At 33.5% G+C, this 110,496-nt stretch overlaps 11 protein-coding genes across 15 annotated transcripts; 10 read left to right on the forward strand and 1 right to left on the reverse strand.

Moving 5' to 3' along the window:
• Nucleotides 1-6,810: 6,810 nt before the first annotated feature.
• Nucleotides 6,811-8,051, reverse strand: LOC131646861 (protein MAIN-LIKE 2-like). The gene is made up of 4 exons (XM_058916811.1): nucleotides 7,989-8,051; nucleotides 7,185-7,894; nucleotides 7,017-7,107; nucleotides 6,811-6,939 (listed from the first exon to the last, which is right to left on the reverse strand). Exons 1-4 carry the CDS (start codon nucleotides 8,049-8,051, stop codon nucleotides 6,811-6,813), a joined length of 993 nt encoding a protein of 330 aa, XP_058772794.1.
• A 553-nt stretch (nucleotides 8,052-8,604) lies between these two features.
• Nucleotides 8,605-11,140, forward strand: LOC131646872 (uncharacterized). The gene is made up of 2 exons (XM_058916820.1): nucleotides 8,605-10,225; nucleotides 10,308-11,140. Exons 1-2 carry the CDS (start codon nucleotides 8,605-8,607, stop codon nucleotides 11,138-11,140), a joined length of 2,454 nt encoding a protein of 817 aa, XP_058772803.1.
• Nucleotides 11,141-31,322: 20,182 nt separating this feature from the next.
• On the forward strand, nucleotides 31,323-34,809 carry LOC131610239 (lipid phosphate phosphatase 2-like). Of its 2 annotated transcripts, XM_058882137.1 has the most exons (10): nucleotides 31,323-31,370; nucleotides 31,524-31,609; nucleotides 31,705-31,783; nucleotides 32,175-32,393; nucleotides 32,791-32,878; nucleotides 32,981-33,090; nucleotides 33,252-33,342; nucleotides 33,579-33,767; nucleotides 33,847-33,906; nucleotides 34,168-34,809. In XM_058882137.1, the coding sequence occupies exons 3-10, from the start codon at nucleotides 31,733-31,735 to the stop codon at nucleotides 34,374-34,376; spliced, it is 1,017 nt and encodes a 338-aa protein (XP_058738120.1). In that variant the 5' UTR covers nucleotides 31,323-31,370; nucleotides 31,524-31,609; nucleotides 31,705-31,732; the 3' UTR covers nucleotides 34,377-34,809. The 2 variants fall into 2 exon arrangements, with proteins under 2 accessions (XP_058738120.1, XP_058738118.1); XM_058882135.1 differs by lacking the exons at nucleotides 31,323-31,370; nucleotides 31,524-31,609 and having other exon boundaries at nucleotides 31,626-31,783.
• A 6,361-nt stretch (nucleotides 34,810-41,170) lies between these two features.
• Nucleotides 41,171-46,352, forward strand: LOC131643095 (lipid phosphate phosphatase 2-like). 2 transcript variants are annotated; one of them, XM_058913251.1, is made up of 8 exons: nucleotides 41,171-41,376; nucleotides 43,482-43,713; nucleotides 43,829-43,916; nucleotides 44,006-44,115; nucleotides 44,242-44,335; nucleotides 44,626-44,814; nucleotides 44,895-44,954; nucleotides 45,848-46,352. In XM_058913251.1, exons 2-8 carry the CDS (start codon nucleotides 43,498-43,500, stop codon nucleotides 46,057-46,059), a joined length of 969 nt encoding a protein of 322 aa, XP_058769234.1. In that variant the 5' UTR covers nucleotides 41,171-41,376; nucleotides 43,482-43,497; the 3' UTR covers nucleotides 46,060-46,352. The 2 variants fall into 2 exon arrangements, with proteins under 2 accessions (XP_058769234.1, XP_058769228.1); XM_058913245.1 differs by having other exon boundaries at nucleotides 41,215-41,376; nucleotides 43,492-43,713.
• Nucleotides 46,353-46,816: 464 nt separating this feature from the next.
• Nucleotides 46,817-49,892, forward strand: LOC131643086 (amino-acid permease BAT1 homolog). Its single transcript, XM_058913234.1, has 8 exons — nucleotides 46,817-47,137; nucleotides 47,222-47,482; nucleotides 47,708-47,726; nucleotides 47,845-48,064; nucleotides 48,145-48,326; nucleotides 48,466-48,755; nucleotides 48,850-48,979; nucleotides 49,125-49,892. Exons 1-8 carry the CDS (start codon nucleotides 47,031-47,033, stop codon nucleotides 49,470-49,472), a joined length of 1,557 nt encoding a protein of 518 aa, XP_058769217.1. The 5' UTR covers nucleotides 46,817-47,030; the 3' UTR covers nucleotides 49,473-49,892.
• A 3,631-nt stretch (nucleotides 49,893-53,523) lies between these two features.
• LOC131646882 (uncharacterized) lies at nucleotides 53,524-54,015 on the forward strand. Its single transcript, XM_058916826.1, has 2 exons — nucleotides 53,524-53,775; nucleotides 53,881-54,015. Exons 1-2 carry the CDS (start codon nucleotides 53,524-53,526, stop codon nucleotides 54,013-54,015), a joined length of 387 nt encoding a protein of 128 aa, XP_058772809.1.
• Nucleotides 54,016-62,780: 8,765 nt separating this feature from the next.
• LOC131643110 (amino-acid permease BAT1 homolog) lies at nucleotides 62,781-67,360 on the forward strand. Its single transcript, XM_058913262.1, has 8 exons — nucleotides 62,781-63,038; nucleotides 63,127-63,387; nucleotides 65,456-65,474; nucleotides 65,608-65,827; nucleotides 65,934-66,115; nucleotides 66,230-66,519; nucleotides 66,607-66,736; nucleotides 66,939-67,360. Exons 1-8 carry the CDS (start codon nucleotides 62,944-62,946, stop codon nucleotides 67,284-67,286), a joined length of 1,545 nt encoding a protein of 514 aa, XP_058769245.1. The 5' UTR covers nucleotides 62,781-62,943; the 3' UTR covers nucleotides 67,287-67,360.
• A 14,031-nt stretch (nucleotides 67,361-81,391) lies between these two features.
• Nucleotides 81,392-84,766, forward strand: LOC131646893 (F-box/kelch-repeat protein At3g06240-like). The gene is made up of 2 exons (XM_058916831.1): nucleotides 81,392-82,847; nucleotides 84,636-84,766. Exons 1-2 carry the CDS (start codon nucleotides 81,392-81,394, stop codon nucleotides 84,764-84,766), a joined length of 1,587 nt encoding a protein of 528 aa, XP_058772814.1.
• Nucleotides 84,767-90,331: 5,565 nt separating this feature from the next.
• Nucleotides 90,332-93,052, forward strand: LOC131643132 (protein ESC2). The gene is made up of 7 exons (XM_058913288.1): nucleotides 90,332-90,489; nucleotides 90,584-90,656; nucleotides 90,779-90,840; nucleotides 90,927-91,072; nucleotides 91,651-91,858; nucleotides 92,111-92,283; nucleotides 92,798-93,052. The coding sequence occupies exons 1-6, from the start codon at nucleotides 90,484-90,486 to the stop codon at nucleotides 92,276-92,278; spliced, it is 663 nt and encodes a 220-aa protein (XP_058769271.1). The 5' UTR covers nucleotides 90,332-90,483; the 3' UTR covers nucleotides 92,279-92,283; nucleotides 92,798-93,052.
• A 151-nt stretch (nucleotides 93,053-93,203) lies between these two features.
• Nucleotides 93,204-97,429, forward strand: LOC131643117 (putative zinc finger protein At1g68190). 3 transcript variants are annotated; one of them, XM_058913281.1, is made up of 4 exons: nucleotides 93,204-94,758; nucleotides 95,969-96,393; nucleotides 96,496-96,690; nucleotides 96,910-97,429. In XM_058913281.1, exons 1-4 carry the CDS (start codon nucleotides 94,713-94,715, stop codon nucleotides 97,108-97,110), a joined length of 867 nt encoding a protein of 288 aa, XP_058769264.1. In that variant the 5' UTR covers nucleotides 93,204-94,712; the 3' UTR covers nucleotides 97,111-97,429. The 3 variants fall into 3 exon arrangements, with proteins under 3 accessions (XP_058769264.1, XP_058769263.1, XP_058769257.1); XM_058913280.1 differs by having other exon boundaries at nucleotides 96,062-96,393; nucleotides 96,496-96,816; nucleotides 96,910-97,426; XM_058913274.1 differs by having other exon boundaries at nucleotides 96,496-96,816; nucleotides 96,910-97,425.
• A 5,133-nt stretch (nucleotides 97,430-102,562) lies between these two features.
• On the forward strand, nucleotides 102,563-105,061 carry LOC131610250 (zinc finger CCCH domain-containing protein 15). Its single transcript, XM_058882145.1, has 3 exons — nucleotides 102,563-102,841; nucleotides 103,080-103,836; nucleotides 104,425-105,061. Exons 2-3 carry the CDS (start codon nucleotides 103,099-103,101, stop codon nucleotides 104,749-104,751), a joined length of 1,065 nt encoding a protein of 354 aa, XP_058738128.1. The 5' UTR covers nucleotides 102,563-102,841; nucleotides 103,080-103,098; the 3' UTR covers nucleotides 104,752-105,061.
• Nucleotides 105,062-110,496: the final 5,435 nt, after the last annotated feature.

Below are 110,496 nucleotides of genomic sequence, written 5' to 3' on the forward strand. Positions count from 1 at the left end.
ATTTGGTCATGTCATTCATAAACTGAGTTTCATCATCTTTTAAACGACCTAATACGTCATGATCATCTAAGTCTGTAACTAGTATATGATTGTGAAACTCACACCTAACCATAACCTTCCAACTGTTACCACTTGGTAGAGATCTCAACATAAATGGACATTTAACATTCATACTAGAACTGCCATCAGAAGAATTCTTCTTTTTGTAGTTTTCTTTTCTCTCTTCAGTCCATAATTAATTTATCTTTCCTCCATCTAATCTCATTTGTGATATCAGAATGAATAGTAACAATAATACAATGTTGTTTACTAATGGACTGTGCCTATGCTAAGATGTCAACTCAGAAGGGAAATATTTGTCATTTACAAAATATACAGAATAAATTATCATTGTCAAAGATGTCAAAAACCTATTAAATTTTGAACAAATTAAAAAGAAAACATGTAAGTAAGACATACATCGTCAATGGTGAAAAATTGTGTAAAATTTGTAGGGGAATCTTCGGGATATGAACCGCACAAATGAAGCATTTTGAACTACCAAATTTTTAAGACGAAATATCTAGTATACCGAAATTTTCAAAATATTCAAAATTTTTGGGGTTTTCTCGAATATTTCGAAATACTCGGTAGGAAATTAAGGGTTCTCAGGAATATTAGTTTTATCAACCAAAAAAAATCTGGTATACAAGTATCGGATTTTTTTAAAAATGCAGAAAAAATGCAAACAATTTTCATAAAATATGCTAAAAAAATGCAACAAAATATCAAATTTTAAATAAATGTGATAAAAACTCATAATGGTTTTTAAAATATCCGGTACAATTCCATCAAATTCATTTTTTCAAAAACTTTTCGTGCCTAATTTTGATGTATAACTATTGGATTTTCTTTTTTGTTGTTTTTTATCAGTTTTTTAAAATTATTTTTTTTGACCGAATGTAAAATTTTAAAATATAAATAATGTGGAAGATATTTTTGTCATTATAAAAATATATGGGGTGCCATGTGAAACTAAGACCGAATAAATTGTATCATCCATATTCACAACTTGATGGCCCAACAATACAACTAAACAGTGAGCAGTTTTTACTTTTTAGCACAGGCATTTTGCTAGAAACACCGGTTCCTCTAAAGTTGTTATTTTTATTTTACAAATTTGTTGTAGGATATAAATTTTCAAATATTTTTGCTGTGCAGAAATAAATATCAGAAAAATATAAGATTAGTGGCAAAAATGGACATCTTAAAAATAGCACACTCTTAGTAAATAAATAATTTGTTCTGAAACTTTTTGTTGGATAGAGCAATAAAAAAATTTCATTCTGAAACTTCTTTGTTTGAATTAATTAAATAAAATATAAGAACAAAACATTTTTTTTGAGTAAGGAAGAGAAACTTTTTAATAATTTAATGTTACTATAACTATTTTACAATGTCTTAAAAAATTTTGAACTCAGTATTTTGAAAGTTGCAAAAGTTATTATTATTTTTTTCATATGAATTGATTCAATGTTATCCTTGCTTCTATACCATAACTAAGGCAACCTAGTCCAATCTAATTTAGAGCTTTTTTTGAAATCAACCTTCACAGCAACCTGGTGCAAGATGACGTATGGATACTTGAAGTGAAAAGTATTACCATGCACCTTGAATAAGGTCACTCTGTTATGGTTCTCGCATATATAAAAGAGGATAGTCAAGTTATGAAAATATTTGATAAAGTTGTTTGTATATAGTTTCACTACAAGATGCATAAATCAAATGAGATCAACTTGCATAGTCGGTAACATGAAAAGATTAGATGAATCTCTTTAGTAATTTGTGGAGCAGTTTAATATTGTTGTATTGGAGTACGGTAAAAAAAAATCAAAACTATGAGAAAGATTGAATTTTTTCAACAAACATAAAAAATCCTATTAGATCGCACGAAAGAGAGAGAAGAAGGAAGAAGAAGAAATATTAGAATTGAATGTAATTATTTTTCTATTCACTTATTCAATAAGGGTTTATAGATTACAAGTAAACAGGGCCGGCCCTGGCCAGGGCAACCAGGCCCACAGCCCAAATAAGGGTTCATAGATTACAAGTAAACAGGGCCGGCCCTGGCCAGGGCAACCAGGCCCACAGCCCAGGGCCTCAAAATATTAGGGGCCTCTTATTTTTGGGCTTGGGGTTTGGAAATATTTAAATTAATTAGATATATATTGGACAAGTTGAGTTAGCATATTGTATGTTTGTTACAGCGTAGTGGTGCTGTGCTTCCGATTCCAATATGGAAACGAAAGCTCGACCCTTGCAACAGACATGTTTTTTCTCTATTTATATAATATAATTCTATTTTTATGATGAAAATATAACACACTATTTAATTTATTATTATTTTTTATATAAAAATATAATTCTATTTTGTGTTATTTTATTGTCATATAATTTTTTTTAATAATATTAGTATTATTTTTAATTAAATTGTCATGAATAAATATATATAAATTAAATTAATAGATTTAAAATATTTTTGAACAAAAGTTAATCGAGTCTACCGGAGTATATTTTTAAGGTCTTATAATTACTCAAAATACTTCAACTATTTTCATGCTATTATATCAACTCTAATAAAGTTTTGAAATATTTACCGCATTGTCTCAAAATATTCAAAGTCTCAGAATATATATATTTCTCTATCGTATGGGGGCTTCAATATTATTTGAGACGATCCTGCTACCGAATATCAATAAGAATAATATATTTTTATGTTAGTTACACAGAAAATGACTAATTTTGATGTTGTTTGATATTATTTATAATTTAAATAGATGATTTTTTTAATTATATTTTTTAGGGATTATTTTTATTATTTGCCCAGGGCCTCTAAAATGTCAGGACCGGCCCTGCAAGTAAATAACAACAATAAACATCTCTCAACAACTTGAGAGGACTAGTCTATTTATAGACTACTAAGCTAACTTATACTACAAGCTAACTCAAGCTAAAATAAATAAAAAATAAAAAAAAATAAAAAAAAATAAAAATCCAAATTAATGAGATCTCTCCACCATATAGATTCACTCTTCCTACCTTTACAACCATCATTGCTTAACAAATAAAGCCCCAGATTTCGATATCTATGGTTTAAGACATCTGCCCAAATTGCTTTTTTGTCCTTCGAAATCCTTCATTTCCACTTTATCAGGAGAGCAATATTGAAAAGTTCTAAATTCTTGACCCCTAAACCACCCTCCTCTTTGGGCAAAAAAAATTCTTCCAACTTACCCAATGAATAAATTTCCTATGAGCTACATCACTCCACAACAATTTCAATGGAGCTTTGTAAAAAGATAGCATAAAAGCTATGATAGAACTAAGCAGATCATTACAACTCTACCTCCCATACCATTAGAGTATATCCTAACTATCAAAGTTTGCTTTTCTAACTCTTGTGACTTTTTTTTCTTATTATTAGTATAGTTACTAGTAAAGAACAATCTTTTAGGGTAATTTATAATCTTACTTTTATTTAAAATTAATTATATTTTCAAACTTATATGTATTCTTGTTATATATTATCTATATAGTTATAATTGGCTCAATAAACTAGAATTTGTAAAGAACACAATAGACAATAACTCTTGGAAGTGGGTATGGTATATTCCTTCTCTTAAAAAGGTGAAATTCTTATTTTGGACGACTTTACATAAGTTCATTCCTATGAGATCGATGTGTCATCCTGATATGCTCCAGACGAATCTCTGTCTTAAATGCAATTAAGACACTGAGACGACTCTACACTTCCTGAGAGACTGTGAAATTCTTACTCACTTTTATAAATTTATTGGCTTCTTGGACCCCTTATTCTTTCAAATGGATAGTTTATATGATTGGATTAGACATGACATAAATGGTGGCTATATCATTTTGGCAGCTTGTTGGTGGTTGTGGCACGCTAGGAGCAAATTGTGTTTTGCAAATGAAGTGATATCTTCCTATACTTTGAAACTTATCACAGTGAATTGTGCTAATTTGTCAGCTAAATGTTTTCCCAAGCCTAATCTATTTCATCCAACAAGAACGATTACATGGAATCCATACAGAGATAGTAACATAATGTTGAAGTTGATGGCAATAACCTTAGCAATCTCGACAGCTCGGGTTTTGGTGGATTGATTAAAAATGTTGATGGTTCTTGGGTTCACGATTTTGTGGATAATATTGGTTTTTGCAATATCCTTCATGTTGAGCTGATGGAATTATATCATGGAGTGTGGATGGTCTAAGAACTTGGCATCAAAGACCTGATGCGTTATTCTGACTTCAACTCTGCTATCAAGCTTATCTCAGAGTCTGTTAATGTTTGACATCACTATATCAAGATTCTTCAAAACATTAAGAAGCTTCTCTCTTGGGAATGACGAGTTCAACTATTTCATATTTTTAGGGAGGAGAATGCTTCTGCTAACTATCTAGCAAAATAGAGGCTTCCGTTAGAATCATCACTCTCATGCTAGTGGAACTTTATTTTTTAAATAAGTTTTTTTTTTTTAATTTTTTCACTTGTACAAAAATATGCTATTTATATTTTAAATATAAATTGTTTTAACATTTTTACCCGTATTTAAAAATATAATTAATATATGAAAAGAAAATTCTAAAAAATTATTATTGATTAAAAATATGAAGAAAAAATTTTAAAAAAATAAAAATTAAAAAAATATTAACGAATACGCAATGGCATAAAATAAAAAATATAAAACAATTTATTACATAGAGAGTTCATGGGAGCATGGTTTGTACCACATATTATGACATTTCTATTTATGGGAGGTTTGAAATTTTAATCATACATTTTAAAGTGACTTATTAATTTGAGAAAAATAGTTTATATTATCTTTAACGTATTTATTATTGTTGATTGCGAAAAAATATATAAATGATTACAAATATATTGAATAAATAAAATATAGTTAACATTTTTTTTAGTGTTACATAAATTATAAAGAATAAACATTCTAATACTGTAATTTAGTTACAAATATTTTTATCATCCAATTATTTAATGTGATATATTTAAATATTTTAAAAATACTTTTTCTGCACAGTAGTGATATTCGTAAAATTTTAAAAAATATGTAAGAAAAAACTCCTTTTTACTTTATGCGTATGACATGTGATGTAACAAACAAAACTAACACCTGAGTCTGATAATCTACAAGCATACAACTAGAAGGCTACAAGCTGATTATTAGTAAGAAAATGCAGGTTCAAGAAAATGCAGGTTCTTTTAAAGTAGTAGCTAGCTGTCATAATTCATGGTAGGAAAAAAGGCACCAGACATAATAGACTGCTCCCAAAATTGATTTTTTTACTGTACTGCCACAAAAATGAAACAAATATACCATAATGCCACAAAGTGAAAATAAATGACCCATATGCCACACTTGTAGTTCAGGTCCGGCCACCCCTTGGACGGACGGATGAAGGATTTTTTTTCGTAGGTTGGGTCCGGCCAGGGGTGGGCCGGACGCTAACTGGATCCTTTTTTTTTTTTTTTTAATTGATTTAAATGATTATTAAAAGCTATAATTAATTTTTTATTTTAATTAAAGATTAAAAAACAATAAAATTAAATAAAAAACATTAAAATATAAATTAAAAAATTTATTTGCCAATATTTATAAAAAACATTAAAATATATAATAAATAACATTAAATATGAATAAAAAAATATTATTTCCAATATTTATTTTATTCAATACATAAACACGTACAAGGAAAAAAGGTCTATTTTTTTTTGGGCTTTGGTTGGACCATATGGCCCCCAGTGAGACATTTTTTGGGTATCTTTGCTCTCTTACCCTTACCTAACGGTTGCTCGATGTTTGGTGGAGGTTGCCTTTGTGGAGAATCGTCGCTTGAAAGATCATCGTTTTGATGCGACGGACCATCATTCATAAACCTCGCCAGTTCTTGTGGAGTTATTGTCGGTAAATTTTCGAGTACTTGATCATCAGTGATGTCAATGAATGGTTGAGTAGAAGCTACAAAGGTTTGTGGCACATTTGATGACATGTCTGGATAGTAGACATTTGTGGTGTCAAAGGTATGTTGTGGTTGGGAGAGTGAAAGCGGTTGAGATTGGGAGTATGATTGGTCGAAGTCGGGTTGAGGGATTGGGGTGTTATGTAGCGGTGGTCGAAGTGTTGATTGTTGATATTGTTCTTGGTGATAGTAGTAGTTTGTTTGGGAGGTTGAGGTGTAAGGGGTTGGAATTTGAGATGGGGTGGCAAAAAATGTGTGTTGTTGTGTGGTTTGAGTGTGTTGGTATGTTTGTGGAAAGGAAGAAGTTTGTTGTTGGAATTGTGTTTGTTGGAATTGTGTTGTTGGTTGGAATTGTGGTGTTGTTTGGAATTGTGGTGTTTGTTGGAATTGCGGTGTTTGTTGGAATTGTGGTGTTGTTTGGAATTGTGGTGTTGTTTGGAATTGTGTGGTTGGTTGGAATGATTGTGGGATTTGTTGATGAAAGGTTGTTTGTGGGGTTGATGTAGAGGAGGTGTAATAACGAGGGTCTGCCAAATACGTTTCTTTCGACAAATATAACAATGGAATATTTCTTAACCATTGCATATATTCATCGGTGTGGCGTAAAGTAGTACTCAACTCACCTGTCATTATTAAGTTTCTTCTACCTTTCCACTCATTGTTCTCGTGAATGTTCACATCTCGATAATTACAATCCTTTACATCATTCTTCGTTACCAGGTGATGATCTCCAAGACACCTCGGGGGTTGAGGGATGTTTTGCGTAAAACCAAATTAAAGCCTAACCCTGTCGGCGTGATGCATTTCCACAATATGAAAACAGATAATATATGTAGTTGCACTCCACGCTTTAGCTTCTCGTTGAGTGCGACGAGGATATTCTTCGTAAGGCCTCCACAAAAACTGTAAGACATAAATAAATATAAGAGTCGTATTCAAGTAAATGAAAGATTTAGTATATGGCTTGGAAAATAACTTACATCTCCTTGGACCATGTGATCCAAAATGAAACGATATCCATCAAGAAAAGCATTTGGAGATGAGTAATACTCCATACCTCGTTGTGCAAATCTTGCATATTTAAAAAGTTCAATTAGGACTATGCGTTAATTTAGTGGAAAAATAAATATATAGAGTAAAGAATTTACCTAGTGGCGTATGGATAGGATGGAGCAATTTCACTCCTTGGAGCAAGTTGTGGAATGCGATAGTAAGTCCACACAGCGAGAATGAGTGAGCAGCCTACAACACTCATGCATCCTACACGACATGCTTTGCACATCTCCCTGTAAAGGTAAGCCAAACACGCAGACCCCCAACTATATTTTCCACATTCATCAAGATCTTTGACAAATTTGAACCAAGAAGAATGCAATACACTATGAGATTTATCAGGAAATAAAACAGCAATCATACTTAAGATATATAATTTTGCATGCAGTATATTTTCCTCCTCGGTTTGTTGAGAATGGTTTTCTAATTCATTCAACTCATCGTGTATCCATGTCAATTTTACCGAACCCTTCACCCTATCACTAAAAGGTTGTATGCCTAAAGCATCGATACAAGCATAATCGGGACCTTCGGTATCACCTACTACAGCTCTCCCATCTACGCGGAGGCCAAACAACATATTTATATCCTCTAATGTGATTGTACATTCACTGGTCGGCAAATGAAACGTGTGTGTCTCAGGCCTCCACCTCTCAAGCATCGCAATTACAAGTTTAGAATCAACACTTCTAAAGTTGATTTTGGAGACGATCCCAAACCCGGCTCTTTGTAAGTAAGGCTTGATAGCCTCACTTGGCTCCCTATCAAACATATGATTATGTAGTCTAAACCTTTTAGACTCATCCTATACAAAAAATATATAATTTGGTTAGTATACAAAAACAATAAACTGTGAAAAATACGTATAAGAATACTAGTAACAAATTTAAAATACGTACGAATGCAGCCACGTTCTCTCTTGTTCCTCGATGATTATCTCCCAAAGTAAGCAAACCAGACATGTTGTGTGATTGTGGTAGTGATAATTGTGTGTTTCAGATGAATATGTAATGTATGAAATTTGGAAGATGTTATGAGTTTGGAGTGATAATGATAGGTTGAATTTATAGTCAAAGCAAATGCATTGTAGAATCCATTGGACAGACAAGTGTAATGCATGCAATATATGGAGCATGCTATTATCCAACATATATTAGACTTTATTGCATGCTTTACTATTTGATTTGATTACACAATGGCTGATGGGACAAATGCATGCATGCATGCAGCGAAAATTGAGCCTAGTTGTCGTCCGTCCCACCCTTGGACGCACTCCAACTATCCTTGTTTGGGTTCGGCCAACCCCTGGGCGGACTCCCTTGTGGTTCGGCCAACCCCTGGTTGGACTGAAACGTGATTCGTCCTTTGCCTGGACGGATTCCCTACGTGTCCATTTTTGGTTGGCACAGTATTAATACCACTTTGACTGATAAATGTAAAGCAACACACATTCAAACACACATTCAAACACATAGAAAATTTATTTGTTCAGAGAACAAATATAGATTCATTTCAATGGCTCAGAGAAACATTATTTGTTCAGTGCATTACAATGGTGTTATCAGTAACGATCTAACCAACGGTTTTTCGTTTAGTAATACCGAAACAAAACGTTTCAAAGTGCATTGTAGAGCCGATTTTATGCATTTGAAGGAACGGATCGAAACAAAATTGCAACTTCCTGTAAGTGAAATTATTTATCGACTTCCGTTGTTTAATGGAGACAGCGGTATCATTTTTTACGTCATGAAACCAATAGAGGACGATGATGGCGTTAAAGTGATGTTCGAATGTCACAATTCGTTTGCACCTCTTGACGATATGGAGCTATATGTTCATATTGTTAGTCCTCCCATTAACCAATCGCAAGAGTCGCATTCGCATCAATACGGTTTGAGCCAACCCACTGACGAAGAGCCAACCCAAAACAACGAACCATTTATACCCGACGAACAGGTGGACGAGTACAGTGAGGATGAAATACAAGAAGTGCAATATGAAGATCTTTTTGGTGATGACAATGACCCTGATATTGTTGAGCCGTCGCAGCCTACACTTGCACGACCGATTAGCATGTACGCCCCACCGGATCACATGCGAAATATCTGTTTAGAAGAGGCACCGTCTGAATCAATTTTTGGTTCCCACATAACAAACTATAGTGATGTTGATTTATATGAGGGAATGGAGTTTGAAGACAAGGAGGAGTGCGTTGCTGCTATGCAACATTGGCATATCACCAATAATCTTGATTATTGGGTATACAAATCTGATACGAACAGATATGTCATCAAATGCAAAAATCCAACTTGCAAATTCAAATGTAGAGCATCAGTTCGCAAGAAGAATTCTAAGTGGATGATAGGTAAGTTGAGTGGACCACATGTCTGCACAACCACTTCAATGTCGCAAGATCATAGACAACTTACATCAGATATTGTCTCTCACTGCATCAGAGATTTGGTTAACACCGACCCCTCAATTAAGGTAAAGCTCATAATTTCTCATATAACAGGAAAGTATGGTTATAATATATCTTACAGGAAAGCGTGGATTGCAAAGGTAAAGGCCATAGAATCCTTGTATGGAAACTGGGAGACATCTTACAATGACCTTCCACGATGGTTATTGGTAATGAAAACATATCTGCCTGGAATGATAATAGACTTGGAAACTTTACCTGCATTTTCAAACGAAGGAAGTCAGTTGGGTGATAAGATGATATTCCATCGTCTATTTTGGGCTTTTCAACCTTGCATCCATGGTTTTGCCTATTGCAAGCCAATTGTTCAAGTCGACGGAACATGGTTGTATGGAAGGTACAAAGGGACATTGTTGATGGCTGTGGCGCAGGATGGGAATGGTAACATTTTTCCAATTGCTTTCGCTATTGTCGAGGGTGAAACCAAGGATGCTTGGAGTTTTTTCCTTCGTAATCTAAGAATCCATGTGACACCCCAACCCAATCTATGCCTAATATCAGACAGACATCCATCGATTAAAAGTGCCTATGATGATCCTGCAAATGGATGGCAAAATCCTCCGTCATCACATGTCTATTGCATAAGGCATATCGCGCAAAATTTTATGCGTGCGATTAGAGACAAAGAACTACGTAAAAAACTCGTCAACATGGGTAATAGTCTGGTTGATCTTTATGAAGTAAATTTTTCAAATTCGCTTTGTCGGTTTCTTGACATGTTTATTATTTGTAACAGGATATGCATTGACGGAGTCAACGTACAATTACTATAGAACCGAAATTCGTCAGACAAATAGAGATGCTATGGAGTGGATTGAAAATATCCCCAGGGAGAAGTGGGCAAGGGCGTTTGATAGAGGGCAACGATGGGGACACATGACGACTAACCTTGCAGAAGCAATGAACTCTATGCTAAAGGCTACCAGAAATCTTCCAATAGCGTCTTTGTTTTCGGCCACATATTTTCGGATGGGAGCATTATTTGGTCAACGCGGACATGAATGGACAAAGAGGTTGACATCAGGCCAAACTTTTACAGACAAGTGTATCAAGGGGATGACTGAAGAAGTCAACAAAGCAAGCAGTCATAATGTTTACCAGTTTGACCGGGAGAGGTTCTATTTTATGGTGGCCGAAAGAATAAACCGCAACGATGGTCGTCCAACTGGTACTTACGGTGTTGATCTGCGAAAGCGAACATGTGATTGTGGAAAATTTCAAGCGTTCCATTTGCCTTGCTCACATGTGATTGCAGCATGTGAAAGTATACGCCAAGACTACACCATTCACATACCCGACATGTTCAAGATACAACATGTTTTTAAAGTCTACCAACAAAGCTTCCAGATCCTCCCACATCAAGACAATTGGCCTCAATATAGAGGGCCTACTCTTTGTCATGACGAAACTATGCGTAGGAAAAAAAGAGGCCGCCCTAACAGTACTCGGATTCGAACCGAAATGGACGACGTGGAAAAGGAAAAGAGAATGTGTGGGATATGCCGTGAAGTAGGCCATATCCGAAGTAAATGTCCAAATGTATCAGGCCCGTCCAATAGGCCTCCTTAATGTTTACTTCAACTAGCTTTATTTAATGTTTACTAAAACTAGCTTTATGAATGTAATATAATGTTTTTTTAATTGAGTTTGCAACCACAATAACTAAAACAACATTTCACATTGAACATAACTAAAACAACATTTCACATTACTAATACAACATTCAATGACATCGAAATAAAGACCGCCACAAATAAAACAACCACACATGAAACACTTAAAACGACATCACAGGAAACAAATAAAACATATTCTAAGAGATTACAACCATCAACACAATATCGTGTGGTCCTAGCATCATCATAAGGACACCAGCGTCATTTTTCACGACTCTCCAAGAACGAGTTACTACTCCATTTGGGTCTTTCTCTGTGACCTGCCTTTCAATTTTCCTTATCTTTTCACCCTCAAGAATGTTTCCGTCTAACCATCCGATCAAGTGCCTCTGTAGATGCTCGAAAGTTTGAGTGTTCCATAGTTTGATCTTCAACGGAGGCTTTGTTGCTGAAAAAATAATGTTGCATCTCTCTTCATAGGTGGAAACGTTGGAAGGGGTTCAGAAGACATCTCCAATAGTAACACTATACCTTCAATTGTAACTGATGTGATTGGAAATGTGGTTGTACAGTCTTATTTATAGGCAAAAAAATAATAATAAAATATATGCTCTCGTCCATCTATTGGCCGAACCCACACATGTTCGTCCATCTATTGGGCGAACCCACAAATGTTCGTCCATCTATTGGCCGAACCAACACATGTTCGTCCAACCCGTGACTTACTCATAATTTTATTATATTTTAATCATTATTTTTAATAAATAAACCATTTTCATGATTAATAAATTTTTAAATTCAATTAAAATAAATATTGGCAAATGTATTTTTTTTAAATATATTTTAATGTTTTTTTGAACCTTTTATTATAAATTAATTTTAATTATATTATAATATTTTTTTATTCATATTTAATGTTATTTATTATATATTTTAATGTTTTTTATAAATATTGGCAAATAAATTTTTTAATTTATATTTTAATTTTTTTATTTAATTTTATTGTTTTTTAATCTTTAATTAAAATAAAAAATCAATTATAGCTTTTAATAATCATTTAAATCAATTAAAACAAAAAAAATAAAAAAAAAGGATCCAGTTAGCGTCCGGCCCACCCCTGGCCGGACCCAAACTACGAAAAAAAATCCTTCATCCGTCCGTCCAAGGGGTGGCCGGACCTGAACTACAAGTGTGGCATATGGGTCATTTATTTTCACTTTGTGGCATTATGGTATTTTTATTTCATTTTTGTGGCAGTACAGTAAAAAAATCCCCAAAATTAACTTGCCTTGTGGCAGCGATTTCAAATTTCTTGACCTTATTTTTTCAGTACAAAACTTTCTACTATTTCTTTTCTTTCGGTTATTAATGAGTTTTTATTTTTTATAAGCAAACATTGTATTGATGTGAGTACAAAGGTACTCTACTCTAATACACCGAGCAAAATACAAGTTTGCGGATTAATTTTAAGCATCAAATAGATCAATAATTCATCTAATTTTAGGAATAGCAAACGGGCAAGTCTGTTCTGTTTAGGTCTGTTCTGCAAAAGTATGTATAAAAACGGGACAAAACAACTTTCTTAAAGGGTGCGGGTCTAATATTGTGTCATGTCTCGCAAAAAAAGGAGTGTGGGACGGGCCCGCGGGCATTGCACCTTTTAAGTATAAGAATTGCCAGTTTTCATGTTAATGCTCGTGTCCGCTAAAGCCCGCATAAAAATGAGCAGAATTAGGCGGGCATATTAGAGGATACGAGTCTAAAACATTGGTCCGTCTCGCAAAAAACTGTAGGCAAAACGAGCATGCCCGACGGGCCAGACCTGTTTTGCCACCACTATCTAATTTTATCACAAGAAATGATTCTTTTACGTCTAGCACCTAACCAATCTTAAGAGAGAGATTTGACTAAGAGAACAATGTGGCTAACCCCTTTATGCCCCCCAATTGAATATGATGTCGTTTCTAATGAGCCAAATTAACCATATTGTTGCGAGACAAAAGAGGAGACAAAAGTTATTCTTGATTTTGTCCTTCAGCTTCCAAACAAAAAGCTTTAAATGATCCAACATACTATCACAATGGGTAACCTTCCAAGGCCAATTCAATCCATAATGTGATTCCACACTTGTACCGACACAATGCAACGAGAGAAAAGATGAACAAGAGTTTCCTCCAAGCCAAGACATAATGGACAGGCCAAGTCGTGAGTACTTGGAATGATACCACATTTAGCGAGTTCGTCATTCGTTTGGAGACAATTGATGATAAACCTCAAAGCGAATAATTAAATTTTTGATGGAAGATTTGCCTTCCGAACATCTTTTAAAGCTGAATACAGTTTTGTGGAGAATGGGGGCCTTTAAATGAAAGTTCCTCCAAACGCCCACTTAATCGAAAACATGTAAGCGTGACGCCACCAAACAAAATAGTCGACCTCGGTAGGAGAGGGCTTGACAAACAACAATAAATTCTATAGCTCCTGCCATTCAAGTATAGCTGGGTTGGATACATCAGTCGAAATCGAATGTGCTGCTATGTTCTAATGCCAAGCTCCTTCGATGGTGTTATTGTTCCAAAGCCCTGAGTTACATATTTTTACTATATCCACCTGGATTCAGTTAAAAACAAAAGAAAATTGCATCTTTAACATGATTGCACCTTAGTCAATTGTTCCTCCAAAAGTCAATATATTGGACCCATTTCCAAGTTTGTAAGAGATTCTATTTCCAAACCAATTGGGTGTTAGAACAAGATTTGTTCTGATCAATATTCTTAGTTTTGATGATAACAAGCATATGAATTTTGTATGAGATAATGTGGTACTCTAATACTATGCAATTTCCATTTCAGGAATTATATAAAGAGTATGCATAAAATCAGCGCAAGAAGCACTGACTCAGAAGGTTCAGCATGCAACATCAGAACATGGTCTGGCAAGACATCAGAACATGGTCAAGCAGAATCAGAACATGGGTCTATGGAAGCATCAGAAGAACTTGAGATCAGAAGCAGAAGCACTGAAGTTCTCATGGTATCACGCTCAGAAGCACTTCAAGGTCAGAAGACAAGAAGATGCTCTGCACCAAGCTGTTTGACTCTGATGACATTCAAACGTTGTTTACACAAACATCAGATCAGAAGCAAGTACTAGACTGGCAGGCTACGCTGACTGATAAAAGGAACGTTAGAAGCTATTAAAGGCAACGTCAGTAGACACAGCGGAAACAAGGCTCGAGGTAGTTGACAAAAGAGTGAAACATTAAATGCAATACTGTACGGAATGCGCAAAGCATTAAATGCTCCCAACGGCCATCTTCTCAAGTGCCTATAAATATGAAGTTCTGATGAGAAGCTAAATACAACACTTGCGCACTATCCAGAATCGCTGTCAAATTCAAAAGCTCTCAAACTTCATCATCAAGCTCACTACATTGTTGTTGTAATATCTTAGTGAGATTTAAGCTTAAACTTAAGAGAAAATCACAGTTGTGATAATAGCTTTATAAGAAGAATTGTAACTCTTAAAAGAATTTATTTACATTAAGTTGTAAGAACTAGAGTGATCAGGTTGTTGATCAGTATACTCTAGCAAGTCTTAGAAGTTGTCTAAGCAGTTTGTTCCTAGAGTGATCAGGTTGTGATCAGGATACTCTAGAAGACTTAGTAGTTGTCTAAGTGGAAAACCATTGCAATCAAGTGGATTAGTGGATTAAATCCTCAGGTGAGGTAAATCACTCCAAGGGGGTGGACTGGAGTAGTTTAGTTAACAACGAACCAGGATAAAAATCATTGTTCAAATTGTTTTTATCTTACAAGTTTTAAAGCTACACTTATTCAAACCTCCCCTTTCTAAGTGTTTTTCTATCCTTCAATTGGCATCAGAGCGTCGATTCTAAGGTGCAAGCACTTAACCGTGTTTAGAAAAGATTCAGGAAGAGAAAAACGCTTGAGTAAAAGATGGCTGGTGAAATTCCAACAAACACACCTACATCTACATCTGGCTCTGCTGAGCAATATAATGGAAATGGTAACAATGGTTATACTAGACCACCAGTATTTGATGGTGAAAACTTTAAATACTGGAAAGATAAATTGGAAAGTTACTTCCTTGGTCTAGATTGTGACTTATGGGATCTTCTGGTGGATGGTTACAAACATCCAGTGAACGCTACTGGTGTAAGGCTTACAAGACAAGAAATGAATGATGATCAAAAGAAGCTTTTCAAAAATCATTATAAATGTAGGACTGTTTTGCTGAATGCTATCTCTCATGCTGAGTATGAGAAGATATCTAACAGGGAAACTGCCCATGATATATATGAGTCATTGAAAATGACCCATGAAGGAAATGCTCAAGTCAAGGAGACCAAAGCTCTTGCTCTAATCCAGAAATATGAAGCCTTCAAGATGGAGGACGATGAAGATATTGAGAAGACGTTCTCAAGATTTCAAACGCTAACTACTGGATTAAGAGTTCTGGACAAAGGTTACACCAAGGCTGATCATGTAAAGAAGATCATCAGAAGCTTACCCAGAAGATGGGGTCCAATGGTGACTGCATTCAAGATTGCAAAGAATCTGAATGAGGTTTCTTTGGAAGAGCTAATCAGTGCCTTGAGAAGCCATGAGATAGAGCTGGATGCAAATGAGCCACAGAAGAAAGGTAAGTCTATTGCATTAAAATCTAATATTAAAAAATGCACTAACGCTTTTCAGGCTGAAGAAGTAGATTCTGAAGAATCAGAATCAGAAGAAGAAGATGAACTGTCCATGATCTCCAGAAGAGTAAACCAACTCTAGGAGAGCAAACAAAGGAAGTTCAAAAGCTTTAGAAGTTCAAAGAAGTTTGAACGAGGAGAATCTTCTGGTGGCAGAAGATCTGACAAGAAGAAGGTCGTCTGCTATGAGTGCAATGAGCCTGGACACTTCAAGAATGAATGTCCAAAACTTCAGAAGGAGAATCCCAAGAATAATTTTCATAAGAAGAAAGGTCTTATGGCAACATGGGATGATTCTGAATCAGAATCAGAATCAGACTCTGAAGGAGAGCAAGCCAACTTTGCACTGATGGCTACAGTGGATGATGGATCAGAATCTACATCAGAATTAGATTCTGAAGAGGTATTTTCTGAACTATCTAGAGAAGAGTTAGTTTCCAGTTTAACTGAACTTCTGGAACTCAAGGCTCATCTTAGTATCAAATACAAAAAGCTGAAAAAGCAATTTGAATTTGAAACTAAGAAGCTGGAAGTGGAAAATTCTGAACTGAAGGAAAAAGTTTTAAAATTATCCAAAGATAGTGGATCTCCTTCTGAAGCAGAAAAATCCATTCCTAGTCTCAATCATATTCTGAAAGAATATGACTCGAGCTTCAGAAAGTTCCTATCTAGAAGTATTGGCAGAAGTCATCTTGCTTCTATGATATATGGTGTTTCTGGAAACAAAAGGTTTGGTTTTGGCTATGAGGGTGATACCTCACATAAATTTGAACATGTTGATGATTTGAAAATCACATACAAGCCATTGTATAATCAGTTCAAATATGGCCACTCACATGATATCAAGCTCACATCACATGCACAGAGTTTTAACACAACACACACCAAGAAGCATGTGACACAACCTAAAAGATATCATGCTGACAAACCCAAAGAATATCATGATGTTCCTCCTGTTACTTATCATGCTAAACCCAAGTTCAATCAGAACTTAAGGAAAACTAACAAGAAAGGACCCAAGAAATTGTGGGTACCTAAGGAGAAGATAATTTTTGTTGCAGATATCCTTAGCATCAAAGAAGGCAAAGCACAAAATGTCATGGTACCTGGACTCTAGGTGCTCGCGACACATGACGGGAAGAAGGTCTATGTTCCAAGACCTGGTGCTTAAGTCTGGTGGAGAAGTCAAGTTTGGAGGAGATCAGAAGGGCAAGATTATTGGCTCTAGAACTATAAGTATTGGTAACTCTCCTTCCATAACTAATGTACTTCTTGTAGAAGGATTAACACATAACTTATTGTCCATAAGTCAATTAAGTGACAATGGTTATGACATAATCTTCAATCAAAAGTCTTGCAAGGCTGTAAGTCAGAAGGATAGCTCAATCCTATTTACAGGAAAGAGAAAAAACAACATTTGTAAGATTGATCTTTCTGATCTTGAGAAGCAGAAGGTGACTTGCCTTATGTCTGTTTCTGAAAAGCAATGGGTCTGGCACAGAAAATTAGGACATGCTAGTTTGAGAAAGATTTCTCAGATTAACAAACTAAATCTGGTCAGAGGTCTCCCAAATCTGAAATATAAATCAGATGCTCTTTGTGAAGCATGTCAGAAGGGCAAGTTCTCCAAACCTGCATTCAAATCTAAGAATGTTGTCTCTTCCTCAAGGCCGTTAGAACTTCTACACATTGATCTGTTTGGACCAGTCAAAACAGCATCTGTCAGAGGGAAGAAATATGGATTAGTCATCGTAGATGATTATAGCCGCTGGACATGGGTAAAGTTCTTAAAACACAAGGATGAGTCTCATTTAGTGTTCTTTGAATTCTGCACTCAGATCCAATCTGAGAAGGAGTGCAAAATCATAAAGGTCAGAAGTGATCATAGTGGCGAATTTGAGAACAGATTCTTTGAGGAGTTCTTCAAAGAAAATGGTATTGCCCATGATTTCTCTTGCCCTAGAACTCCACAGTAAAATGGAGTTGTAGAGCGAAAGAATAGGACTCTGCAAGAAATGGCCAGAACCATAATCAATGAGACCAATATGGCTAAGCACTTCTGGGCAGAAGCAATAAACATTGCATGTTATATTCAGAATAGAATCTCTATAAGACCTATTCTAAATAAGACTCCTTATGAATTGTGGAAGAACAGAAAGCCCAACATTTCATATTTTCATCCGTTTGGATGTGTGTGTTTTATTCTGAATACTAAAGATCATCTTGGTAAGTTTGATTCTAAGGCACAAAAATGTTTTCTTCTTGGATATTCTGAACGCTCTAAAGGCTACAGAGTATACAATACTGAGACATTGGTTGTAGAAGAATCAATCAATATCAGGTTTGATGATATGCTTGGTCTTGAAAAGCCAAAGCAGTTTGAGAATTTTGCAAATTTAGATATTGACATATCAGAAGTTGTAGAACCAAGAAGCAAAGCTCCAGAAGCTGAAAGTCTTAGAAGCAAAGAATCAGAAGATCAAGTTGCTACATCTTTAGAGAATCTCAGAATTTCTGAAGAGCCAACAGTCAGAAGATCTTCTAGACTCACCTCTGCTTACTCAGAAGATGTGATCCTTGGAAAGAAAGATGATCCCATCAGAACAAGAGCATTCCTTAAGAACAATGCAGAATGTCAATTAGGTCTTGTTTCTTTGATCGAGCCAACTTCTGTTGATCAAGCTCTAGAAGATCCATACTGGATAATTTCCATGCAAGAAGAACTAAATTAGTTTACAAGGAGTGATGTATGGGATTTGGTTCCTAGACCTAAAGGATTCAACATCATTGGTACAGAAACAAGCTCAGTGAGAAGGGAGATGTGGTAAGAAACAAAGCCAGACTGGTGGCTCAGGTATATAGTCAGCAAGAAGGGATTGACTATACAGAAACCTTTGCACCAGTGGCCAGGTTAGAATCTATTCGCTTATTGATTTCTTTTGCCACTCAACATAACATCACTCTGTATCAGATGGATGTTAAGAGTGCTTTCTTAAATGGCTATATAGATGAGGAAGTCTATGTCCACCAACCTCCTGGTTTTGAAGACTCTAAGTCTCCAGAACATGTTTTCAAACTTAAGAAATCATTGTATGGGTTGAAGCAAGCTCCCAAAGCTTGGTATGAAAGATTAAGTTCTTTCCTTCTGGACAATGGTTTCACTAGAGGACAAGTGGACACGACTCTTTTCTGTAAAACATCTAAGAAGGATATTTTAATTTGTCAAATTTATGTTGATGATATTATCTTTGGAACATCTAATGCTTCACGTGGAAAGGAGTTTGCTAAGTCTATGCAGGCTGAATTTGAAATGAGTATGATGGGTGAACTTAAGTATTTCCTTGGGATTCAAATCAACCAAACTTCTGATGGAACTTATGTTCATCAAACGAAGTATGTGAAAGAACTTCTGAAGAAGTTTAATCTCTCTGCAAGCAAAGAAGCCAAAACTCCTATGCATCCAACATGTGTTCTAGGTAAGGATGAGGTAAGTAAGAAGGTAGATCAGAAGTTGTACAGAGGTATGATTGGATCTCTTCTATACTTAACTGCTTCTAGACCTGACATTCTATTCAGTGTTTGTTTGTGTGCTAGATTCCAATCAGATCCTAGAGAATCTCACTTAACTGCTATTAAGAGAATTCTGAGGTATCTGAAAGGTACTACTAACGTTGGTTTAGTCTACAGAAGATCTAAAGAATATAACTTAGTAGGATTCTGTGACGCTGACTATGCTGGAGATAGAATTGAAAGGAAGAGTACTTCTGGAAGTTGTCAATTTCTTGGAAGTCATCTGATCTCCTGGTACAGCAAGAAGCAAGCTACCATAGCGCTCTCAACAACAGAAGCAGAATATGTTGTTGCTGCTGGGTGTAGCACACAAATGCTCTGGATGAAGAGTCAGCTAGAAGATTATCAGATATATGAGAGTCACATTCCTATTTTCTGTGATAATACTTCTGCTATATGTTTATCTAAGAATCCTATCTTACATTCCAAAGCTAAACATATTGAGATTAAACATCATTTTATGAGGGACTATGTTCAGAAGGGTGTTCTTTCTTTGAACTTTGTGGATACAGACCATCAATGGGCTGATATCTTTACAAAACCCCTTGCTAAAGATAGGTTTAAGTTCATTCTGAAGAATATCAGTATGGACTTATGCCCAGAATGAGAAGATGAGAAGATCTGTGTATGAATAACTTCTGAAATGTGTTAGGACTAGGCCGCTATAAGAAGTTCTGATAATGATCAATTAGAAGTTCTGATTCTGTTATTACTAACGTTTCATTATCTAAGTTGATTCAGAAGCTCTTTTATAGTAAAACAGCTGTCACCAGTCTTTCCAGAAAATGAACACGTGTTCACTATTTTTGGACAAGCATGCGTGCAGTTGAGGAGACGCCGCCCTAGGTAACTGTGCAAATCATTTCATTTTGTCACTTTATCTCTCCTAACGTCATTTCTCATTAAATGCATATTGATGTCATGTTTTTCTGTAATCATTTCATTTAAACAATTTTCTTTTTATTATTATTTTTTTTCAAACCGTTTAAATAACCCACTTCATCTTCATTTCATCTTTTTCACTCTCTCTCCATCTGTGCATCTCTCTCTCTGCATTCGTTCTTTAAAACCCTAGTTTGTGATCTGAAACCAAGCAACATCATCATGAATCCTTCATCAAGCACATCAAACCCGACAGAAGAAATGTCTTCCTCTCAACTGGTATACAACAAGCACAGATACGCTCCTCTGAAGACTTGCTCCATTCCTCAGTCAGAACTGGAAGTTCTCTGTGAGTCCTCATTGGACTTTGAAAATTTGAAAGCATACGGTTTCAAACCTGATGCTAAGATCATGGCACAGGGATGGTCAAACTATCTTGCTAGATTGGTTGGACCAAGTTATCCAGCCCTTGTGAAAGATTTCTGGGTTCATGCAACCGTCATTATCTCCTTCGTGCTAGGGCATGAAGTTGTGATAACTGAGAAGTTAATCAGGAAGCTGTACAACTTGGACGATGAAGAAGGAGTCGCTGGTCCTCTTCCCGGCAGAGTTGATTGGTTCCAGGTTGAGAAGCTGATTTCGTGTGTTACCGGTGTTGATTCAAGTTAAACTGGTACCTTGAAGCCGTTTTATCAAGTTTGGGCTGAGATTATTTCATGATATGCTGACCAAGATCATGTTTTTCTGATAGGGTCATCTTAGTCATTGAGTCTTAGATTGTTTTCTTTTGTTTTGCTGCATCTGTTTTTCTATGCATCTTCCCTTGCCCTCTTGTACTTCTGAACCTTTTCTCCGTGCTTAATGAAAATTATCCTTTTCTTCAAGTGTTTGTCTTTTTGTTTTTCATCTGAATCTTTTATGTTTTTGATGTTATGACAAAAAGGGGGAGAAAAATGTGATAAATGATCTGATTTATTTTATCAGTTGCTGGGAGAAAGGCTCCACATTTCTAACAGAACTTGCAAAGTTCTATGTCTTTGAGTGTTGTTTTGCAGGAATTGAAGATCCTCTTTAAAGCTCAAAATGAGAAGCAAAGACATGGGGAAAATCAATTCTATAAAGAATCAAGCTCATGGAAATTGAAGCAAGCTGAGTGCTATAAAGCTTCAAGAATCAGAAGCAAGAAGGAAGAATGTTCTGATATTCTGATGATAGAATATGTTTTCGTTCTTATTCCTTATATGTTCTGATGCATGTTTTTAGTTACAAAATATGCTCTGCAACATTATGTTTGTATGCTCTGATACATATTTTATGTTCTGATTCATTCATGCTGACTTTTGTCGTTTAGTTTGTTCTGTAACATTTCAGGATGTAAAGATGCTCTCACGATGCTCTGGTACATTCAACAATGTTCTGATACAATCTAGCATGCAATGACTCAAGAAGAAATTCAAGCTCTGAAGCTGTCCAATGGAAGCAAGAATCAGAAGCTATGAATATTCTGAAGATCTAGGAAATTCAAGTTCTGAAGCTGTCCTATGGAAGCAAGAATCAGAAGATGTGAATGTTCCGAAGATCTAAGCATATGTGAACATCTCAACTGAAATACTCAGGGAAGTCTTTTATTTATAAAATTCTTCTAGAATTTATGTTAGGGGGAGATTATTTATCTCAGGGGGAGATTGTTAATCTCAGGGGGAGACATATTCACACACTATGTTTATATGCTTATGCTATAGCTGTGTAATTGTCTTTAGCCGTCTGATATTCTGATTGCAAATTCATATCATTTATGTATGTTTTTGTCATCATCAAAAAGGGGGAGATTGTTAGAACAAGATTTGTTCTGATCAATATTCTTAGTTTTGATGATAACAAGCATATGAATTTTGTATGAGATAATGTGGTACTCTAATACTATGCAATTTCCATTTCAGGAATTATATAAAGAGTATGCACAAAATCAGCGCAAGAAGCACTGACTCAGAAGGTTCAGCATGCAACATCAGAACATGGTCTAGCAAGACATCAGAAGATGGTCAAGCAGAATCAGAACATGGGTCTATGGAAGCATCAGAAGAACTTGAGATCAGAAGCAGAAGCACTGAAGTTCTCATGGTATCACGCTCAGAAGCAATTCAAGGTCAGAAGACAAGAAGATGCTCTGCACCAAGCTGTTTGAATCTGATGACATTCAAACGTTGTTTACACAAACATCAGATCAGAAGCAAGTACTAGACTGGCAGGCTACGCTGACTGATAAAAGGAACGTTAGAAGCTATTAAAGGCAACGTCAGTAGACACAGCGGAAACAAGGCTCGAGGTAGTTGACAAAAGAGTGAAACATTAAATGCAATGCTGTACAGAATACGCAAAGCATTAAATGCTCCCAACGGTCATCTTCTCAAGTGCCTATAAATATGAAGTTCTGATGAGAAGCTAAATACAACACTTGCGCACTATTCAGAATCGCTGTCAAATTCAAAAGCTGTCAAACTTCATCATCAAGCTCACTACATTGTTGTTGTAATATCTTAGTGAGATTTAAGCTTAAACTTAAGAGAAAATCACAGTTATGATAATAGCTTTATAAGAAGCATTGTAACTCTTAAAAGAATTTATTTACATTAAGTTGTAAGAACTAGAGTGATCAGGTTGTTGATCAGTATACTCTAGCAAGTCTTAGAAGTTGTCTAAGCAGTTTGTTCCTAGAGTGATCAGGTTGTGATCAGGATACTCTAGAAGACTTAGCAGTTGTCTAAGTGGAAAACCATTGTAATCAAGTGGATTAGTGGATTAAATCCTCAGGTGAGGTAAATCACTCCAAGGGGGTGGACTGGAGTAGTTTAGTTAACAACGAACCAGGATAAAAATCATTGTTCAAATTGTTTTTATCTTACAAGTTTTAAAGCTACACTTATTCAAACCCCCCCTTTCTAAGTGTTTTTCTATCCTTCATTGGGATCATCACTCCAAACGCCAACGCATATCCTAAGGTCTCTCCACCATAAGGACCATTTTGACTTAGAAGCTGGCCAAAGACGGGTCTAGAATTAGAGCCTTAGTATCCCATGTTTAAATTCTAAGAGATCAATCCAAATTTGAACCTTTGGTTGATAACATTCTCCAAGCTCACTTCTTTAAAAGAGCTCTATTGAAGGCCTCGCAATTTTTTACTCTCATCCCTCTGTCTTGTTTAGGCTTGCAAATAGTCTTCCAAGATACCCAATTAATCCTCCTTTTGTTTTCTTCCATATTTCACAAGAATGCTCATTGGATCTTAATGATATCATTAAGGACAACTTTTGGTGCTTTGTAAAAGGAGAGGTAAAACAATGGTATGAAGTTAAGAACATAATTTAATGGTATGAAGTTATGAACCTTTGCTTTGCTTGTTAGTGTATGTAACACCCCGTATTTTCCATTTATTAATTTAATTAGAATTTAAATTAATTATCGGGATTAGTCGGTATTTTAATTGGATTAAATTGGAGAATCAGGAAATAAGGTTATTGGGTCAGTGTTGTGGTTAGTAAAGGGGAGGTGCTAAGTGTTAGGCCTTTACTAAAGTTATGTTCTATTTTTTATGGAATAAAGAAATCAGAAAATAGAAGAGCAAAAGAGCAAAAGAGGAGAAAGAGAAGAACGAGGAATACGTGAAAGTGCAGAAGTAAAGGAAGTAGAAGAATCCAAGAAATTGGCTAAGGTAAGGGGGGACTCTTCCGATTACCATCTTTTATCGGTTTATGAATAGTAGGATTGAATTTGTGTATTGTTTGATTCAATTGGGATGTATGTTAGGTTTTGGGATTTTGAAGTTTAGGGCTCAAATTCATAGATTGTATGCAATTGAATGTTTGTGAATGAGTGGTGATGTTAGATAGACTTGTTGCTTGATAATTTGGTATGAAATATCTGAAATTAGCTCTGAAATTGTGTGATAATCGAACTGGTACGATTTGGATTGAGTGGAGGGGCTGAAATGCTGTCAAAAGCGAAGTTGCTGTTGCAGAAGGGGAGTAATCGGTTACGGTAACCGGTTACACTGAGTTTTCAAAGAATTGAAATTTCGAGCTCGTAATCTGTTACGGTAACTGATTACAACATGTTTGAAATAATAGCGAATAAGTTACATCAAGCGTAACTGGTTACGCTATTGCCCGTAACCAGTTACATTAGGAACATTTTGAAAAATAAGTGATTTTCGTGGGTGTAATAGGTTACACCCTTTTTGTAACCGGTTACACTGTAGCTTTTGAAAAAAAATTAATATTTTCTAAAACCCGTAACTTTCAAACCGTGTACCCGTTTTAAGCGCTGTTTTGAGCGCTGTGGAGCTAATGAAATACTTTATATACTTAAATGGTGTGTCGGACAATAGTTCGAATTTATTTTTAAAACCTAGATTTAAAGTTCTTTGTGACGTGCTTTGTACATTGTGTGCATGAATTGGTTAATGTGACAATGTGGAGATGTTCTGACAACATGATTATAATGAGATGTTGTGTTCGGTGTGAATCATGTAATATGTAATTGTTTGGATTATATGGAGGTTTGAGTACATTATACTTGGTGTTTACTCTGTTGATATTGTGTTAGTGCGATGTATGCATGACATGATTGTTGCTCGATGTTGAAATATGAATGCATTATTCGGTGTTGATGATTAGCATGCTATAGGTGGTGCATGCATTCATATTCATTTGGAGCTGTATCTTGGTGGTGTTTTAATCAGCGGTAGCTAATTCCCATTGTGTGGAATTAGTGAGTTGGCAGTAGCCGTATCCTGGTGGTGTTTGGATTGCTGAGATGGGTTAATCTCACGAATTGATACCACATGCATGTAGTTTCATTGCATTAGTATGTATGCATTATTATAACATGAATGGAAGATGTCCAATGTTATGATGTGATGTGATTGATTTTATTGGTGTGATTGATGAATGTTGCTATAAATCTAAATATATTGCAATTGGGTGGATAATATGCTCATGATGTTTTATTGTTTATGAACTCATAATATTTGTTACTTGTTGATCAGTGTATTTTGATGCACGTTCTTCCATGTTTGTACTCAAGCATTTCTTCGGTTTGTTTTATTTATTTTTATGTTTTAATATGTTTTTATATTTTATTTTATTTTTGCACTTATTTGTTTTTCGTATTAATTTTTCAGCATTAGCAGTCTGCACGGAGTTCCAGGAGTCCGATTGAGGCGTTCTAATAATCGCCGGAAAGCTAAGAGAGAGAGCTACGACTTTCATGTTGGAGTCGAAGTCAGAATCGAACTGTAGCAGGGTCAGAAAATTTGTTGAAGTTGCAGCACTAGTTTTATTTAAGTTTCGAGTCATTAGTTTTGGGCCTGGGTCGTATGTTTGACCCAGTGGGATTGTAAAAGCGGGTCGTATTATTTTCCCATAGAGTAGCCGCCGAAACACTATTCACTTGGTACTATTCACGATTTTTATTTTTCTTACGCTTGAAAGAACCGTAATGGAGAACTAATTCCTCGGAGTTGATCTACTGTATTCAGGTTCCAGTCTTTGAGATTATTATAATGTTCAATTGAATTTTGATTTCCTTTCAAGTTCTTCCTATAAATCGTTTGCTTAATTCGTATACAATCGTTTGCTTAATTCGATTGTTATTATAGGATAGAGATTGTTAAATTCGATCTATTGTGTTCCTTAATTTATAATCGCTTTTTAACTTTGCTTAATTGTTAATTCGCGTAATCTCTAACCGAATGCTTAATTCGGCAAATAGGAATATAATCGAAACAATATCTTTCGCGCTTGTTTGATTGGTGTTGTAATCGAATGGGATTGAAAATCCGTTAGGGAATTGAACATATAGTAATCGATGATGAGTAGGAACCCGAATCAGTAGAGCAGCTTATTTTATAATCACTTTTGTTAATCACTTAATTGCAATTTATTTATTAAATCGATCCTGAACCAAAACCCCCATTAATCGTTTCAGTAATTAGTTAATAAGAATAAGAATCCTTGCGATACGACTCGAGCCATTGTCGCTATATTACGTTTTCAAAATACTCGTTTTTGATCTGCGCGCGACAGCGGATCACTTGTGAATGAGACTCACTCTTACTGTTGACATTTTTAGATTGAGGAGTAGCGGATTTTGTGCGTTGTGAGGATAGCTCGTAGAGTAATCCGTTTAATGTCAGTTGTGTCGGGTGTCATGCTCTGATCTTGTAACACTGGGGAACGTTTGCTTTAGAGTTATTTTCATAAACTTTTGTTTTAGTTGTTTGGATTATTCTGATTGGATTACGAGTCAGTGACTCTTTTGTGATGAATATTGATCATTTTGAGTTATTCAGATTTTGAAACTATTCTGCTATGTTAAACATGTTTACTAAATAACGTTGTTTTATGTTCCTCAAAAGACATGACATGATTGAATGTTTTAAATTTTTTGAGTTGTAATGCCCTTGTACATGTTTTACTCTGAATTTATTTAATATTCCGTGGGGGTTTAGAAGGGTGTTACAGTGTATGCATATTAAATTAAAACTATAATAAATAAATATTAAGGTGAAATAGGACATCTCTGCCCTTTATGTGATCTAATGCATTTTAATATCCAACAAGATGATGACAAAATTTATTTTTATAATTCATCATTTTACAACACCATTTAGCATAAAAATAAAACAAAATGTATTTAATTTATGTGTTAAAAATCAATATGTAGAAAACACAAGGCATTAAAAATTACAATTTTTCTTAATGCATACAGATGTATAAGTACTGCTTGATTGATAGGGACAATTAATATCATATGTGAAAATCCCCAAACTTGAAGCAATAATATTCATCCTCATAAAATTTATACTTTTATTTTAGCGGCTTTGCACATAGACATATATAGTGTATCCAAACAAGTCGAACCTTAACTATATCATATGTGAAAATCCCCAAACTGGAAGCAATAATATTCATCCTCATGAAATTTATACTCTTATTTCAGCGGCTTTGCACACAGACCTATATAGTGTAGCCAAACAAGTCGAACCTTAACTATATCGTCCTGACTTATCAAAATCTATAATGAATAGTACCCAACAAGCATGCATAAACTTATTTGAATTTTTCGGCATTATTAATTTACTGATGAGGAGTTGAATGTAAATTCTTGTGCGGAGCACAATATTCGCTTAGGTGGATGTCGAGGTGAGTGGATAATCTATTAAAACACTTTTAAGCCATTCTAGTGTCACAAACTTCACCATCACTTTATCCCCTTATGGGTTTATTTCTAAATGATTAATTGATACTCACTCTCCATTTCACTGTTACTATTTATAACTCTCTTATTTATGCATAGACCCAGAAGCATACTCTCATCGTTAGGAAGCGTAGACCTATATGGAAAGCAACCTAGTCGAGTCAATGAACTTGATGTTATATGGAAAAGTTTGCTTGTGTGTTGGTTACAAAGATCTGAACAAGGCCAGCCCAAAAGATTATTTTCCTTTACCACACATTGATATGTTGGTAGATAATACGAAAAAGTTCAATGTTTTCTCCTTCATGGATGCATTTTCGGGATATAATCAGATAAAAATAGAACCAAAGATAAAGAAACAGGTTAAAGGTTTCCTTGGACGTCTGAAATATATTTCCGGGTTCATTTATCATATGATTGCTACTTGTGAACCCATCTTTAAGTTGTTGAAGAAGGATCAGGGATGTGTGCGGACTGGTGATTGTGAGAAAGCTTTTGACAGTATAAAAAAATATCTTCTTGTACCCCATAATTTTCTCCTTCCTATTGAAGGAAGACCTTTGTTAATGTATTTAACTGTGCTGGATAATTCCATGAGTTGTATCTTGGGCCAACAAGATGAAACTGGAATAAAAGAATATGCCATTTATTATCCGAGCAAGAAGTTTACTGATTGTGAGTCGTAGTATTCACTACTTGAAAAGACTTGTTGTGCTTTAGCCTGGGCTTTTAAACGTTTGAGACAATACATGTTGAATCATACTACTTGGTTGATATCCAAAATGAATCCGATCAAGAACATATTTGAAAAACATGCTTTGACCGAGAGAATTGCCCGTTGGCAAATTTTTTTTCTGAATATGATATTGAATACCGAACTCAGAAAACTGTGAAAGGTAGTGCGTTGGCATAATATCTGAATATGCTACTTGGGATCCTTTGGTTGTCTTGTTGGAAAAAAGACTTAACTTTTGGAAGCATAGATATGTGAGTCTGGGGTAGGGGGTAGAGTGGTCCTGCTTAATTCGTTGCTTAATGTCGTCCATATTTTCTTCTTCTCCTTTTTAAAATTGCTTGCTATGATTAGGAAAAAGTTAGTGGAGTTATAAAGGCGGTTCTTTTAGGGGTGAAGAATGTGTCTTAGATCCCTTGTATGACTAAGGATGGTGTTTGTAAGCCCAAAAGTATAACATGGTTAGGAGTGATGGATATTAGGTTGGCTAATAATGCTCTTCTGGCTAAGTGGAAATGAAGGCTGCTTGTAAGGTATTCAGAGCTCTTGAGGGATATTATGATAGGTAGATATGGAGTAGATATGGAGATATCTCTATCTCTTCCCTTAGTGGTGGTAGGTATAAGGGTTTAAGTTTTTTCTCATCCTAGTGGAGAGAGATTTCTCGTCTCGGGACTAAGGAGGAAGGCAACTCGTTTTGGTTTTTTAATGACATTACAAGGAAAGTGGGGTCGGGTCTTCAGGCTCCCTTCTAGGAGGATTCTTTCCTTGGGAAATTTCTATTAAAGTCCAAGTTTCATGGTTTGTTCTCCAATTATCTTTAGCGAGAAGGGATATTGGGTGAGTTAAGGGAAATTATCAATAGGGTTCTGATCTAGGACTTTAAATGGAGAAGATCCTTCATTCTCAAAGAGTTGTACATTCTTGAGGAGTTTCATGCCTTGCTTAGAGATGCTATTTTTACATTAGATAAAGATAAGTGGATTCAAATGCATTCTAGTGATGAGAATTTTCCAGTGCCATCCAATTACCTCGTCCAGAGGAGGAGTTTGATATCTTCTATGGCTCCTCTTCCGTTTCAAAGTCACATCCTTTCATTTATTTGGAGTAGTTGAGCTTCATCTAAGATCTTGGTTTTTTCCTGGCAGTTATTGCAAGATAGATTCCCTTTGAGAGTTAGTAGTGGACTTTCTTTTCTCTTTTGTGGGTTATTTCCCGAGTCTGTTTCTAACCTATTTGTTACTTGTGAGTTAGTTTTGTTAGTATGGTATTCAGTTTTTAGGTTGTTGGCGTGACATGTAGTTATTCATCAGTAGGGATGGCAACGGGTAGGGTCAGGTGCGGGTTTCACACTACCCAAACCCGCACCTGAAATCACCACTCGAATCTGAACCCAAACCCAAGGCTATTCGAGTGACAAAATAGCACCCACGCCCACACCCGTTGAGTTCAGATTTTTTCACCCGAACCTGAACCCGCAGCAAAACACATAAAATACAACAACAACATTGAAATTTTCCATCAATTTTCCTACAACTTATATATATATATATATATATATATATATATATATATATATATATAAAAAGACACTTAAGTAATTTCAAGTCTAAGCGAGTGTGATTTCGGGTGCGGGTTTTGCACTATTCAAATCCGCACCCGAAATATCGGGTGACACCTGAACCTAAACTCAGTCAATTGGGGTTTTCACCCGTTGACTCGAGTTCGGATACGGGCGGGCCTCACGAATTTGGGTCTGCCTGCCATCCCTATTCATCAGGATCTTATGGTGCTTTTTCATTATTTTCATTCTTTATGAGGACAAGTAAAGTTTAGGGGTGGTTATCTGTTGGTTTGACATGTCGTAATCTGGTTTAGTTGGAAAGTCCAAAATGATGTCATCTTTAATTGAGTCATAAAATCAACGAAAGAAACGGAAGAGAAGAGTATTTTATATATTTGAAATTGAATTTTGGATAAGTCGAAGGAGAACTCTTGCACCTTTTCGAAGTGGCTTCAAAATTATATCCTCTAACCGCGCCTATAATAGATAGACTGTTTATCCTATTTTAGAGGGTGGTGGTGACTCTTCTATTCCTCTTATGTTAGAACCTAATCTATTGATGATGTATTTAGTTAGTTTTAGACAACTAATAAACTATGCAACGTGCGGTCACATTTATAATATGGATGGACCCCCTCATGCTAATAGACAATGTTGACATCTCATCTACTCAATACAATGAAGACTTTTCATAAATAATTTCTTCTGACCAAAAGAAATTTTGCTACTTCCCAATGTAATTTATCTATCCAAACTTGGTGGCTATATAAATATTCAATTATAAATCACCAAATAATCATAATCAGTATACCAATATCGAAATATTCAGTATTATTTTGAGTTGACTCACTCTAACATTGAATATTCTTCCAGATTATATAGTATACTGCTTTCCATTACAATTTGTAACCAAAATTAATTTATAGATTATGTTGAAAATAATTTTGTTTGTTTGTTTAATTCTAGCAAATATGTAGTGTGATTGAATTTGAACAATTAACAATAGTTTAATTTCGAAAGTTGCACGAATTTATACAATAATTCTTACAAACTTGAAAAGTGATACGTAATTATTCAGCATAAGTGTAAGTCCTAGTTACTTCAAAATGAGATTTGGAATCTATTTTTTTCTAGAAACTTTTACAAGTTATAACAATTCAACAACGATTTTTGGTACGCTTAAGTAAATAATATAAATGTTACAGATTTTTCAAATTTTATTCTTAATTTTACTTTTTAGATAAATTGATAATAATTATTATTAAAAATTTACTGTATTTATAAGTATCAACGTTCAATATAGTAATATCAATTTTTTGTTTAGGATAAAAAAATAAACCACCCACCCAGCGCCAAACCATTACATTTCAAAGCAGAACCTTCTTCATTTTCTTCTTCATAAATACACACTGAAACCGTTTTTCCGAATTAGTATATTTCAAATTTTGCAACAAAATTTCAGATTTTCACAAACTTGCCCCAAGTGTTCATTTCGTTCATATTGTTCATATTTATTGAGGATTAATCATGATTTAAATAATTAAAAATTAGATAGTTAGTTTCTTTTTAAGTAGAAATTCAATTTTGTGTTAAAATAATTTTACTCGGTCATTCAATATCTCTCTTTCCATTTATAAATTAAAATTTTTATTTTTTTCTCATTCTAGAAGATTACTGGTTTGGAGTCATTTCAAAGGTAACAGAGATTTTCCATTTCACAATTTCTCAATAATTTCACACTTTATTTTCATTTCACATTCACTTTATTTTCTGTTCACAAACAATTTTCAGATTTTGGCGACTCTGAAAATTCCTTCACATGGCGTTGGGGAGTTTCTTGTCTTTTCCTAGATTTTGGACATTCTTTCAGGTTTCTTCAACTTCTCTCTCTATTTCTCTTTCCTTTTAATTTCCCTTTATCAACAAATTCATGAAAACATGACTGCAAAACTTGCCCCAAGTGTTCATTTCGTTCATATTGTTCATATTTATTGAGGATTAATCATGATTTAAATAATTAAAAATTAGATAGTTAGTTTCTTTTTAAGTAGAAATTCAATTTTGTGTTAAAATAATTTTACTCGGTCATTCAATGAGTATCGTGTATTCCGCTAAATCACGCTGATATTTTGAAGTTAGTGCTATTATGATATGGGTGATAATGATTTTTTATTAGATGACATTATAAATTTTTTAAACTATTAGTGCAAGTCAATTAAACTCAGACGTTTTTGCTTTTATTGATTGTTTTGTTGAAGCAGGGAGGGAGACAGATTGATCCTACTGCACATACAATAAAGTCTCATGGAGCCACACTTGCTAGAAATCATATTCATGATTGGCTTATATTGGTCCTTCTTATACTAATTGAGGTTATTCTCAATATAATTCATCCGTTTCGGCGCTTTGTTGGAAGGGATATGATGGAAGATCTTATGTATCCAATGAAAGAAAACACTGTGCCTGTATGGGCTGTTCCGGTAAAATCCATTACTCTATATTGCTTGCATATCAAGGAACCTTTTTGTCTGTTTTTATAATTCATTTCATTCACCTACAAAAAATTCAAGTTTTTAATCGGTATTAGGATGTTTCAGTTTTCTGTTAGTTAGCTTTAGTTAGATAGATTTTTTTTTGTTATTTCTGTTGTTCACTAATCATTTATCTAAGATGTGTATATATATAATATAAGTAAAGTATATAACTGATGTATCAGTATTCATTGTTGAAATAAGTAAACTTTGCTTCATCAGAGAGATGTGGAACAAATGAAAGGGGTCTACTTTGTTTGATTCCATTATGTATTATGAATTAATCGCATATTTTTATTTGATGCAAGTCATTATAATTACTTTTTTTTCTTTTGTCGGTGATCAGCTTTACGCAGTTCTGTTGCCAATATCTGTGTTCGTGTTCGTCTATATGCGTAGGAGAGATGTTTATGATTTGCACCATAGTATTCTCGGTAAATTTTGCAATCGTGAATTGTTATATACATTAAGTGACAGATTATGTTGAAGAATTGGTGAATATATTGTTGTTGATGTACTTCATTGTTACATAACAGGCCTTCTGTTTGCTGTTCTGATAACTGGAGTGTTGACTGATTCAATTAAAGACGCTGTTGGCCGGCCACGGCCAGACTTCTTTTGGCGTTGTTTTCCTGATGGAATACAGGTAATATATATCATTTGTTGTCATTAATTAACTTGATTGGTTTGTGTTTTTTTCCTATTCTTTATTGTTGTCATTGTCTTGATGGTTTTGCTTATGATGAGGATGCGAGCTTATGTTTTGAGGAAAGTGGTCATTAACCCTTTGTTTGATTAAACGTATAGGTGTATGATGCATTGGGAGGCGTGGTTTGTCATGGCAAGGCTAGTGATATAAAAGAAGGACATAAGAGTTTCCCAAGCGGTCATACATCATGTGAGCAACTATTTTCCTACCTTTAGTCACTCTCTGCACGATTGGATTGATAGCGAGTTTAGCAAAAGCTACATTTTAAAGCTTCGACAAACTCACATTGCTACTATGATTTCGTCAAACTCAGCGTGATTCCAAACATACGCTCAATTGTCTCTATAAATGCTATAGTTAGTTAGTTTGAGCAATTGGAATCAGCATTGACAGATTGAATCTAATCAGATAAATTTTTTTGGCAGGGTCCTTTGCAGGTCTTGGTTTTCTCTCCTTGTATCTATCAGGGAAGGTTAAAGTTTTTGATCGCAAAGGGCACGTGGCAAAATTATGCATTGTGTTTTTTCCTCTACTTGCTGCCTGTCTGGTTGGAATCTCTAGAGTGGATGACTATTGGCACCATTGGCAAGATGTGTTTGCTGGAGGCCTTCTAGGTTTGTTTTTAAAAATCATAAATCCTTTTAAAAAAATTATAATTGAAACTCATATTAGTACTCTTGTGTTTTCTTTCAGGCCTTTTTGTTGCAACATTTTGCTATTCGCAGTTCTTTCCTCCTCCCTATAATGATGATGGTAACATCACTATCTCTATGTTTTCCAGCAGCATGTCAAATGTTGTTTATATTCAATAATTCTATTTTACAAATACTATGTCATTGTCTTGTCTCATTCTTTGGTTGTTGATTTGGTCTAAGGTTGTAGTCTAAAGAAATGTGCCCTGTCACATCTCATTGCAACACATATTAGATACTTGTCTTCACTCTAACCAAAGTAACCAAAGTAATTTATTCTCTGTTCTTTTGTTGTTGTAAGTTTGATTTTGGTTATTTTCAGGATGGGGTCCATATGCATATTTTGTGGCTTTGGAGGAATCAAGAGGCAATGCAGCTGGGAATCGAGAATCGCCTGCTGTACAAGCCATGGATGAAAGGACAGTCGCGACTCGAGTGCCAAGGAGAAATGGTGATGCAGTCACCCCTTTCAGTTATCTCAGCCCAACTTTGGAAGCCATGGAAATGGGAGGGACACAATTGAAATCATGATGATCTTATAACTATCTTTTACACAAGTTCTCCCCCTAGCTAGCATAATTTTTCAATTATGCTTTTGTGTATAATTGAAAGTGAAAATGAGGTTCTCTACACGATAACTCTAGATTTACCACTATATTAAGAAGAAAAATAGTGTCTTATTTTCTTGGTTGATTAAGATTATCAGATTAAGTTATCTGTTTGCTTTTTTATTTAAATAAATTTGTAGTTTACCTTAGTTTAGTTGATCAAGTCAGGATGTTGACTAAGTTAGATAGAGTAGTCCTTGTAACTGCTTTTGGATTGAAATTAGTTGCTTAATTTCTTAATTTCAATTATTCTCTTTTTCTTTTTTTTTTATGGTTATGTAAGATGGTCATTTCCTTTGTAATCATTCATATGAATTTATTCCAAAATCAATTAAAGATTAAGATGAATATTCAAATATTTCTCTCAATATGGTATTAGTAGAACTAAAATGTTATCAATTCCACATCTAAACATTTTTTTTCTTCTTTAAGTGTTTCATGTTGAAATTAAGTGGAAATGGTTAAGTTTTACATCACCTGTAAAGAGGTAGATACATAAGAGAAATGTTTATACACTCGTTGTCTTAAGATTTTTGATGAATATTTGATGTTAAAGTCGAATCGAACTTTTTGTATCGAAAGACTTCTGAACTAAGATGTTCAAATTGTTATCATATAGTTCATACACTCAATGTCTTAAGATTTTTGATGAATATCTGATGTTAAAGTCGAATCGAACTCTTTGTATATCGAAAGACTTCTGAACTAAGATGTTCAAATTGTTATCATAGAGTTCAGTAACACTTACTCTTTAAGGATAGAGATGTTGTTTCATTTGTTCTAGTGTCTATGAATCATCATCAATGTCATTGATTTCTTGAATGGTCTTTTTTCATTTTTTTCTTCAAATGAGGATAAAGTAATTTTGTATAAGTTGAAACTTCTTTATCTTTATTTTTCTATTCTTTGCTCACAATTTTTCTCCACTCTTTTTCCCCCTTCATTTTTTCCAACTACTCTTCAACTTCAACTGCCTTTTTATTCGCGCATTTAGGGCTCTTTCTCTTCGTTCTCCTAGAAGTAACCTATGATTTTATGTGCATACATGTTTTGATGATGCAACAAAAATAAAATATCACGAACATCATCAAAGAATGAACATGTATCAACAATATGAAATAACCTTTCTCATGATGACACAACAAAGATTAACCATCATGAACTTCACCATAAAATGAATCTGACTATTCAAAACACGTCTCGATTAGAAGCTCAAGTTTTAATATCATTTTAAGATCAATTTGTAAAATAAGTGTGTTGTTCTCTAAGTACTAAAAGTATACACACACTTACGAATAATTACTGAAGGTTTCCTCCGCTCTCTGTGCCCGACAAAGCCTTGAGGGCTACTGTTCTTGGCCGGCCAAAAGCCCAAATAACTAAAGTTCAATTCATCTCAAATCCACTATACTCAACTCAGTATATGAAAGTTATTTTACGCGAAAAATAAAGTACATTTTTTTATCTCCATTTTCATTACATTTATTTTGAATCTTAAATTGACTTAAAAATTTGAGTGATAACCTTGCAGACTGACTCCGCACCACCATATCGGAGATCAACACCACCGGTTTAAAATCATAAATTCACCGTCTGCATCCTATCATTGGTCATGATGTTTTTAAGCTTTAAAACGAAGATTTTTTTTTTTAAAAAAAATCTTTACTTTTATTGAGTTTTAATAAATAAAAATAACTAAAAACTTTTTAAAATAAAGTAAAAAAATTAAATTGACTTTCAAAATAAAAAAATCATTGACCAAACAAACAATAACACTTGTTTTGGTTTGCATTGCATGATAATGATCTGTTGGGAAAACTATGTTTCTATATTTAAATTGTGATCATGTATATTCAAACAAGTATACGAAATCGTAATCATACTGACTTGTTCAAGTTGGCATTAGTATTGCAAAGACACCTTATACACACTTAAGGATGGTTGGGTCTAGGGAAGGCATGATGTGCCGACTCAGCATCTCTTTTCGCCAAATTTGAAATTTCTCCTTTTTATAAATTTAGCACTTGGCAACAAATGCCAACAACTTGTTCTCCTAGACCGTATGCGAGGCGTGTTGCCAAATGGAAAAGAATGACTATTTAAAAGTCATATTTGTACACAAACCAAAAAAGAAAAGAGTCATGTTTGTACTAAATCAATTGGCTTCTTATTTATAATTTCATAAACATGTGTTTTTTATTGACTAAATAAATCATTGATTTAATTTATATAAGTTAATCTTTTTTAAAGAAAGAAAGAAAGAAATTTTATTTATTTGTTTGCTTGTTTGTTTTTATACTAGTATCAATTAAACGTTAAATGATTTGTGCTTAAATTAACAGACTCCAACAAAGTGTTAAATCATAATCTTATGGTTAGGCACGACAATATAATTTAAATTTGACTTACTCCTGACAATTTAATCTCAAATTTAATAGGGGTAGAGAAAACTTGAATTTAAAAATGATGGCGGAGGCAATATATTGATGCTCACCATGTCCTCATTCCCTTTTACCCAATGTGTCAAAAATTATTAAGGGGGTGTTTGTTTCGGAGATATAAATGTTATTTTTGGGAATATGACATTGGAATTTTTTTTTTTTTAAAGTTTTGATAAATTATTCCCAGAAATAAATTTTGTTCATGAGTTTCTTCATTTTCATTCTCATGTAAAAGGATGAAAATCTTACATTTCCATGAGAATATAAAATAACCAACCATAACTTCCCACTCTCTTATTATTTTAACACATTTACTTTTTAATTTTTAATTTTTAAAATTTAATTAAAACAAAATCTAAAAATATTCCTAGGAACTTTATTCATTTGTCAAACACATTGATAGGAATAAAGTTCAAAGCAATAATATTCCTAGGAATGATATTCCCAGGATTATAATTTTAATCCTTCAAACAAACACATCCTAAGTTATTATTATATTTATTAATTTGATTACACATTTATTTTTATTGAAATAATATGTTATTTTGATAATTAAATATTTAAAATTTTGATTTTTAAAAATTTAATTTGTATTAGATGTTGTCATTCGATTTAATCATTAATTTTTAAAGCTATGAAAAAATAGAATATAAATATTCGAAAACATGCAAATATGTTTTGTTTTGATAAAAAATTAAAACATCTAGATGTGAGGGTGATGTGGGGGGAATCTGTTTCAACATTAGAGGTAGGAACCTATGTTCAATAAAACTAATTTGTGATATAAGAAAGTACTAAGCTCTAAAAAAGACCAACTTAATCTTCTTTCTACATCGATCATTTGTCATTTTCAAGGTTTTCAATATTCAAAATCTGGTTTTGACAACCCGATCTCACATTGATTCTGCTATAACTATTATATTTCACTTGTTTTTGCCAATTAAACCACAATAAACTATTTCCTATACATTTATCAACTAAACACTCTACTCCATATTCCCCATACTACCCAACTCTGATTTTTTATAAAAAGTTGAAAACTAACCTTTTGTCAAATCAATCAACATGTTTTTCATCAAATTTTTGAAATTCCAATGTTTCTAATAGGATGGCTCTTCCTCTATCTCTCTATGTTCGTCATGTGACTCCCAATAAACTACAATAGAAATACCTCATCTTCCTCAACTCTAAACTTAGTAACCCCGATTCAAAATAACTTTTTCAAACCCTAAAATTATTGTTGACCTAAACCAGGTAATATGTCACAAATGTTAAAACCTCCTTCCATCATCAACATCAGTTATGCACATATTTCATTACTTTGTTTGATGGAGGGAGTAAGCATAGGTTACACAAAGTTGTTAACTACATGCTTTCAATTATTTGTAAATTTTCATTAATCTGATTTTTGTTTCACAAAATATATTTATCATGAAAGTGAATTTACATCTACCATTTTGAATACATTTATTCAGCTCCAAAAATTAGTTTCACAATTAGTTTATCACATTTGAATTGAACTGCAGATTATTTTTTATAGTCCAAACTGTGAGCAATAACGTACTTGGTTATAGTAGTAGTGCAGTTGATTGTTCTAAATGTGAGATATCAACTACTTTACACATTTGATAGAGCAATCGCAAAATACCACAAAAGCCCTGATACATAATTGTGAAAATACTAACCTGTACTAAAAAATGGTCTCTTTAGACGACGTCTTCACTTCCCTTCTTTACTATCGCCTTCAACAAAGCTTTGGATTTGGCAAATCATCTCGTCTCCCACTCGTCTTCGCGTAAAGAGTATATTAGGGTTTGTTGAACTGAATGAGTGATTTTTAAGTATAAATGATTTTTGCCTTTAAATTACTTTTTTATTGCAATATTTCAACATCAACGCCACACGTGTGCCAACTAAATCCTAGTTTAAGTGATTTTTTATTTTGACTAACGTTGCTAATAGAAAGGATTAACGTGACTCTATTTTAAGAGTTAAAGGACCATTTCTATCTTTTTAAAACTTAAGGGACCAAATTGGACCCTAAGGTAGCGTTAAGGGACTAAAAAAAGGTATTTTGTCTTTTTTTATTAAGTGAAGGGGATATATCCTTGGCATCCAAGAAACAACCAGTGGTGACTTTGTCAACTATGGAAGTTGATTTCATTGCAACAGTTACATGTACATGTCAATGTCTATGGATGCAAAGGATTTTGAAGCAGTTTGGTATGATTCAAGCTCGAAGTATTGTTATTATATGCGACAATAGTTCAACTATAAAATTATCAAATAATCTGGTACTCCATGAGAAAAGCAAGCATATAGATATAAGATTTTATTTTTTAAGAGATATTGTAAGGAAAGAAGTCATTGAATTGGTTCATTGTGGAACAAAAGAACAAGCCACAAACATTATGACAAAACCGCTTAAGCTGGATGTATTCATGAAGTTAAAAGAAAAGCCATAAGTATGTGATAATATAAATTGATTGCAATGATAATACGTTTAGGAGAGGCATTATTGGGTTAAAAGTGACATCATTTGTTGTTAAGTACATAAATAAACTCCTATCTTTTTGGGCTAAGGATCCACTGACTTTAGGGAGGTAACTGCACCATAACTTATTCTCTATATCTCTCTAACAATGTCTCACCTATCTTTTCTCTCTTTTATTCTTTGTTTTTCAATTCCCTCTCCGCCAGAAATGTCTAAAGTCAAGCAAAGTTAGAGAGTAGAAAGTTAGAGAATCTCAATCCATCTTTTAGGAGGTAGTTTTTATAGACTAATTTAAAGTTAACAAATTCCGCTATTACATTGTAGTTTATTTTTATAAGGCTATTTAATAGCCAAAACTTTCATAATAAAATTAGGAATTGATTCCTTCTTCTATGAGTGAGTATCAAAGATTAAGTGCAACAACATCGCCTAATATTATAAATAAACAACACGATGCAAATTTTAATTTCTAACAAAAGAAAAATCATTGAACTCTAGAGTTTATTATACCAACAAAAAATCTTTTTGTGTGCGTGTTTTTTTTAATAAAATCCTTTTGTTGGATAAGAAAAATGCGAGCTCAGTTATAAATTTTAAAGAACGAATAAAAGATAATAAAATGAAAATCATAAGGAGAGAGAATAAAGACAATATTATACTTGACTGAAATAAAATTGACAAGTAAACTTGAATTGTAAAATAGTGGGATGAAACTTAACAAGAAAACTCAAGAAACTCAAGAAAACCCATGAAACGTCTGAAATTGCATAATTCTCCAATCGTCTTCTACATTGTCTTCTTGTTTGCACAAAAAACCAAAGAAACCCCATAACTAAATTTTTATTACTGTATCAATCTTAAGTCTTGACGAAGTGGCAGTTTCAATGTGTCACTTTAATAAAGAGTTAACACAAGACAATATTCTATTTCTTGTGAACATAAATAAGTTTTTTTTGTTGTTGTCCTTTTGAGTATTTTGCAATAAGCTTAGTATAACATGTACCTTTCACAATGGTATTTAGCTAAATAATACAAAATTCAAGAAAAAAATGTCTTTATCTAAAATACTACTATATGTTGACATTTTTTCAATTAATAAATGTAATTAAAATATCGGTAACCGAATTTTCAGAAATTTTAAAGTAGCTGAACTAATATACTAGTAGTAACGTAACCACTCCCTTATGCAGAAAATTAAAACGTAACTAATCTAATATAAGGTAGTTGATTGAACTAATATACTAGTACAGTAATATTTATAATAATAAAGTTTAAACAAAATAATAACTATCAATAATTGAATTCTGCATGAGTAGTCAAAAAGGAGGAAAAGAGGAAAAGACAAAAGGAAAAAAGGGGGACAAGAAAAAGTAATGGTTTATAAAAAAAAAGCTAATTTTCATATTTTATTTTCCAAAATATGTTATGAAAATGTTTAACAATAAGCTAATAAATAAAAAATATTTGTACTAATAAAGGTGTTTAGTTCAGGATCTGTCTTCAAATCTGTCTCCATAATGGATACAGTACCTTGTTTCTGTTTTTTATTTATTTTTTATGAGTAACAAACAAAGGACACAAGTTAAAGCTAGATTAGAAAAAGTTGTTTGAAAATTATGTATTTTTTCATTAAAAATTTATAATTAATATTTTTTATGAGCTATAAACTTTTTATTTATGAATTAATGAGATTTAATTTAATAAAAAAGATTTTGTTAATGATTTCTTCAAGATAAAAACTCTAACGAAGCTCATTCATACCCTCAAAATTAAAAACCGCGTTCTTTCGTTTCAACTTCACCCAATAATTTGAGTCCAAAAAAGAAGAAGAATAATCTCACGCGCCTTCTATTTCATTTCTATTTTGAATTCCGTTTATTTCGCTATTCACACTCTCTATTACTCGCCGCTACCGATCATAAATTCATTCTCTTCTTCTTCCTCCTCCGTCTTCCGCCGCCACGAATCTCGCGCACGTGCAATTGCAGGTTCCTCACGTGCCTCTCTCTTTCTCTTTCTCATCGCATTGTGATTCATCTTTACTCTTTCCACGCGTTTCGCTTTCTCTGTTTTTGTCTACTCTACTGCACATGCTTTATTCTTTCTTTTTCTGCAAGTGTTTTCGTAATTCAAAACATTAACAGTTTAGCAACTTTTTGAATTAACTAATCTGTGTTTGATTTGTTCTGGATCGGAGATTTTTGAGTTTCTGGTTCATTCAGTTTTTGTTGTTTATTACTAATTTTTGTTTAATCTCCGCAATATGTGAAATGCTCCATTCGGAATTTGTGCTTTTGATTTTTGGAAGGAAACGAAAATAAGAAATAAGAAACCCTTGCTATGCATGCAAACTGTATGATTGTTGTTCAGAGAGATTGCGAAATGCGAAGTGGATTTAGATTTTTTCTTTCTTTCTGTATTTGAATTCTATGGCTTCAGTGATGAATTGTTATAATTAACACTTTTTTATAAGGATCTTTTGGTAAATTTTTTGTGATTCAGAAACTGTCATAAACAAGAAGGTAACTAAGATTAGGTATATATTATATTTAGGAGGTGTTTATATGACTTTGACAACTTTTAAGAAAAGTTTAAATCTGTGACCTCATTTTGGGATGTGTCAAGATAGAGATAAATTGATTATTAATCAAGAGTCTAGGATAATCCAGGATTTAGTCCTACATGGTAAACTTAGAAGTTAAAGCATTATATTAACATAAGCTTTGTGTCTATAGGAAAACAAAACATACACAAATCACCATTGATATCATACAACGGAAATCTGAAGTAAACATGAAATAACTTAAATAGTGTTTGTGTTTGTATAGTAATCCGATTATGTATTTCTGTATCTTGTACATGCTCTTGTACAGTTGTAGACTTGTAGTTTATCTATAGCACAAGTAGCTAGTGCAGATGGTAGCACATGTATGTAGTTGATAGTTCTTGTAAATGAATATGTTGAGTCAACATATTTTGTTAGTGTTCATTCTCTAGTGTAACTTGTAAGCCTTTTAGGTCCATCCCTAAGGTCTCATTATGCTTTCTGAAATATAACAGAGTCATTTTCTCTTCATAGAAAACATACTGTCTCTTTTGTTTTGTACTCTTTCAAAGTCTAATATGCTATATAGAGCCTCTAAGTGGGCCTAAAATTCGCATTTTTTCTGAACCATCGGAGTGCACGATCCACAGCTTGTATATATGCTCTTGTACATTTGTTAATTATGTATAGCATCAGGTAGGTAAGTATGTCTCTGGTAGTTAGTGTAGCTTCTAGTTGCAAGTAGCTGGATGTGCTGAGTTAACATATTCAGTTAGTGTCAGTAGTCTAGTGGTCATTTTGAGGCTCTTCTGTCCTCATCCCTAAAAGAAGTCTCACTGTATATTATGAAGAATGTCAGAATCAGTTTCTCAATCTTTTCATGACAGAGAACACCCCCAAAGTATCTTCACTTTGTCAAATTCTAATCAGGGATGGCCCAATATATATGTAGGCCTAAAACAAAAATTAGAGGGAGGCCTTTTTTAAGTTAAAGTGGGAGATCTGTATTTTCTTGGGACCACGGCTACTGATAGCGTTAACTGGTATAAGAATAAAAAGTAAACATAATTGATGATGAAATTTAGGGCAATAGGCCCCTGAATTGTTATTCTGTATCCCCTGGTCAAGTGCAATCAGGAAGAATACAATGTAAGGTGATTTTGAGAAGCACCTATCACCTACAGCCCTCACCGAGTTCTCAACCGTTTTTTTATCACAAAAAGGGGGAAAGCCCAAAAAAACACAAAGCAACAACTAAAAGCCTCCCCGAGTTCCCAATTAACTCCTAACTTATATATAGTCTGTTTATAATTTTATATGTAGTCTATTTATGAGTTGTAGTTAGCTTCCTCCTTTCCCCTATTATTCCCCCTCACATACACCCTCTTTACTATTAGGTTTCTATCAAATAGATACCTTGAAGATCAGATCAGCTGTAAATGAACATATTCTCCTTTCTGTTTCTGCTCTGGCTATATATATCCCTAAATTTGTGGATTGCAGTGCTTTGATTTCTATCATAATAATTCCTGCTAACCTACATTTTAGTCAATTGCAGCAAAAAATGCCAGAAATTCAGTTGGGTGTACACACTATCAGATCACATGGAGTTAGTGTCGCAAGGATACATATGCATGACTGGTTGATTCTCTTGCTTCTTGTGGTAATTGATGCTGTCTTGAATATTATAGAGCCATTTCACCGTTTTGTTGGAGAGGGGATGATGACGGACCTTAGATACCCACTAAAGGATAACACTATTCCTTTTTGGGCAGTTCCGGTATGTTTTGCTTCAAATAACCGTATCTTACTAGATGTTCGAGATTATGTTATCTTTGCTCTTGACTTGGTCAATACTCAAGATTATAAACTCTAGAATTTTAATTTCTGAACAGGTAATTGCAGTATTGCTGCCACTTGTCATCTTTCTTGTTTACTATTTCATTCGAAACGATGTGTATGACTTTCACCATGCCATATTGGGTGCATTTCTGAACCTTCTAAAGTTGTTTTCCCTATCCTTATTTCATCATCGTGATATACCATAACATTACTATTACCAAATACATCAGGCCTTTTATTTTCTGTACTCATTACTGCGGTGATAACTGATGCTATCAAAGACGGTGTTGGACGGCCACGGCCGGATTTCTTCTGGCGCTGTTTCCCTAATGGAACAGGGGTGGGTGTTCTTTTTTATCTACTACCAAGATAGTCCTATTAATATAATTTAATTACCATGTGATACATAATTATTATATTAAGTCATTTAATCAGTAAACATAGTGTTGCTTCATGAAATGTTCAGGTGTTTGACAAAGTAACAGGTGATGTTAAATGTAATGGAGATAGTAGTGTTATTAAGGAAGGGCACAAAAGTTTCCCGAGTGGGCATACATCTTGTAAGTACTTTTAACTTACTTAGGGTCTGCTTTGAAAAATATATTTCTCTTTTCAATTCTTATTTTCACTGATAATCACAAAAATATCATCTGTTTTAACTTAGCTTTTTATTTTTAAAAAACTGTACATGAAATAGTGAAAAAATTAACAATATTTCATGTATAAATCAACCAAATTGTAAGTAAGGTGACCTTTCTGCAACTATTGTTTGTTCTCAAATTTTAATTTATCAGTAGCTGTATGAACTGCCACAATATAAGCTCAGAAAGTCATTTTTTTTGGTATGCAGGGTCCTTTGCAGGTCTTGTATATCTGTCTTGGTATCTATCAGGAAAAGTTAGGGTGTTTGATCGAAACGGTCACATTGCAAAGCTCTGTCTTGTTCTCTTACCTATCCTCATGGCAGCATTGATTGCTGTCTCCCGTGTTGATGATTATTGGCATCATTGGACAGATGTATTTGCTGGAGGTCTTATAGGTTTGTTTATTGAAGCCAGATTGATTAAATATTTCTGTAAACCTTTTGGCAATGTTTCTTACTTGAACTTATTTTATCAGGGACGACAATTGCTTCTTTTTGTTACTTACAATTCTTTCCACCTCCATATGACACTGATGGTATGTCCATGAATCATTCCCTTCTTCCTATCATTCCTTTATATTGCTGTAATGACAATTCAATTTTATTCCTATCCATGCCATATCCGCCATATGCTATATAAATTGAAATTTCGGTCTGGATTGGTTTTGGCCTTTTGGCTAGGATCAACTTGGTGAATACTTTTTTACTGTAATCTAGAAAACATTTGCTCTAAATAACATCTCTATTTTGCCTGGATTTTAATGTTTTGTGTCTTAAAAATACTTTTTTATGCTAAAACAAAGTTTCAAATTTTAAGACTTTAATTTAATTTAAACTTGTGATATGGGCTTAGTGCTGAGCTTAGACCCAAATTCAAAGTAAGCTTGGATTATACCAAATCATGTAGATTGAATTTTCAACCAAAACCCCCAGCCTGTTATCAGCTCTTATGGGTTTTCCTAGTGGGGTAGGGGGGCATTGTGCTTTTCTTTCAAAATTGTAATAGCTTTTCTTTCAAAATTGTAACAAGGTTTCCAATACCTGTAACTGCCTCACTTTTCATATGTTAAGTTCATGGCATAGACCAAAATCTTTCCCTAGATATATAAATTTAGAGTCTATGGTAAGCATCTTTGTTTATATTGCTATGCTTCCTTATCATCCCTGAGCAATGTTAAATTAGCTTTTGGACTTTCAAATTTAAAGTTAGGAGTCATTTGGAAGAGCTTATTTAGAATTTATGAGTTTATCTTGTGTCATAAGCGCTTAAATTAATGTTAAGATATATTTATAAAAATAACTTAAAACATTCCAATCAGTTGTTTCAAGTTTATTTTCATAATCTAACAGAATTGCCTATGAAATAACACTTAATTAAACTTTTATTCAGCAACACTTTTAGTGTAATACGATATAATTGTATATGTAGGTTGGGGACCCCATGCATATTTCCAGATGTTAGCAGAAACTCGTAATGTTCAGCCTCCCGTCAACAATGACAGTCAACTTGCACAATCCGCGGAGCTTCAGGCAGTATCTGTGTACATCCCATCTCAGCATGATGGAGATGCACGAGGCAATAGCTGGGATTCGAGCCCCATGTTAGGTGGTGGATTAGCACAAAATGCAAGGATGCATTGACTGCCCAAAAGACATAGGAAAGACCACGAGATGTCCATAATCTGTAAAAATTAGAGTTTTGAGGTTTAGTTGCAGTTGCAGATAATTGACACTTTGGCGTCATTCTCTGTTATGTATTCAATGTCAATTGCCTTGTTCTTATTTGGCTGTTGGATTGGAATATTTTGCTAGCTGTCAATGTTTCGGCCACGTATCTGATTGTTGTTACCGTACTGTTTTTTGTCCATTTATTGTGTATACAGTGAGAATGTTTAGTGCCACGACGGGATTAAAGAATACATTTTTTTGCAACACGAGAGAAGATTGAGAAAGCATGAAAGTATGCATGATTTTCATAAAAACCATAGATTGTGTTTTGTGAAAAAAGTGGCTGTGAAATGTTTGATGTATTATATTTTTTCCAAAACATATTTCTCTTTTAGGTTGGTGTTCATCCGGAAAAGACTATAATTCTTTTATGAATAATTTTCTTCATTCTTGTTTACATGTAAACTACTAATATATATTGATAAATATACAAATACAATTACTTTTTAATAATTAAGAGATGAACCTAAAACTACTAATAACTACTTATATATCTAAATATATAATAATAATTATAATAATAATAATAATAATTTATATTATATATTACATATAAAATACATATTTAATAATTTGTGTATACATGTATCATCATCTTAATGTTAATTAATAATATAAAACATTGGTCAATAGTGAGGGGCGGCCGTGATTGTATTTGACTATATTGGTATAATAAATTTAACTCTATAGGACAAAAGAAACAAATAATTTGAATGATGGATGAATATATCAACAATCAACAAGTATTATTTTATGTGGAGTAAGGATCCACTCCATAACCAAGATAGATAGGCCAAATTTGACAATAACCAAGATATTTTGACTACATGCTTCCTATTTCTTGACTGCAAGCAAGCAAGATTTTAGGCTCTGTCACACAAAACATGACACTCCCATCTCATGTAGTTATCAATGGTGATGCTTCACTTGACTCTGGGCATAACCGTCTTCTTCAACTTGGTTACAAACAAGAATTGAAGCGCGATCTCTCGTAAAGATTATCTCCATTCTTTCACCTTTATTCTTTCATTTCTAGTTTTGGTTCGGATTCATTGGAGTTTGTTGTCAACTGCAGGGTGGTTTCAAACTTTGCTCTTTCTTTTTCTATTCTATCTGTGCTCACCGGTATCACAACCCTTTACAACACTGGGTTGAACTATGGTGGCCCGGTTTCTATGCAATATGGTTGGTTTTTGGCTTCTGCTTTCACCATGCTTGTTGCACTTTCAATGGCTGAAATTTGTTCAGCTTTTCCGACATCGGGCGGTCTTTACTATTGGAGTGCCAAGCTTGCTGGTCCCAAATGGGCACCTTTTGCCTCCTGGATTACTGGATGGTAAACAAACTCAAATGTTTCTTAGCCAACATCTTAACCAACATACACGGTTTCTTTATGTATTTAACTGGGTCACTAACAAATATTTATGTCCACGCTCCAGATGTCCAGTCCTGGGCATGAAAGAGCTTGTTATGAATAATATATGGTCTGAATATGTTCTGGAATTCAATATAGTACATTCATTTATCTGACCTACCATTCTTTGTTTCTCTTTACTTGCAGGTTCAATATTATTGGCCTGGTATTGTTGAGAAGTCACATGTTCTGGAATTCAATATAGTCCAAGTCCAAGTTTCACTGCATGGTCAAAACATTTCTAGTACTCATATTTTAAGCTAAAATTTTGTTTACATTTTCAGTGGGCAGGGACAACAAGTGTAGATTTTTCTCTTGCACAACTCATTCAGGTCATCATTCTCCTTAGTACTGGTGGAAAAAATGGTGGTGGATATGTAGCATCTAAATATGTAGTTCTTGCTTTCCATGGTGGAATTTTGCTCCTTCATGGTATGATAAACAGCCTTCCTATCTCTGTGTTATCATTCTTAGGACAAGTCGGTGCTATTTGGAATGTTTTAGGTATGAAGAATTTCCCTGTTCGATCATTAGTACAAACGCCTTAGTTTTTCAATTACTAACAGAAACAGAGAAATTTATAGGTGTTTTTGTGCTTATGATTCTCATTCCATCTGTTGTGACGGAAAGGGCTAGTACCAAGTTTGTTTTCACTCATTTCAATGCTGATAATGGAAATGGAATCAATAGCAGACCCTACACGTTTCTCTTAGGACTTCTAATGAGTCAGTATACACTTACCGGCTATGATGCATCAGCTCATATGGTAAACATTTTTTACACTTTTCCTTTCAGTATTGTCCATTGCGAATGAAGCAGAAAATAACCTTCTGTTCAAAACTTCAAATTCTGCTATGCAAATTTTGGCCTTAAAAGACTTTTTTATTGCAAACTTGAATTTTCAGACAGAAGAAACTAAGGGTGCTGATAGGAATGGACCAAAAGGAATTATAAGTGCTGTTGGGATATCTGTTATTGTTGGTTGGGGTTACATAATCGGTATCACCTACGCCGTTACTGATATTCCTTACCTTTTGAGTGAAAACAATGATGCTGGTGGGTATGCCATTGCTGAGATATTCTATCAAGCATTCAAAACAAGATATGGAAATGGAATTGGAGGTATTATTTGCTTAGGAATTGTTGCTGTCGCCATTTTTTTCTGTGGTATGGGTATAGTTACCAGCAATTCAAGGTAACAAACTCACTGCATGTGCTCTCAGTGTGATTTTCATTCAAGAGAGATTAAATTTGAGTATAGTTACTTATGATAGTTAAAATTTGTGCAGAATGGCTTATGCTTTCTCAAGAGACGGTGCCATGCCATTTTCGTCTTTGTGGCATAAAGTTAACAAGCAGGATGTTCCTATATATGCAGTTTGGCTTTCTGTTTTTATATCATTTTGCATGGCCCTAACGGTATGGTTTGATATTGTTGTATTTGATGTCTCTGCACAGCTATCAACTCAGTTAGCTTAACGAGATTTAATATTGTTGTATTGTATCCCTTAACAGCTAGTTTATTTCTTTCTAACTCAATTTGAACAATTCATATAAACTGCAGTCTCTTGGAAGTATAGTGGCATTTGAAGCCATGGTGTCCATATCAGTGATTGATCTCTACATTGCTTATGCACTTCCTATCTTCTTTAGGGTGACCTTAGCAAGAAAGAGCTTTGTTCCTGGACCTTTCAACTTGGGCCGTTATGGAATTGTTGTTGGTTGGATTGCAGTTATTTGGGTGGTGATCATATCCATACTATTCTCATTGCCAGTTTCATACCCAATAACAATTGAGACACTTAACTACACACCTGTTGCACTTGGATGTTTGATCTTCCTTATACTTTCTTACTGGTTAGTCAGTGGTAGGCATTGGTTTAAAGGACCTATAACCAATTTACAACATTGAAGTTGTATACATAATAGTTTATTCTATAACCAATTTAAAATATTATGCATGCAATTTATTTGTCTAATATATATTGGATACTGGATATCCATGTGACCACGTATCAAATTACTTGCTAATATAGTTATTGTTGTTTTATGATTTTAAAATATGACATTCAAGAAATTATCGGTCGATTGCGGACTAGATCGCTCTCTTTAAAACGTTTCGTGACATTGTTCAAATTGTGCAAGGAAGACGATCAACCATAATTTCTCCAAAATACAACAGTCTAGTTCAAAACTAATATGATAACTATTACGCAGAAGATAACCGGTCTAGAAATATGTACTTGTCAAAAGTATAGGTGTGCGTGGTATTCCTACGCAGGTAGGGGATACTCAAAGGCCTTAGTAAATTAGGGTGGTTAGGGCCTGGCTGCGGCGGCGAAATACCCTATATGGTGATGTTTAGAGTGGTAGGAGAGATCAACGTACCAACGCACGTCGAGACTTATATAGAAATCCTCAAATAAAATAAGGAGGAATTCTTTTGTAAAAATAACTACTATCTAATGATAAAATGGATCATAACAAACAAGAACCTCCCCACACATAACTTTTTCTCTAACAAAGTGAATATTCATTTTAATATGCTTTGTGCAGTGGTAGTGAATGAGGTTCTCAAAAAGATATATGACACTCATATTGTCACAAAAGACCTGTTCTAATATGTTTTTTTTTGGATAAATCAAGCCCATTACCTAAATTTCAAGGTTACCGTATATGTGCAGTTTCTCGAGTTGCCTCCTAGAACGGGCAAGAGAAAACTCAGACTCAATAGAGCACGTCCCAATTAAACGGTCTACTCAGAAGAGCATGTCGGGACTCAATAGAGCACGTCCCAATTAAACGGTCTACTCAGAAGAGCATGTCGGGACTCAATAGAGCACGTCCCAATTAAACGGTCTACTCAGAAGAGCATGTCGGGCGCCTATAATAATTAGTGATTTTAGTTATTCCCCTTTTGTTTCACAAGGTAAACCACAAAGCAGTTTATAAGTGATAAATCATTAAAAAAACATTAGCATACAAGGATGCATGGTTAATTGGTTATACCCAAGATCAAGAACTCATCCCTAACAATTTAAAGTTTAGATACTCATAGTGCAGTTAAACATGAAATAAGGGTTTGGAAAATAATTTATAAATCGTACAAAATTCTTCATCCTGAGGCTTTGGAACATATATTTTTTGTCCATCATGTGCCGTAGACATCCATTATCTAGTTATCAAGATCAGTATTTTAATTGGGTTGCTAAACAAATTTTGAATATAAACAATTTTTTATTTTAGTTACTCAGATTTTTTTGGGTCCTCTTTGGTTAGTTCTAGGAGGGATTTTAGATTTACATATTTTTAACATAGGACAAACTTTTTTTTTATTGGGACCATTTTTTCAACATTAAGAGCTTAAAAGTTTTTTTTTCCGGTAAGATAAGAGCTTAAAAGTTTAGAATATTCAGTTTAAATCATAGGATCATCAACATATCCTAATACTATCTTGTTATTAATTCTTGTTTACACCATAGATTAATGAGGTGATCTTGATTCTATCTATGTGATTAGCCAAGTTTTGAAAAATTGAGATGTTTGAGATTTTAAAGTATCAATTTCATTTTTAAAAACATCAATTTCTCCTTCAAAAGTTTTGTGGTGTTCTATGACCTATCATAGATATTTTTGAGACCTTGATATTAGAAAGTTGTTCTATGAATCTTATCAAGTAACTCACTTGAGATAATTTATCATGAGAAAAATTAAAAAATAAATTACGTTCTTCATCATCATCATCATCATCATCAATTATATCACCAAGTTAAACATTGTAGGATGTTAAAGCCATTAGAGAAACATTTGTGTGTTCCTTATCTTCAATGGAGGATTCATTAGATTGATCTCATGCTCTCTTGAATCCTTTTTTCTTTTCTCCAAATTCATTTTTCTTTCTCCAATTTGTTGGGACATTTATTTATGAAATTTCCAATTTCATTGGATTCATATTAAATAACCTTATTGTCAACTTCCTTATTTTCCGTTGGATCTTTAAAAAACTTGAATTCCTTTTTGAGAAATTGGCTTTCCCTTCTACTCCATAGATACAAGGAAAATTTCGACATCATTCCTTTAAAATCTTCATCATTATATTCTTCATCTTGCATAGCGTTGTCCTCCGCCTTCTTGCTTTTATACTTTAAAGAAAAAACTTTAGATTCCTCTTGGGTTCATATTTATTAGGATCTCTCTCATGACCCTAGAGGAATTTGATGAAATCTTTATGAGTCAATAAATTTAAGTATTTTGCTTCTTCAATAGTAATTTTATTTGATCTGCATTTATTTGTTTTATTTGTTAAGAGTTCCACATCGAATTATATATGGCCTGAACATGTGTTTATAAGTGGGGAAAATTTTCACCATACTAACAAAGTTTTGTAGGGTTGAGTTGGGTCAAACCACATTACTAGTCGGTTTTGTAGAACATTTCATTAATATCCAAACATTCTCTTTGAACTCTTTTGCTTGCTTGTTTCCTTCATAATTAAGGCATAAATAATAAAATATAGACTTTGTTGATTCATTATTATTAATAATATTAGAGAATTTTTTTTTAGACTTACATACTTTCTTAGACACCAGTTGTGAAAACCCCAAAATACCTTTAAATTTCGGATGTGCATCTTCGAAGACACATTTTTCTTTTAAAATGCATATCCGAAAATAACCTTATTTTTAAAAAAAAAATTGTCTTGAGATGCATCTCCGAAAACTGTTACGTTTTTTACAAAATCCAAACAGACACCCCTTCATTTTCATTCTCTTCAATACAAACTTTTTTCAAACAAACTCATCTGTGCCGACTTGCAATCAAAGGATTTTTGCTCTACAACTCATTCCAAGCATAGATAAGCATTCAAAGCCTCATTCAACATCAACTCAAAGCTTCAACAAAGTGTAAGTTTCCATAACTTTGAACTCTAAGTTGGAAATGTTATTAGGGCTGTTAAAAATTAGAAAAATATTGTAGGGTGTAGTTATTGTAGGTCAATGATAGTGTTTAGTTGGTAAAAATTGGATTTTTATTGAGTTAGAGAAAGAAATGGTGGTCTTCCAAAAATGATTGTTCGCATGTGTTTTCGGAAGTGTATTTCCGAAATCACCTCTGACTAGTTTCAGAGATGCGTTTTCGAAATATGGTCTGAATTGTTTTTTTTAATTGTCAAATTCGTTTCAAAGTCTTACCGGTTGCACTTTATTAGGAAAATGGCAGACAACCAGGCACCGATCGTTCGACTTAGATAGGGTAGGGAGACACAGACAGCCTCAGCTCGGCGCGAGAGAGCTGCACGGCAAGAAGTGACTCGGGGACGGGGTCGAGTTCGAGTAACAGTCCAAATGGATGACGCGCCTACAGGATCTTCATCTGCATCGAGGAGTCATCTGTCTCGGGCGTCTTCCTCTCGTGAGGAGGAGATACGTGAGGATGAGGAGGATGTGGGACTTGAGGAGGAGGAGATATCCGATGTTCACCCTGAGCACGACGAGGATGAAGCGGAGGAGGAGGGCTACCCGGGAGGGCCTGCAGACACATCTATGTTAATTTACTATCATGACCATATCGCTCGACGAGTTTGGGAGGGCGAGGTTGTTTTTTATTGTAGGTCAATGATAATGTTTAGTTGGTCCAAATTGAATTTTTATTGAGTTAGGGAAAGAAATGATGGTCTGCCAAAAATGATTGTTCGCATGTGTCTTCGGATATGCATTTCCGAAATCACCTCTAACCAGTTTCGGAGATGCACTTCCAAAATATGGTCTGAATTGTTTTTTTTAATTATCAAATTTGTTTCAAAGTCTTACCGGTTGCACTTTATTAGGAAAATGGCAGCCAACCAGGCAGCGGCCGTTCGACTTAGATAGGGTAGGGAGACACAGACAGCCTCAGCTCGGCGCGAGAGAGCTGCACAGCAAGCAGTGGCTCGGGGACGGGGTCGAGTTCGAGTACCAATTCAAATGGATGACGCGCCTGCAGGATATTCATCTGCATCGAGGAGTCGGCTGTCTCGGGCGCCTTCCTCTCGTGAGGAGGAGATACGTGAGGATGGGGAGGAGGTGGGACTTGAGGAGGAGGAGGAGATACCCGATGTTCACCCTGAGCACGACGAGGATGATGCGGAGGAGGAGGGCTACCCGGGAGGGCCTGCAGACACATCTGAGTTGATTTACTATCATGACCATATCGCTCGACGAGTTTGGGAGGGCGAGGTTGTTTTTTATTGCAATTTATAATTTAACCGTTTTTTATTTATGTTTTATCGCACTTTCTTCTAATGGTTTAACTAACATTGTTTTTTGTTTTTGTTGTGATAGGAACGGGCGACCATAAAATCCATGAACCATGCGCGAAAAATATTTGATCTGTTTAAACCACAGGCTCAATGGTTTAATGACGTTGTAGCTGGGAGCGGGCTTGGTGGGTTTTGCATGACTGGGTACACTCGATAGGGTAGGAGGCATTGGAGAGAGGGATCAATATCATTGAGCAAGGCGGTCTTGAGGCGGTTGCCATAATTCAGAGGATGGTCAGTGAGGCGTTTAGTGCGGTGGAGTAAAGGAGGCAGGGGCGGTCGCAGGGAGTTCACATTAGGCAGGGCCGGCCTTCCCCAGGTGCAGCATGTGCTGCAACACTGGGCCCCAGATTCTGGGGGGCCCCACTTTATATTTTTTCTCTCCCTGTTTCTCAATTCTCACTTTATCACTTGTTTACTTTTTGTTTTTAGTTTACGGTAATAGTAAATGCTTGTGTGGGCAATCAAAACAATGCTAAATGTTAGTATTAACATTAAATGTGTGTCTAATAAAGGACACTAAATATTTCTTTTGTGCCATTATAATGAATTAAATACATAAAGTTTATATTAAATATTGAATATTCAATCTTTCGGAAAAGTTAAAATAATTTGTTTCATAACAAAGTGTATATATAATTTAGCTTCATAAAAAATAAGTTAGTATTTTTTGAGTGAAATAAATATATATTAATTAATAGGTATTTTTTAAACTCTAAAGTTTTAGTGTGAGACATTATCTCTTCAACTAAAATAATTTATATAGAAAAGACAAATATTTATTGTATTTTTTTACCTTACACTTTTTTTAAATCTTAATCATTATATAGGACAAAGTTTTATTATATTTCAAAATGCAATAATAAAACAATTTTTTTGGTTTCAGTTTCACTCTAATTTAATAATACGTTAATTTTAAAAAATAAATAAATTTAGTTTGTCTATTAATCATCATTTTAAATAAAATATATCTAAAATAAATTTAGTGGAGTCTAATTATTATTTTTTTAATTATAAAAATAATAGATTTTGGTTTTTCTAAAATCAAGTATAAAATCATATTTGTTTTTAACAATCTATTATTTTATATCTGGATTTTTAAAATCAAGTGTAAAATTATAATTTTTAAAATTGTATTTTCTTTTAATTTATTTTTATTTTATAAATTAGAACAAGGCCTCTAAATTGATTGGGCCGACCCTGACATTAGGCATACTCAGTAGTAGATGTCTATTTATGTTTTATTTATGACTTTTTATCCGGTGTTGTAATATTTTTACATTGAGTACTTATCCGAACAACTACTTCCATATTATAGTATCAATTTTTTTAATTTATATTTGCGTATTTTTTATTTCCGTCATATTTTATCGAATAGTAGGAAGTTTTAATTTTATTGCTACTATGTTGTTGTTTTGGAAAAAATGAATCATTGAAAATATGAATATTTTGGATATGTATCTCCGAAACAACTTCTTGGTGAATTCAGATTTGCATATCCGAAATCATTGAAATCTGATTAAGGGTGATTTCGGAGATGCATATCCGAAATCTTTAAAATTAAGATATTTCGGAGATGCATATCAGAAATCTTTAAAATTAAGATATGGATGTCTTCGGAGATGCATTTCCGAAAGGTATTTTAGAGTTTTCAAGAGTGTTTTTCACTCTATATGAGTGTACAAAGAAATTTTCTTAATATTATCATACTGGTTAAAGGATATAATAACCATAAGGAAACTTTTGAGCATATAATGCAACTTGAAAGCTTTCTTTTGCTCAAGATTCATTTTGATTTGATCCATAGCATTTCCTTCAACATTTTTATGATGTGTGTAACCTTTCACAACTAAACTACATAGTTCTAAATATTGAGAGTTTATATTTTCAATAGTCAAATCTTTATGAAGTATTATTTTCTCCAACATTTTCATTTGAATTATAATACTTATTTTTTTCAAATATATTTTATTCTTACATAGTTAAGTGTACGTTTGATTTCATTTTTGGGTGATTTTGCGGTGTTTGATTTTTCAAAAGTAAAATTTATTCTGCCTTCAGAATTAATTTTACTTGAAGCTACAATTTCCAGTTTTTGCCTCCAGAATTTACTCTGGATGATTTTTACATTGAAATTTATGGTTCAGGTCACTTTTATATAAGTATATTCAAACATAAACCAATTGTGCTAAATTCAATTCTTTTAAAATCAATTCTACCAAACTCAATTTTGTTAGAATTAATTCTGTCAACCACCAATCCAAACACACTCTAAATATTTAAATAAAGACAAGTGTTATGATGCCAATAAAAAGTGAAAAAAATACAAGAAAAAAATGAAGGAAGGGGTTGAAGTCGGCATTTAAAAAAACTTTTTTATTTGTTTAATATAAAACTCAAATCCTCAACCAAAGCAAATGGATTTGAAAAGAGGATCAAGATGGTTGCTATAGTGTTCGGTCGGGGTATATATTGTGGTTAAAGGAGCATGAGAACCGGGTTTCAAAGGAGTGGAAGGTGATTGGTGTAGCCTATCGAATATTAAGGCACCTCCAAGAGTTAAGCATCTCTTATGGAAGATTTGTAGAGATTGTCTCCCCTCTAAAAGGAGGTTGCAACAATATCATGTCTCTTGCCCGGTCACATGTCCTCAATAGAATATTTGTGACATATTTTCTTTGGGTGTGACAACTCGGTGTTGGCACAGGACATATTTGTCTAATACTATTATACAATACACTAATAGAATGCTAATAAGTGCTCTTAAATGACGCAACACAATTGGTAACTTGATCATAAATTTTTGATGTTTTTCAAATAATAGCAAATACTAGTTATTTACCAAATACTATTTATTTACCCTAGTCCGAGAAAAAACAAATACTATTATTAGTGTTGATTCTCAAAATCTTGGATCTTGATTATCAAGTAAAGAAATCAACATATAGAAGATTCTTATGAATGCCACGATTCTTCTTTTGTTTTGTCTATATTGGATATCCATGTGTCTGAAATTACTATCTCTACGTTTTTGCCATATAGAGAAATACCAGTGATCTTTTGTGCGGATATGAATGAAGGATCTTTTATTTATATATATATATATATATATATATATATATATATATATATATATATATATATATATATATATATATATATATATATATATATATATATATATATATATATATATATATATATATATATATATATATATATATATATATAGGAGGGATATTCTTATTCCAAGAGTAAGTTATCAGGACTTACTCCTCATCATAACCATTGATTCTTTTTAATCTAATGGTTAAATTTTAATTTCTTTACTTCTATATTTTAATTTCTTTACTTTTTCGGAGGAGGGTAAATAAATAATATTTGCTCTTATTAGAAAAACTCCAAAAAAAATTACTACTAATAATCAAGTTGCCAGTTGTATTGTGTACTGCCTATTTTTTTAGTGCACTTATTAGCATTCTATTTGTATATGGGTATGAATCCTCTATAGTGATGTTTAAACTTTAAAGTACACTGAAATCTCAACCATTTAAATTTATATATTGAAAATATAATAAAAGTTCATGTATTAAATTTTAAAGGATGCGATTTAAATTGGACCAATCTTGTGAAAATTTCATGGGAGATAATCCATTTCTGTTATGGAGATTTTTTTCTTTTTATTTTTTAACTATATTTATTATTTCTTATCAATATATTTTAAATGTTATATTCATAATAAATATTATTTTCTCGGTGTTAAAATGAATGCTCTAGTTAACCGTGTAAAATAAAATATAAATATGTAAACATGAATTAGAGAAATACAGGTGAATGAGGTAATTCAATCGGCATATATAAAAAAAAATGTTTAGTAATTTGATTTGAAGTTGTGAGACATAAATGAAGTATATAAAAATATTAATTATTTTTCTCTCTTCAATAAAAGATCCCGCAAAGACTAGAGAAGTTTACAAAAGAGATGATAATTTAGGTCAAATGGTAAACTCTAAAGTTGTGAAGGTACTTTGTCGCTTCGGTCTAACATTGAGGTACCTGAAAAATACTTAGACGTATAAGTTAGTGGTGGTAAAAAAATGAGAGGCATTTAGAATTAGAAAGATGTGTACATGAATTTGGGCCTTCGTAGGACTTTATAAAAGGGATATATGGTTTAGGTTTCTAGAACTTTTCTCTCTACGGACACCTGTCTCGTGGACAGATGCCATGAGATCCCACCTTGCATTGATTTGATTGTCCCTGTTACTTCATGAAATATTTGGGTTTTTCACTGTCTGAGTTATTCTCTTTATGGGCCTTTGTAACGTATGTGTTCCGAGTTGTCATCGTATGCGCATGGCAGACTTCACGCTGTTGAATTTTCAAGGAAAACTATTTTTCATGTATATTTCATCATTTATTATCTTTTTGTATTTAGGGGTGGAAATAGGATGGGCCAAGTTAGGTTCTGCCAAGCCTGAGTCTGGCCTATTAAAATTTTCAAAACCTGAGCCTGACATGTGGTCTTTTTGAAGGTCTGTTTGGCCTATTATCCTATCATAGACTTATTTTTAGACCTGAGTCTGACCTTTTTGAAGGTCTGTTTGACCTATTACCTTATATAAAATTATATTTTATTTGAACATTTGTTAATAAGCAATTTAACTAATGTTTAAATAGAGTAACAAAGTAAAATATTAACAAAACTAAATGCTTATTTGCATTGACTTATTCAAGCTTATTTATTAACATAAAATTTGTGATACTATTTTTTGAGAGAACTTATAAAAATAACTTATGACATTGTTCATAAGGTTTTTTAGCTTATTTTTATAAGTTCTTTAAGATAACTAAGCTTTATTTTTATATTTTAATTCAAAGTAAAAAATACAATACAATAATAATAATAATAATAATAATAATAATAATAAAGTTATTCATATTTATTTAAATAGGTCGGTTTTATAGGCTTTAAAGAATTTTTTTATGGCATGTGCCCTAGCCTTTTTAACTAAATAGGCTTATCAAAAAGACTAAATCTTTTCTATTTTAAAGTAAACCTAGCTCGGCCCGGGCCTATGTAGGATAGATCGTAGCTCCCTGCTAGTGGTTTGACCTATTTCCACCCCCATTTGTATTCATTATTTTCTTGCCCTTAGAGGATGGCGTGATTGTATTAGCTTTCTCTCCCTTCTTTCCTACCCTTGGGTTTTTTGATTGATAAGGCAATGACATATAAATAGACGTTTCAGAACTATATTCTAGAAACTGCAACTTCCATTATGACTTTGATGGTGTAATCCTATTACTGGTAGGTGCGGGATCTCGAGGATACTTTGAACTTCATCCATTAGATCTCTTTTTATTTTCATCTTCAAGTTTCCATCTAAATGTTTTGACGAATGTAGTGGATTCTAAAAGGGACGCAACCCCGCGTGAAACAATCACCATTTATTTTGATGCTTCCATTATAGTTCCTCGTTCTCATGTGATGTCTCATTCTCTAACCTAAAGTTCTCCCTTTAAAAGGAAGAGCCCCCTATTCTAGGTGCGACATAAGCCGTCCAAATGATGGGAAATGGATGCTTTTTTGTCACAATCCATTCCTTAGTCTATAAAGGAGTTATTTAATATGGTTCTTAATGTTGACTAATGCTTGTTTGCAGAGATGGGGAGACTATGCCGTTAGAAGGCCCTTTCTAAATAAATGCCTTATATGACAAAATTGATGACTCAGACCAAATCAATGTCTACATGGAATAAAAATTTATAACTAAAGAAGAGAATCTGTGATCGAAAGTTGGTCCCTTGGAGTGAGATTTAAAGGCCGACAAGGACTAAATGCTACTGGTAAAAAATAAGGGAGATACAACAAGGGAAACTTTCAAGGAAAAGAAGACAATATTGATGGATTCCCTAACGAAAGCGACTTGTTTTTCGAAAAATAGAGGAATTCTTAGGAATATGCATGCACGATATTCCAAAAGCAATAATCATTATAATAAACGTTGAAGATGGCATAGGAAGAAAATGAGATTTCTTTGTAATTTGAGGGGCCTTTGAATTTGTTCTCGTTCCTTTCATTGTAATTTAAACATGATATTATGGATATTGTCCTAGTAGTGTTGCATATGTCGTTACGGTTTTCCTTCTTATTTGAGTATTTGTGTTTCTTTTCTTGTGAGGAAACTTCCACCCAAGAGTTCTCACACTCGACCTCGTTCATCGCTTTAAAGATTTGAGAAGATGTGGAACACTTAATAGGGCCATTCATCTCAAGGGGGGCTAATGATACCATTATGGTGGTGTTATGGGCTTTTGCCTTTATTCCTCGTTATGAAGTAGACAATGCCTCTCTTTAAAGTTTAGTAAGGTTAAAACATGTGTTCATTTTATCCTCTATGGTTTTCTTTCTCTCCTACCATATAGGTCCAATGACCCATTAAACACTTCTCAATGCGAGATCTCCTTAGAAGGTTAGTGCTTCGCCAAAAGGGCTAAAAAAACATGTGTGTAACACCTTCAAATTCATTTGAAACATTACGACATTTTTGGCATTGGAACGAAATCTTAGTTTTAGGTTAACTTTGAGTATTGGGTATATATCGGCCTCTCTACGATGTTGTCATTAATGGGTTTGTATCCAATCACTAGGAATTTAACTATAATATCTCCTTATGGTTTTGTGTATGTTTCATCGAAACTTTGGAGGATTCCTCCAAAATAAGGTTGTAAGACTTCTTATAGGCCCATCTTGTTGTACATTTCAACGTACATGATGTCACAAGAGCCTATTTGGTCCACTAGTATACGTTAGATGTTGAAACTAACCATCACTACCTTTATCCAAATCTGTATGTGGTCATTCAATATGGCGTTGAACGTTTCCTATAGATGACGTCACTGATCTCGCGAAGACTAGTGAGATTCAAAAAAAGAGGCTATGAACCTATATCTGATGGTGAGCTTATAGGTGCCTCAAAGGTACTTTGAAGCTCTTATCTAACTTCGAGGTCAAAAGTGAAAAGTATTTAGGGTTTTAAGTTTTCATATTCAAATATATTCATTAATATTAATTGGAATTTTATTTAAAAAATCTACAATAAAATTAGTAGGTGTTTGTATTTAAGAATATTTATTTTTTCAAATTAGTAGGTGCTTATGTTAAGAACAAAAAGAATATCAAATATTCTCTTTTCTAATTCTAAAACTCACTTTTTTTGTCCTTTAATATAAAATTATATTCAAATTCTAACATGCATTAAATATTTTTTTATAAAATCATATTTATTAAATTAATAATTAAAATATGTTTTTTTAATTATATTTATTTTTTATTAAAAATTATTAATTTATAAATATCAACACATGTATACCTATTTAACTCAACTAATACATATTAGTATATTAGTTGAACTATCCACACACCCTTTTTGAACTATGTCATTGATTAAAAATTAATTTATAGATTACTTATAAAAACACCTATATAAAAATATATTTTTGTAAATTTACAAAATAATGAGTGATTCATTTCTAAAGTAAAATTATCTTAAAATAAATAATGTTTACTATTTTTAATGCAGTATTAATTATTTTCTTAAATCTAACTTTTAATTAATATTAGTTAATCATTCTCAATATTGAATAAGAAAACACTTTAATGGAAATAATATTTTTCTTCCATATTTTAAAAGATCCGTTTGGTTGAGGATTTTTGGAGTCGAAGGGAGGAAATATTTTAAATTAAGTATGTTTGGGTATTACGAAGAAAATGAATGAGATTGAAGGTAATCTAAGTCTCTCATGGAATAATTTTTAGTTCCCTCTAAATTGGAGGAATTTGGAGGTGAGAGAAAAGAGTTGTGATAAAATTACTTTTTGTTTTATTAACAAAATTACTCTCATTTTTTAGTAAAATTCTAAATTGTCCTTAATAAATATTATACATTGATTTTTTATCCTCTTATTAAAATTTCTCATTTTTTTAGGACAACTCTATTTTATATTGATATGACTAACATTTCTTTATTTTTTCATTTGTTCATTTTTATTTATTATTTTGGTTGTAAGAATTTAATTATCTTATAAGTTGTTGTATTATATTATATGAATTATGTATCTAAAATTTAATTTTATAAATATTTTATAGGATTAGATGGATAATCAAGATAAAAAAATATTCATCTAATTTATTAATATTTTATTTGCGCTTTAATATATTTTAGAGTATTTGGAATATTAAATAATTTCTGTTTGATTATGTATGTTGTTTATGAATGGACATATTTCTTCTTCTTTTTTTGTTTAGCAAAGAAATGATTTTATTCCAAAAACAATCAGTTACAAATACCCATTCGGTGATTTTATTCATTTAATTTGTGTAAAATTATTAGTTAAATAGATAAGAAGAGAAAATAGAAAGAAAGAAAGTAAGAAAAAAATGTAAATGGATGAAATTGAATGTAAAGTGAGATGATTTTTAAGTTATTATGAGAGAAATTTAAAAAAAAAATAAAGACATATGTTTGTAAAAAGATGAAAGTATCTTTTTAACAAAACAAAATAAATGCAAAAAAAAAATATTTCCTCTTTAAAAAGTTATTATATTTCATTAATATTTAATCATTCTCAAATATATATTTTGGTCTAGATTTTTTTATATTCTTTTTAATTACTTTTAATTATTTGTGTTTATGAATGCCGAAAATATATGATCAAAGTGTAGACAGTAGACAATACAAGTTGGAGTAGATCTTTGGATCGTCTTGTAGTAAGGAATAAGAGAAAAGTAAGAAGTGCTGTCACGTGTTTTTATTTATAAAAAAATACAAGTATGAATGTAGAAGGGTTGACCACAACATAATGAATTAAAAATAAAATAATAAAAATAAAAATGTGAACAGAGTAATGAGAAGAGGAGGGTAAACACTCACACCATCATGATTGCAGTAAACGACGACAAATCTCTTTTATATATTTACCAAACAAATCGAATCACTCCTTTCCATAACGCATCCCATTCTTTGACCTTCTTCTTCTCTCCCCTCAATCCATCGTTTCTCTCTCATTTTTCTTCACACCAATGAACTCACTTCATTCCAAATCACGCACTATTGATTCCGGCCATGCTCGTCTTCACGAACTCGGTTACAAACAAGAACTCAAACGCGACCTATCGTAATCATCATAATAAACTCACTTCCACTTTTTTATCATCTTTTCTTTCTTTATAATCATTTTATTTATTTATTTTCCGATTTTTCAGGGTACTTTCGAATTTTGCGTTTTCGTTTTCGATTATATCAGTGTTAACTGGAGTAACAACACTTTACAACACTGGTTTGAACTATGGAGGTCCTGTTTCGCTTGTTTATGGATGGCTTATAGCTTCTGCTTTCACCATGCTTGTTGCTTTGTCAATGGCGGAAATTTGTTCGTCTTATCCGACTTCTGGTGGACTTTATTATTGGAGTGCCAAACTTGCCGGTCCGAATTGGGCTCCCTTTGCTTCATGGATTACTGGATGGTTAGTATTATTCTATTGTTCTTGTTATTGTTCCTAATCCTACCTAACTCATTTTGTTTTTTTTATCATTTAGGTCTATTTCAATGCTTATTTTCTGGTTATAGTCACTAGGCATGTTTGAATTTTAGTATATATAGGACAAATTTTAACACGGAACAATGTGGTCCATTGTGGACCAGTACTTAAAAAAATGTTGAAAATTACAACATGCATAGATTTCGTCTACTATTGAGTCTTGTTGTGCCAAATCACGTTAAAATGTGTATTGGAATGCGAAATTGGCGATTGAAATGCTGATCCATTAGGACTAGGAGGGTCATGAGATGAGCTATTATTTATGGAGAGTAGTTTCAATTGTCTATAGAATTTTATGATAGTTTTAAGTACTGATTTGGGGGTGGTCCAATGTAGAATTTACCTAATTATTGGGCAATTGCTGGGGTGGAAAAATGTCATGTGGTTGTGGTCTAACTTGAATTAATGCTTGAAAATAGCTCAAAACTCCAATAAAACCTTTAGGTAGAAGTCCATGTCCATCATTTTTGTATAGCTGTGATCTGATTGGTGTTTATATATGTTGAGTTTTGAGATATTTATATGTTGAGTTGGTTTTGAAAATACTGGTTGTGTCACTGTCTCCCTCGTAAGGACAAGTAATACTATGAGCTTCTACTTACAAAGATTGATAATAACTTTTGTTAGAGGCTGGAACCGTTTTCAAGCATGGCCAACTGTAAATAATGAGACATTTTCCCACTTTATAAACCACCTAAATATTAAGGGGAAAAACTATTGGGTTCGCATTAGATCTCCCAAATCTCAATGCAATTTGCATAATATTATAAAAAACTATTGTTATTTATTGAATACTGTTTCAGTGAGGTAGTTGTTAATGTTCATATGCAACTCTTCTATATGTATCTTTCCCCAATTCTGATTCCTTTCATATACAAGAGTCACACAAAGAGACCCTTAAAGCAGAACGTTACAATGAAACCATCCTTCCCAAAAACATAAACATACTAATAACGGGTAATTCAATTCATACAATTTAAAACGCCATTTGTAATGTTCTGCACAACAGAGTGGAATATCCAACACCAAGTTTGAAATGGTGTTTTTTATCTGATATATACTATTAGTTGGTGGTTCGTTGATAGCATTCACCTACCACCATTCTATTTAGAGTTGTGCTATATCTTCCTCCTAATTTTATTGTTGAAAGATATTTCTTTTTGTTTTAGTTCTAGAAAGTTTCCTTTCAATAAGTTGGTCACTAGAGTTGTAAGCGAACAAGTTGACTGTACTGATGTTGTTAATTTGCCAACAAACTCATCCCTTGGTGGACCAACTTGTACAGATCAAAACAATAATACTACTTGTATCATTCAAGGTCTTATCACTCTTGAAGTGCTCAATATAGTAATAAATGAAGGAGTAAATGCATGTCTTGGGAAATTGAAAAACATGGGTATTGAAAACATCTATGTTGGAACAAACTTCATTTTTTTACCTATGTAGTATGTTACTGTTACCAGATGTCCTTACTATTCAAAAATGTAATTTACATCTTTAATCACCAAATTAACACTTCTAAACTACGTCTTAATGACTGTTACAATATCTAATCCATTAAAATTAATATGAATTTTTAGTTTTCATCTAAAATTGCGACTTCATTGTTGTCAGCGAGGGTCTAATTGTAGTGCGAGTACTGAATCATTCTTTTTAATATCATAATAATATATCATTCAATGGTCATGTATACAAATTTATAATAGAAGTGCACTAAGAATGAAAGATAGTTCAATAGTCTCAATAATTTTAAAGATAAAAGACTAATTTGGGACAAAATAAAGCTAAACAACATGTTCTTAACCAACAAGTAGTATTTCAGATGTACTATTGAGCTACAAATATTTAATTTTGTAGGTCTCTTTAATGACTGAAAATGAAGCTTTATAGGTTAATTAGGGTGTCAAGACTAATTACAAGATACACTGCTAGATTTGTTTTCCTACAGAAACTTTTCTGATTTGTGTTGGATGATTTCTCCATTTTTTTGCAGGTTCAATATTGTTGGTCAGGTATTCTTATGAAGATAAATATTCTAGAGTATCAGAATCCTTCAGTTTTCACTGCAAGGTCAAACTCGTGTAGAATGTAGGTTTCTGATAACTAGATTCACTCTCTTAACTTTTGATTTCTTTTCATTTGCAGTGGGCAGTGTCAACAAGTGTAGATTTTTCACTTGCACAGCTCATTCAGGTTATCATTCTTCTTAGTACTGGTGGAAAAAATGGTGGTGGTTATGAAGGGTCTAAATATGTAACTATTGCTTTACATGGTGGAATTTTAGTCTTACATGGTATAGTAAACAGCCTTCCTATCTCATGGTTATCATTCTTAGGACAGTTGGCTGCTTTCTGGAATGTTTTAGGTACGAAAAAAAAAAAAAGAAACGTTCTTTTTAAGCTTTCTAATATAAATTCAGTAATCTAAGGTAACCCTTCCGCGATCTCTAATTGGAATGGACAAATTTTTAGGTGTTTTTGTGCTAATGATTGTCATTCCATCTGTTGCACCGGAAAGAGCTAGTGCCAAATTTGTTTTCACTAATTTCAATAGCGACAACGGGGCAGGAATCAATAGTAAACCCTATATATTTCTCTTGGGACTTCTAATGAGTCAGTACACGCTAACAGGATATGATGCATCAGCTCATATGGTATAATATCAGTTTTTCCTCAGACTTTGTTGTATTGAAAAACATTTTGAAATTTCCTTTCAAAGGATTGAAGTTACTAAATGATTTAGACTAAAATTTCCTCGGTATTTTCAGACAGAGGAAACAAAGGATGCTGATATAAATGGACCAAAAGGAATTATCAGTGCTGTTGGAATATCTGTTATTGCTGGATGGGGTTACATACTCGGAATTACCTTTGCTGTTACCGACATTCCTTACCTTTTGAATGAAAATAATGAGGCTGGTGGATATGCCATTGCTGAAGTATTTTATCTTGCATTTAAGAGAAGATTCGGCCATGGAGTTGGTGGCATTATTTGCTTGGGAATTGTTGCTGTTGCTATATTTTTCTGTGGTATGAGTTCAGTTACAGCCAATTCAAGGTATCAATGCCAGATCTTAGCTAGTTTTCCATAAGAGAAAAGGGACTAAATTTGTATAGTTACTTATTATGGTTACAATTTGTACAGAATGGCTTATGCTTTCTCAAGAGATGGGGCCATGCCATTGTCATCTTTGTGGCACAAAGTTAACAAGCAGGAGGTCCCCGTAAACGCAGTTTGGCTTTCTGTTTTAATATCTTTTTGCATGGCATTACCGGTATGTTCCAAATTAAAGTGTTCTCTGAAATGCTGCAAAATGTAAAACTATGATTCTTATGTTATTTGGTAACAGCAAAAAGAACAAATTATGTTCTGTTCAATTAATTTTAGCTCAAACCGATTCATACTAGCGATAGTTCGTATCACTATTCTATTATTGCCATGTTCTAACTCAATTCAAACTCTATTATTGCATGCAGTCTCTTGGAAGTATAGTGGCATTTGAGGCCATGGTGTCCATAGCAGTGATTGGCCTCTACATTGCATATGCACTACCTATCTTCTTCAGAGTGACCTTGGCGCAGAAGCGGTTTGTTGCAGGGCCTTTCAACTTGGGTCGTTACGGAGTCGTTGTTGGTTGGATTGCAGTTATTTGGGTGGCAACAATCTCTATACTATTCTCATTACCTGTTTCATATCCAATAACCATTGAGACACTTAACTACACACCTGTTGCTGTTGGGTGTTTGCTCATTATAGTACTTTCTTATTGGTTAATCAGTGGTAGGCATTGGTTTAAAGGCCCTATAACCAATATATCAAAGTGAACTTATGTGTACATATTTAATCAATTGAATTATAACCATTGTTGGAAATTTACCCCCTCCATTTTTTATTATAAGTCGCTTTGAAAATATTTTATATGGATAATGCATGATCATCAAGACTCTCTCCTTTTTGTTTGCACTTGTTACTATTGCCATTTGTTCGAAACCATTTGAAATTATATAATTCTAGAACTTCTATGTAAACATATAGAAGTTCTTTAATTTTAGGAAAAATCTGGAAAATATGGAGAAGTGGGTTTTAATTAGGAAAGGCTTAGAAACATTTAGAGTTCTTCATATGGATTTATAAATAATTAGAGTTTTATATAAAGTATAGTATTGACCTGTATCAGTGAAGTTTAATATACGTCCTGGTGGTTTTTTTATACATCTTTTAATGGTTCCAGTTGCAAATTCTTGAGTGATTTCTGAACTTGGATGTCATGGCCTTTTGTATACTTCTTTTAATGGTTCCAGTAGAATATCCAATTCCCTAGAGAATGCACTATCTACAGCAAAATATCATCGAGATTAACACCATTTATGTCTACTTTCAACTATAAATCATCATTTTAAAGTTTAGAGATGTACATCTTACTGTGTTCACATTCTATGCATGTGTAAACACACACAAATTCATAATATATGAGAAACATCACATGAAATATGCATACACAAGTCAGTTATGTTTATAAATACTATTACTGCAGAATATGTAATTATGTTTATAATAGGGGAGGCATATGTTTCAGGTTAAAAAATGTAAATATATTTGCAATTTGTAAATGTAAACAACAGCCAGTGGCATACAATCTCATTCTGCAATCACCATGGCAGGAATTGCATTGCTCTTTTTAAAGAGTAAATGATCAAAATGGATGTCGAAATAAAGTTAAGGGACTAAAAAATGTATTTTGCTTATGATAAAACTAATGATTTAAGTCACAACTGATAAAATGACAAGTAGCAATTTGCTAGACTAAAAAAGAAATAGGACTATGGATCAAACACTCTTATTTAGTTGAGCAAAGACCGTTCTTAGTAATACAACAATATAATAGCCGAAACGATTACAATACAAATGAAATACGAATTGAGTACAAGCACACAATTATTAAATGAAAAACAAATTATAAATACGCCAGTATTAAAACAACTACATTCAAATTGACAAAAACATCAAAACAAATAAACGATACCGTACGATACCGTGACTGTACTTTCATCTAAGTTCTCTAATGTGTAACATTTTTGAAAGAATTCTAAATCAATTATTCAAAAGACTCCCTGTTATAAATTTGTGGATAAAAGAATTAGATTTAAGATTTCCGAGTGATAATAGGTAAATTGGTTAATCTGGAAGTCTTTAATTGTGTTTTGTAGATCCGATATCTTGAAGGTAAGAGTTCCGACCTTGTTTTGTGGATCAAATAACTTGGGGGATAAGAGTTCTTGTATATAACATTTTTTAAATTCTCTCAACTTTCCTTCAGGGAGAACTTCAAATTAAATTCAAATTAAAATGAGAAAAAAATATTTTTTTTTAAAAAAATAAACTATTTATATAAAGACATTTTAGCCAAAATATATAATTGTAAAGGTAAGAATAATTTTGAGGGGAAGGGGTAAAAATTTCAGCTAGAGTTAAGGTATCATCTACATATTGAATATTGAAGGCGAGAGACCACCAAATCAAAAGACCCTGAAGGATAGAAAAACACTTAGAAAGGGGGGGGGGGGGGTTTGAATAAGTGTAGTCTTAAAAACTTGAACGATAAAAATAAATTGCACAGTTATTTTTATCCTGGTTCGTTGTTAACTAAACTACTCCAGTCCACCCCGCGGAGTGATTTACCTCACCTGAGGATTTAATCCACTAATCGTAACAGATTACAATGGTTTTTCACTTAGCCCACGACTAAGTCTTCTAGAGTATCCTGATCACAACCTGATCACTCTAGGAACAAATGCTTAGACACAAGCTAAGACTTTCTTAGAGTATCCTGACCACCACGTGATCACTCTAATTACAACTGCTTAGACACAAGTTAAGACTTCCTAGAGTATCCTGATCAACACTTGATCACTCTAGTTACTTACAAATTAATGTAATCAATTATAAGAGTATTACAAATGCTTCTGAAAAGCTATAATCACAACAGTGATATTTCTCTTAACGTTTAAGCTTAATCTCACTAATATATTACAACAGCAATGTAGTGAGCTTTGATGAAGATGAAGTTTCTGAGCTTTGAATTTGAACAGCGTTTCGGCAAGTTAATTGTTAGCAAATCGTCAACCTTGCTTCTCATCAGAACTTCATATTTATAGGCGTTTGAGAAGATGACCGTTGGGCGCATTTAATGCTTTGCGTATTCCGTACAGCATTGCATTTAATGTTTCACGCTTTTGCCAACTACCTCGAGCCTTGTTCACGCTGTGTCTACTGACGTTGCCTTTAATAGCTTCCAACGTTCCTTTTGTCAGTCAGCGTAGCCTGCCACCTGTACTTTCTTCTGATCTGATGTTTGTGAATAAAATATTTGAATATCATCAGAGTCAAACAGCTTGGTGCATAGCATCTTCTTGTCTTCTGACCTTGAAGTGCTTCTGAGCGTGATACCATCAGAACTTCAGTGCTACTGCTTCTGATCTCAAGTTCTTCTGATGCTTCCATAGACCCATGTTCTGATTCTGCCTTGACCATCTTCTGATGTCTTGCCAGACCATGTTCTGATGTTGCATGCTGAACCTTCTGAGACAAAGCTTCTGAGCGCTGATTTGTGCATACTCTTTATATATTTCCTGAAATGGAAATTGCAATGTATTAGAGTACCACATTATCTCACACAAAATTCATATCCTTGTTATCATCAAAACTAAGAATATTGATCAGAACAAATCTTGTTCTAACAATCTCCCCCTTTTTGATGATGACAAAAACATATATAAATGATATGAGTTTGCGATCAGAAAGAGCAGACGGCTAAAGACAAATTACACAGCTATATCATAAGCATGTGAATATGTCTCCCCCTGAGATTAACAATCTCCCCCTGAGATGAATAATCTCCCCCAATAATCTCCCCCTGAAATAAATACTCGAAGAACTTTAATAATAAAAGACTTCCCTGATTATTTCGGTAGAGACGATCACATAAGCTTCTGTCTTCTGATAATTCATAGCTTCTGACTTCTGCTTCCATTGGACAGCTTCAGAACTTGAATTTCTTTAGATCCCTAGAACACTCACAGCTTCTGATTCCTGCTTCCATTTAGGACAACTTCAGAACTTGAATTTCTTTGATCTTCAGAACATTCACAGCTTCTGATTCCTGCTTCCATTTAGGACAGCTTCAGAACTTGAATTTCTTTGATCTTCAGAACATTCACAGCTTCTGATTCATGCTTCCATTTAGGACAGCTTCAGAACTTGAGTTTTCTGGATCTTTAGAACATTCACAGCTTCTGATTTCTGCTTCCCTCGGATAGCTTCAGAGCTTTGAATTTCTTCTTACATCACTTCATGCTAGATTGTATCAGAACATTGTTGAATGTACCAGAGCATCATCAGAGCATCTCTACATCCTGAAATGTTACAGAACAAAACTAAACGACAAAAGTCAGCATGAATGAGTTAGAACATAAAATGTGTATCAGAACACAAAATATGTATCAGAGCCATATAAGCCATATAAAATATATCAGATCCAATAGACAATGTATCAGAGCAAATAGACAATGATTTGGATCATATTCTATTATCAGAATTTCTGATCATTCTTCCTTCTTGCTTCTGATTCTGAAGCTTCCTAGCACTCAGCTTGCTTCAAGAATCCAAGAGCTATTTCTGATCATTCTTCCTTCTTGCTTCTGATTCTGAAGCTTCCTAGCACTCAGCTTGCTTCAAGAATCCAAGAGCTTGATTCATTTTGTTGCTTCTTATGTTGATCTTGAATCTTTGATTCCTGCAACAACACAACTTAAAAACATAGAACTTTGCAAGTTCTGTTAGTAAATGTGGAGCCTTTTTACTTGGTAACTGATAATATTAATCAGATCATTTATCATATATTTCTCCCCCTTTTTGTCATATCATCAAAAAACAGAAAAGATTGAGATACAAACAAAAAGAAACACACGGAGGAAAAAGGATGATTTCATTGAAGTTCAAACAACAGGTACAGAAGTACACGAAGAGAAGGAAGACAAGATGCACAAAAATAGATGCAGCAAAAGCAAAAAAGCAAAAAAAAAACAACATAGACTCAATCTAAGACGGCCCTAGCCTTGACAGAATCTTAGCCAGCATCTCTTGAACCACATTGTTGTAACCATCTTGCCTCTCCATGAAAGCTCTAAACTCAGCATTGACTGAGCTTTGCTCATCCTATTTCTTCTGAATATCTTCCAGAGTCCTTGCAAGACGAGAAGATTCATCAGAAGAAGCTTCACCGCTTCTAACCACAGGAATAGCATTGTTATCTGTAGCTTCCATAGATAGATCATTTGCAGGGATTTCCTCAACAAAAACTGATTCAGCAACATGATCTTCTACATCTGCTTCTTGCATAGAAGCATCTCCATATTCTGCAGCAGGAATTTCTGAATCTCCATTCTCAAGTGCCTGAAGAATGGCAGCAAGATTCCTGGGAGCAGAAGGACCTTCAACTTCTAGTGGGTCAACAACTTCTGGAATGACCAAGCTTGGGTCTTTCTCAGAAGGGTTTTCCCTCAGAAAGTCAAAGAGGGTCTTGAGGGAAAAAAAGAAGAGGGAAACGTTCGAGGAATATAAAAAAGAAAAGAAGGACAATAAAAGAAATGATGAATGACATTTAATGTAACATGACGTGAGGAGAGATAATAATGACAAAAGACGAGATTTGCACAGTTACCTAAGTAGACGTCCCCTCAACTGCACGCACGCTTGTCCAGAAATAGTGAACACGTGTTTACCATCTGGATAGCCAGTTACAGCTGTTTTGCTTTTAAGGAGATTCTGAATCAACTTAGACAATGAAACGTTAGTAATAACTGAATCACAATTTCTAATTGATTTCAATCAGAACTTCTTAAAAAACATCCAATTTCATTTCAGAAGATACTCATACATAAGATCTTCTCATCTTCTCATTCTGGGCATAAATCCATACTGATATTCTTCAGAATGAACTTAAACCTATCTTCAGCAAGGGGTTTTGTAAAGATATCAGCCCATTGATGGTCTGTATCCACAAAGTTTAAAGATATAACACCCTTCTGAACATAGTCCCTTATGAAATGATGTTTAATCTCAATATGTTTAACTTTTGAATGTAAAATAGGATTCTTAGATAAACATATAGCAGAAGTATTATCACAGAAAATAGGAATGTTACTCTCATATATCTGATAATCTTCCAGCTGACTTCTCATCCAGAGCATTTGTGTGCTACAACCAGCAGCAGCAACATATTCTGCTTCTGTTGTTGAGAGGGAAATAGTAGCTTGCTTCTTGCTGTACCATGAGATCAGATGACTTCCAAGAAATTGACAACTTCCAGAAGTGCTCTTTCTTTCTATTCTATCTCCAGCATAGTCAGCATCACAGAATCCTACTAAGTTATAATCTTTAGATCTTCTGTAAACTAAACCAACATTAGTAGTACCTTTCAGATACCTTAGAATTCTCTTAACCGCTGTTAAATGAGATTCTCTTGGATCTGATTGGAATCGAGCACACAAACAAACACTAAAGAGAATGTCAGGTCTAGAAGCAGTTAGATATAGAAGAGATCCAATCATACCTCTGTACAACTTCTGATCTACCTTCTTACTTACCTCATCCTTACCCAGTACACATGTTGGATGCATAGGAGTTTTGGCTTCTTTGCTTTCAGAAAGATTAAACTTCTTCAGAAGTTCTTTCACATACTTCATTTGATGAACATAGGTTCCATCGGAAGTTTGGTTGATTTGAATCCCAAGGAAATACTTGAGTTCTCCCATCATGCTCATTTCAAATTCAGCCTGCATAGACTCAGCAAACTCCTTTCCAAGTGTAGCATTAGATGTTCCAAAGATAATATTATCAACATATATTTGACAAATTAAAATATCCTTTTTAAATGTTTTACAAAAGAGAGTAGTGTCCACTTTTCCTCTAGTGAAATCATTTTCCAGAAGGAAAGAACTCAAACGTTCATACCAAGCTCTGGGAGCTTGTTTCAATCCGTATAATGATTTCTTTAATTTGAAAACATGATTTGGAGACATGGAGTCTTCAAAACCAGGAGGTTGGTGAACATAAACTTCTTCATCTATATAACCATTTAAGAAGGCACTCTTGACATCCATCTGATAAAGAGTGATGTTGTGTTGAGTGGCAAAAGAAATTAATAGACGGATAGATTCTAACCTGGCCACTGGTGCAAAGGTTTCTGTATAATCAATCCCTTCTTGCTGACTATAACCCTGAGCAACCAGTCTGGCTTTGTTTCTTACCACTTCACCTTTCTCACTTAGCTTGTTTCTGAAAACCCACTTAGTATCGATGATGTTAAATCCTTTTGGTCTAGGAACCAAGTCCCATACATCATTCCTTGTAAACTGATTTAGTTCTTCTTGCATGGCAATTATCCAGTCTGGATCTTCTAGAGCTTGATCAACAGAAGTTGGCTCGATCAAAGAAACAAGACCTAATTGACATTCTGCATTGTTCTTAAGGAATGCCCTTGTTCTGATGGGATCATCTTTCTTTCCAAGGATCACATCTTCTGAATGAGCTGAGGCAAGTCTAGGTGATCTTCTGATAGTTGGTTCTTCAGAAATCCTAAGATTATCTAAAGATGCAGCAACTTGATCTTCTGATCCATTGCTTCTGAGACTGCCAGCTTCTGCAGCTTTGCTTCTTGATTCTTCAACTTCTGATATATCAATATCAAAATTTGCAAAATTCTCAAACTGCTTTGGTTTTTCAAGACCAAGCTTATCATCAAACCTGATATTGATTGATTCTTCTACAATCAATGTTTCAGTATTGTATACTCTGTAGCCTTTAGAGCGTTAAGAATATCCAAGAAGGAAACATTTTTGTGCTTTGGAATCAAACTTACCAAGATGATCTTTAGTATTCAGAATAAAACATACACATCCAAAAGGATGGAAATATGAAATGTTGGGCTTTCTGTTCTTCCACAATTCATAAGGAGTCTTATTTAGAATAGGTCTGATAGAGATTCTATTTTGAATATAGCATGCAGTGTTAATTGCTTCTGCCCAGAAATGCTTAGCCATATTGGTTTCATTGATCATGGTTCTGGCCATTTCTTGTAGAGTCCTATTCTTTCACTCTACAACTCCATTTTGCTGTGGAGTTCTGGGGAAAGAGAAATCATGGGCAATACCATTTTCTTTGAAGAACTCCTCAAAGAATCTGTTCTCAAATTCGCCACCATGATCACTTCTGACCTTTATGATTTTACACTCTTTCTCAGATTGAATCTGAGTGCAGAATTCAAAGAACACTGAATGAGACTCATCCTTGTGTTTCAAGAACTTTACCCACGTCCAGCGGCTATAATCATCAACGATGACTAATCCATATTTCTTCCCTCTGACAGATGTTGTTTTGACTGGGCCAAACAGATCAATGTGTAAGAGTTCTAACGGCCTTGAGGAAGAAACAACATTCTTAGACTTGAATGCAGGTCTGGAGAACTTGCCCTTCTGACATGCTTCACAAAGAGCATCTGATTTGAATTTCAGATTGGGGAGTCCTCTGACCAGATTTAGTTTGTTAATCTGAGAAATCTTTCTCAAACTAGCATGTCCTAATCTTTTGTGCCAGACCCATTGCTCTTCAGAAACAGACATAAGACAAGTCACCTTCTGATTCTTAAGATCCTGAAGATCTGTCTTATAAATGTTGTTCTTTCTCTTGCCTGTAAATAGGATTGAGCCATCCTTCTGACTTACAGCCTTGCAAGACTTTTGATTAAAGATTATGTCATAACCATTGTCACTTAATTGACTTATGGACAATAAGTTATGAGCTAATCCATCTACTAGAAGAACATTAGAAATAGAAGGAGAGTTACCAGACTTTATAGTTCCTGAGCCAATAATTTTGCCCTTCTGATCTCCTCCGAATTTCACTTCTCCAGCAGATTTAAGCACCAGGTCTTGGAACATAGACTTTCTTCCTGTCATGTGTCGCGAGCATCCAGAGTCCAGGTACCATGACATGTTGTGCTTTTCCTTCTTTGCAGCCAAGGATATCTGCAATAGGAATAATCTTTTCCTTAGGTACCCACATCCTCTTGGGTCCTTTCTTGTTAGTTCTCCTCAAGTTCTGATTGAACTTGGGTTTAGCAAAATATTTAGCAGGAGGAACAGTATGATACTTCTTATTCTGAGTTCCATGATATTTCTTAGGTTGTGTCACATGCTTCTTGGTGTGTGTTATGTGAAAACTTTGTGCATGTGATGTGTGCTTAATATCATGGGAGTGGCCAAATTTAAATTGGTTATACAGAGGCTTGTATGATATTTTCATATCATCCACAGATTCAAGCTTGTATGGGATTTCACCCTCATAACCAATGCCAACTCTCTTGTTCCCAGACACAACATATATCATAGAAGCTAGCTGACTTCTGCCAATACTTCTAGATAAGAACTTCCTGAAACTTAAATCATATTCTTTCAGAATATGATTCAGACTGGGAGTGGATTTTTCTGAATCAGAAGGAGATCCAACATTATTGGATAATTTTAAAACTTTTTCTTTTAATTCAGAATTTTCCAACTCAAGCTTCTTAGTTTCAAATTCAAATTGCTTTTTCAGCTTTTTGTATTTGATACTAAGATGAGCTTTTAATTCAAGAAGCTCTGTTAGACTGGAAACTAACTCTTCTCTAGATAGTTCAGAGAATACCTCTTCAGAATCTGATTCTGATGTAGATTCTGATCCATCATCTTCTGTCGCCATCAGCGCAAAGTTTGCCTGCTCTCCTTCAGAGTCTGATCCTGATTCTGATTCAGAATCATCCCATGTTGCCATAAGACCTTTCTTCTTATGAAACTTCTTCTTGGGATTCTCCTTCTGAAGTTTCGGACACTCATTCTTGTAATGTCCAGGCTCATTGCACTCATAGCAAACAGCCTTCTTCTTGTCAGATCTTCTGTCACCAGAAGATTCTCCTCGTTCAAATTTCTTTGAACTTCTGAAGCCTCTGAACTTCCTTTGCTTGCTTTTCCAGAGTTGGTTTACCCTTCTGGAGATCATGGACAGTTCATCTTCTTCTTTAGATTCTGATTCTTCAGGATCTTCTTCTCTAGCCTGAAAAGCGTTAGTGCATTTTTTAACATTAGATTTTAAAGCAATAGACTTACCTTTCTTCTGAGGTTCATTAGCGTCAAGTTCAATCTCATGACTCCTCAGGGCACTGATCAGCTCTTCCAAAGAAACTTCATTCAGATTCTTCGCAATCTTGAATGCAGTCACCATTGGGCCCCATCTTCTGGGCAAACTTCTGATGATCTTCTTTACATGATCAGCCTTGGTGTAGCCTTTGTCGAGAACTCTCAATCCAGCAGTCAGAGTTTGAAATCTTGAAAACATCTTTTCAATGTCTTCATCATCCTCCATCTTGAAGGCTTCATACTTCTGGATTAGAGCAAGAGCTTTAGTCTCCTTGACTTGAGCATTTCCTTCATGAGTCATTTTCAAGGACTCATATATGTCATGGGCCGTTTCCCTGTTAGATATCTTCTCATACTCAGCATGAGAGATAGCATTCAGCAAAACAGTTCTGCATTTATGATGATTCTTGAATTCTTTCTTTTGATCATCAGTCATTTCGCTTCTTGTGAGCCTTACACCAGTAGCTTTAACAGGATGTTTGTAACCATCCAACAGAAGATCCCATAGATCAGCATCTAGACCGAGAAAGTAACTTTCCAGTTTACCTTTCCAGTATTCAAAGTTTTCACCATCAAATACTGATGGTCTAGTATAACCATTGTTACCATTGTATTGCTCAGTAGAGCCAGATGTAGATGCAGCTGGATTTGTTGGAACTTCACCAGCCATCTTTTACTGAAGCGTTTTTCTCTTCCTGAATCTTTTCTAAACACGGTTAAGTGCTTGCACCTTAGAACCGGCGCTCTGATGCCAATTGAAGGATAGAAAAACACTTAGAAAGGGGGGGTTTGAATAAGTGTAGTCTTAAAAACTTGAACGATAAAAATAAATTGCACAGTTATTTTTATCCTGGTTCGTTGTTAACTAAACTACTCCAGTCCACCTCCGCGGAGTGATTTACCTCACCTGAGGATTTAATCCACTAATCGTAACAGATTACAATGGTTTTCCACTTAGCACACGACTAAGTCTTCTAGAGTATCCTGATCACAACCTGATCACTCTAGGAACAAATGCTTAGACACAAGCTAAGAATTTCTTAGAGTATCCTGACCACCACGTGATCACTCTAATTACAACTGCTTAGACACAAGCTAAGACTTCCTAGAGTATCCTGATCAACACTTGATCACTCTAGTTACTTACAAATTAATGTAATCAATTCTAAGAGTATTACAAATGCTTCTGAAAAGCTATAATCACAACAGTGATATTTCTCTTAACGTTTAAGCTTAATCTCACTAATATATTACAACAGCAATGTAGTGAGCTTTGATGAAGATGAAGTTTCTGAGCTTTGAATTTGAACAGCGTTTCAGCAAGTTAATTGTTAGCAAATCGTCAACCTTGCTTCTCATCAGAACTTCATATTTATAGGCGTTTGAGAAGATGACCGTTGGGCGCATTTAATGCTTTGCGTATTCCGTACAGCATTGCATTTAATGTTTCACGCTTTTGCCAACTACCTCGAGCCTTGTTCACGCTGTGTCTACTGACGTTGCCTTTAATAGCTTCCAACGTTCCTTTTGTCAGTCAGCGTAGCCTGCCACCTGTACTTTCTTCTGATCTGATGTTTGTGAATAAAATATTTGAATATCATCAGAGTCAAACAGCTTGGTGCATAGCATCTTCTTGTCTTCTGACCTTGAAGTGCTTCTGAGCGTGATACCATCAGAACTTCAGTGCTACTGCTTCTGATCTCAAGTTCTTCTGATGCTTCCATAGACCCATGTTCTGATTCTGCCTTGACCATCTTCTGATGTCTTGCCAGACCATGTTCTGATGTTGCATGCTGAACCTTCTGAGACAAAGCTTCTGAGCGCTGATTTGTGCATACTCTTTATATATTTCCTGAAATGGAAATTGCAATGTATTAGAGTACCACATTATCTCACACAAAATTCATATCCTTGTTATCATCAAAACTAAGAATATTGATCAGAACAAATCTTGTTCTAACAGACCCAACCCTAAATCTTGAAAAAAGCTCAAACTCTCTAGCATACAATTCAATATTACCTTCAACCCTATCTTAATACTAATATCTTTGGTAGATACTCATTAATTAAGACAACCAAATTTACGGGTGTAAATGGATTAGAAAAACTCAATTATACAGAAAATCCATATCAAACTAAATTGGAAAAAATCAATTTTTTTGTTTGGTTCTAAAACCGAACTGAACCAATGAAAGCGCCGAACCGCTGAATCAAACCAATGTTTATAATTACGCTCTAAATATTTTATTCCACACATCATTAAGCCTAAATTTTTTTTGATCCAACCATTCTCCATCTATATTTACATTTCCTTCCTTTTAGAAAAACACGCTTCAAGAACCAAACTCGAAACATAGAAAACAGAAACCATAAGTTACAAAAAACTTATTTTCACTGAACTCCTGCTCTTGCCATCCGCCACCATTATTGCTCTCTACTGCCGTTCTAATATATTATAATCGTCTTCTTCGTGTTCAAGTTCTCTTCATTAGTTTTCATATATATTTTTTAACCTTTTTTGTTTCTCCTTCTCCAAAAAAAAATTCTTCTAGTCTTGTTACATAATAATTTTGATGTGTGTTTGAGGTGTGAAACTTTTTAGTTTATGTGAATTGAAATTTTTTGTTGTTACTGTTGTGTTTTATTTGTTAAACTTTCAAATTCCTTCTCAGTCTTCTAATGCCAAGTGTCAACTCTTATATTTAATAGTAAACTTATTTCTTGATGCAATAGAAATCATGTATGTAAATCGTTTTGCAAAGTCCACTAAGTTATTAACCGCCACAATCCCATCTACCAAAAGTTTCTCTTTAAGAAAGGTTGATTGGTTGGAGAAATCACGTTCTCAATAACCTTAGTCAACCTAAAAACCAAAACTTTAGTGACCAACTTATAGAGCGAACCGACTAAAGAAATAGGTAGAAAATTTCTTGAATGGGAAAAAGACTCACCTTTCAAAATTAGGGTTACAAAATAGAAGAAAAACTTCTAAGGGAGAAAAATTGAGAATGAAAATGAATAAATATAATCTTCATAGTCTCCCACAAAAGAGACAAAAATCTTCTAAAAAAACAAATTTAAATCAACCATGACACATGAACTCTTATTTCACGTATAAGGAGAAAACGCATGATCAATTTTTTATGGGAGAAAGGGGGAAGAAAACATCTCAATATTTTTAAAAATACATGATATTTTGATACGACCTTGCTAAAAAAAATCAAATAATTTAAAAAATATGAAAAATTATAGTTTCACTATAATCAATACAAAATATTTTATCCGTTCCTTTTTAAGTGTCATTTTTTACTTTTACGCATACCAAGGGAGTTAATCGATAGAACTAATTTTTTGTAAATCGCTTTGCAAAGTCCACTAACTTATTAACCACCACAATCCCAACTACCAAAAGTTTCTGTTTAAGAAAGGTTGATTGTTTCGGAGAAATCACATTCTCAATAACCTTAGCAACCTAAAAACTAAAACTTTGGTGATCAACTTATAGAGCGAATCCTTCAAAGAAATAGGTAGAAATCTCTTAGAATGGGAAAAAGACTCCACTTTCAAAATTAGGGTTACAGAATTGAAAAAATAACTTCGAAGGGAGAAAAACCGCGTGATCAATTTTTGATGGGAGAAAGGGAGAAGACAACATCTCAATATTTTCAAAATATATGATATTTTGATATGACCTTGCTGAAAAAAATAACAAATAATTTAAAAAATATGAAAAATTATAGTTTCACTCTAATCAATAAAAGATATTTCATCTGTTTGTTTTTAAGTGTCATTTTTACTTTTTGCACATAAAAAAGCTAATCAGTATTGCTACTTTTCAAACAAGAATTTTCCTTTTACCTTCATTATCCTTAACTATTTATTACATTTATTTTTAATGGTTATTGATAAAATTTTAATGGTTATTGATGGTTGGATTGATAAAATTTAATGGTTATTGATTTTTTTATTAAGAATGCAAAAATAACTTATATATAGGCATACATATTGTTCTAACATTTGATTTGATTTAAAAATTATTTTTAAAATCAAAATAATCAATCAGTCAATTTAAATTTGATTTAGTTGTATTCAATTAAACATTTTAAAAGGATAGATTTGATTTGAAATTGATTAAAGAGAAAATAAGTATATGCAATACACTCTCAATCAATAGTCATTTGTGACAGTAAATGTATAACCATTAAACTTTGAGTTTAAAGGTAGTGCACTGAGAGTGTAAATTAACTTTATATATATAATCAATTAAAATATTTATATTTGTCATGTTACATTAATTTTTTAAAATTAAAATTATGTTTTAATTGGATAAATGGTTGTGATTGATTGATAGTGTAAAAATATTTTACACTGTGAGCGAGCGCATATCTTTTTTTTTCTTAAACTTTTGATAAAAATAAATTTGATTGAATATTTTAAAATAATGGATTTGATTTTTGATTTTATATTTTAAATTTATCAATTTGATTTTATATTTTAAAATGATAAATTTATGGATTGAAAAACTTGAATTTAAGGTTTTGAGTGAATAATTTGAAAAAAATACTTTCATAAAAACAAACACGTGACCAACCATAAACCCTAAGAATTTAGGTTTGTATCCTTTTCTCTAACTTGAAAGTTGAAAGGCTTCAGTTGTGTTTTGTGAGAAAATCAACAAGTCGTACGAGTCGGAAGAAAAAATGGACATCAAACCCTCTTTTAAAACGTTTTACGACCCCAACGAAGAATCCGACGACGACGAGGTCAGAAGAAGCTATAATCCATTATCGTTCTTCATGAGATCCACCGCCTACCGCCCTTTTACGATCACCGTAAACAACTCCTTCCGATCAAAGATGCTCCGCAAAAACTACATCCCACTATCCAGGGGTTCCACCATCAAGATCAGCAAAAACAATATTATGAGTTCCTCAGCCAAGGTAAACAAGTCGTCTTCTGAATCAAAGTTCAGCAGAAACTTTATTCATGATGATCTTCTTGTCTCGTCTATTCTTTCAAAACTTCCTGTAAAATCATTGAAGCTCTTTGGATGCGTACGCAAATCATGGTCCACTTTATTTGAAAACTCGGATTTCATGACCATATACAGCAACCATTTCATATCTCGTCACGGTTCCGATGATCATTATCATACATTTCTTCTCGCACGCCATAATGAACTGCCTCTCACACCTGGTTGTTGTTTATTCAACTCTGAATTCCATTTGCTCGGCAACACACTCAAATTCAATCTGCCATCTCCATTTCAACACTCCTGCACCAGTTTTTGTATTCTCGGCTCCACAAGTGTTAACGGCATTTTTTGTTTTGGGCAAGAAGATTCACCTCAGAATAAGGTCCAATATGTATTGTGGAATCCTGCTACTGACGAATCCCGCGTCATTCCTCCTAGCATCAATGAACGTAAACCACACTTCCCTCAAAACAAGTTGTGTCTGAACTATGCTTTTCATGGTTTTGGTTATGACCAAGTTAGAGATGACTTTAAGGTCATTCAGTTTGTATCATTGGATAAGGATGGGCCATCTCCGTATTCAAAAGGTTATTTTGAGATATATAGTTTAAAAACTAATTCTTGGAGAATGATCAGCATGAAGATTGATCTTTCTAGTTGCCATTTTTTTCCGTCATTTTATGGTTGCGAAGCTTATGTGGATGGAGTGTGTCATTGGTTGGTTACGCAACCTAACAGCGACGATCGTTATGGTGTTGAATTAACTCTCTTGTCATTTGACCTGAGTGATGAGGCATTCATTACAACATCCATCGGGGAAGAATCTTTTTCACCATACACTTATAATAGACTCTTGACGGTGTTAAATGGATCAATTGCTTTAGTCTCAAATTATGACGATGATATTGTTTTTCACATAGCTATTCTGGGTGAACTTGGTGTGACTGAAGCATGGATCAAACTATATATTTGTGGCCCCTTACCTTCCATCAAATGGCTCCCATCTGGATTTGGGAAGACAGGATATATGTTTTTTACAAAAACAACCGATGGTGAACTAGCCTATATTGATTTGAGCACCAAACAAATTGAGGAGGTTGGCATTACTGGTGGAGATTCAAGTCATTTTACGGTCGGTCTTTACAAGAAAAGCTTGTTTCGATCGGAGGATCTCCGATCAAGTAATTATATATTTTTTTATTTCTTCTGGTTGGTGATATGATCTTGTTTTATCAATTTAATTCTAAAGGTTTAGGCTTCTGTGATTTGCAAACCGATTGTATTTATATTTCATTTATAGGAATGATATATTTTCTTTAATTAATGTGCTTCAATTTTACACTTGTATAACTTTTAAGATGTAGAGAAGTCAAGAAAAGTTAATGAACTACTGCATATTCCTTGTTATGGTATTTTCACTTCGGTGATGAAGCTCAATCATTACGTCTTGTCAACGCGCTACCCCGACTCATATCAAGGTGCTAGATGATGTTGGCTTGCTTAGGACTAAACCAAACTATGGCTTCAATTTTATGAAGAACGTGAACTTTATCATAAAAAGGAGGAAAGAGGAAGGAAGAGTTAAATAACACTAAGCAATTGATTCTTCTTAATGGTGAAATTGGGAGACTTGATTTCAAAAAGAAAAAAAAAACTAAAAACTAATGGAGGGGCTTGCGAATTGGGCATCGGTGACGGGAAAGTCACCATCCCTTTCATTCAGCCTGCGTCGTCGTTCGATTAATTGCACATTTTGTTTTAAGTCAGTTGTATTTTTTAGAAGTATAATCAGATCGGTTTGAACTGGTTTTTGATAAAAAAAAAGTCTGAACCAATGATATTTTTATTGTTCTGGTTTAGTTTTTAATATTTTTTAAATATGGAAATGAACAAAACTAACCTGTTTAGTTTGGTTGATCGGTTTATGATGTTTTTTTAAAATATTATATTCATCAATGTATTCTCCGCTATTGTGTTATTCGGTGTATTTTATGTTTTTTTTTAAATAACGCATTTCATATAATTTATTTTATGCTCTATTTTTTCAAACAAATTACAAATTGCTCTTAATTCATATGAAACAATGACATGATTTCCACTGTATCCTGAAATAAATTCACTATTAAATATAAGAGTTCACACTTGCAATCAGAAACTTGGAAAAGGTTTTGAATGCTTAACAAATAGAGCACAACAAAACACATCAATTAACAAAAAAGGTAATGAATTTTTTAACGAGAGTATAATGAATTTTTTGAAGAAGAAGAAACAAAAAAGGTAAAAACAAAATAATAAAATTAACGAAGAGAGCTTGAACAAGAAGAATATGGCCTTAACATATCAGAATTAACGATATAGAGAGAAACAATTATGACGTGCAGCAAGAGAAACAGTACAGTGAAAGCAAGTTTTTATTTATTTATGGTTTCTACTTTCTATATTTTAGAGTTTGGTTCTAGATGTGTGTTTTGTTGAAATGAATGAGTGTAAACAAATATGGAGAATGGTTGAAGTGATACAAGATTTGAGCTTAAAGATGGGTAGAATGAATTATTTTGCGTGTAATTTTATCTATTGATTCAGCACATTAGTTTGACAGTTTCTAAAAACTAAAATCGAGAACCGAACCGAACCATATTGGTTTTCATTGGTTTGTTTCAATTTTTTAACCGAACCAAAAACAATCAATTTTGTTTCGGTTTGGTTTGGATTATCGATTTAATTGGTTTTTTCTTATCCGCTTACACCCCTAGTATTTTCCTTTAATTATATCAATTAACAAAAACATGTGTTTATGCAACAAATAAAAAACTCATTTTTTATTAATGGAAGATCCATCACGCCTAGTGGTTCAAATCGCCACCACCCAGATCGTCGCATTGCAAGTCGCCGCCACTCAAAACCATTGTCACTCTTCCACCTGACTTTGTGATTCTGTATTTGTTTTCTTTTATCTTTATTGTTGTTAGGTGTGGTTATGTTTCTTTGTGGTACTAAAGACAAAACTAAAACGACAAATGGATGGTGGCGTCAACACAAGATGGATACTGCGAACAACATATTGGCTGATATGAGACATAGATGGCGAGTACAATGGTAACAGCGAGACAAGACAACCAACTTGATCACTACATAACTTCAAATTCTTATGAGCTTTTTGATCTCTTACTTCCATAATATTTAAGTATCAAATTTCATCTTTAATTACATCCATTGGGGATGAAAAATGGTTACTTGAGGAAGAAGTTACAAGCTTGTAAAGTAGGATAGATGAACATGAAAATTTTTGTACTATGAAATTTAAAACTTTAATTTCTCATCTTTGATTCTTTTTCTTGATTTTCTTGATTTTCTTGATTAAACTTGATCAAATGAATCCACCAACCATATTTTCATGATTCTTGACTTGAGAAGTCCATGGTTGACCAAAGATCTCTAAAGTCAAACTTTGACTCTAAGCAATTGACTTTTCATCAAATGAATCCCAAATCTTCTATTATCAATAGATCAAACTTCTTTAGCCATTTGAGACACATGAGAGGGCTATGAGTAAGCATATGAGGTACTTGGACCGTGTTTCAAACTATTAGATAATGTTTTGGTCAAAAGTCAACATCAAGCTTAACTTCGACCACAAACCCTAATTTGCCCATACAAAGTCTTGATGATCAAATGGCTTGAGTAATGAGCATCTTGATATGCTTGAGAATCCTAAATACCCTCAATGATGACTTGATGTGTTTTTAGATTCAAAACCCTAATTCCATATGATCCTCAGAAGAATCCAATGATGAAATCCTAGCATTGAGGAGATGTTGATAATTGCTTGATGAATCAAACTTTAAGAGATAATCCTCCTCTTTTAAATGAAAATCCCAAATCACAATAAACATAATGTGATTCCATACTTTGTATGCATGATTGTGAGTTTATTGACCTAATGGATAGATGCAGGCGAGTGTGAAACATAAGTCAATTGAGATTGAAACCAATAGGAAAATTTTTATGGTGCAACACCTCTCACCAGTTTGACGCTCCAATTAAACCCAGATTTAAGACCTCGTTAATCATCCCATACCTGTTGACCAATGCTTCAAACCAATTTCCTTTCCTCTCATTATTCACTTTCCACTCCCATTTTTTTTAACAATGCGGTGTTAAACACCCTTAGGTTTCTAATCCCTAACCTTCCTTTCTCAATTGACCTACACACTTTCTCCCATTTGACCCAACTAATTTTTCTCCCTTCCTCACTACCCCCATAATAACTGATTAAAGATCGATTCTAATTTAAAAACGACACCTGGCGGAGCCTTGAAGAAGGAGAGATAGTAAATTGGAATCGCATACAAGACATATTTTCCATTGCATTGATAACTTGATATGTTGCCTTGTGATTCAATTTAGCCTATGATGATTTCTGTTTGATATGAATGTTATATATCTGAGGCCAACTCTGTAGTATCTGCTTACTATGTTTTCTTGTGATTCAATTTAGCCTATAATGATTTCTATTTGATATGAATGTTATATATCTGAGGCCAACTTTGTAGGATTTGCTTTATATGTTGCCTTATCATTTAATTTAGCCTATGATGATTTATGTTTGATCTCTTATTGTTCCTTAGTGTCTTTGATGAATTCTGTATTGTATGAATTATTATCTGAGGCCTATGATGAATTATATTAATCTTGTGAATTTAATTGTGTCTGCTTGTGAGTTGTGACTTAATAGTGCCTATGATTCAATTAAGTTTGTAAAACCCAGATATTTAATTAAATATTTTTGGAGCATTATAGGATTTATTTATTGGAATTTGTCGAAGTTGGGAATTATCTGTATTATTACTAAGACTATGTTTGGGAGTTTGGAGGGGATGGGAGGGGAAGGCTTCCGAAAACGAATTTTTAAAAAAAACATAGATAAATATTTGACATTTTTTGAAAAAATAATTTTGTTTAGAATGATAAAAGAGTCATTATCATTACAAAAATTTTAATTTTCAAAATAGTATAACAACCTAAAAGATATTTGGAAAATTTATGTAAACCCTTCAAAACCCTCCAAAACCATCCTTCAATACAATTTTTGAGTTCCCCCATTTTATGGAATTTTGGTGTTATGAATAAAATCAAACCCTCCAAAACCCTCATACCCAAAATCTTTTTATTTTTTTCACCCAATTCTTCCTATTTTCCAAAGCCCTCCCCTCCCCTCCTCTCCAAACTCCCAAACATAGCCTAAGAAGCATTATTGGATTTAAAAGGTGGTTTAATAGTGTTATTATTAAGAGAATTATAGTACTATTTTTAGTTACGAAATTTATTGGTTGGTGTTAGTAAATTGGAGGTGTATAAATAATAGGTCCATTAAAGAGTTTATGAGAAAATACTATTATTAGGTTTAATAAAAGAAAAATAAGAGAATGTAGTGGTTACGTTTTGGTGGTTTATCAGACAGAGGAAAAAGAAAAGAGGAACAAAGGTTTGGTGAGGATACGTGTAGCTGTTGCCGTGAAGAGGAAAAATGGACGAATTATGCGAAGGTCGGAATCTCGGAAATTCGACCGGAAATTTTAGAGCGGTCTCCAATCCAAGGTAAGGGGTGAGGTACTTGCTCTATACATAGGGATATGATAAATCGTATGTGCCATGTGGGGTTGAGTCATGAATTTTTATCTTTGTGTTGGTATGTTTTGGTGTTTCGTTGTTGTGTGGACTTTCTGAAAAATTTCATGATAAACTGTTATTGTGTTGAATGTTGATTAATTGCATTGGTTGTGAATTTTGTGAACGGAAATTGCTTCCGGTTAAGTGAATCAATAATGATGTGAATGTTAATTCTCTGTGTTGTTGAAATTACTGTGAATATAAACCAATCCTAGAAATTATTCTACGAACTCTGGGAAGAGATGAATACTGAATGGGGAGAACAAAATTTGTAACGGGGGCCACCTATGCGGGGTGGGCGCCCCAATATTGTAGGAAGGAGAAACAAAGAGGAAAAGTGATGGCGGGGGCCACATAAGGTGGGGTGGGCGCCCCAGATGCCACTTTCACACCTTAGCATTTCTTTTATGGGGGACGCGAGCTACAGATTATGAAGACGGGGGCCACTAATCTCATTTTGGTATTTCTTTTGTTCTTGTAGTAAATAATCATATGCCTTAGCCTTAGCATAATTTCCACTTATTTTATATGATAGCAATGATAATTAGCATAACGTAATATGAAATTAACACCGTAATAAGAATTGTGATGAAGGCTTATGCCTTGTTTGATGCCTCTATTAATTGGCAATTGGCGATGGGGGCTGAAGCCCTGGGTACCACATGCATATGCATTGTTAGTGTCACATTCTACATTGCGTAAGTGTAATTTATTTGTGATGTGTTGTTACTTGATGCATGACTTGAATTGTGACTATGAAATCGTGTGACTTTGAATGTGAATTAAACTGTTTTGGTTGAAATAGCGAGGTGAGTTGAACGGTAACAATTATACCGCGAAGTGATGATTTTTATGACTCTTGACTCTAATATATTGTTTATCATAATTTTATTTATATGGTTTGATATCTCACCTTTTACTTGTTTCGCCGTTACTTTTATACTGGTAACATGCAGGTGATTTGCAGCGATGAAGATTTAGTTGGTGATTCTTTAAGAGTCGGTGTCGTCGCTCTGATACGTAGCACTCAGGGGGTGGATAATTGTTCATATTGTTGTTATTATTTTTGTTGTGACGTTTGAAGTTGGTTTGCTGGATATTTGATTTTGTTGAAGTTATCTCAATGAATAAAGCTGTTAAATGATTTAATATCAATAGTTGTGAATTCCGTTGCATATTAATAAAAGTGGTTTTGTTTTAGAGGATAAATCATGTGGCTAATTGTTCATCCATTTTAAAAAGTTTTATGTATCTGATTTAATGAGTTTTATGCCGTTGTTTGAAAGTTGAAAATGTAGCATCTCATTGGTATGATGAAAATTTGAAACTATGATTTTATTATAATTATCGGGTAGAGATGGGGTGTTACAAAGTTGCTTTGTGAGTTGTAATTTAATAGTTCCAATGATGAATTCTGTTTAATCTGCTTTTGAAGATTATAGTATCTGAGACCTATTCTGTTAATTGCTTGTGAATTTATTTGTGTATAAAATGATGGGTATACCCCTTCTTGTATTCAAATCCTACTCATGCATCTGCCTATGAACAAGAGTTGTCAACCAACTTAAATTCCCTCTTCCAATTATATCAAAAGATACCTATGGAACCAATGATGAGATTGCCGCTGTATCTGAAAGTCTAGAAGTAGGATCTAGTTCTGGGTTGGGAAGGAGGAATTTTGAGAGGTTTTCATAAACTGTTGTGGGTAATAGTAATTCAAAATTTGATCTTGAATTATATCTCGAGGAGCCTCCCTTGAAAGTTTCCCCTAAAGCTAAGTTTGATGTTTTAACATGGTGGATGGGGGAATGAAACCAAGTATCATGTTCTTAGTAAATTGGCAAATGATATCCTAACTGTTACTGTTACTAAGACAATTGAAATGGCAATTTGTGGGGGTCAATAAGTGAAGGAGAAGTATGAGGTTAAAAAGGGTTGCACTGCTAGTGCTGTAAGTAAATTTTGCATGTCTTTTTTAATTTAATATGTATATCTCATTATATGTTTTTCCATTTGTTGTTGCTTGAGGAACCACAAGATGAACCTAATCTTAATAACCAAATAGAACTTTTTCAGACTAAGTTATATAACCAAACATAAATTTTAAGACCAATTAATATCAATAACCAAACTTGATTTCCTAAAAATATCACACTCTTGAGAGTCGTAACAATAATTTTATATTTTGGATAAATTTCTGCAAAAGTAAATTGAACAATATATTTCAATATAAAAATCACATTATATTAAAAAACTACAAATTTTAATTTCAAATAAAATCAATGTTAAAACATTAATCGATTATAATATGAAGTAACCAAATATGTCACAATTAATTTTATAAATTCAAAGTCAACTATTGATACTTCAAACATACACAAAATAATAAAGTTGAGATATTTTTAATAATTAAAATTTAATTTTATAAAAATAATTTGAATTTTAACAAAAATATATTTAAAATTGTGCACGGGATAATTTATTGTAATTTTTTAAATATTTATTTAAATATATCATATACCTTTTATTTTTTTTCTCAGTGCAAAATATCATATATTTATAAAATATTTTTAAACCCCATAAATTTGTTTAATATAAAATTTTAAAATTTATATGAATTTAATTAAAATAGTTTTATGCTTTCATTAAATAGAAATTCATCAATCAATCATATCATATAATTTATTTTAAAAAGAGAACAAAACTTAGATATAATTTTTTAGGTGATTTTTCCTGTTTTTTAATAAAAATATGATAAATATATTTAAATATTATTTAGAATATAAAAATAAAGAAAATTATATATGTAGAAAAAATTACACATTTATCATATTTAAAAATAATAAAAATAAAACTTTTTTACACTGTCAGTGCACTACCTTTAACCTCTTAAAAATATCATTGTAAAATAGAATCTTATTAATTTTTAAAAATCTTTAGAGTTATTACAATCTTTTAAAAGTCTTTTTAATCCCACAAAATTTTATATATACTAAAAAACTTTTCTTTTGAAAATCTTGATTCATTGTACCCTGAAAATCTTTTAAATTGAGAAGAAGATAAATCGATTTCAATTTCGAAGCGGGAGAGTGACTTGTGTTGTTTCTGAAACCTAATCCAAAATCCAGCTAGCGAGAAAGGTCGATAATGGCGGTAATCCTCTCGTACCCAATTTCAAATAATTAGGGTTCCTCTTTCAATTTCAATTTCAAATCTTAAATTTGTGATTTTTTTCTTCCCTTTGCAGGACGAAAACGAAGAACTCGAGCCTTTGTTTGATTACAGTCGAGTTCAGCCCAACATTGTTTGTCTCGACGATGGTTAGCTTCTTTTCTTATGCATCTCCTTCACTGAAAAAAAAATCTAATTAATCAAATTGAAACCCCAAATTTTAGATTTTGTTATTTGTTTTTGCCCTAATATTGTTGATGAACTGGTGCAGATGATGACGATGACGATGTTGTTTGTGTTGGTAAGAAGAGAAAAAAGAATTCTCAGCATGTAGTGAGTAAATTATATATTTTTTCTTTTGCACATGGTTAGTTATTTTTTGTTTGTTTTGTTAATTTTGAAAATATTTTGGGGTTTAGGTTGAGAATGGGAAGACTAATGTAGAAGCTGTGCCGGTGGCTGTGGTGGACGTTGACGATGATGATTGGTTACCTTCTCCCCCGAAGGTCACCAAGAAGGCTGATGTGAAGATTGATGAGCAGGATTCAACTTTAAAGAATTTGAGGTTGACATCATTTTACTCTTATTAGAAAAGAAAATGCAATATTTGTAAATGATGTAAAGACCCTACTTATGGGCATTAGTATATAGCAAGGGTTTTAAAAATGAACTGGAGATCAAACCAATGAGATCTCCGGGTCGTGATTTATTTGGTCCAATCATACCTCAGTTAGACTGGATGACAAATAAATAGCTAAAAAATAATACGGTTAAACAAACGGCGTTCAACTCCAGTTCAATCAGAGTGCAATGTAACCGGAATCAAGTAAATCGGCAAATTGACTGATTCTCGATTCAGTCAACTGTTTTGGCCCGGATTTAAAACATTACTACTGAGATGTGATAATAATAATAATAAAATGCTCATATAGGGTGTTAATTCTTACATGCTCTTATCTGGAAAAAGTGTGAATTGGCGAAGAAAGTGATTTTAGTCTTTTATAACTAATTGAGGCTATTCTTGGTTTGGAATGTTACTAATAGTTGAAGTTATGCTACTTTATGTTCTTATCTTTATGCTGATGTGCTTATATTCTTTTATTTACGATACAGTTTCTTATAAGTTGTTCATCATTTGTATAGATTGAAGAAGAAAGAGCTTGCCTCTTTTGCTGAATCTGCAAAAGAATTGTTAAAAACTGTTGAGGAGTCTGTAGAAATGGAAAATTCTGAATCATTGCAGACATCCTTGGACGATGTAAGTGAAAAAACATCAAAACCTTCTGAACGAGCAAAGATTCTCATCTCTGTTCAAGACAAGGATGATACAAAGCAGATTCGTATGTTCATGGTACTAATTCCTTCAATAGATATACCTTAATTTGCTGATGTACTTAATATATTGTGGTGTTGTATATATTTTTATTCGGGTCAAATCTAGCTGTAGTTTGTTTGAAATTTTATAGGGGCTGTGTTTCTGATCCGCCTTTATCTTTTCCTTATAAGTGATGCATTTCTTTAGTTTAGCCAAGTCATACTGAATGATTGTATTTGTCGCATTATCTAGCTCGATGTCTTTCTCTCATTTTTCTATTCTCTGTAGGATGACAAGTTTGAAAGGATTAGTAAAACATATGCAGAGAAAATGAAGTGTGATATGAAACAAATTGTATTGCTATTTGATGGTGATAAAATAAGTTCATCTGAAACCCCTGCTAGCCTTGGAATGGAAGACAATGATATGATTGAAGTTCATGTGAAATCAAGCTGATTTAGGTAAGAAATATTCTAGACTCCCACTTCTGAGAATTCTATATTTATGGTCATCTCATCATCACGATATTCTGTGGTTTTATGTACTTAATTTCCTGAAGTATCTTTACATCTGTCCTGACTCCTGATGATAAATTTGTATTCAAGTGTATTGAAAGAAAGAATGACAGGGTGGGGTGGTGTTTTAAAGAAAGAAAATTAAGGATCTTTCTTTCTCCAAGGCATTAAGCACCAATAGAAATAGAAGTGGATCTATGCTAGAGTTCAGTACATTATGTTGATTCAACAGAAGATACTAGTTTCAAACTTTTCAACAATGGTAAATTGCAATGAGGCTGTTTGAAATGATCAATGCTCATACTTAGGGTGTAGCAAACTTTTCAGAAGTAACATCTGTGGCCACTCCTGCTCTTGTAGCATTTCAAATTTTCAATTGATTTTACTGGTTAAAAATGTGCGCTGCATTTTTGGAAATATGTTGATTTTCTAGATTTCTCATAATAGCTTTCTGATGCAGATCTTCAATCAGGGGGCTGAGATTGACATTTTGGGGCCTCATTTATGGATTTACATCTTCAAGTTTTTTATCAATTTTTCTCGGAGAATAACAATTCCAGCTCTTTAAATTATTCACGATACAGAAGACCTAATTGTACAGAATGTTTTGACGTAATTTCTTGCAACACTTTTTAGTTAGAAGTTTCTTCAATAGCTTTGTGAAAATGTATAAACCTTTATATTGTGGATGTGCAATATGTTTCGGTTTTTGCAATCATTTTGGTTATCTGTTCCATAGGTTATTTTAAAGAACTGTTCAATAGAACTGTGTCAAGGGGAAACTCAAATTCAACACCGTCATTATAATCATTAATTATTATTATTGCTTGCAGTGACACACATTCTTTTAGATAGAAATGCAAGATATTGGACTCTTATTAAATTATAGCCTTTTCATGGCAGCTGTTGTTACTGAGTGCTCCCACTCGGGCCAAATTTGTAGGATACCGATGTAATTATTTGTGTCTAATGATTGCTTAGGTTTGAAGAGCTTAGAAATACATTTGTTTGCTAGGTGTGATTTATCTTTCAGGCTTGATGTGAGATATGCAGGTGGTTTTGGAGTGTGATTACCTCGCCTGGTAATTTTGGTTTGTTATGTTGTGGCTTTACACTCTTGTTAGCCGTCCTACACTTTTATGAGTTTTGAGCATCTCTTGTACTAGATGTACATATATGGTCAATTTTTTTCTGCTAAATAAAAAGACAGGGCTTTCTTTAAGGTTATGTATTTTGTGGGCCAGTTCAGCCTAAAAATAGACTGTGCTGTCCATGCCATTTTTTGCATCAGTTATTTTGTTTTTCTTACAAAAGTCTTAAGGTATAAACTGAGTTGATATTTTAGGACTTGTATTTGAGGAGTTGATTGTAACCTAAAACACTAACCTATTGGTTCAGCTCACAGTTTGATCCAAATTTAGAGCTCTGCTAATACAGAAGAGTTTTGATGTATTTATGTAAAACAATCCTATGAAGCGAGCATCCTTATTTGGTCAAGTGTGAGGTCAAGAGTAATCACACAAGTACACAAGTGAGAGACACCATTTATTTACCTAAAATTTTAAAGTATTTAATACGAGTTCACTAACTTGTAAAATGTTCAACCTTCACTTTTTCGAATAAGACTTCTAACTAACACTTGTATCTTAACATTTTTTTTCTCTTAAGTGAGTCCATCAACTTATATGCTATCCTTCATGTTGAAATTCTATCATTTAGATACACTTGTACCACCATTGGCCAAAAACCACGGGTCGTATAAACCAAAGTGTTAGCTACAAATTTGAAAATGAAAAGAGTCCTCAAAATAATCCAAACTGTGAAAGTATAGCTCTGTCTCACAAACCTTGTGTCTTAAAATTAATAGTTAATGAATGAAATCGCTATTTTTTTCTCTTTAGTGGCTAATTTTTGTCCAAAAGTACAGTTACTTTGGAAGAAAATTTTCTTCACTTTTGGCATAGACTATTTTTATAAATGAATTGTCCCATTTTAATCAAATGTATGCAAGCACTTATCCAGGTTAAATTATCCTCAAGTTTTGGTGCCTCATGAAAGAACAAGAGAGTGGGCCCGCGTTAGCTGTTTAACCCATGCCGGTAGATGTAACAGGCGCACTCCTATTGGTCCAACGAAGGTAAACTTACGGATTTCGTAACCACACTCACATGTAAGGTACAGATCGCACTTTTAGTTGGATAACGTCCTAAATGGACCCCACATCAACCTGCCACGCTGGAAAGTTCCATGTCTCAACTGTACACGTCATTTCCCCCATTAGGTAAAAACTAGAACAACGCATGACTCATGCTTCAGAATCTAACTCTACAACACTGCAATAACAGGAAAATGAACCAAAAACTTGGTTACTTTCCATGAGATCAATTCCCATCTCTCTCTCCCTCTCTGAAACAATCACAAGTAAGCTTCTTAATTCCCAATTTATTTTTGTTAATTGTTGCATGCACTGTTTTTTTTGTTACTGTTTTTAGATCTCTTTTGTTTGTTATATTCATGCTATTTTTTTAATACTATTTTCATTACAATCGGTCTAACTTGTTTAAATTCAAATAGATCTCACTAAACTATGTAGATCCCAATAAATTTCAATTTGATGTGATAAAGAGTAGGTTGATAGAATTATTTTCGACATCGACACTGATATATAGACACATATTAGTATTGAGTCGGTGTTGATTAGAGCTATACATTTAATTCGAGTGTCTGAAGTTTCGGTGCTACATGCAGGTATATGGGAATGTTAAACACTATCATAGTTAGTGGAATATAGATATACAAAGAGTTTTTGCTATTATTGTTGTAAATTGTAATAGTCACATGTGTACATTAAAGTAAGGTTGTTTAGATCGGGATCTTGCCTAAGATAACAAAGGGATAGTAAGATCGTAAAACAAAATATCGTAACTATGATTGAAAAATCGTAACCAATTATTTTAGTAAGATCGTAACTATGAGCTGAAGATCCTATCCAATTATTTTTGTAAAATCGAGAGAAGGTAGCATGATCGTAACACATAATATCGTAAAGGAAAAAATCTGAAGATGTTACCAAAAAGAAAAATACAACTATATATTTGAAGTTTCTTGCATGATATTTTGGTAGGTCAATGTATTTGTGGGAAAATGGCCTTCGATGAACGGTAATTGTTGCGCCTTGGCATCTTTTTATTCTTTTCTGCTTGTAATGGGGGTGGCCAGAAAACCGAAGATTGTGGCCTAAACTGGCCAAGATCCTTTTCCGACTTTTTTTCCCACAATTTTGCTACAACTCATGATTCTACTATAGATTAGGATCATTGGGGTGGGTGAGATTTCAGAATTGTAAGATTTAAAGATCTCGATTGAGATCTTCAAAACCTTGCAATAAAGAGTTTTCTAAACAATTCCCTTGGGATTTCAGATTTCCTAGAGCTATAGGAGTTGGATTATTTTTTTGGATCACTTTTCCTGTTTTGTTTACTCAGAGAACTATTCAAAACGGTGTTGATTTATGTTTTCACAAGAATGTGCAACTGTATTTGTTGTAAAGTGTTCTCTTTCTTCACCTTTTACATTCTATTGATTCATTTCTCATGATTGTGTTTTGATTTATCCATATAAACTTACATAGGAAAACTTCATATATTAGATGAGATTTCAATGGAGAAAGTTTGTGAATTCTGCACAGCATTGAGGCCACTTGTTTACTGTACTGCTGATGCAGCATATCTTTGTCTATCCTGTGATGCAAAAGTCCATTGGGCGAACGAATTGTCCGGCCGCCACCCCCGGACCCTCGTGTGTAACTCGTGCAAATGTCATCTTGCTTATGTTCAGTGCTTGGATCATAAAATGTTAGTCTGTCGAGACTGTGATCGAAATCTGCATGATAGTTCTTCATCGCATTGCAGACGAGCTGTCAAAACATTCATCGGCTGCCCTTCTGCCAAAGAGTTTGCAACACTCTGGGGATTTGAATTTAAGGAGATCGAAAAATGTGTCAATCAGAATGATCAGTTTACATCCGATAACGGGTCTAGCAGTCGACTAGGCCAGGTATGCAAATTTTGAATATAGGTCATATTAATTATCACAAAGAAGAAAGAAAAAGAACAGACAAGTTCATGATACATCTTAGTGTTTAATTTCTTGTGACAGATAATGTTCGATGATCAAGAGCGGAAAACGATTCTGCAGCAGATCGCTGGCTTAAAACGGTTTCAGCTAAATGAGGAGAATGATCATTCTACAAAGATAAATGGTCTACACGTGGATGAAAAGTTCAATCAGCAAGCACAAAAATCGCAGGATTTTGCTATTAATCTTCTCGAGGAAGACAATCCTATCGGAGAGGTGAATCCCGAAACCTTCTCGTCTGCGTTTTCTAATCTTGATAATTTGTCTTCATCTTCATCTATGGACCTTCCCTTGAATGGAGAATTGTTTTGGACTTACAAAAGTTCACTTCAAAATAATCAGGTAAGATACTTATTTTCATGCTGATGTCTTAATCTTCATACTTCCGAATCTAAGTAATTGCAAAGAACTTGCTAATCTTATCAATGTTTGCAGTTATGGTCCCAAAACATTCAAGACCTGGGAATATGCGAAGAATTTGCTTGTCAAGATGATTTTAACATGCCCGACGTTGACTTAACATTCCAAAACTATGAAGAACTATTCGAAGGAGATCAAGATCCAATTAGAGTCATGTTTGGTGGCAAAGATCTCTCATGTTCTTCTTTAGAGAAAGATTTATCCGTTGATGAGTAAGATATCGACAATCCAAGTGCAACGGAGATCTGCATTTCCAACTTCACTCAACAAATTTCCACCATAATAGAAAATCAGCATAAGATTTTTTACAGCAGCTTACAACAATGCGAAACTCTTCAACGTTATACATGACTTGTATTGACATAAATTAATACTCGACGCCCGTTATTATTAGTCATGGAAAATATTCATTTGACAAAAATTCTGTAATTTGATTTAGAAAGATACCATATATACTGAAAAGTTGTTGCATTCAAGATTCAAAAATCATGGTAAAATGTTACTCTAAACCAATGCCGAGTTTGCTTGAACTATTTATTGCATTTCCTGTCTTGAGTTTTGTATCATATGTAAAGCAAATGCTTTGGATCCATAATTTCTAGTATATGGTGAAACTCTCATTTGTTACTTGTATAGTAGGCTTTATAAGAAGAAAAGGGAATTTTTACTTGAGATTAATTCCCTTTGATCTTCGCCAAAATCACGTCATAAGTCATAACCTATTCATGGATAGTTGAATGTGCTTAAGTGTATATGAAGTCAATGTAACATCAATAAGATATCATGTCTCCAAGATAAATCTTTGAACTGATTCTTTCAATTCCATACACATTTTGTCTGTTTATATGTTTGGAGTTCGTAACCACTTTAGAAACACAATACATCAGTACTTCCTATGAGTTGATCTATGTACATGTAAATATATATAATATACTTAATTTAACTAACAAGAAGTTCATTTTATTGTCTCGTTAAACCAGCTTAGTTGATAGTTGTGCAGAGACATTCGACTGTAAGGATGGAGATCTGAACCCACAACATCTCATTTAATCACCTTTAATGGATGAAATTCGGGCTATTAGGCTATTAAACAAAAAAAATCAATGTATTTGGCTATTAAACAAAAAAAATCAATGAATCAATGAATCTCTCAAAAATTGATCCAGTCGGTTGAGCTATTGTCAATGCAGTCTATCTAACATACTAGTACTTTGCAATGTGTAAACTATAATGTTCTAGCATATTTAATTTAATTTTTTTTTTTAATAAAAAAGTAGATTTTTTTGAGAGGTTTAAGCCAAAAGTTTGATCTATTTTATCTTTGAACAAATTCAATATATTAAATAAGTCTTAGAAAGATTAGGTTAAAAGAGGTACCTATGCTTATAAGTTATAAATGTGTACAAGTTATGTTACTTAGCTAACCCTATTTTAATTTTTTTTGGAATATGTTAATAAAACTAACTTTGTGTTCCTTCCAATAGTGACGCAAATAAGGTTCCAAATCAAATCAAGACTAAACTAAACAAAGCAGCCATTTTCACTTGTATTAGGAGACAAAAAAAGTGACAAAACCCAATAACAGCTAATTCATCTTTTAGCCATAACAGCATTATGACCAAACCTATAATGAAAGTGAAATACAATCTGACCAAAGTTTGTTTTATGAAAATATAGTATATGAGAAGAATCGCATGGCTAACTTAACAACCATCACACATGGAAAAGCCCTTACCTATTGGCTTTTAGAAACAAAAATCAATTAATGTGGGGATCAATCTTTTAGATGTGTCTTATTTTATTCAACAAACATTTTGATAATAAGATTTTGATAGAGTAGCGATTAGACCAAAGAGGTTGTTGTAAATGTGATAAAGAAGCAAACCCTCCAAATAAAACCATGATTGGGTCGTAAATAATAAGTGTCTTAATCTAGTTTGTGCATTGAAAATGGGAAACCCATATGTCAAAACCACCAACTAGGGATAACTAACTTGAATTTCAAGCATTTATGTGTGTAATCAAATTCTATTCTAACCGCAATTGCTCCTTCAATACGCACTCTATAAACTTTCTTGCTTTCTTATGATTATTTTTCTGTTAAACTATACTAATTCTTCAAACATTATATGTACTTCAAATAAAGGGATAAAATAATATTATAAATAACATATGGTGGACCTTTATGAATGATTTTGATGTGATTGAATTTTTTTATTAGCGTAGATAATTTGATTTGTCAACTAGAGTTCACTCGAGTGCGTTTTTTTCTCTCTAAGTTAAGTTGTGTGTAATTCAAAATATAATTAATTTTAGGTTAATTCACTATTATATTCCTTCTATTTTATTGAATTTTAAAAATTATTTATTTATTTTCAAATATTTATTTATTTATTTATTTTATTTTCTGGATAATTCTAATTTGTCTAGAATTTAAAGGGTTTGACTGGTATCGAAGAGATATGAACCATATTTAAAAATGTTAAAGTTGTTGTTATTAAAAAGATTCAGAGAGAGTTTAAATATCTATAAGTCTTAATTGATTCAAGTATTCAAAAATCTTCCAAGTTTTTGTAAAGCCATCAACAAATTGCTCATTTATAGGACAATGTATGACTTCTATCATGCCTTAAATCACTTGTTCCCCCGTGAAATGAATTCTTATCTCAATATACTTGCTTCTTCCATGTGATAATGGATTCTTGGTCAATCTTATTCTAGATTTGTTGTCAATCATCAACTTCATAGACTTTTTCACTTTACACTTAAGTTCCATTAACAAGGAATCAAGGCAAATAGATTGACATGATGCAAATGAATCTGTAATATATTTAGCATCACAAAAGGATAATATTGGTTTCTTCTTTGTATACAACGATATGGTTGCCTCATTGTATAATAATACATAACCAGATGTACCACTTCTAACCATTTTATCTCCATACCAATCAACATCACTATAACCAATTAAACTTGTTCTTCTTTTGTTTACAACCATTGGAAAATTTTAAACCTACTTTCAAGGTTCGTTTTAGATTCATAAGAATTCTTTTTTCAGCCACTAGGTGTGATCTCTTAGGTGTATTGATGAATCTGCTCATTATACTTACTACATAACATATATCTGACATGCTATTGCATAAAGTATCTGAGTGAATCAACAATTTGTTTGTACAATGTAGTATCAATCATTTTTTCAATTGCACATTCATCTAGTTTAGTGTTTGTCTCCGAAGGATTTATTACTATTTTACAACCAGTCTTCTTAAATCTTTTCAACAATTATTTCTCATACTTCTATTTGTGCATGATCATTCCCTCTTTGTTCTTCACAAATTTCATGTCAAAACAATATGATAACCTGCAATGGTCTGTCATTTCAAACTCTTCATTCATTTTAGCTTTTAGCTTCTCTATAGCACATGAATAATGAGCAGGTCATCCACATATAAACAAATGATTATGGTGCTTTTTTTTCTTGATTCTTTCATATATACACCATATTGAGGTGAATTTCTTGAATTCTAATTGGATCAGAAATGGGTTAATCCTCTTATTCCAAGCTCTTGGAGCTTGGTTTAAGTTATACAAATCCTTGTGTAGCATGTATACCATCTTCTCCTTCCCTTTTATCACAAAAAATGGACGATGAGTTATATACATAGTTTCTTCTAGAGAACCATTCTAAAAGTCAAACTTCACATCTAGGTAATAAAGCGACCAATCCTTGCGGCTAGTTAGGATCACTACCAGTCTGACTGTTTCAAGTCTAGCCATATAAGCAAATACTTCATCGTAGTCAATCCCATGTTTCTGAAAGAATCCTCTAGCCACCAACCTTGATTTTATGTTTTGAAGTTGAGACATATGGATTCAACTTGGTGTTATACACCCTTATCACACCAATGGTTGTTTTCTTTTTAAACAGGGAAACCAATTCCCATGTGTGATTCTTTTCAATTGACCTCATATCTTCCCTCATGGCTTCCTTACACGCTTTGCTTTCCATTGATTTTGAATGGATGATTGTCTCTGCATTAGCTAAAATGGAAAAATGTATTAATTATTTTTCATTGCTTTCTGCACTATCAGACAGTCCTTCACAATCCTCAAGTTTTCTAGGTGCTTGTTTTCTGCTTTGTGGCCTCTCATGAGCTTGAGGTTCAATCGCGCAACTTCACCAACTTCAGTGTCTTCACCATTTGCTTCATCTTTAGATTCTTCATTGTAATCATAATCTACACAAATATGCTATGTCAAGAATGGTTTGATTTCTTCTTTATGCAAGACCATTGTGTAGCAGTGTATAAGGTGAGGTTATTTAATCTTTAGGGTAAACTTTCTTTCTCAATTAAGGTTTTGAACTTCTTAAAGATCCCAAAAGCTTCACTTTTAAACCTGATGGTATAAAGCCACATCATCCTTGTGTCATCCACAAAGGTGATGAGGTATCTATTATTTCCCAATGATGGAACCTCAAAAGGACCACACATATCATAATGCACCACTTTAAAAGCATCTCTTAATCTTTTAGGAATTTCTGGAACAAAAGATGATCTATTTTACTTGCTCCTCATGAAGATTTCACATGTCATGCTCCTTATACTCAGTTTTGACCGATCACACACCCAATTCTTAAAACTTAACTCACTAAAGCTTTTGAAGTTTAGATGTCCATACCCTATATGCCACAACCATTTTGGTTCATCAATGCTTTATAAACACATTTCTTTACCGGTTTGAATGTTGCACTTGAAGATTTTATTCTTGGATAGTTGAGACTTGAATTATATTGAAAAAGTGAAATATTGAATCAATATAAGGCTTTATTAAAATTTATAAGAAATAATATCTGTACTTTTTTGCATTGAATAATATCTTTACTTTACATGTTTTTGTAAAACTTAATGAGAAAAAGGGATATGCATTGACGGTATACAATATTTTTATACTGTCAACCAATCACAACTATGTATCTAATTAAAACACAATTTTAATTTTAAAAAATGAATATGAGTTGACAAGTGTAAAATTTTTGATTGATTATATGTGATAATTTATATTGTCAGTGCAGTACATTTAAACTCAAACTTAATTAAGTTGAATATAAAATCTTATTTAAGGCAACACCTAACTAATAATGCATGTTATTTTTTAGGCAATAAATAATAACGCATGTAGTCCGTACAACAATCTACATAGTATAGTACCAATGTGTATTGATAGTTATATCTAGTAATTAATAGTACTACCTCGACCAATTATTATAAAACTTTCTATTAAGAAAATAGAGTAATAATACTTTAAAAAGAACAGCATACATTGAAATCATTAATAGATATGAAAATATAAAAAATCTCTTAATAACTATAAATATAAAAAGCGAGTCTAAAAACTAGAAGTAGATGTATTTATTACATTTTTTCTTTAACTTTATCAGAGAAATTATACATTATATCACATCTAAAATTAGAGGTAAAATTATTGACATAATGTTGAATAGACTATTCATCGCTACAAGATCATTTTTGGTGCCATTGAGTGCAAAACTGAATAAACTAGTATTTCATTGAAGGAGATATGTTTGTTAGAAAGAAGAGAAAAAACTGAATTCCCAGAAAACCCCATCAAGAATCCACGCTTATTTTGAAATGATCAAGGGTAGTTATGTAAACTACTTCCCTTGCCTCGAAAATTGCAGAAAGTCCGAAAGAAAATTCTGTTAGAAATGTGTTGAAGACGGTTTTCCCTCGCACCAAACACACCCTCTTCATTGCCACTATATAATCTCTTTCTTCAACCTCTCTCTCTTCAAAGCTCCAACCGCCTTTCTCTTTCTACAATTTTCTCTCTCTCTCTCTGAAGAAGAAGAACTTCAACTCATCTTGTGAAGTTGAAGCTTCTCTTCGTTTCTCATCCTTTCTGTTCCGATCCAGTTTCTTCTTAGGTAAACGCTTTCTCCTAATTCATCTTCGAATACTCTCATTCATATGTTAGCGTTTTCGTTTTCAGTTACACTTTCTTGATCGATTGTGTTTATAGTAATTTCTTCGATCGTGAAACCGTTTCTTGAATTTACAAATTATTGATCTGAAAATGTGAATATTAAATAATGCTTAAACGATTCTGAATTTCTGATAATGGATCGTCTCGTCACGTTTCTGATTTGTTTTCTGGTTTTACAGCATTACTTCACCGATCAAAATGCATAACAAGGACGTTTGTTCTCCTTCATCTCAAAGCGGATTCGGCGTCCGCCTCAACTCCGCCGGAAACATGCATTCGAACGCCGGCGCGTTTGCTTCGTTGTACTCTGTTCTGACTAACGAGCTCTCCGGAAACTGCAGCAATGGCGGAGGAGGAGCTTCGCTTTATCCGTACTCTGACTCCGGAACTGATTACGATTCGTGCGTGAACGTGATACAGAAGCATCAGGATATGGTGAATCGTCACAGTATGTGTCTCAGTCGTCTAGTGGAGACATCCAAAGAAGTTGAAGCTCTGCAGCAAGAGAACGGACAGCTCCGTGCGGTGAACAAGGAGTTGCAGAAGAATCTGAACCTCCTCGTTCAGGCTTCGCTGGAGAATCGATTTGGCGGTGGTGACTCTTCCATCCAGACACATTCGATTCCGTTTGATGCTTTGCACAGTTTCCGTGGTTTGAATCTTGGTGATGGAAAAGAAAACTGTGCTGATTGGAATAACAATAACATCAGTCACAATAACAAGGAGCTTCTGGAAGGTTCGGATGAGAGTCCAACGAGTGTGATAGATAATAACGGTGTTGAAACGGAGCGGTTCTCGCTGCCGAAAAGCATTTCTGTGAGATCCAATGGCTACTTGAAGCTTGCTCAGCCTCCCGCCGTCGTAACTAACAATAATGCTTGCCGCACCAAGGGTGCTACCCGCTCCCGCGCGTCTTCCACTCAACCTGATGCAGTTGTAAGCACACGCACGTTATGATTACTTTTATTTGTTTATTTATTTATTTATCTATTTATTATTTATTTATCCATTTATCTATTTATTATAATTACTGCTATTGTTACTATATATTGTTATTTCATCTAGGCTTAATTTAACTCGTGATTGTTGCTTTTTTCGTTATGTACCGAACTTGACCTGCTTGTTATTACTTATTATTACTTTCCTTCCAAATGAAGTAAAACATTGCTTGTCTGCGTCATTACCTGCTAGTTAGTTGTGTTGCTGGACCACAGTCGCTCTATTTGTTATTAGGAGAAACGGATGAGTTAGTTAAAATTTGAAGCCATTTTTGGTGCCAATATGCTCTATGCTTGTTATCATGCTCCTGTTAAGTTAATTCCTTTTCACACATTTCTATAAATTTTTGGAATATATAAGACTAGTAGACTATTTGGTCCTGTGATTGTTGATTATTAATGGTTAGAGTACTGGTTTTATATGTAACAAGTAATGCAGGGGTGCAATATATATGACTCAATTTCCTTCATTTAGTTGTTTGTGTTTGTAATCATTGTTGAAGTTTTGTGGGTTGCTATGGTGCAGCAAAAAGTATATGTGCGAGGAGGCCAGAAAGAGGAAGAGCCTCTTGAGATGACTGTGTATAATCAAGGGATGTTCAAAACTGAGCTGTGTAACAAATGGCAGGAAACTGGCACATGTCCTTATAGTGACCACTGCCAATTTGCTCACGGTATCGGGGAGCTTCGCCCGGTGATCCGCCACCCACGCTACAAAACTGAGGTCTGTAGGATGGTCCTTGCTGGAGTTGTTTGTCCCTATGGCCATAGATGTCATTTCCGTCATGCACTTACTGAGCAAGAGAAAGCTTTATCACAATCTACGCCCAGATCAAGGAAATTGGAAAGATAAGTAGTCTCATGGAGTTGTTTGTTTGATTCAAAACGTATACAACAGTACATAATAATATTCTTGATTGTGTAATTACCAATTGAGGTCTAGAGCATGATTCTTGAGGAGAATGTGGCCGGTCATCATGTCTTTCTTTTTTCTTCCCTATAAGTTTGACATTTTGAATTCTGAACTCTACATACATACGTCTATATTGGTCCCAACACAGCGAACAAGTACTATGTGAAATAATACATTTTTTGGATAGTTTTGTAATGACACTCCTTCGATACTTTTACATATTAAACAATTCCTCATTGTGTTTGTAATATGTTGCCAGTGCTCTATTTTTCAGTGTTCTATACTTTTTCTTTTAAGATATATAATATCTATATATGTATGCATAGTTTATCATGTAAGGTTTTTTATTTTATTTCCGATTAAAAACCAAGGGTTTATGAAAAAACAAAGTTTGACGTGTGTTCTTCCGAAATACTATTTATGTATATTAATATTTTTTACTTGCATTTTGCTAAAACCTCTTTATATTCCTCTCTATGAAGTATACCTGGTTAATTGTTATTATTTTTAGTATACCTTCATTTTATTAAAAGAACATTTAATGTGAATCATTTATTGACTTTTTCCATTAAATGTAAAAGACAATTTAATAAAATTGATTTATTAAAATGCAAAATTTATAAAAATTACATAAACAAAATTTTTAATAACTGTGAAGGTTTTTTTTTTTTTACTTTAAAATAATGATTGGACAGATATTGGAATATAAACTATATTCATCTATTAAAAATGCAATTATACGTAAAATATTCAATGTGACAATATAGGTTGGCAATAAATTTTCAAATAGTACTCCATCCCTTTTAAAATGAGTAATTTACTTAAAGGTTTCATGCATATTAAAAAAGGTATATAAGTTGAATTGGTTTTCATGTCATATTCTTGATAGTGATTTAAGCAAACATATTGAATTATTGCAAGTAATAATAAAACAGTAGGATTTATCGAGTATTGCATATGGATATTGTGGAATGATATTGAATTTTTCTTTACTAGTTGAACAAAAAGTTTTTTTTAACTGTTTTATAATGGTAAAAGAGAAAATTAATTAAAATGCTAGTGTTTGAAATTCAATAATAAAAAATGTTAGAAGTGAAGCTGGCTAGAGTTCTTCTTAATACTCATAATTTGACATAGCCATTCAACTTAAGACCATATGTTGCTACCAATTTTCAAGTATATTTAATCATAAACTCTTTGCAATTGAACCTTTGAGAATTAACCATAGTATATTTAATCATAAACTCTTTGCAATTGAACCTTTAAGAATTAACCATAGTATATTTAATCATAAACTCTTTGCAATTGCAATTGAACCTGTAAGAATAAACAATTGAACCTGTAAGAATAAACCATCAATTTGATTCTGGTTAGGGGTGGCGAAATGAGCATGATTCATTGAGCATGTCCGTTTCATCCGCACTTTAGTATGGGATGGACTACGAGTTTATGCTCGCATTTTCTAATGTGTCCGTCCCATTTCATTTTTTTACGTACTTTTGCGGGCATGAGCGTTTACATGATTTTTTTTATATTGGTTTTTAGGCTTAAAAGTGAAGTGCCAGCAGACCCGCCCGCCCTCACTTTTAATGCGGGACAAACCAATATTTTAGATCTGCATCCTCAAATATGTCTGTCTCACACTATCTTGTTTTTGTTGGAGTTAACAATGAAACTCTGTTGATGCACAAGAAGAAGAACTTGAAAGAATTGTAGACAAAGAAATGTAACTAACTTTTCTATCTCAACAAACTTCCTCAAAAATTCAATCGGTTACAATTGCAACTACCTTTGAGTTTATATGCACTGACTCAAACTCAAATGCAAACCAAATGAAACTGAAATTAAACTACTTGAATCTGAATTACACTTAACATCGTCCCTTAATTCATATTCAAGATTAAAAATTAACAACACAAATTATTTCCCTCAAATTGATGAAGTGTTCAGTTTTAATTGTCTTGGTCAGCACATCTACAAGTTGCTTCTGAGTTCTATAGTGAACCACCTTAAGCACTCTATTCTGAACTTGATTGCGCAGAATATGAAACTTTGTGTCAATATGCTTGCTTCTTCCATGCAACACTGGATTCTTCACAAAAACATATGACTGATTTGTTGTCATTCATCAACCTTACTGGTTTGCTCACCTTGAACTTCAGTTCCTACAACAAATTCATAAGCCAAACAGTATGACAAGCAGATAATGCACCAGCTATGTACTCTACTTCACAGGTTGACAATGCAACCACTGGTTGGTTTTTGGAGCACCATGAATTGGGAGCTCCTAGATACATAAACAGGTACCTAGCAGTACTTCTTTTGTCCATTTTGTCACCATACCAGTCTGAGCCTGAATAGCATATCAGCTTAACATGATCTGACACTCCTGATGGAAATATAATTCTATGCCTCAGAGTTCCTTTTACATACCTGAGTATCCTGACTGTAGCTTGGTAATGTGACCACTTTGGCTTACTCATCAACCTACTTATCATTCCAACTACATAACATATGTTAGGCCTGTTGTTACACAAATATTTCAAAGAACCAACCAACTGTTTGAAAGTTGTAGCATCTACTTCCTCACCATCAACATCATAATCCAGTTTGTGGTTTGTCTCTGCAGGTGTGACTGCAGACTTACAACTCGTCAGCTCAAATCTCTTCAACACCTCAAGTTCATACTTTAGTTAGTGCACAATGATTTCCTTACCAGAGTGTAAAATCTCCATCCCTAGAAAATATACCATGTTTCAAAGGTCGTTCATATCAAACACATTCTTCAACACCCTATTGAACTTGTTTATCTATGTAATACAACTCCTTGCACTACGCCAAATAAGCTATTTAATAGCACTTTTTTTGGTTTTTGATAGCACTTAAAAACGCTATTAACCGCGCCGCTATTGTAAACGCTTTTTATTTAATAGCACTTTAAAAGCGCTATTAAAGTACTGGTTTTTAATAGCGTTTTTAATTAAGCGCTATTGAAGTGGGCATTTTGCGCGTTTTTTTATTTGATTTTAATAGCACTTTCAAATTAAACGCTATTATAGGGAATATGTTTGATAGCAGTTTTAAACAAAGCGCTAATATATGGTACATGTTTGATAGCACTTTTAAACAAAGCGCTAATATATGACACATCTTTGATAGCGCTTTCTCTTAAAAGTGCTATTATAGGATGTTTCATTAATAGCACTCTTTACAGAATGCTATTGTAGTACATTTTTTTTTTGTACACAAAATCATTCTTTTGGTGTGCAAATATCAAAAGGCTACATTCAACTCAATACCAAATAACGCTTTACTCATTGCATATATATATATATATATATATATATATATATATATATATATATATATATATATATATATATATATATATTATGATCCATCAATATCAAATAACATTTTCAATCAAATCCACTTGTTTACAAAAATCATAACATATATAGAATTTAGTGTACTAAAAAAAAGGCATTTTCATAGCCAAATTTGTAGATGCATGCATTCCAACTAAGAGTACTTCAATTCAAATCCCAAAGCAAACAGACATATTATCTAAACAAAACACCTAAGAAAACAAGAAAGGACAACAAAATAACACCAAGTAGTAACCACACTTCACGAACCAAAAGCGCTGAACCCACGAATATAATCACTTACATAAACACTACTAATACTAACATTTCACTAATATGCTAACCACTAACAGTCTGGAATTTTCATCATTAACTAACAGAAAATAGAGCTGCTAACTGTCCAAATACAATAGAACAAGCCTAACAAAGAAGCCCATTATTTTTAATCTTATCCGCTAATGTATAATTTAACCTAATGGATCTTCATATCTTGACTAAAAATCATTGATTTGCAGAAAGATCATTAAGGAGCATCAAGCTAGAGTATAAATTTACCGGTTTCCCATTAAGCAGAAACATCAAATGTTGATTCAATACTGCTAAGCTATGTGAGGAGTTCAACCGATAAAGTACTGGTCATATAGCAAACATGTGAAAATAATTGAAAAAGTCAACAACTTTATTAATTTTGTTACATTAAGAACATAGGCAGTGTTGGTGTCATTAAGAAGAAAGGAACTTTCGAGACTATTCACGTCCAGGATGCCACGGTGACGAGTTTGCAATAATCAACAATTAGGGATCCAAGGATTCTCTTATAATTAGTCAACAATTAGGGATCCTATGATTCTCTTATAATTAGTCTTCTATCATTAACTTAAAATCCCTTCAATTTTACAACGCAAAGAAATAATATGAGAAAAGAAAGATTACCAAATAACAATGAAGAGAGGGACGATGGTGGTGAGCTAACGAAGGGCTGAGTTCGACGGAGAATGAGTTTTGCTCGTTCTTTCTTTCCGGTGTTTCCTCTTTCTGTTGGAGCGGTGAATCGGAGGAGAATTTGAATAGATCGTGTTTCCTCTTTCAGGTGGTGAATCGATGAATCCATGGTGAAGAGTGCGTGAGTTCTGGGATGACGAACGAAGAGGAATGCGTGGCTGGGTTAGGGATTCCACAGCGTGAGTGAATCGAAGGAAGGAAGGTTTGACGGACGACGTGAGTGAATCGAAGTCGAAAAGGTTTCACGCTTGAATGGTTCTCGGCTTGGAAAGAGAATGGGTGTTTCAGTTTTTGGTGAGAGTGGCCAACGCCAAAATGAAAAGTATCCACCAAAAGAGTTTGGATTTTGATTTTTATTTTGATTATACTATTATTTTTTATTTTATTTATTATATATTTTATAAAGTTTAACAATAGCATTTTTTTCATAAACGATAACATAGGGTCGTAAAATAATAGCGTTTTATAAAAAGTGCTATCTTAGTGAAGAATATTAATAGCGTTTTAAAGAAAGTGCTATCTTAGTGAAGTTTAATAATAGTGTTTTTCCATAAAGTGCTATCAAAATCATATTGTATGTATTCTATAATAGCGCTCGACCATAAAGTGCTATTATAGATCTGTTTGTTTCTTTTTTAATAGCACTTCTTTAAAAGTGCTATTAAATTAGGCGATACAAAATATCAATTTTGGCATAGTGCTGTCAGCAACATATCATCAACATAAAGACATACCAGCAGTATATTACCATCAGGGGTATGTTTCAAATACATACCATACTCAAGCTCACACTTATGAAATTCCTTCTACTTGTAAATGGATCAATCTTCATATTCCAAGCCCTTGGTGCTTGTTTAATCCTGCGCAAGGCTTTATGCAGCTTGTACACCATCCATTCTTTATTCTTTATCATAAATCCAAGAGGTTGTATCCCATAAACTTCTTCTTGCAATGAACCATGTAGAAAAGCTTATTTTACATCTAAATGTATCATAGGTCAATTCCTACTTCCAGCTATAACAATCATCAATCTTATTATCTCATGTCTAGCTACAGGTACATGAAGCATCATTGAAGAAATCTCAATCAACTACCATTTTCCTAAAGAGGAGAATGAAAGAGTCTTGCAAAATAATCTGCGTAGTTGACTTCTACGTACCTGAAGACAAAAACTCTTAAGATGACGAGGTTGATCCACTTGTCGAGAATAAGACGAAGGCCTTGAGGGTTATTTGGGACGATGACTTTGAAGTCGTCCAAATCTACGATAAACCTGCTTGATCAATAAGGGTATTGGCATGAACATGGTATAACA

This window comes from Vicia villosa, linkage group LG1 (assembly GCF_029867415.1).
Source record: "Vicia villosa cultivar HV-30 ecotype Madison, WI linkage group LG1, Vvil1.0, whole genome shotgun sequence".
In the NCBI taxonomy this organism is placed as follows: Eukaryota; Viridiplantae; Streptophyta; class Magnoliopsida; order Fabales; family Fabaceae; genus Vicia; species Vicia villosa.

Bases quoted from the DNA above. Each gene is read 5' to 3' on its own strand.
- LOC131646861 (XM_058916811.1), bottom strand. From the start codon at position 8,051: ATGTCTGGTTTGCTTACTTTGGGAGATAATCATCGAGGAACAAGAGAG. The intron at 7,108-7,184 runs GTAAATTCTTTA...TAAATATGCAAG, and splicing joins TCCTATCCATACGCCACTAG to ATTTGCACAACGAGGTATGG. The intron at 6,940-7,016 runs GTAAGTTATTTT...TATGTCTTACAG, and splicing joins ATCACATGGTCCAAGGAGAT to TTTTTGTGGAGGCCTTACGA.
- LOC131646872 (XM_058916820.1), top strand. From the start codon at position 8,605: ATGGCTCAGAGAAACATTATTTGTTCAGTGCATTACAATGGTGTTATC. The intron at 10,226-10,307 runs GTAATAGTCTGG...TATTTGTAACAG, and splicing joins TAAAAAACTCGTCAACATGG to GATATGCATTGACGGAGTCA.
- LOC131610239 (XM_058882137.1), top strand. From the start codon at position 31,733: ATGGCGTTGGGGAGTTTCTTGTCTTTTCCTAGATTTTGGACATTCTTT. The intron at 33,091-33,251 runs GTAATATATATC...TTAAACGTATAG, and splicing joins GTTTTCCTGATGGAATACAG to GTGTATGATGCATTGGGAGG. The intron at 33,343-33,578 runs GTGAGCAACTAT...TTTTTTTGGCAG, and splicing joins CCCAAGCGGTCATACATCAT to GGTCCTTTGCAGGTCTTGGT.
- LOC131643095 (XM_058913251.1), top strand. From the start codon at position 43,498: ATGCCAGAAATTCAGTTGGGTGTACACACTATCAGATCACATGGAGTT. The intron at 44,336-44,625 runs GTAAGTACTTTT...TTTGGTATGCAG, and splicing joins CCCGAGTGGGCATACATCTT to GGTCCTTTGCAGGTCTTGTA. The intron at 44,955-45,847 runs GTATGTCCATGA...TTGTATATGTAG, and splicing joins ACCTCCATATGACACTGATG to GTTGGGGACCCCATGCATAT.
- LOC131643086 (XM_058913234.1), top strand. From the start codon at position 47,031: ATGACACTCCCATCTCATGTAGTTATCAATGGTGATGCTTCACTTGAC. The intron at 48,065-48,144 runs GTATGAAGAATT...AGAAATTTATAG, and splicing joins TGCTATTTGGAATGTTTTAG to GTGTTTTTGTGCTTATGATT. The intron at 48,980-49,124 runs GTATGGTTTGAT...TATAAACTGCAG, and splicing joins CATTTTGCATGGCCCTAACG to TCTCTTGGAAGTATAGTGGC.
- LOC131646882 (XM_058916826.1), top strand. From the start codon at position 53,524: ATGGATGACGCGCCTGCAGGATATTCATCTGCATCGAGGAGTCGGCTG. The intron at 53,776-53,880 runs GTTGTTTTTTAT...TTGTTGTGATAG, and splicing joins GACGAGTTTGGGAGGGCGAG to GAACGGGCGACCATAAAATC.
- LOC131643110 (XM_058913262.1), top strand. From the start codon at position 62,944: ATGAACTCACTTCATTCCAAATCACGCACTATTGATTCCGGCCATGCT. The intron at 63,039-63,126 runs GTAATCATCATA...CCGATTTTTCAG, and splicing joins GAACTCAAACGCGACCTATC to GGTACTTTCGAATTTTGCGT. The intron at 66,520-66,606 runs GTATCAATGCCA...CAATTTGTACAG, and splicing joins TCAGTTACAGCCAATTCAAG to AATGGCTTATGCTTTCTCAA.
- LOC131646893 (XM_058916831.1), top strand. From the start codon at position 81,392: ATGGACATCAAACCCTCTTTTAAAACGTTTTACGACCCCAACGAAGAA. The intron at 82,848-84,635 runs GTAATTATATAT...TATTGTTGTTAG, and splicing joins ATCGGAGGATCTCCGATCAA to GTGTGGTTATGTTTCTTTGT.
- LOC131643132 (XM_058913288.1), top strand. The intron at 90,841-90,926 runs GTGAGTAAATTA...TTTGGGGTTTAG, and splicing joins AAAAGAATTCTCAGCATGTA to GTTGAGAATGGGAAGACTAA. The intron at 91,859-92,110 runs GTACTAATTCCT...TATTCTCTGTAG, and splicing joins AGCAGATTCGTATGTTCATG to GATGACAAGTTTGAAAGGAT.
- LOC131643117 (XM_058913274.1), top strand. From the start codon at position 94,713: ATGAGATCAATTCCCATCTCTCTCTCCCTCTCTGAAACAATCACAA. The intron at 94,759-95,968 runs GTAAGCTTCTTA...AAACTTACATAG, and splicing joins CCTCTCTGAAACAATCACAA to GAAAACTTCATATATTAGAT. The intron at 96,394-96,495 runs GTATGCAAATTT...TTCTTGTGACAG, and splicing joins CTAGCAGTCGACTAGGCCAG to ATAATGTTCGATGATCAAGA.
- LOC131610250 (XM_058882145.1), top strand. From the start codon at position 103,099: ATGCATAACAAGGACGTTTGTTCTCCTTCATCTCAAAGCGGATTCGGC. The intron at 103,837-104,424 runs GTAAGCACACGC...GCTATGGTGCAG, and splicing joins CCACTCAACCTGATGCAGTT to CAAAAAGTATATGTGCGAGG.